The sequence below is a fragment of the Marmota monax genome, unplaced genomic scaffold, assembly GCF_021218885.2.
Source record: "Marmota monax isolate L192 unplaced genomic scaffold, Marmota_monax_Labrador192_F-V1.1 WCK01_AAM20220418_F8-fsc00199, whole genome shotgun sequence".
Classification (NCBI taxonomy): domain Eukaryota; kingdom Metazoa; phylum Chordata; class Mammalia; order Rodentia; family Sciuridae; genus Marmota; species Marmota monax.
The window spans coordinates 2,630,143-2,774,321 of record NW_026694340.1 but is presented as its reverse complement, the minus strand read 5'-3'; the positions used below and the strand labels follow the sequence as shown (position 1 = coordinate 2,774,321).

Here is a 144,179-nt window from a genome sequence, read left to right as displayed (position 1 = left end):
TCCTGCTCCAGTGCCTGATTGCGACGGTACATGTCCATGTAGCCCCCCTGGATCTCCCGCTGGTAGCGCAGCACCCGCTCCTTCTCTTCCTGCCAAGTCCTCCGTTCCTGCTCAAAACGCAGTGCCTGCTCCTGACCCCGGAGCCGTTCTTGCAGTAGCTCTGCATGCAGCTGTTCAGCACCACCTCCAGCCTCACTACCTCCTGCCTCCCCCAGCAGCCCTCTGCTCTTGCAGTCATCGGTTTCACAGCTGCCTGGGGCTTCCTCCCGAGGAGCCTGTTCCTGTAAACTGCGCACAGTCTCACGCAACCTGGCCAGCTCTGCGTCCTGAGCCTGGGCTTGTGCCCGGAAGCCCCGAAGTTGCGTCTTCAGACTAAATATCTCAGCCAGTTTCTGTGCCAGCTCTGCCTGGGCTTCCCGCAGTTGCTGCTTCAAGAGACTAATCTCTGCGGTCTTCTGGCACACCTGGGAGATGGGGGGGGGGGACACAGGATGAACAAGGGCCAAGCAAAGTAGCTTGGGGCCTCCTTGAAGACCCAGATGCTCCAAGGTGTGGGGAGCTGGTTGAGGGAGGTGAAATGGAGAATGGGACCAGGGCAGTGGGGATGGGTGTTTCTGAGTCCCTGGCAGTCTCTCACCTCCCATCGGGCTTCCTCCTCTGGTCGGCTGCTGGAGTCGGCCTCTGGAACTGGACCTGGGGGCCGAAGCTCAGAGGTCAGGCCCTGTTGAGCCCGGAGCTCCTTGCGCAGCCGTCGCTGTTCCTGCTGAGCCATGAACAACTGCAGCTGGAGGTTGCGCTCGCTGCGCTCAGCTTTCTGAGCCACCTCATGCAGCCGCTCCACGTACAAGCGCTTCAACTCAGATAACCACAACCGCTGGCGCTCCTCTAGCACCTGTCACGAGAAAGATGTTCACAGAAGGGCTGACCAACCATGCCTAGATTTCCACAAGGCTCCGCCCCTTGGATGCAATCCACCTGTGCTCCCATAGCTCACCACCACCCTAACACTTCCTCCACCAATAACTCCTTGGGCAGTTATTAGAAGACAGAAGCCAAGACATCTCCACTCCCTCTTTTTTTGAGACAGGGTCTTACTGTTTTGGCCACGCAAGCTGGCCCTGAACTCAAGATCCTCTTGCCTCATCCCCCTAAGTACCTGGGACTACAGGTGTATGCTACTACACCCAGTGTTTCCCAGAGACATGTGGGTGAACCATCTGGGGTCCCTCAGTCTGGCACATACACCAATGCCAAGGGACAGAATAGGACCCTAGGATGGGGCTCACTCACCTGTGTGAAGGGGTTGGAGCCATCCTGATCTCCAAGGTCCCTCTTGAGATCCTCACATGTCTCAGGCAGCAGGGCTACCACCTCCTCTGCAGTGGAGCAGGAGAATTCGTAGGGGGGCGGTGGCTCAGGCAGGCAGCTCAGCACAGCCAATGGCCCAGCCTCCTTGGGACTCCTCGAGGCCCGGTCCAGGGAGCCCCCAAGGTGGTTAATGTGGCCTAAGGAGGAGCTGAAGGGGCTGGGACCTGTGCCAGGACTGCGGCCAAAACTGCCCCCACTGGAGGAATCAGACAAGCTGGGCTCAGGCTCAGGGCCACCCTCATCCAGGCTGAGGGCATGCAGCAGTTGTGCACGAGCCTGGCTGGCCCTGGGCCCTGGACTCAGGGGTGGGTGGCAGGCCAGCGTGTGCAGACTACCATTGCTGCGCCATAGCTTCTGACCCTTGTGGGCAGCCAGGCTCTGCATGGAGAGGAAGCCTTTCCCGGTACCTGCTGTAGGCTTGAACACTGATGGGCGGATGCGGCACTGCCAAAAAGAGAGGGCAGGTGTGAGGGAGGTCTGTGAGTATAGTAAACTCTGCTCTACCCTTCTGATGCTCCTGTAGCCCCTGGGAATCCTCTGTGAGAACATGGGGCACATGCCACCAGGAGGAATTAACCAAGGCTCAAGCCAGTCTACGGCAGGCTTTCCACATCTTAGCCCATCCAACCTTCATCCCATCCCAGCAACTGGGTCTCCAAGGAGGCCCCAAGCTGCCCATCTCCAACTTCCCTGTGCCACATAAAGGACATCAGCAGAGACACACCTTATCAAAGCGACCCCGCTCAGGCAGTGAAGTCTTGCTGAAGTCACCAGCCCGAGGATGTTCCCGGTAGTAGAGGGTAGCATAGTCAGCAGGCTCATTCCGAGGTGCCCGCTTGGTGGTCTTGCCATCCTTCTTGGGGAGGTGCAGATAGCTAAGGAGCTCACGCTGGCCCAAACCTTTCCGGAGGAGTCCATCAGGTTGGCGAGAGCCTCGAGACCCAGCAAGTGCTGCCCGAAGCTCTTCAGGGGAGAAGTCCTGACGTTCCAACAGGCTGCCCACGCTGCCCATGGCAATGCCAGCAGGGCCTGGGGCTGTGGCCATGAAGTTTCAACAGGGCACAGGCAGCTGCTTTGGGGAATCAGGAGGTTCCATTAGGGGCAGGTGAGCACTCACTGCCCAAATCCCCAGATTCCCTAAAACCAGGCACTTGTCATCTGCCAGCTCTTCTACCTGCCCAGGCCCAAGAGAGGCAGATGTGGGTAGGAATCAGAGACAATGACAGGACATGACTCCCAAACTGGCAAGAGAAAGGGATACAGGTCCCAAAGCCTCCTGCTCATCTAACATTCAGTTGGAGTACCAAAGGGACAGCTCCAGCTAGAGTCCTGTGTGCAATGTGGAAGCATGATAAGTGGGTATGGTGGGAGGAAGACCTCAAGCAGTAGGACAAGGGCCCACCTCTCGAGACCATGCCAGCAAAGAGCTAATAGAGGACGGACTCAGGCTGTCTGACCCTGACCTTGCTAACTCTCCTGCCAAGGTCCCAACCAAATTTGTTGAATGGGGAGGAAGCATAGTGAACCAGTCGAGAATGGCTCTCTATTCCTTCCAATTCCCAGATGAACTCTTTTTTTTTGGCGGTGGGGGGGGGGGCAGGTGGAGCACTGGGGATTGAACTCAGGAGCACTCAACCAATGAGCCACATCCCCAGCCCTATTTTGTATTTTATTTAAAAACAGGGTCTCACTGAGTTGCCTGGCATCTTGCTTTTGCTGAGGCTGGCTTTGAACCCGCAATCCTCCTGTCTCAGCTTTACAAGCTGCTGGGATTACAGGCGTGCACCACCACTCCCAGCCCCAGATGGACTCTATTTCTTCTCCTTCCCTTGAGATAACCTGTCCAGCCTCTCTTCCAGTAAAGGGTCAGAGCTCCCTCAGGGAAACATCTGGCATGGGTGGGGTCGGGGGCTACAGTGGGAGGGATACAAACAGGAAGGGCCCACAGGGAGGAAGGATGACGATACTAACAGGAAGAGCCTAAGGGAGGAACAATGGTTGAGTTTTCCGGAACAGGTGTTCAGGTCTGGGCAGTGGTGGGAGGCAGAGGGAAGGGGCGGCTAGACCCCTGCTATGCGTGTTGTGCTGCTGCTATTACACCAAAACCCACCACAAGGCCAAACAGGTTTCATATCCTGACCCAGAGCAGAACCAATTGGTGTGTGACCTTGGCCATGCCCCTAACCTCTATAAGCCTTGGCTTCATGCATATGTACAATGGCAATGATAGCTCTTATCACAGAGGGACGCTGGAAGGATAGGGTGAGATAACATGACAAAGCACCCTGTCCAGGGCCTGGCCCGCAGCCAGGGTCAACACAGGCTGGCTGAAGCAGAGCTTAGTCACACACAAACATTGCCAAGTGACCAGGCTTATTCCCACCTGTGCTGGGCCTGACACACTGGAAGGTGAAATGGGTGGGTACCTAGGGTCCCCAATGGAACATGTGCTCAGCCCAATGCCCACCCTAACGCAGATACAAATGACTTGTGTGAATGCCTCCTTTTCTGCCTCCTACCCCATTGTCCCTTCTCCCATTCCAGAACAGATGCCCAGCAGGCAGGCTGCAGCTGAAAGTCCCCCACCACCCATCCAATATACTTCCGGGACACCCACTCCCACCCCAAAACAATGGTCCTTAGGAGGCTCCATCTTCCTTAACCATTTCCAGGTTTTGTGTTTGTGGAAGACAAAGCTCTCTGAAAGGGAGAAGGAGGGTGGGCCCTGTCCCCTACCCCCACTCTACAGCTCTCAACCACACCCTGGGCAAAAATAATCTTCTCAGTCTTCTTCTCCCAGACCCCAGCCCTGAGGTGGGGGATAAGACTGAGTCAGTACACCCCAGCCCCAGGAGATTCATCCAGCTAAGGAATCACAGGTGCTGGGCTCCTTCAGTGATAAGGCACTTCCTGTGACATAGTTAATGTCCTTTTCTAAAGTTAAGGTCCCTGGAGCTCAGAAAAGTGAAGTGACTTGTCCAAGGTCACAGAGCTACTGGGGTGAGGATGCCTGAGATTCCAACTCCATGACTACCTAATGTCTACTGGGGACCCAGAATGTCACCCACAGCCAAAAGAACTGAAAGTGAGTCATCTTGCCTCCCTACCTGACAGCCCCTTGCTACAACACCTCTGCCCAGAAAGACAGTACTCTATTTAAAGGTGCACTGATCTGTCACTCCTCAGAGAGAGGACAGCAAAGAAGCTGATCTTCAGCTGCCCCTCCTTTTCTCTCTCTGTGGGACCCTAGGCACCAATACATCTCCCTTTGACATGCCTCAGTTTCCACATCTTGCCCTGCCTTCCTTCTAGGGTTACCATGACAGTCAATGTCAAATGGAAGTGAAAGGAGCTTGTGAACAAATTGTTAAGTCCCCATGTGACTAGGGGATTGGGATATTGGCAGTGAAGCCAAATACACCCACCTCACTCCAAACCCATACCACCAAGCCTTCCCCTGGCAATGCTCACTTCTGTCCTCAGGGATAAATAACTGACACGCTGACACTATGGGTCCCAGCAAGGGTCTCAAGTACAGGGGAGCAGCTGTAGCCATGGACCATAACAATGCCTATGAACACACAGGGAACACAATGTCCCCACTCAGCATGGAGAAACCTATGGTACAGGACACAGGACAGCCATAGTATCATGCACAAGGTCACCACATAGCACTGAGCACCTTCAAGGACACAGACTTAACAGAGGAACACCCCAGCATGAAGACTGAGGGATCCTCCCCGCACCTGGCTAGGAATGTGTACGCACATGTTCGTGTGCTGATGCTGAATGGGGAGTGTGAGGCCAGCTATTAGAAGCAGTACAGGGATTGAAGGGCACAAAGAGTGCCCTTCCCTTTGTCTTTCCTTAAGCCCCCACCCTCCACTGTCCACCCCTCCTGGGTAACGTCTCTAGCTATATTCTCAGCTTCCACAGCAGGGTTGAATCCCTTGCTTCAAGAAGGCTCCATTCATGGGCTAGGGATGTGGCTCAAGCGGTAGTGCGCTCGCCTGGCATGCGTGCGGTCCGGGTTCGATCCTCAGCACCACATACAAAGATGTTGTGTCTGCTGAAAACTAAAAAATAAATATTAAAATTCTCTCTCTCTCTTAAAAAAAGAAGAAGAAGAAGGCTCCATTCTGCCTAGGTCTCAATCTAGGAGCAATCCCTTTTCCTAAAGGATCCATCCCACCTCCACACCCTCCCCCAAACACACAGACATTCCTCCCTGGCGTTGCTTGGAAGCCCGGGGGAATGTCTGCTCAGGTCAGGGCTGTGAGGCGGGGCTGGAGAGGATTTGGTGAAAGAGGAGGGCGGGAGAGACAGCAAGTACCATGCAGTCTCCCTGGGACTTAGGCACAGAAAGACAAGAGAGCAGAAGTGACTAGGCTTCTGTGCCTGCCCAGATCTCTGCACAGAGCTAAAAATCCACCACCATCCACTGGCTGGGTTTAGGCTAGGTCATTAGAGGGACATCCTTCACAGGCCCCAGATGGCTCCAGAAGGGACTTTTCACTCCTGTTCCCCTCCCACTTTACCCCCAAGATTAGCAGATGGCATGGACAGCCCTGAACATAGAGGCACAGCTCTTTCAAACCAACCCTTGGTAGAACAGTGCTGCCCTGGCCACCAAGCAAAGGAAGAGAGGACATGCACTGGGACATTTCAGCTCCAGACCCTGAGGACTATCCCTTCTTCGAAATGCACATAGGAGGGGAGTATTGACATCCCTCACTTCGGAAGAGGAAACTGAGGCCCAGAAGGGGAAATAATGTGTCCAAGGTCATGATCAGCTGCATAGGAGAAAGTGCACAGGCTTCCCAATTCTTCCATGCACATCCCAACCCCCATATGGGTGAGTCCTGCCCGCTTTGGCTTGGGTTAGGCCTTCCAGAGCCCTGGCCCCAGGGGAGGGTCCCACCACCTGCTGGAGGATCAGCCAGGCTGAGGGGTGTGTCTGCAGCTGCCCCAAAGGAATGAGACTGGAATGTCCCAGCTCCAAAAGAGGGGGCAGTGTGTGATGGGGCCTGGAGAGGGAATGGGAGAGGCTGGCATACTCAATCCCCATGAGACACTTGAAAAGGCGCAGCCTGGCAGCTGACCTCTGCAAGCAACTAACCTGTGCAGTCATTCACAGGTGCACAGCACACTACAGTTTTTCTCAGCCCTTCCACTTTGTTATCTCATGTCATCTTCACAACAGCTAGTAGAGGCAGGCAGGGCAGTGATGACCCTATCTGGACTTTACAGCCTAGAAAGAGGAAATTAATTGCCCAAAATCCCACAGTGAGAGGCAATCTCAACTCTCTGGGTAAAGCCTTCTGTACTGCATCAGGCTGTCTCAGCCAAGGGTCGGTCACCTTCTATGGACATTGCTGTATTATGTAGACTGCCCAGCCCCCTCCCCCCCACCCCCGCCTGTTTCTCCCAAGGGCATCTGCCACCAGGCTAGTTTGGATGGAAGTCCCCTTGGCCTGGGATCCCTCCTACCTGGCCCTGAGGGTCAGGAAGAAATAGTGGAAGTGTGGCTGGCATGAGGACTCTAAGCTCTGGAAGCTGCTAGAGGCGGTGGCGGGAGCCGGCTGGCGGCATTCATTCAGTCTCGCACTTAACACACCCACACGCAGCCAGTAGGCAAAGGAGTCCTGCCTGGGAGGGCACTGGAAAGAGGGTGCTCACAGAGCTCAGAATGGTCTCCTGCCTCTGCTCCTGCCCCAGGACGGCCAGGCCCAATCTCTTCCTATGGGCTGGGGGTAAGGGTGTCTCAGTTCTCCTTCCGGATATATCTAGAGCCCTAATTTCCACCTGGTCCTAGACTGGCCCTCGCTTTGATCAAAGGCTCTGGCCCGGAATGGTACAGTGTCCAAATCGCCAAGACCCAGGAATGTTCCCTATCCTCAAGTCCGCAGCTGTCGCCGGGACCGGGCAAGGGACTAGGGGGAGAAAGGAGGAATACTGGGGGCGGGGCGGGTGAGAGGGGAAGGCGGAGAAGAGGAGGTTGACATCCCCCACAGAACTGTCCCCAGGAAGGCAGTGGAGAAGGCAAGGAATCCCCAGAACCACTGGAAGTCCTCGAGCTACCTAGGAGGCGAGGTGGGGGGACGCTCCTCTTTCCTCCTGCTTCCTGGGGCCTGACGAGAGTCGCTGGGCAAGGGGGCGGAGGCCGAGGTCAGACTTCTTCGCCAAGGGCGCCTGCCCCACCCAGCGGTGGCGCAGGGGTCCTGGGCGATGTTCCAAGAAAAGCGCGTTTACAGGGGTTGCAGAGAAGAGCGTAACCTGCCGCCTGCCGCCTGCCGCCTGCCGCCTGCCTCTCCAGCGCAACCCGGGGCCCAGGAGCTGAAGACACCTGGGCGCACACCGCACGCTGCCATCCCCGCCCATTTTTCAGACGGGAGCTTCGGCCAGCTAGGGGTTGCAATGTGGCCAAGGACACCCGAAAAGCGAGAACTCGGCGACTCTCCCTGCCCCGCGCGTCCATCCTCCGGCCCCTAGCGCGCCCCACTTACCATGCTGGCGCAGCGCTCGCCGACCGCCGCTCCGCGCCCGGGTGCGCCGCAGTTCCTTTGGGCGGATTTGAACTCTCCTCCGAAGCGCCGATTCCAGCAGAGACTGCGAGTCGGGCCAGAGCTGCCGTGAGGCAGGCACCTAGAAAACGCGGGCGGCGGGCGGGCGGACAGGCGCCGGAGCCGGATTGGCGAGGAAGAGACGCGATCGGCGGCACTCTCTCGCCTGCCCTGGAGGAGGAGGGAAAACCCGGCCTGACTCACTGGCGCGCGGCAAGCCCAGAGCCCAGCCCCGGCCCCGGCCCCGGCCCCCGGATGTGGGGGGCGGGGACGGGGGGACAGCGCCCGCCCACCGGTAATCCAACCTGAGCCCCGCCCCAAGTCGGGGCTCACAGACCAGTACTGATCTGCTGGGGCCTAGGGTCCCTTAGCAGCTGTGCACCGCTGGGCTGCCACCTCTGGGCGCGCCGGCTCCGACCCGGTGGGTTCGAAGCCTCAAGCACCGCCGAGGCCCCAGAAGTCTCCTGGCCAGCTCGCCCGCTCCTCCTCCTCCAGTTCCTCCTGTCCTCACCCGCCTTTCTCTCTCTTGCCAGAACTAAACAGCTTCGGGAGAGGCTCGTTGGGTCCATCACCTCTCTGATCCTTGCCGCCTCCTATCAGGTAAGCACTATTTTCATTTTTTGAGGCTGAGCCAAAGTAGTACTCTGAAAGGTAAAGAGATTTGCTCGACGCCTTCAGCTAGTTCTCAGCAGCTGATTTGGGCACGGGGGGGGGGGGTTGTTTAATGTAGGGATAGCAAATTCAGATGCCTTCAGGGGCCATATAATGTAAATGAGTCGAACCGGGCTGGGTGAAAGACGACAAAAATAGGTGGAAACAGAGACAGAGCTGGATACCCAAAGGCATTCAGATTCAAGAGTTGAAACAAAAAGTTAAACACGGAGTTACCATATGCCCCAGCAATTCCATTCCTAAGTATATGCCCCAAAGAATTGAAAGCAGGTACTCATACTCTGGTTTTCATAACAGTACTGTGCACAATAGCCAAAAGGTGGAACATCCTGAGTTGTCAGGCTGATGAGGATAGCAAAATGTGTTCTATCCATACAATGGAATATTATTCAACCATGAAAAGAAATGGAATGCTGATTCATGCTACAACATGGACGGATTTCCAAAATATTATGCTAAGTGAAAGACACCAGATACAAAATGCCAAGTGTGGTATGATTTTACTTAAATGAACTAGGTTAAGTCCACTCAGAAAGCAGATTAGAGCCAGAGGCTGTGGGAGGGAGAAGTGAGGAGGCATTGCTTAATGGGTATGGGGTTTCATTTTGGAAGAGGAAGTAGCCTGGTTTACGGAATACTCAGGGAAAAGAAATGGGCCAAGGAGGGCTGGGACAGCAGGGAGAGGACTGGATGGTGGACACACATGAGATGACTTGAAAGAAGAATTGACTTGTCAGGGCAGGGGTTATGGCTCAGTGGTAGAGTGCTTGCCATACATGCGTGAAGCACTGGGTTCAATTCTTGGTGCCACATATAAATAAATGAATAAAATAAAAAGAAAAAAAGAATGATTTGTCTTAGCAAGATATTCCCTGAAGAGGAGAGCGAGAGGAAACTGAAAACTCAAGAAACAGGTGTTACAAGCCCACTCCCTCCCCTCCTCCAACCCCTTTCTAGGGTTAGGAATGCAGTGATATATCCAAGATCTTCTGACACCCCCTGTCCCCCATCCTACCCTCTTTCCATGTTCTTTCCCTGCACCAGGTGGCCAGGGGGAAGCAGGGAGGAGATGGTCAAGTATTAAGTATCTCAGAACATCCCAGCAGGAGGAAAAAAATCAAAACACCTCCCCTGGCGCTCAGCAACATCAAAGACTAAGTGGGCAGGGGAGAGGGGCCAGAGAGGTCTGATTGAAGAAACACCAAGAAAGTGACTGAGCCTGGCAGGTGGCACATGCCTATAACACCAGCAACTCAGGAGGCTGAGGCAGGAGAACCATCAAGTTTGAGACCAGCCTGGGCTACTTAGACTCTGTCCCAAATAAAAAGGATTGGAGGGGCTGGGGATGTGGCTCAAGCGGTAGCGTGCTCACCTGGCATGCGTGCGGCCCAGGTTCAATCCTCAGCATCACATACAAACAAAGATGTTGTGTCCGCCGAAAAACTAAAAAAAAAAAAATAAATATTAAAATTCTCTCCCTCTCTCTCTCTTTTAAAAAAAAAAAAAGGATTGGAGGGACTGGGGTTATGGCTCAGCGGTAGCACCACATTAAAATAAATAAAGAATGTTAAAAACATCTTTAATTTAAAAAAAAGTATTGGGGACATAGCTCAGTGGTAGAGCACCCGTGGGTTCAATCCCTAGAACTGGGAGGGAAAAAAAATAGGTGCTGAACACCCAGAGAAGGCAGCTACAGATAGCAGGCATGGGTGTAGAGCTGGGGGACAGAGGGAGAGAACAGCCTGGCTCTGTCTGTCTAACAGGTGTCATTCAAGGAAGCAAAGATCAGGCCCCTCGGCCCCTCCAGGCCTGGATCAGGTGGCCTGTCTTTCCACATCCTGCACAGGATCTGGGCCCCAGGCTGTTCAGAGCACACTCCCTTCCAGAGGCTGGGGAGGTGGCCTGGCACATACTGCTTCCTACCAGGCTTCTCCTGAGCCCTTTGAGGTTGTTTTCCCTGGTCAGCTGAATGGGAAGTAGCACAGCAGAGGGGTCCAGCTGTCCCAGGGGATATGCAGCTTCAGTTCCAGCCCACAAAGAGCCACCAATTCCCTTTTCCATGGCCTTAGCACCCCATGCCTTCCTCTGCATGGTCCCAAGCATGAAGCATAGGGCATCATATTGAACTTTTGGGTGTCCTCAGTCCATTCTCCAGTGGAAAACCTGAGGCCCCCAAATGCATCTAGGAGCAGAGTTGGGCCTGGAAACTGGGTCTGCCTTTCTGAGGCCTTGGAGAGAAGAAGGTGGACTGGACAGAGGTGGGAAGTTTGAGTCCAACAGAAACCAGGCCTCTGTCCTCCCTCCCCAGACTTCCCTGGACAGTATGGGAAAGGCCAGAATTATGGCAGGGAGTTGTCAGGAGGTGAGGTTGGGGAAGGCATGTACTTATTGAACTTCATTCACCCTTCTGGGTGTGCAGGGCAGACACCCCAGTCTGAGGCCACTTGCCCCCAGACTTGACTTTCTTAAGGACTTGGCTGGAAAGCACACTGACCGGATGTTTAAGGTGAGGCACTTAGGGTACCAGGCCAGGGGAAGTGAAACCCAGCTCCCTGGATCTGCCCACTGCCTAAATTGGCTAACCTTGGATTGAACCTCAATTTCCTCATCTCTTCAAGGAGATCATAGTTTGGGAGGATTAAGTCAACTAGTATCTATCTAAAAAGCACACCTCACAGTGCCTGGCAGATGGGTTAGTCCCTGGGAAGGTTTGTCAGAAGGACAGGGAGCCTGTCTTGAAGGAAGAGTACGTGCTGTGTACATTCAGCATGCACTGTCATCATCATGTATCTGTCACCTGGTCCAGGTAGTTCATTCACTCATGTTGCCTGCAAGTGGCCAGGACTGTACAATCCTGGGGCACCTGGTGAGGAGAAATTTCTCTCATCTCTCTGGTTCTACCACCTCTGGCCTCATTACCTTTCTCCTTAACTATTGCAATAGTCCTTCTGAGCTCCCCACCACCCAGCTACCTCCCACTCTGCCCCAGAGGGAGCCCATGAGCCCACACACTCTGTCCCCACTCTCTTCTCCCTGAAAGTTAAAGTCCCAATTTCAAGACTAGTCCTGTGACTCCTTCAGCCAGTGCTATTGCTCCCGCACACCTCTGTTCTGGGAACTGCCGCCATGTCATCAATTGTAAATGACTGATTGTTGGAACTGTCGTGGCACCCCCTTTCTCCACAGAAAAGTCTTAACTGGGCTTCTCCAGAAATCTTTACCATGGCTGTGTTTAGGACTGTCAGCAAAAGAGTCTACAGAAGAGCTCAATGTAGATAAACTTCCAATTTTCGTGTTGCTCTGTTTTACTTGGCCACTGGCGGGGAAGAAATCAGCACTCCAGGTGCTGGACACCCCCTTACTAGTTTTTCACAAACATGTATCCATAGTTTGTAGAAATGTGTAAACAAGGCCTCTGGCCTTGAGCTGGGGCTTCACAGAGATGTCTACATTTTTCAGATAAGCCCTATTGGGCTCTATGGTAACAGCTGGCAGGGGGAGGAAAGAAAGGGGAGAAGAAGCTCTTCCCTTCTCAGGTGTTGTCCTCAAAGGGTTAATATGCCCAGAACAGTGAAAGGAAAAAAAAAACTGCTTTCATGTGAACTTCTGAGCCCTTCCCCTTACATGCTGGGTATAAAACTCTGAAACTCCCTGAACTCGGGATTCAGAGGATTGATTGATTACAGCAAAAGCTGTGCCCTCTGAACCTGGCTGCAGCCAAATAAAACTGTTTCCTGCTGTCTTCAGAGCCTTGCCTCATCTGTCCCTACAACAGAACAATCCATTAAGAGCACCCACTGTCCTTAAGGCCTGTCCTCCCACCCTCAAGGCAAAATCAATCACTCTTTCTACCACACAGCTCCTCCCCTTACTTTCTTGTGGCTGGAGTCACCCCCCCCCCCCCCCCCCCCCCCCCCCCCCCGACCAGGAGCCCCAAGCCCTTATTCCTTTCCATAGCTCAGGATGCTATCTATGTAAGGTGCAATTCTCTGACCCTTCTTGGAGCCTCACATTATGCAGGACTTCCACGTATACATAGTTAAATATGTTTTTTCTCCTGTTAATCTGTTGTTTTTTTTTTTTTTTTTTTGCAGGTTGGGGGGAGATGTGGGGTTTGAATTCAGGGGCACTCGACCACTGAGCCACATCCTCACTTCTATTTTGTATTTTATTTAGAGACAGGATGTCACTGAGTTGCTTAACTGCCTTGCTTTTGCTGAGGCTGGCTCTGAATTCACGATCCTTCTGCCGCAGCTCCTGAGCCTCTGGGATGACAGGCATGTGCCGCTGTGCCCGGCTCTCCTGTTAATCTGTCAATTTAATTTGTAGACCACCAAAGAACCTAAGAGGGTAAAGGGAAGCCATTTTTTTCCTCCCCTACTCTTCCAGGACCTAAGAGTTGGCCATGCTCACCTCCAATCTACCATCTATCTGCCAAAAGCAACTTCATGGCTGTTTTCTATCAGTAGGAAGAAAATGAAATAAGGTATCTCTTGTGCTAAATTCTGGGTTCAGCAGGGCCCAGTGACACACACCTATAATCCCAATGGCTTGAAAGATTTGAGGCAGGAGGATCCGGTTCAAAGCCAGCCTCAGCAAAAGCAAGGCACTAAACTCAGTGAGATTCTGTCTCTAAATAAAGTACAAAATAGACTGGGGATATGGCTTAGTGGTCAAGTGCCCCCGAGTTCAATCTCCAGTAGCCCCCCAAGAAACCCCTAAATTGTGGGTTCATCACTTTCTGGTGACCTTTCTGAGCCCTAGATTCTTGGATTGGTACAACAGGACAAATCACTAGGATTAAATGTCATAACTCGGGTGAAGGAAATACACTGGATACAGGGACTTGATAGCTATGTGTGCTCCACCCTCCCACTGCCCTCCCTTCACTCCTTGCTCTCCCTTGCCCTCTCATCCCCCAGAGCTGGGCCAGGCCCCCAGACTGAGGGAGTAGAGCTGGATGTTGCTGGAGAGGCATTTTCAGATCAGCAAAGAGCAAACTAACAGATATGCCTGGTGTCCATCCTCGCTCCTGACACTCCAAAATGCTCTGAATCTGTGTTACAGAGATGGCTGTTAAAGTTAAGCAGTAGGACCCTGTACCTAGGCAGGGGCTCTTCCCCTGGTCACCCTCACACCTGGGGTGAAAGCGGACTCCAGGACCTGGAGTCTTCCCTGAGTCACCAGAACTGAGGAGGGGCCTTTGTTCACCGCCAGCTCTCCCTCCCCAGGTGACCTGGGGCAGCCCCAGGCAGGCAGAAGGGTTGGAAACTGGGAGCTGCCAGAACTTGCTTAAGTGCCTTCCCTAGGGCAGGGAGCTCAGAGGAGCCAGCCAGGACTCCAGGGTAAAGTACACCGGAAGTCCAAGCAGCCCAGCTGGCCTACTACTGGGTTTCCAGAAACCTGGACCAGCAACTCCACAGCCAAGTCCAAGGTCTGCAGTCATCCCAGGTGGAAACAGATTACTTTGCGGCAGAACTCTGGAGACATGGATTCCAGTATCTCTGTTGTAGTGATTTATGATGGGGGGTGGGGGTGAAGTGTAGTGGGACACCGTGGTGGCAGAAGTCGGGAAGTCACCACAAAACTGTACAAACGCAAGATGAAAAGAGCTCTACAGATTGCTTGCATGATAGCGTAAATGTACTTAACACTATTGTACACTTAAAAATGGTTACAATGGTAGATTTTATATTTTGTGTATCTTGCAACAAATAATGTTTCAAAAAGAAAGAAGAAATATGTTCAATACAGTGAGTTTGGGTTCTCATATTTGGTGGTGTTAAAAGGTGTTGGTAGGGCTCGGGTTGTAGCTCAGGGGTGTCAGTAGAGCACTTCCCTCACATGTATGAGCCACTGGGTTCGATCCTCGGCACCACATAAAATATAAATAAATAAATAAAGTTATTGTGTCCATTTATGTGTGTGTGTGTGTGTGTATATATATATATAATAAAAAAATAAACAAAGTGTTGGTAGAGCCAGGTGGTGTGGTGATACACACCTCTAATCCTCAGCAACTCAGGAGGCTAAAGCAGAAGGATAACAAGTTCAAGGCCAACCTAAGCAACTTAGCGAGGACTTGTCTCAAAATAAAAAATAAAAAAGGTTTGGGGATGTGGTCAGCAGTCAGGCACCCCTGAGTTCAATACTGATACTTACAAAAAAAAAAAAAGGTGCTGGTAGTGGGACAATTATTGCTTTTTGCTTTTCTTTTTATCAAGGACCTTACTAGATGACTTACTCGTTTATTTATTTAATGGTGCTTTACCACCAGGCTCCATCTGCAGCCACTTTTATATTTTTAAATTTTGGGACAGGTTCTTACTTATTGCCCAGGCTGGCCTTGAACTTATGTTTCTCCCGCTTCAGCCTCCCATCACTGGGATTACAGGTGTGCTCCTCCATGCCCAGTGCCTCTGGGTTGTTTTAACTTTTTTTTTTTTTTTTTTTTTTTAGTGCTGTGGATGGAACAGGTGATCTACCACTGATCTATACCCCCAGCTCTCCTGCGTTATTTTAAAGTAAATTCCCTACATTATAATATTTCATCCACAAATATATCAGGGTAGACAAACATTTGAAATTGTAAATTGTAAAAATAATAATAATAATTGTGCATACTTTGCATTTATTTTAGAATGGGAAATTTCTTTTTTTATATAATTATTTTTCAGTTTTCGGCGGACACAACATCTTCATTTTATTTTATGTGGTGCTGAGGATCGAACCCAGCATCCCACGCATGCCAGGTGAGCACGATACCGCTTGAGCCACATCCCCAGCCCTAGAATGGGGAATTTCATAGATGAGATTGCATAAAGGAAAGCTAAGTGCTAAAGATGTGCAAGGTCCGGACTGGGGCTGGGGATCAGCGGTTGCGCACTTGCCTGGCACCACATACAAATAAATAAAGGTCTATCAACAACTAAAAGAAAATGTAAAAAAAAAAAAAAAAGATGTTCGGGGTCCGCTGGTGTGGCCCCTGGAATCAGGCAGTGTCAGCTTTGCCCTTTACCAGTGCCAGTGGCCACCTGCCCGCTCGTACTCTCCTCCTGAAAGAGAATAAAAGACCTCACCTGTATTCTTTTCCTTTGAGGGAAAGCTTTGAAGTTACTTTAGGAACTCCCACATGTATGAAAAACATGTTCCAAGACACCAAAGTTTTCTGCCATAGTACCCAAAGAATGTAGCCCTTCCTACCCTGGACCCTGGCTCCAAGAAGTCCACAGCCCTTGCAATCCTCTGAAAATTCAGCCATCTCTCTTGTGTATCTTCTACCAAAGCAGAAGTTTCTCTGTGCCCCTTCTGTATTCCACTTCCTTCCTCCAGTGAGTAGATGTGACTGACACAGCCCGCCTACCTGGCTTCCATCCCAAACCTGCAGCCAGGCCGCGTGACAGCAGTTGCTTGTCCCCAGACATTCATGCAGCCTCACCCAGGAGAGACAAACAGGCACTCACACACCCTCACCTGCCTGGTGCTGCTACACCCCCGCCCCTCCTCTCCTCCAAACCTACCAGGGCAGCAGCTTTCCACACCCCTGCTTGTTCTGCCTCCTCCCGAGCCAGGCCATAAACATAACCTCATGTGGTCCTTGAGATCTTGGAGAATGTGTTTGTGACACCCTTGGCAGGTCCAGTAGGCACAGGACTGTATATGTAGCATAGAAAGGCCACAGAATGCAGGCCCCAGAGCAATCTCTTACCAATCTCTGCCCATCTCTGGGGACTTACCAGACTGTTGGAGACAAGAGGACACATGGCCAGGCATAGTAGCACACGCCTATAATCCCAGCAACTCAGGAGGCTGAGGCAGGAGGATCGCAAATTGAAAACCAGGTTCAGCAACCTAGTGAGGCCCTAGGAACTTAGCAAGACCCTGTCTCAAAACAAACAAAAAGGCTGGGGATGTGACTCAGTGGTTAAGCACTCCTGGGTTCAGTCCCCAGGAGTGAATAAAAGAGGGCGCCTGAAAGGACAGAGACCATCATCCTTGGATTAGACCACCAACAGGCACTGGCAGCAAGTTTTACACAAATGTATAGAACAATATAGACTTGACAACTTCCCAGAAAGGAGCTCCAGATCTATCAGCTGCCAGAGAAGCCCCTCCCGCTGGGCAGAAATAGCCCTTAGACCAACATCTTGCTCAACCACTGGCCACCAGAGAAAGTATGACCTTGGTGTGAAAACTGAGTTGCAAACAGCTGGGTGCTATCAGCCAGCCACATTCCTTGCATCTTGGTGGAGCCCTTTCTTGATAGAGCACATCACTTTGTCCCACCCATCACACCAGGCCAGGCTGTGTACCAGGTGCCCTGGGCTGCAACTTACTCTTAAATAATTGGGTGCTAGTGAAATTCTGGACTGTGAGACCAATGGACCTACATTAACATTCATGCCTGGCCCTTATCAGCTTGGGTGGCCTTTAATCTGCCCTTGGCTTTGATTTTCTTATTTGTGGAAGGAGGGTGATGATGTTGCAGGACCAGAAAAGTGTGGTACTTTTCCTCATCCACCATAAGAGTCATTGCTGATACTCCTGTAAGTAAAGGTTAATAAGAAAGAGGTGCAACAAATTAATTTAATCAAAGTTTTATGTGACAAAGGAGCCTTCAGAAATAAAGACACCAGGAGCTGGGACTGTAGCTCAATGATAGAGCACTTGCCTCACACTTCGTGTGAGGCAGTGGGTTCAATCCTCAGCACCACATAAAAATGAATAAATAAAGATATTGTGTCCATTTACAACTAAAAATAAGAAAGAAACACACCAAGTTGGGCGCGGTGGCTCATGCCTGTAATCGCAGTAGCTTTGGAGGCTGAGACAGGAAGATCATGAGTTCAAAGTCAGCCTCAGCAAAAAGCACAGTGCTATGAAACTCAGTGAGATCCTGCCTCTAAATAAAATGTAAAATAGGGCTGGGGATGTAGCTCAGTGGTCAAGTACCCCTGAGTTTAATCCCAGATACACCCACATACACCCCCCCACACACACACACACACTATATATATATATATATATAATTATCCATAACGGAATATTACTCAGCAATAAAAGAGAATAAAATCATGGCATTTGCAGGTAAATGGATGGAGTTAGAGAAGATAATGCTAAGTGAAGTTAGCTAATCCTAAAAAAACAAAAGCTGAATGTTTTCTCTGTTATAAGGAGGCTGATTCATAGTGGGGCAGGGAGAGGGAGCATGGGAGTAATGGATGAACTCTAGATAGGGTAGAGGGGTGGGAGGGGAAGGGAGGGGGCATGGAGTTAGAAATGATGGTGGAATGTGATGATCATTATTATCCAAAGTACATGTATGAAGACACGAATGGTGTGAATATACTTTGTATACAACCAAAGATATGAAAAACTGTGCTCTATATGTGTAATAAGAATTGTAATGCATTCTGCTGTCATATATAAATTTTAAAAGTAAATAATTATTTAATTAATTAACTGTGATCATGCAGTGCAAGAGATCATGAAAACTTATTCCTGCAGTCTAAATGAAACTTCATTTCCAGTCTTACCTTTTTTGTGTTCACTCTTTTGGTGCTATAATAACAATAGGACAAAGGAAAACTTGGGTTTTTTTTTTTTGTTTTTTTTTTATTTTAATATTTATTTATTCTTTTTTAGTTTTCGGCAGACACAACATCTTTGTTTGTATGTGGTGCTGAGGATCGAACCCGGGCCGCATGCATGCCAGGCGAGCGCGCTACCGCTTGAGCCACATCCCCAGCCCCAAAGGAAAACTTGTACCTGCATCAGTTCACATACTTATAGGAATCTAATGGGTAGTGATGGCTAAATTCACCTTCTTTTTTAAAATTTTTTTTTAGTTTTAGGTGAACACAATATCTTTATTTTGTTTTTATGTGGTGCTGAGGATCGAACTCAGTGCCTCACGTGTGCTAGGCGATCGCACTACTTCTGAGCCACAACCCCAGCCCCTGAATTCACTTTCTTAAAGGTTGTACCAATTTACATTCCCACCAGCCGTGCACAAGGAAGTGTTTGTGGGAACTTGTCCTGGGGGCTGATTATATGGGTGTATTCAGCTTGTGATAATTCATTGAGCCATATGTTTATGTATATTTATGCTTTGGGCACTTTTCTGTATGTTATACATCAATATAACTTTTTAAAAAACTCAATAAAAATCTAATTAAAATTACAAAATCATTGACAAAAGAGTAGAATATATATATATTTGTTAATATGCAGTATTATTTAGACACAAAAATATAATGAAATCTTGTCATTTGCAGCAACATGGATGAGCTTGGAGGACATCATGTTAAGTGAAATAAGTAAGGCATAGAAAGACAGATACTGCATGTTCTCCCTTATGTGGAAGCTAAAAACATTGATCTCATACAGTGAACAATAGAGTAGTAATTACCAAAGACTAGAGAGGGTGTGAGAAGGAGAGAATAGTTAATCTGTATAGGGTGTGCAGTTGGATTGGAATATATTTTTTTTGGTACCAGGGATTGAACCTAGGTGTGCTTAACCACTGAACCACATCCCCAACCCTTTTTATTTTGAGACAAGGTCTTGCTAAGTTGCTGAGGCTGACTTTGAACTTGTGATCCTCCTGCCTAAGCCTCCCAAGCCTGCTGGGATTACAGGGATGCGCCACTACACCCATCTTGAATAGGAATATTCTAATATTTTCTAGCACAGTAGAATTACTCTGTTTGACAACATTAATTTGCAGACTTCAAAGTTTTTGTTTTATTTTTGACATGAGATGTTGACCACACTGACCTCAAACTCCAGGTCTCCAAAGCAATCTGCCTGCCTCAGCCTCCCAAGTAGCTGGGACTACAGATGCATTTTACCACACCTGGCTTAATATTTCGAAATAGCTAGTAGAGAGGATTTTAAGTGTTTCCAAGACAAAGAAATTATGAATATTCAAAGTGATGGATATACCAGTCACCCCAATCATTATTCACTGTACACATGATTGATATACACAATTTATATTTATATGCACAATTAAAGGGGACACTCAATTTTTGGGGGAGGGGTACTGGGGATTGAACTCAGGGGCACTCAACCACTGATCCACATCCCCAGTCCTATTTTGTATTTTATTTAGAGACAGGGTCTCACTGAGTTACTTAATGCTTGCTTTTGCTGAAGCTGGCTTTGAACTCACAATCTTCATGCCTCCGCCTCCCAAGCTGCTAGAATTATAGGCATGTGCCATCACACCTGGCCAAACTCAATTTTTTAAAGAAATCAAAAACAACCAAATCATGCCCTTTGGTGTTGGGGGGAGGAAAACATGGGGAAGAAGGGCCCAATATCGTCTATCCACAGCTTAGGTGTCTCTGAGGACTGCCACTCTGGCCTGGCTGAGAGAGGCTATCTCAGATGAAAGATCCTCATTCTGAGAGGGTGAGCCCAGGGCAGGGCAGCCCCACCTGGGGAAAGGGGCTCCTCTGTCATTACTTTGCTGCTGTTTGTGGTTCTGCCTTCTCATGCCTTGACAAGCATCCTAGTAACATGTCATTTATCAAACCCCTGAGGAGGGGCCCCTGAGTGCAGGAGAAGACACTTAGGGAAAGCAGTGCTTCTAATCCATATGGACCTTACTGGTCCACCTGCTGCCCTGGCCGGGAACCCAGAGATCATCTGCAGAAACTTGGAGGTTCAGTCTGCCCAGTCGGTCTGGACTGGTTCCTTCCACGTGTTACCTCTAAATTACACTGGCTTGGGCTACTCCCCAACATAAGAAATGACAGTTGTCATGGTTTGACTGTGGTTTGTCCACCCTGCTTCCAAATTCACACAGGAGCTTAATCCCCAAAGTCTTATTTAATTAATGATATTAAGAGAGTAGAAACTTGATTTGTCTATGCTGTTTAGAAATGGGCCTTTTGGAGGTGATTAAATTAAATTAGGTGATTAAGGTGAGCCCCCATGATTGAATCCTGGTAACTTAATTTTTTTCTTTAATTTTTAATTTTTATTTATTTATTTATCTATCTATCTATCTATCTATCTATCTATTTATTTATTTATTTTGGTACTGGGTATTGAACCCAGGGGCAATTTACCACCAAGTTACATCCTCATTCATTTTTATTTTTTATTTTGAGACAGGGTCTTGCCAAGTTGTTGAGGGTCTCACTAAGTTGCTGAAGCTAGCCTCAAACTTGCCTTCCTCTTGCCTCAGCTTCACTGGGTTTACAAGTGAGTGACTGGAATTATTGTATGTGCCACATTGCCCTGCTTCTGGTGGCTTTATAAGTAAAGAGACCATAAATACAGAAACAGGCTCTCCCTGAAGTAACCAAGCAGGGGAGTTCCTATAAGAATTTGCACAATGTTGTTTGGACTTCCAGAAATGCCAAAAACTGTGAGTTAAATAAACCTCTTTGAAGTAACCTACCTCAGGTATTTTGTCATAGTAATGAAAAGTTGACTAATATATCAGTCTTTTCCAAGTTGCTCTCTGTTCTTTCCCAGTTCCTTGCCCTTGTCCTTCCTGAAGTCAGTCATAGCTGGACAGTTTAGTTAGAGTTCCCTGAATCTGAGGAGAATTTCAGTCCCTGGTTTCCACTTTGAGTCCTGAAAGAAAATATAGGTATGTATTGGAACCAAAGTTATGGGGTAAGAATATTGAGTGGGATGGGGACTCTTAAATTAGTTTGTTCTGCGTTCAGATCCCAGCTGTGGAATTTATATATAGCATGTGATCCTTGGCCTCAGTTTACTCACCTCTAAAATGAGGTGATGAGTTCTCTTATGGTTTGGATGTGAAGTGTTTCCCAGAAGCTCTCATGTGAGACAATGCAAGGAGGTTTCAGAAGAGAAATAACTGGGTTGAGAGTCTTAACCCAATCAGTGAATGAATCCCCTGATAGGGATTAACTGAGTGGTAACTGAAGGTGGGTAGGGTGTGGCTAGAGGAGGTGGGCATTGGGGGCGTGGCTTTGGGGTATATATTTTGTATCTGGAGAGTGGGGTCTCCCTTTGCTTCCTGATCATCATGTGAGCCGCTTCCCCCTGCCACACATCCACCATGATGTTCTGCCTCACCTGGAGCCCTGAGGAACAGAGCCAACTATCTATGGAGTGAGACCTCTGAAACCATGAGCCCCCAAGTAAACTTTTCCCTCTCTGCAACTGTTCTGATCAGATCTTTTAGTTGAGCAGCAAAAAAGCTGATTAACACAAGTTCTAACTCACAGGGTTATGAGGAATCCATGAAACTCTGTGTGTGTGTGTGTGTGTGTAGACCAACACAGTGTGGGGGGGGGGAGGGGAAGACCAACAGTGCCAGAACCCAACAGGTTCTTGATGGCCTGGGATGAGACGGGATGGTGGTTACAGGTGATGGCAATGATACTGTTCCAGCCACAAATGGTAGGGAGGTGAGAGAAAGACTGAGATGTGTGTAGATCGTAAATGGTGGTTTGTTTAAAATCTGTTTTCTGGCTGACACTTCTGATAATTCAAGTCTTCAAGCTAGAAGAGGCTCTGAAATTAAAATAGGCCAGGACAGTGAGGGGACTAGAAAGTGTCCCCTGAGAAAAGAGAAAGGGAGCTAGAGCCACGCAGGCAGCGGAAGAGGCCGTGTGGGGGTGGAGGTGAGGGACATGACTCCTGCCTCCAGGTGTCTAGACAGATGGGAGCCAACCTGTGAGCCACATGAGAACACATCCAGGGCAATGGAAGCTACAGGGAAGCCCATTTGTTCCCTGTCCAAGGCTGTTCAGCAGAACAGACTAAAACTCAATACTGAATTTCACTGTATCTGTCCCCTGGGGAAGGGAGTTCACTTTCTTAGTCAACAAAGGCAACCCGTTGGCCATCCCCACTTGGTTGTTCACTAAGGTTCTTAACTTAATAAGTCTTAAACAGAATGCTCACCATCCCTCGTCAAACCTGAACGCCCTTGTTGATGACATGCTGTCACTGTCCACGACACCCACACACAGGAGGCAGTATCATTTTCTTTCTTTACTTTATCTGATACCCTTCCCATCTAATCCATTAGCAAGTTCTGTAGATCCATGTCCAACCATGTCTTACATCCACCAACTTCTTTACACCTCTGCAGCCCCAGTATATTCCACTACCCTCCAAACATCCAGCTTACTTGCCCAGTGCAACGGCACATGCCAGTAATGATTCTCAGCGACTCTGGAGGCTGAGGCAGGAGGATCTGACACTTGAGGCCAGCCTCAGCAACTTAGGGAGATCCTGTTTCAAAATTAAAAAAAAAAAAAAAGGGTTGAGGATGTGGTTTAGTGATACAACTCCTGGGGTCAATCCCTAGACTCAAAAAAAAAAAAAAAAGGACCAGTTAACTTGCCCCCTTGCTTATTACCCTCCACTCTTTAGTCCGTTTTCTACAGGGAAGCCAAGGTGTCTCTAAATCCAATCTTGAATCCAATCATGTTTCTTTTCTTTTTAAGACCTTCAACTGGCTTGCTTTCTGAGTATTTTAACATGGGGGCATACAGAAAATTTCCCTTATTTATGTTTTTTTTTTTAAGAGAGAGAGAGAGAATTTTAATATTTATTTCTTAGTTTTCGGCGGACACAACATCTTTGTTTGTATGTGGTGCTGAGGATCGAACCTGGGCCGCATGCATGCCAGGCGAGCGCACTACCGCTTGAGCCACATCCCCAGCCCCCCTTATTTATGTTTTAAGACCATGTTAATAGGTGACTACAAATTTAGAAATGCTACATCTTAAGAAATGCTATATCTTAACAACTAGAACATCTATTATTATGACCTGCTTTGTCTCGTGTGTGTGTGTGTGTGTGTGTGTATTTAACATATTAAAGTTCTTTCTTTTTGATAATTAGCTATAAAAATATTCATTTGTCTAACGGTTAATGTCTATGTGGTACATTATTTCACATCTTTTTTTCTTTCTTTCCTTCTTTTTTCTTTCTTTCTTTCTTTTTTTTGGTACTGAGGATTGAACCTGGGGTGCTTAACCACTGAAGTACATCCACAGCCTGTTTTATTTTTGAGTTTGAGACAGGGTCTCGCTAAGTTACTTAGTCTTGCCAAGTTACTGAGGCTGACCTCAAGCTTACAAATCCTCCTGGGCTGGGAATGTAGATCAATGGCAGAGTGCTTGCCTAACATGTGTGTAGGCCCAGGATTCGAGTCCCAGCACCACAAAAAACAAAGCAAAACCTACAATTCTCCTGCCTCACCCTCCCAAGCTGCTGGGATTACAGGCATGGGCCACCACACCTGGATCTATTTCACATCCTTTTAACTTTTGCCATTCCTTGTTTTATCTGTCTTTTAACTTTATTTATTTATCACAGTACTGGAGATTTAACCCAGGTGCACTCTACCATGGAGCTCTATCCCCAGCCCTTTTTGTTTTTATTTTGAGACAGGGTCTTGCTGAGTTGTCCAGGCTGGGTTCAAACTTGCAATCCTCCTGCCTCAATCTCCCAAGTAGTTGAGATTACAGGAGTGCGCCACTGCACCTGGCTTTTTTTTTTTTTCTTGGACAGTAATTGCCTCTAGTACATTTAAGCTATGGTCCACCTGTCTGCTGGCTTTTGTTTTTGCTGTTGAGGAATCAGGTATACTCCAATTCTGTGAATCTGTCAGGTTTCGTGTTGCTCATGTAACATCCTAAATTTCCTTGGTTTGGAACAACTGTTTGTCTCAGGCCCACTTTTCATGTCTTGTGCCGGTGGCTGCGGCTCCTACCTGGGACAGTCTCCGGGCAGAAGGGAAAAAGGAGCTGTGACGATTCTTAAAGCTTTTGGCAGCAGACATCACTTACCCTCACATGTCATTAGCCAAGCCTGATGTCAGCAGAGTGGGATCAGGTTTTGCAGATCTATGTCCCATAGGCATTGACACCAAATAATTGAGAACAATAATACGACCTACCACACTACGGTCCTTTGAAGAGTTCTGTATCATTTTTTACAGAACTCGGGAACTTATGAACCATTTTTAGTTTTTTCAAACAAAAGGGATATCCACATGGTGGGTTGTTTACCCGGATGCTAGAAGGCTGAAAAATACAGAGAGGGTGCTGAAGTTACCCATATATTAGTAATTACAGGAAGCAGCTGCCACCCCTAGGCTTGGGAGGATGAAAGGGAAGAACTAAGGCTAACAGGACCTAAGATCTTGGAGGAGGACCCCAGCTGGGGCTGGACCATAAGCGAGTCCCTACCAGCGTGGAAAACCTTGTCAGGCTGGTGCTGGGAGGACTGAAAGAAGCTGGAGACTCTTGAAGTGAAGCCAACAGGATGTAGAGACAGGAAGGAATCCCTTTCTCCTGCCAGTTGATCTCCCTTTCATGCCTCCAGTGAGCAGAACCTAACAGGAAGTCAGCTGGCAAGGGGTTCTGGGAAAGGTGGTCTGCAGACCCTAGCCCCTGCAGCACTGAGCAGATTGCAGGAGCCTGGGCTGAGAGATAAGAAGTAAATAACCAGCTTTACAATCCATTGTTTTCCTCTGTCTGCTTTGGTAAGATTGTTCTTTTTGTCTTTGATTTTCTACATTTTCACCATGATGGTGTATTTCTTTTCTTTTATTTGGAGAAATTTGAGTTCTCAAATCTGTAAGATCAATATCTTCCAACCATTCTGGAAAATTCTCAACCATTTTCTTTTAGACTATTGCCTTTGTTCTCATCTCTTTCCTCTTCTTCTGGAACTGCAATTTTTTTTTTTAATGTTTATTTTTTAGTTTTCTGCGGACACAACATCTTTTGTTGGTATGTGGTGCTGAGGATCGAACCCGGGCCGCACACATGCCAGGCGAGCGCGCTACCGCTTGAACCACATCCCCAGCCCTGGAACTGCAATTTAAACATACATAAACTTGGGGCTGGGATTGTGGCTCAGCGGTAGAGCACTTGCCTACCAAGTAGCGGGACCCGGGTTTGATCCTCAGCATCACATAAAAATAAAGGCATTGTGTTATGTCCATCTACACCTAAAAATAAATATTTAAAGAAAAAACAAACATATGTAAACTCTTCTGATTGTGGCTTCTAGATCTGTAAACTTTTCTTTTGCAGACCCCATCCTTTTGTCTTTCCATACTTCTTTCTGGATCATTTCTTCTGACCCACCTTCCACTTCCCCAATTCATTCTTTAGCCATGTTGTTAAATCTGCCAGCTGGGGTGGCACACACCTGTGATCCCATCAACTCAGGATGCCAAGGCATGAAGATCGCAAGTTGGAGGCCAGCCTGGGAAATGAAGCAAGTCTCTGTATCAAAATAAAAAAATAAAAAGGGCTCAGGATGTAGCTCAGTGGTAGAGCATCCCTGGGTTCTACCCCCAGTACCTCAACAACAACAAAATCTATTAAATGAATCCACTGGGTTTATGATTCTAGCTTGTTTGATTGATTGTTGTACTGAGGAGTGAACCCAGAAGTGCTCTACCTCTGAGCTACATCCCCAGCACACCCCACCTTTTCTTTCTTTCTTTCTTTCTTTTTTTTTTAAATTCTGACACAGGGTCCATGAAATTCTTCAGGCTGGCCTGAATTTGTTATCCTCCTGCCTCTACTTTCTGAATAGCTGGGATTCTAGGAGTGCATGCCCATGCACGGCTTTAGTTAGAATTTTTATGGACTTCCTATTTATTCCCTTTTCACACATGCTATATAATTTTATGGAGTCTCCAGTTCCCTGTTGAAACTTTCAATTTTGACATTGAATCCAGGGATGCTTAACCACTGAGCCACATCCCCATCTTATTATTTTATTTTGAGACAGGGTCTAACTGAGTTGCTTAGGGCCTCACTAAGTTGGTGAAGCTGGCTTTGAACTCATGATCCTCCTGCCTCAGCCTCCTGAGCCACTGGATTACAGGCATGCTGGCACTAGCCCTGGTTTCTTGAACACTGTAAGTATGATTTTTCTTATACCCGGAGTTCCTCTGGCTCTATTATGGCTGACTGTTATTTCTGGTGGTTTTAACTGAAGGAATCTGACTACCTCATGTGTCTGCTTATTTTTGTGTGTTAAATATTGTGTTTGTGATATTATTTGTAGAAATAATTTGAAACAGGGTGATTTTGTTGCTCACTGAAGAGAAATTTTTTTTATTTCACTTTCCAGGCGCCTGGAGGGATTAACAAACTGAGATCATCTTGGTTCATACTTAGGGCATGATGTTTTCTGGAGCACCTGGATGACTCAAAGCCTTGACTACAGCTCAGGTAAGGACTAGTTTATTTTCAGTTCACTTTCATTCCTGGGGCACAGTCTTTTGGGAGCTGAGTCTAATGTGGGAGTTGGCTTCTCAGTCCCCAACTCTCTGCAGACCTGGACTCTTAATTTTTGTCTCTAGTCATATAAAGCCACCAAAAGTGATCCTGGCCTGTTCATCACTTCTTTATAGTTGCAAAAGCTTCCAGGGTCATCTCTTTGGAATTCTGTCTTCCCATGGACCTTAGCATAATAATTCCTCTCTAGGTTGGCACTTTGACTTCATTTGTCTTTTTTTTTTTTTAATTATTTTTTGAGTTGTAGATGGACACAATGCCTTTATTTTATTTTTTTATGTGGTGCTAAGGATCGAACCCAGTACCCGCCACATTCGAGGTGAGCACTCTGCCACTGAGCTACAACTCCAGCCCCTTCATTTGTCTTTTTCTTTTTTTGTGCTGGGGATTGAACCCAGGGGCTCTTTATCCCTGAGGTACATCCACCATCCCCTTTTTTACATTTCATTTTGAGACAGAGTTTGCTAAATTGCCCAGACTGGCCTCAAACTTGCAATCCTTCTGCCTCAGCCTCCCAAGTTGCTGGATTTACAATTGTCTGCTATCACACCCGGCTTGAATAAAATATTTTAATTAGAACTTTTGCCAATATTGATTTTTTTTGTCAATAAAGCATTTTTGAAATAAGTTGCATAAAGGCAAATTAATTTCTTCATAAAATTTAAATACAGCATTGTCAAATCATTTATTTTTGTATATTTTTGTGTTTAAACTTTATTTTGCCAAACTTATTCCCCTAGATATCACTTTTCTTTTCTTTTTTTTTAAAGAGAGAGTGAGAGAGAGAGAGAGGGAGAATTTTTAATATTTATTTTTTAGTTTTCTGCGGACACAACATCTTTGTTTGTATGTGGTGCTGAGTATCGAACCCAGGCCGCACTCATGCCAGGCGAGCGCGCTACTGCTTGAGCCACATCCCCAGCCCTAGATATCACTTTTCAACTTTAATTTTATTCAATCTAATATTTATTTATTTAATTTATTTAGGTGTGCTGGGGGTGGAACCCAGGGCCTTTGCATGTTGAGCAAGCCCTCCACCACTGAGCCACACCCCCAGCCCTAAACAAAATGGATTTTTTTGTTGCTGTTGAGTACCGGGGATTAAACTCAGGGGCACTGGTCCACAGAGCCATTATTTTGTATTTTATTAGAGACAGGGTCTCACTGAGCTGCTAAACACCTCATAGTTGCTGAGGCTGGCTTTGAACTCACAATCCTTCTGTCTCAGTCCCCCAAACTGCTGGGATTACAGTCATATGCAGCTTTTTTCTTTTTCTTTTTCTTTCTTTTTTTTTTATTTATTCCTTTTAGTTATACCTGACAGTAGAATATATTTTGACATATCATATATACATGAAGTATAACTTCTCATTCTTGTGGTTGTACACGATGTGCAGTTACACCGGTCATGTGTTCATATATGAACATAGGAAAGTTATGTCCGATTCATTCTACTATCTTTCCCATTCCCATCCTCCCTCCTTGCCCCTCCCAATGGATTTCTTTATTAATCAGTTTTCATTTCCTTTTTTTAAAATTTTTTTTTAGCTTTAGGTGGACACAATATCTTTATTTTATTTGTATGTGGTGCTGAGAATCGAACCCAGTGCCTCATGCATGCTAGGCGAGCGCACTACCACTCATTTCCTTTTTAAAAAATATTTTTGTAGGTGGACATAATACCTTTATTTCATTTATTTTTATGTGGTGTTGAGGATCAAACCCAGTGCCTCATGTGTGCTAGGCAAGCGCTCTGCCACTGAGCTATGGCCCCAGCCCAGTTTTCATTTCCTCTGCAGCCATGATTTTTACCAAGCCCAATCTCCTAGATCACGTTTTGCAGACCCAAATTTTGTCAAGAGGATTTGGCTTTTCTGGCACTTTTAAGGCAATTGGACATTTTTACCTAGTGCAGATTCTGCTATGGTTGTTTTTACTTTGTGATGTTGGGGTGAGCATTTTTATGCATTTCTTGGGGAATTCAGGAGAAATTTTTGAGCCAGTTTGTGAATAAGACAGAAATGAAGAGAGAGGAAGAAAAGAGTAGCTGAGGAAAACCAGGTATTGGGGTGGGGGCGGAAAGGTAACTGGGAGAAAGGAGAGGGGAGAGAGATGGAGGGGGCAGGCATGAGAGGGTGAATACAGCAGGTCAGTGTATCTTGGGAGTTAAAACGGGGTAAAACAAAAGGTCAGGGCTGGAAGGTTTGCCAGATATGAAACAGGTAAAGGAGAATGAGGAGCCAGCAACACCCTAGGAAGTAGCAGGCAGAAAAGGAGGAAATAGGTGTGAACTCCAACAGGTGTCCATCGGCTCACCCTATCCATCCTGCATCCTCAGCTCCCTCCTGGTGGGCGATTCCAGCTGGGACCTCAGATCGGTCTCCACCACATGCTGCTGCACCATCTTGGTTGTTATAGAGGTGTTGCCATCCTTGTTCCCAAAGCCAACCCAATGATAAGCGCATGGTTTTGAGAAAAAGGAAAAAGAAGGTTTATTTCTTTGCTAGCAAAGGAGAAACACAGGGGTCACCTGTGTCCCAGAAGCTGTGGTTCTGCCCATTAGCAGGAATAGGGGGATTTTAAAGAGGTGACTTAAAGGCTACATTCCACCTGTTCTCTGTGGGAGTTGTAATTCACTTGTGAATTTGGGACAGTCATTTCTGAGATCTTCTGGAGTCATCCCCAAAGTCTGGATGACTTCCTTCCTTTGGTGGGTGTGTACTCAGGGACAGATAACTCTGCCTAGGATGAGGAAGAAAGGTAATCCTGTTTCCCCTGAGATTAGGGAGGGGAGAGATTAGGTAGGAGCAGGGGGAGAGGAAGAGAAAGAAACTTGTACATTTTAAAACTAAGTTGCAGTGGCAGAGCAGCACTCTACAGAGGCAGAGGACGGAGGAAATGTGGGGTCGTGAAGCTTGGCTGTGCTAGGAGAAGAAGCCCCAAAAAAGGACAGGAACTTGCTCCTGTCCAGGTTCCCCGGGTCTCCTGCTTGTCCTTGAGTCCAGCCTGAGGGTCACCCTGCAGAGAATGAACCAGGGGTTGGAATCAGGGTGGAGACCTATATGATTCACCTGGATCTTTTGTCCTGGATGGCTGCACCTGTCTGGGTCAGGCTTTATAGAGAGCCAAGCTGACCTGACAGCTACCCTGGAGAGGCGTTGCTGCCCTGCCCTGCCCTGCTCTGCCCTCCATCCCACTCCGAGGTTTATGAACCCCCACTGCCCACCTTTTCAGTTCTGTGTCAAGTGCTCTCAATTTCATGGCCACATCATTTCTCCATTGGGGTGGCCAGATTTAACAAATGCAAATACCAGACAAATACAAATTGCGTTTTCAAATAAACAATCCCCCTCCCTGGCTCATACCAGAGATTGAACCCAGGGGTGCTCTACCACTGAGATATACCCCCAGCCCTTTATTTTTTGAGGCAGGCTCTCAGCTAAATTGCTCAGCCTGGCCTTGAATTTGAGATCCTCCAGCTTCTCAACTCATTAGCATTACAGGTATTGGGAACCTCATTCAGCCTCCAATTATTTTTTTCCTTTCTTTTCTTTTTTTTTTCCCTGGGGGGGCGGGTACCAGGGATTGAACCCAGGGTGCTTAACCACTGAGCCACATTCCCCAGCCCTTTTTTATGTTTTATTTAGAGACAGGGTCTCACTGAGTTGCTTAGCACCTCACTTTTGCTGAGACTGGCTTTGAACATGTTATCATCTTGCCTCAGCCTCCCAAGACGCTGGAGTTACAGGCATGTGCCACTGCGTCCGGCTGATTTTTCTTATTTTGAGTCAGGGTCTCACTCAGTTGCCCAGGGTGGCTTCCAACTCGTGATCCTCCTGCTTCAGCTTCCTGAGTTGCTGGGATTACAGGTGTGTGGCACCATGTTCAGCCTCTGATTGTTTTTTTAAATATTTTTAAATTATAGATGGACACAATACCTTTATTTTATTTGTTTATTTTTATGGGGTACTGGGGATCAAACCCAGTGCCTCACGCATGCTAGGCAAGTGCTTTACCACTGAGCCACAATTCCAACACATGATTATTTTTTAATACTGCTTAAATACTGTGTAATAGTGTTTAAGTAATTTTTTTTTAATGTTTATTTTTTAGTTATCGGCGGACACAACATCTTTGTTTTGTATGTGGTGCTGAGGATCGAACCCGGGCCGCACGCATGCCAGGCCAGCGCGCTACCGCTTGAGCCACATCCCCAGCCCCTTAAGTAATTTTTAATGCTGAAAAAATTTGTTGTTTACCTGAAATTCCAATTTAACTGGACGTTGCCTGTTTTGTCTGGCAATCTTACTCCTCCCTGCTCTCCCCTCCTTTTCATTCCCACCCATCCTCAGACTCACCTGTGAAACTGCAGCCCCCTCCCTGGGGTCTGGCTGCTCCTGCTCTGGCCCTTCCCAGGCCATTTTCCTCACTAGTCACCAGCGTTATCATCAACCTAATGCACATCTCTGATTTGGCCTTCAGCAGGTGCAAACTGAAGACTAGAATACGTATTTATTTGATGGAGGTGTTTTTACTAAGGAAATATAATTATAAAGACTGAATTTTGGGCTTTTCTATAAAACATCATGAAGCCAAGTATGGTGGTACATGCCTGTAATCCCAGTGACTCAGGAAGCTGAGGTGGGAGGGTGGCAAATTCAAGGCCAGCCTCAGCAATTTAATGAGGACTTAAGCAACTTAGTGAGATCCTGTCTTAAAGTGAAAAATAAAATGGTCTGGGGATATAGTTCAGTGGTAAAGCAACCTGGGTAAACCCCCCTCCCCCCAAAAAACGGACTAGAGATGTGGTTCAGTGATAAAAGCATCCCTGGGATCAATTCCTAGCACCAATCAAAACAAAACAAAACAAAAACAAACAAACAAACAAAAAAGATCTGAAGCTATGGCTGCTCCAAGCCTAATCTACCACTTAATCTACCCATCATTTCTCTGTCTACCAGGCCTCATGCATCTACCAAAACCTGTCCTTGCTGAGTAAGAGCTTCTGACACCTGACTGGCTGGGGTCAGAGTCCCCACCTTGATTGACATTCAAGGCTTTTCCTGCTCAGGTCACACCTCCTCTCTGCCACTTCTCTTCCCATTCCTTTCCTTTTGTCACCTTTTCTCCAAGCCCAGGGGCCACTGAATGGCTTCTTAGCAAGTCTCATGGGTCTGGCCTTTCTGTCTCTGCAATAGCCAGCCTCTCTGCTCCCTCTGCCCATGTGTTAGCCAGCTTTCTGTTGCTGTGACAAAAATACCTGAGATAATCAACTTAAAAGGAGGAAAGGTTTATTTGGGCTCATGGTTTCAGAGGTTTCAGTCCATGATTGTTTGGTCCTATTGCTAGAGGCAGTACATCATGGTGGAATTATGTGGTAGAGGAGGAATCTTCACCTCATGACATCTGGGAAGCAAAGAGAGACAGAGAGATGAGGGATCAGGGTTCCCCTTCTAGACCATGTCCTCAATCACCTAACTTCTTCCTACTAGGTTCAGTCTTCTAAATGCTTCACCACCTCCCAATAGCTCCACAGGCTGAGGACCAAGCATTCAATACAGAGCCCTTTGGAGGACATCCCATACCCAAACTATAGCAGCCCAGCAGGTAAGTCTCCTTCCTGTGGTCACAGCTGACTCATTCATCCAGGAGCAGGGCACATGTACATCCTCCAGGACACCCTTTCTGGTATCTCCCTAACGGAAATATGCTACCTGCTTCCCTACTCTGGCAAACCACAAAACCGTTTCTGTTCCTTACCAGCTTTTCTCAGAACGCAAGCACACACACGCCATGGCTGAGTGTCTGCTGGGTAGATGCTGGGGAAACAGGAAAATGACCTTTGGGAGACCTCAGGTGAGTGTAAAAAGTCTGTCATGGGGATGAGGGGCCCTGACCTGGGCTGCTGAGGACAGGTTCCCCAGCAGGGTTTTAGATGAGATCAGATGCATTTAGGGTGGAATGGCTGTAGACTCCCAGCAGGGGTTTAGAACACACTGTTACAAAATATGGCTCCTTGGCATTTGAGAAAAGGACACAGGCAGGAAGGCTTCTCTGACTTTCTCCCATCTTTTTCCCCGAAGAAGCCACCAAAGAATTTTCCAACTTTCCTTGTAAGTAGGTCATAATGAGATAGGAATTTAGGATCAAGAGAGAGAAATACTGACTCTTAAAGGAAATGCCCACGAGCCACTGAGATGAAGAAAACACAGTTGTAAATCTTGAGCACCCTTTTTGGCCTGTGCCCTTGTAAAAGGAGGGAAATACTCAAGCGCAGGAAAACATCGGGAAATTGTGCAGCTCCACCCTGGATCCACCTCCAGTCCAGCCCCTGAAATAGCATTTCTATAAATATTAGACCCCAAGCCCAAGTCAGCCAGCGTTCTCCCTTGAATGTGTATCTACCTTCCTAAATGAACCTCACCTCTGTCTATGCCTTTCTCTAGCTCATGCTGAAATTCTTTTCTGTCACATATGCCAAGAACCCAGCTGGTCCTGAATTAAACTCCCCCTCTCCTCTGGGAACCCCATGGACCCTTCTCCAGAGATGTCTCTTCTCCTGTGATCATAAGACCCCCATTGCAGAGGGGCCTCCCTACACCTGGAAAATAGGAATGCCTGTATCTCTGAAGAGACAGGAACCCAGAGAAGAACCTGAACAAATCCTGGACCCCAGCTTATTGCCATTAGATCACACCCTATTATCTTCCAATCACATTTCTCCACAACTGACTCCTTCCTTCAAATCACATTTCTCCACAACTGACCAGTCCTTCCTCCTTAGCATTCTTCTTCAGAAATATACTGGCTACTTGCAGAACTTTTCTCCTTCACTAGAAACTTAGCATAAGAAGGCATAGGGTCTTCATTTCAAATTCTCTCTTTGCCTTCTGTTTAGGGGGCCTCAGCATGAACCTTGAGGTGGGTACAGAAAAGACACCACCTTTTCTCCCCTACATTTTCCAGTGGGGAAGACTTTCTGTTGCCTCTAACTTAGAAGAGGAGTTTTCAGACTGAAAAATCAACCAAAGGCACTTAGTGTGTTGGGAGGTGACCCACCAGGAGCCCAAGGGAACCTTCCTTCCTGACAAAACAGGGAAGGGGCTGAAAGGGTGCAGAGCCAACTCAAACTTTTATAAAGGCCAAGATTGAACCCAGGGACACTCTACCACTGACTCACTTCCCCAGCTCTTTTTATTTATTTATTTTTTTATTTTGAGACAGGGTGTCACTAAGTTGTTGAGGCCAGCCTTGAATTTGTAATCCTCCTGCCTCAGCCTCATAGTCTCTGGGATTTCGGGCATGTGTCTCTGCTCCCAGCTGAAGCCTATATTTTTACAAGACTGTAAGACCCAGGAAGGCAGGGATTTGGGTCTGTTTTGTTTCCAGAATACACCTGGTAATAACTGACTAAGTGATATTATGATGTATATCAATGAATTAGAGAATGAAGTGTTACAGGAAGGTGGGTCAATCAGGCAACAGGGAGAGGGAGTGGACAGAGTAGGGAAGGAATTCTGAGGGCGTGGCAAGGGCAAGAAGGGTCCACCTGCAATGAAGTGGCTGGGCGCAAAGCCCAAAGGGGACCAGTGTAAGTAGACATTACAAACATACTCCACTACCTTTACTTTTAGGGTTAGGACTTCATCTTTGCAGTAACTATGTGATGCCTGGCATAGAATTATCTGTTGAACATTCAGTGAATGAATATTCTAGGCCTAATCAAAGACAGAAGCACTGGCCCTTGACTCCAGTGATCTAGTGGCTTCTCTGGAATTTCCTCCCGTGATAACTGTCATCATTCTTTTTCTTAAAGCCTCTCTTCCCAGTTTACTTAGAGCTTTTGCAGACATTGCCTCATCTGATCCTTATCACAACCCTGAGAAGTGGGACTCATTAGCTTCATTTTACAGATGTGGAAGCAGAGGCCAATAGAGGTTATGTGACTTCACCAGAGTAAAACACGGGTGAGAAAGAACTCAGACCTAGTGTTGCCAGAAGCTTAGTCCTTGTCCCTGATGCCAATCCAATAATGAGGATACGGTTTTGAGAAAAAGGAAAAAGAACATTTATTGCTTTGCCTCTGTCCCAGAGGCTGTGATTCTGCCCATTAGTAGGAACAGGGGGCTTTTAAAGAGGTGATTCAAAGGCTTCATTCTACCTGGTCTCTGATGGAGTTGTGATAATTCACTTGTGAATTTGTGAATTTGGGAGACAGTCATTTCTGAGATCTTCTGGTGACATCCCCAAAGTCTGGATGACTTCCTTCCTTTGGTGGGTGTGTACTTGGGGACAGGTAACTCTGCCTAGGATACAGAAGAAAGTTAATCCTGTTTCTCCTGAGATTAGGGAGGAGAGAGATTAGGTAGGAGCAGGGGGAGAGGAAAAGAAAGAAACTTGTCCATTTTAAAAATAAGTTGCAGGGCTGTATGATGCCTGGCATAGAATTATCTGTTAAATATTCAGTGAATGAATATTCTAGGTCTAATCAAAGATAGATGCACTGGCCCTTGACTCCAGCGATCTAGTGGAGTCTACTCAGCGGTAGAGTGCTTGCCTAGCATTGTGAGGCCCTGAGTTTGATCCTCAGCACCAAGTAAAAATAAATAAAATAAAGGTATTGTGTCCAACTACAATTTAAAAAAAAATAAAATAAGTTGCAGTGGCAGAGCAGCAACGGCTATAGTCAAAGCATAAAGTGGGTCACTGTTATATAAGCCTCAAAGGTCCCCACATCCAGGATCCTTTCTGCTTTATCATTTTTTAGGAAAGATATGATTAGAAAATGTGAAAGAGAGCACAAGACGACATGTAGGTTCACTGCTAAGTAGGGTATCAGTAGTTATAATGATAATAATTATTAACACACTCCCTGTGTGTTAGGTTCCTTTGTGTTAAGTTCTGTTCCAAGCATTCCAAGCACTTGATACGTCACCCCATTTATGCCTCTACTACTTTTTTTTTGAGGGGGGATTGGGGATTGAACCCTGTGATTAATCACTGAGCCATATCCACAGTCCTTTTTATTTTTTATTTTGAGATAGGATCTCACTAAATTGCTTAGGACCTCACCAAATTGCTGAATTTGGCCTTGAACTTGGGATTCTCCTGCATCAGCCCCCAGAGCCACAGGGATTATAGGCATGTGCACCAGGCTCGGCCCAGCTTTATTTTATTTTTTTCTTGAGACAGGGTCTTATTACTTTGCCCAGGCTGGTTTTGAACTTGTGCTTCTCCTGCCTCAGCCTCCTGAGTCACTAGGATAACAGGCGTATGCCTAAAATTTAAAGGGCTAAAATGGAGAAGGAATGCAGGTCTGTTCCGTAACACCCTCTCCAGTTCCATGTACTTTCTCAGAGATATAAACTAGGTGCATTAAAAACGCTTGGGGGCCCTGTTCAGTGGTGCAAGCCTGTGATCCCAGCTGCTCTAGAGGCTGAGGCAAGAGGCAAGTTCAAAGCCAGCCTCCTCAATGGCGAGGGTTTAAGCAACTCAGTGAGCCCCTGTTTCTAAATAAAATACAAAATAGGGCTGGGGATGTGGCTCAGTGGTTGAGTGCCCCTGAGTTCAGTCCCTGGTGCCCACCCCCTTCGAAAAAAAGGAAAACAAACAAACAAAAAAAAGGACTTTTGAGTCAGACCCATCAAGTCTTTTAAGCTTTCATGCCTCTATGTCTTCCTTGGGGAAGAATATTCCAAACAATGTTGTTAGGAGAATTGGTGCTTTGTAAGTAGTAGCTGGATGAAGGTGAGCACCCCCCACTCCTGAGAAGCCTCAAAGTTTCTGGATGGACTGGGGCTCAAAGCCTGGCTTCTGATCCTGCCCTGGTGGCTAGAAGTTTGAGGTCCCATTTCCATCTGTAAGAGGGAGAGGCATGTTCCAGGGGCCCTGATGGCCCCACCTGATACTGGACAAGCACCTGTATGGCTGAAGACTCTGTCCAAGAGGCACAGGTTGGAGTCCTGAAAAGTGAGCCTAGGAGAGCTCCTGGTGCTTCTGATGTAGGGATTTAGGATAAAGAGACAAAAATACTGAATCTTAAAGGAAATGCCCACAACCCATTGAGATGCAGAAAACACAGTTGTAAACCTTGGCCCATGCCCTTGTAAAATGAAGGAAATACGCAAGTGTAGGGAAAACTGGCATGAAACTGTGCAGCTCCACCCTGGATTCACCTCCAGTCCAGCCCCTGATGCAGCTCTTCTGTAAATACTGGACCCCTGGCCCAAGTCAGGGCTTCTCACCCTTGAGATAGCCCACATTTTCCCTTGAATGTGTATCTACCTTCCTAAATAAACCTCTGTCTGAGGTTTTGGCTGGCTGATGCTGAAATTCTGTTCTGTCACATATGCCAAGAACCCCCCTGGTCCTGAATTAAGAGTTCATCTTCTCCTCTGGGAATTCCTTGGACTGGTCTCAGGAGACATCCCTTCTCCCTTGAAACATACAAGATGGAAAAAGAAGAGAAACTCTCTGAGTTTACCTTCTGATATAATTTGGAATTTTTTTTTTCCTTTCTGTGCTGGGGATCTAACCCAGGACCTTGAGCATGCTAGGCAAGTACTCTACCACTGACCTACATACAGCTCAATATGGGTTTTGTTTTGTTTTTTGTACGAGGGGTGCAAAAACAACTGAGCCTCACCCCCAGCAACCTACCCCACTTGCCCCATTTTTATTTTGAGACAGAGTCTTGCTAAATTGCTTACGGCCTCAGTTGCCAAGGCTGGCTTTGAACTTGTGATCCTCTTGCCTCAGCCTCTTAAGACACTGGGATGATTACAGGCATGTGCATCTACACCTGGATTAATTCACACATCATAGAGGTATGTATGTATAGGAAAAAAAAAACACAGTATATGTAGGGCTCATTACTATCTACATTTTCAGGCATCTTCTAGAATTCTTGGAACATGTTCTCCACAAATAAGGGAGTCTCTTCTAATTTTGAATTCACTTCTCTGCCTTTACACCATTAAGGAGACTTGGTGGGGGGTGCTTCTGTGTGTTGAACCTGGAATCTGGGGCATGATAGGGAAGCACTGTGCTACTGAGCTACACTCAGCTCCAAAAGGACAATTGTAAGGCTAAAAGATACCTGCCCAGGGCTGGGGTTGTGGCTCAGAGGTAGAGCGCTTGCCTAGCATGCGTGAGGCACTGGGTTCGATCCTCAGCACCACATAAATATAAAATAAAGATATTGTGTCCACCTATAACTAAAAAATAAATATTTAACAAATAAAATAAAAGATACCTCCCAGAAGCCCTGACCTTTGCATTGTAGGTTTTTTGTAGACGTAATTTGGTGGTGTAACAAATATGAAACAGTTGTGTGTGCATTGTAGGAGGCATGTATTTTCATAATTTTAAAGAAAATTGTTACTTGCTTAAGGTATCTAAGACAGCTTATAGCAAAGCAAACATTTTAATAAGCAGATACACAGCAAATAACACCTCAGCATTTGGGACTCAAATGGGCTATGAAAACCACTGATACCTCACACCCAAGCCTGTTGTGGTTTACTGAGTGGATAGCACCCCCTACAGGGAAATGCTTGCCCCAGAGCAGACTTTTTTTTTTTTTTTTTTGTATGGGGATTGAACCCAGGGCCTCGCTCACACAAGCTGGGCAAGCATTCTTATCACTGAGCTACACCCTCAACCCTCAGATCAAACCTTTTCATAGCATGTGCATTACAAATTACAGTTATAGGACCAAAAACTGGATCCTCCTCCCCAGTGTTTTTTTTCATTTGCTTGTTTTGGGAGGTCTGGGGACCAAACCCAAGGCCTCACACTATGCTAGGCAAGCACTCTACCTCTGAACTATTCCCCTAGCTCCCCTACCTCCTGTTCTAATGGAGGAGATATCTATAATTATAGAGTCCATGTCTGATTTGGTGTTATGGTTTCTATAGACAGACAGAATAAGGTTGGAGTCCTGGTGTTGCCCTTTAATCTTCCAAAGATATCTTAACCTGATAGTGCCATGACTCCATCACGTGGAATAAATGAAAAGGTAATTCTCAGGCCGGGTGCAGTGGAGCACACCTGTAATCCCAGCGGCTCGGGAGGCTGAGGCAGGAGGATCATGAGTGCAAAGCCAGCCTCAGCAAAAAGCAAGGTGCTAAGCAACTCAGTGAGACCCTGTGTCTAAATAAAATCCAAAAAAGGGGGGCTCTTTTGTGGCTCAGTGGTCAAGTGCCTCCGAGTTCAATCCCTAGTACAAAAAAAAAAAAAAAAGGTAGCTCTCTGGATGGTGAGCAGGGTGCAATCAGATATGGGAAGAGGCTGTCCCAACATGACCAGGACAGGGAGGTCTGGGAGACTAGGGAGGGTTGCACATCAGAGAAAGCCATATGTGTGGGGGCAGGCCCTCTTCTCTGGACTCCTAGGTTAACTGTGTGATCATCAAGCAAGGTAGATCTGATTCCCAGGCTATGGCTGAAGAATGTTAAGCAGTTCAGTGACTTGAGTGTCTGAAGCTACTCAAGGGTCAAGGCAGGCCACATCTGTCTGATTCTGTCTTGTGGTTGATCCTGCCGGATCTTTGTGGTTTGTACAGAGGGATTTCAGCTGGGCTAGGCAGAAGGAGGATAGAACCTGCCAAATCTGTTTCTCTACTATGGGCCATTCCCTTTCCTTTCTTTGCCAGATCTCAACATCCTGTCTGGGAAAAAGGGACTTGGGTGGCTTTCTGGGATGACTTGGCAGCCTCCCAGTCCACTCACTGTGGACCCTCCACCTCCTTCACCCAGGGACATTTTTTAACAGATAACAGAGATGGTACTGGGCCAATCCCAGGGTTGGCACATGGTGTGTGCACATCTCACATCTGGGCCACCAAAGACTCTTGTCCAGAGTCTTGTCTTTTTTAGCTCAGTGACAGCAACTCTGCACCAAGATGCTGACCCTAAGTGGCCTTTGAACTTGAGTCCTGCTTAACTGTGGTTCTTGCAAATGAAATGTCTAAATTTTTGTTTTGTTTTTGCTACCGGCTGCTTGGAATTGCCACCTCACACACACATTTCTTATGTCTTTCTTTTTTCTGTGTGTGTGCGTGCGTGCACACGCGCGTGCATTTGTATGTGTATATAACTGGGGATTGAACCCAGGGCCTTACACATGCTAGGCAAATGCTCTACCACTCATCAACATCGCCAGTCCTTTTTGAATTTTATTTCAGACAGGATCTTGGCCTTGAACGTGGAATTCTCCTGCCTTGCTTCCTGAGAAGCTGGGATTCCAGCTATGTGCCACTACACCTGGTTTCTATTTTCCTCTTGACGTAAGGCAAACATTTATGGGATATTAGGAAACCTATCTGTAGCTGAGATAGTGAAGAATAAGTCTCCTTTGACTTCCTTTTTGGTGTTTGCACTTTTGATATAAAATAATGCACCTGCTGGAGCCTGCCTACGCATGTCCTAGAGCCTCTGGAAGCCTAGGACTGTTGGTGGCTGCTCAGGTCAGGATGAGGACCTGGTGTGGCTTTTCTGGGATGGCCACCTTGCAGCTTCCTGAGCCAGGCTATAGGTGAGCATGCTGCGGAAGGCCTAGGAAAATTCTGAGTGCCTTGGGAGTTTCAGCATCTGAACCATGAACTGGAGAGTGAACTTCCTGACAGAGAAGCTGGCCCACCAATGACCCAGATCAGCCTCAGGGAGACCCAGGTGCTGGAGGATGGTTTCCCCCAGAATACCTGGCACTTCCTCAGGAGCTGTTGCTGGCAGGGGAACCCAAGTGGCACAGGTGGTAGCTGAGGATGGCCACAGGGGAGCCGCTGGAGGGAACAGCTTCCAAGCTCTTGCTTGAGTGTCAGTGGAAACCTCGGCTGTGGGTCTCACGGGTGTGACCTTCCCAGACAGTGGACAGCGTCTGAGGTGATAATCTGTCTTCTCCATGTGACACTCATCTTGGGTCTCACATTGTGATGGTGACTCAGGAGTTCCACAGGGCTTCTTGTTTTCCCCTCTTACATGCACTTTTCTAAAGTCGGGAGATTTGGCTGTGTTAAGTTCCTAAGGCAGATATATGGGAGAATATATCTCCCATATATCTGGATGGAATATGCCTTTTCCATCTTCCCTTTTATCGAGAATGCGTTGCTCTTGAGGGAATCCTCCAGGAGCAAAGCAAAGAGCACAGGTAGAAAATTTCAGCCATATGATGGTAAATTTCAGTTGTTAACTTCACTGAATTGAGGGTTGGCTGGAAAATTGGTAAAATATACTTCCAGATGTGTTGTGTCTATGAGGGTGTTTTCAGAAATGATTGGCATATGGGTCAGTGAACTTGGAAAGACCTGCCCTGAATGTGGGTGGCAAAATCTAATAGGACGGGGGACAGAAAGAAGACAGGAAAAAACAGAAGGGGGACACTGGAATACTGGAGTTCACATGCTCAACTCTTCTTTTTTTTTTTTTTTTTTCAGTTGTAGATGGATGGAGCTGAGGATCAAAACCAGTGCCTCGAATGTGCTAGGCAAGCACTTTGCCACTGAGCTACAGCCCCAGCCCTTCAACCCTTCTGGAACGAGTGCATTTTCTGCTGTTGCTCTCACCTTGGACATCAGACTCCAGATTCTTCAGCCTTTGAACACGGGCTTGCACCAGAGGCTCCCCAGAGTGTTGCAGGACTCCAGGTGTGGACTGGGACTGCATCATTGGTCCCTCTTATTCTGAGGCTTCCACTTTCTTGGATTGGTTTCCCCAGCTTTCCAGCCTACAGATGACCACTATGGGACTATTCAGCCTCTGATCATGTGAGCAATCTAATAAATCCACCTCTAAGACACAGCATGGTGGCACATACCTATAGTGCCAACTACTTAGGAGTCTGAGATAGGAGGATCACTTGAGGCCAGTCTGGGCAACATAGCAAGGTACTGTCTCAAAAAAAAAAAATCACCCCATCTTATAATTATATGTAATCTGTTGGTTCTGTTCCCTAGAGAACCATGATTAATACAAAACACTAGGAAGTAGATCCTATCCTTGCTCTCAGAAGTCATCTAGGATGGGTCCTTAGCAGGAAGACATGCCTCGGAAGAGTGGCAGAGGGTAAATGATGATAAGTCCTTTGCCCTTGAACTGGCCTATCCTTTGAGACCACCAGTGTTTTCAAGACACATTGGCTGAAATTCATACATAACATTTTCTCTCACAATCTACGTGTTATTCAAAAATTGAGTCAAACCTATTTCTTTTTCTTTTTCTTTTTTTTTTTTTTTTGAGATTCCTAAACAGGGCTCCAAGCTATCCTCCTGCCTCAGCTTCCCAAGTAGCTGATGCTGCAAGTGCAGACCACAACCTTGGCTTCAAATCTGTCTTATCAAATTACATTATGAAATATTTATCATTACTCTTATGTCATCTTATAAAATGTTCAATATTTTCTATTTATTATAACAAAGAATATGCCAATTCCAGATTAATATTTTTAGTAGTAAATACCTCAATAAATGATGCTCTCTATATTTAAGAAATATTTATAGCTATTCATTCAAATACAAAGTTTTAAAAAGGGCTGATGGTGTAGTTCAGTCATGGAGCAAACCTGTGTTCAATCCCCAATATGGCAAAATAAGCAAATGAACCATCTTGCTGCTTGAGGAGGGTGCTGGTGTTCTCTCTCTGAGATAAAGAAAAGAGGCTTTGTATGGTAAGTCAGTTTCCCAAGGATATGAGAGTTTTTTTCAGAACTGGGACTTGCTGCGCTGGTCTTGCTTGAAAGGTTGAAGCTACATGAGCTAGAAAAGCTAGACTTCTTTTATTATGTTGGGAAAACAACCTATAGGATTGTTACTTCTGGGATTCCTGAGATATATATGGTGATCTGTTTGATGGTGTCCCTAGATTCCTTAGAATCTGTTCACTTTTCTTCAATTGTTTTTCTTTCTGTTCCTCATACACAATAGTTTGTATTCAAACTATTCAAATTCATATATTCTTTCCCCTGCTAATTTAAATGTTCCTTTGAATTCTTTGAAATCTTTTCTGGCAGTTTTCATTTCAGTTAGTGTACTTTTCAATTCTGGAATTTTTTTGTTTTCCTTTTTGGATTTTTCTTTTTTGATATCTCCATTTTGTTTGTATATAATTTTCTTAACTTTCTCCTTTAGTTCCTCCTTCTTCCCAGGGGCGCTTTACCACTGAGTCACATTCCCAAACCTTTTTTTTTAATCTTGTGACAGGGTCTCACTAAGTTGCTTAGGGCCCTCTAAATCACTGAGGCTGGTCTCCTGCCTTAGCTTTCAAGTCACTGGGATTATAAGGTTGTACCACTGTACTTCACTTCTCCTTTATTCTTTTTTTTTTAATTTTTTTTTTAATATTTATTTATTTTTTTTAGTTTTTGGCAGATACAACATCTTTGTTTGTATGTGGTGCTGAGGATCGAACCCGGACGGCACGCATGCCAGGCGAGCGCGCTACCGCTTGAGCCACAACCCCAGCCCCTCCTTTATTCTTTTTTGTTGTTGTTGTTGTTACCAGGGATTGAACCCAGGGGCATTAACCACTGAGCCACATCCTCAGCTCTTTTTATATTTTATTTTAAGACAGATTTTCATTAAGTTGCTTAGTACCTTGCTAAGTTGCTGAGGCTGGCTTTGAACTTGTGATCCTCCTGCCTCAGCCTCCCAAGTCACTAGGATTATAAGCATGCACCACTGCACCCAGCTCCTGTAGTTCTTTAAGCATATTTAAGACAGTTGTATATCCAGGCATGGTGGCACATGCCTATAATCCCAACTTTGAACTTGGGAGACTGAGGCAGAAGGTTTGCAAGTTCGAGGCCAGCTGGGCAACTTAGCAAGATCCTATCTTAAAATAAAGGGCTGTGGGCATAGTTCAGTGGTATGGCACCTCTGGGTCCAATTCCTAGTAATGCAGAAATAAAGAATTTTAATAAATAAATAAAGCCCTTGTTTAGTAAATCTGCCATCAGGTCTCTTTCAGGGCCAGTTTCTGTTGGTTTACCTTTTCTTTAGGGCTCACCATACTCTACTATTTTTTTGTATGCCTTGTGATTTTATTGTCAAAAACTAGATTTTTTTTTTCCTAATAATGTGGAAATTCTGGAAAAATACTCCCCTCCTTCCTCACAGTTTGATGTTTTCTGATTTCATTTTTTTTCTTTTCTTCTGTTTTTTTTTTTTTTTTCATTTTTTTTCTTAGTTAAAAAAAATTCTTAAAGAAATGGGGTCAGCCTGGGTTGACCCCAAACTCCTGAGCTCAAGGGATCCTCCTGTCTTAGGTTTTTGTTTTCTTTTTATTCTAATAGGCTGTTTCTGGGCCAGCAATCAGGCTGACATATAACATTAAGGTCTTCTCAGATCTTTTCTGAGCCTGTGTCTTTCCCTGGTCATGCATAATGAATCTAATTACCCCACATACACAGTTGCTTTTGAACATTCTAGTCTTCACTGTCTGGTCTCAAACGGGGAAAAAGAGGAAAATAAAGGGGGGACAAAAGGCCCTGACATTTTAATTCCCTTGGAAGTCACTTTAGCAGAGGGGTAGGTAGCTTCAATAATGGTGAGCAAATGGCAGTGGCTACTCTCTTTGTCTACCCTTCTGTGATCAGCAGCAGCAATCAGAGCACAGATCCCCAGAATTTGCCAGACAGGGTCCTTTTTGCCCACCCTGGCTCCACAGGAACACCTGCATGGCTGAGCATCACAGGGATGAGGAACAGGGAACTGCTTCTGGATTAAGAGCTAAAATTGACCAAAATTAGCCACATCTGGCCATCTGAACTTCCCCCTGGGAGTTGGAAGACTTCAAAAGAATCTAGAGTTTCAAAACTCTGGCAGAGGGATTCTGCCAATGCAGTTGTTGTCTAGATGCGGGAGACAGATTCCTTGTGCTTCCTTCCATCCTTCCAGCATCCTTTATCCCCATTCTCTCTCTCTTTTTTTTTTTTTTTCGTTTTTCTTTTTTTGGTATTGGGGCTGGAACCCAAGGCCTAGTGTTTACTATACAAGTGCTATGCTCCAATCCCCAACTTTTTGTTTTATTTTTATATTTGGTGTTGGGAATTGAACCCAGGGGTGCTTAACCACTGAGCCACATCCCCAGCCACCCCCCCTGGCTTTTTTTCTTTTTTAAAAATATTTTTTTAATTATCAATGGACCTTTATTTTATTTATTGATATGCAGTGCTGAGAATCAAACCCAGTGCCTCACACATGCTAGGTTGTGGCTCTACCACTGAGCCACAACCCCAGCCCTCCATAGACCTTTTTTATATTTTATTTTGAGACAGGGTCTCACTAAGTTACTGAGAGCCTCCCTAAGTTTCTGAGGCTGGCTTTCAACTAACAGTCTTTCTAACTCACCCTCCCAAGCTGCTGGGATTATAGGCATGTGCCAGCTCCAATTTTTTATTTTGAAAAATTTCAACAAGTAAGTTTTATTTATTTATTTGGAACTGGAGATTGAATTCAGGGGCACTCAACCATTGTTGAGTCCTATTTTGTATTTAGAGACAGGGTCTCACTGAATTGCTTAGTGACTCGCTGGAGTTGCTGAGGCTGGCTTTGAACCCGTGATCCTCCCATCTCAGCCTCCGGAGCTGCTGGGATTATAGGTGTGTGTCACCACACCCAGCTTGAGTAAGTTTCATTTAAAAAAAAAAAAAGAGGGGCTGGGGACGTGGCTCAAGCGGTAGCGCGCTCGCCTGGCATGCGTGCGGCCCGGGTTCGATCCTCAGCACCACGTACAAACAATGATGTTGTGTCTGCCAATAACTAAAAAATAAATATTAAAAATTCTCTCTCTCTCTCTCTCTTTAAAAAAAAAAGAAATTGTCTGGAAGATATGAAAGATGCTCATATATTAACATGTTTTGGGAGGAAGCTTTGTCAATAAAGAGACAAATGTTTAATTCTCAATACAAACTGACCTAGTGCAAAGTTTGGAGGTGATCAACTTTTTCTCCTATGATAGTATGGACTGGGTGGCAAATCTGTGTTTTAGAAACTTCTTTTGGGGTACATGTGTGATACTGAGGATTGAGCTCGGGGGCACTCAACCACCAAGCTGTATCCCTAGACCTTTTTCTTGTTTTTGTTTTTATTTTGAAACAATGTCTTGCTAAATTGCTTGGGACCTCACTGAGTTACTGAGGTTGATCCTCCTGCCTCAGCCTCCCAAGTTGCTAGGATTACAGCCATGAGCCTCCATGCCCAGCCCCAATTTATTTTTTATTTTAAGATGTGATCTTGCTAAATTGACCAGGCTGACCTTGATTTGCCTCTTTTGCCTCAGCCTCTCTAGTAGCTGGGATTATAGGCATGCACCACTGCTCCCAGACTCATCCTGCCACTTCTAGAACAAGACATTTCTTTGTCTGTATTTGTTTGAGGCGTGAGTGGGAGAGGAACAGGAATGACCACGAGTCCTCACGCAGACCACCAGATCTCCTTCCACATCCCTGAAGGAGGGAGAGCCCCCGGGGTGACAGATGGGTGTGGCCAGGCTCCTCTGTTCTTAGATCCTAGCTTCTTCTGAAGGGCCATCAGGCTGTGCCAGAAAGGACGGAATGATTAAGTTTGGTGTATTTCAAAAGGAACTGCCCCAACATTTCAGGAGGCTGAAAGGGAGAGTGGCCCAGCTTCTTGTCTTAATCATCCTGGGAATGAGGACAGGGCTGTAGATGCCTTGAGAGACAGACGCTGGAGCCAGTTCAGACTACACTTCTGTTCCAGCAATCCCTTAGGGATTGGTGAAGGACTGGTTGAAGCAGATACTGCATGTGGAACCATCATCTGCTGGAAGCTCGTGCTGGCTGGTGACATAATCCCCTATAGGAGTGTGTGTGGCCTTACGTGGCAGAGCTGGGCAGCCATGGTCTGATTTATGAACAAAAGCATGTTTTGGGCAGTAGCAAGACAGGAGAATTCTAGCACCCCATGGCAGGTGGAAGGGTTGTATATGCTAAGCTAGACAAAGGTGGGCTATGGCTGATGGGAATGCACCTGGACTTTCTCAAAACTATTACTGTGGCCTGAGAGATGTAACTCTGGTAGAGTGCTTGTCTAGCATGAAAGAGGCCCCGAATTCACCAGAAAATAAACAACAGCAACACAACCAAACTGCCTGGGCATCAGTGGCTGGCTGGCATAATACACTTGGATCTTTTCTTTCTCTCTTTGTCTTTTTTTGCATGCCAGGGTCACCAGGTTGGCAAAATGGTGGTTATGACCAACATGGTTATAGTCATAGTCAAGTTAGATACCTGCACAGGCAGACCATTATCACACCCTGGTGTCCGGCACATGAATATGTTTTTATAGTTGATTGGTTCAAATCAGGATCCACCTAAAGTGAACACATCGCACTGGTGGATGAGTCTCTTTGGTTCCTCTCAATCAAGCCTGTGTGAGCCTGGAAGTTTGGGGATGATACAGAAGGGAGAGAGGGCTCCCCTGCACTACAGTGTAATATTGGACTCCCAGCAGGTGGTGCTGGAGTTCTTCTGATGTAGTTTGAAAATAGTTCATTTAAAAAAGAAAATAATTCCATTGCTTACATCCTGAGTATAGATAATCTGATAATTTGATCCTTAGGATAACCCCAGGAAGTAGCAATTATACCCATCTTACAGATGAAGAAACCGAGTCTAAGGGAGGCTTTCCAAATAAGTACAAGTCAGGATTTCACTTACCTCATTTCACCCACATCTGTTTCTCCTCTGGAATTTCTGTTGACTCAGGACAAGCAGCGGTACCAGATGCCACCACCAACAGAACCAACAGAGCTCTCTTGCTGACGGATCCCATTCAGGGAACTTTTGAGAGTGAAAAGAGGAATACATTTGACGGTGTTGTGACAACAGGAGTAAACTGCACACACCAGGTGTCACAGAGCAGTGATGAGAAGCATTTTCTCTAACTGCTTCAGATATCCACAGCCCTCTTCATTTCTGTATGGGTTCATCTTGACATGACTGCAGCCATTTTGAGCCATAACCACCATGGCTGTCCTCAAAGAAACTCCAGTTGGTTTTTGCTGAATAGTTTTCCAGCCAATTAAAAATAGACAAAGCCAATGGAGTGTCATTTAGAGCTTTACAACTAGACCCTGGCACCAGGATTGTGCCTGACTTTGATATCAACTTAGGATAAACCAAGTATATTCTGTCTGGGATGAAGTCACTTTTTGTCTTAATCAATATATATGCCCCTCTTCCTGACCCAAATTGTGGGACTCCAACTAGTCTTGCTGCTGCCCAGGATCATGTTTCTGTCAGTAAGTCTCCCAATAAATTGTACTCTGTGCAATTCTGGTCTGTCTTCTTCTTTATTTTGAGATACGGTCTCTCTAAATCAGGCTGACCTTGAACTTGTGATCATCCTGTCTCAGCCTCCCAAGTAGCTGTGATTATAGGTATGTGCCCTGGCACCTAGCTCCCAAACCAGTTTTTGAGGTTTCATTGTCCTTTCCACACCCACCCCTCAAGGCTGACACCCCATTTCTAGGGCCAGTCTGGGTTTAATTACAGCAACAGAAATGCCACGAGCTAGATTATTGGAATTCAACTTCATGTACTTGTGGAAGGAGCTTGAGAAGTAAAGGTCCGAAATGAGGAGTTTGAGGATCAGAAGTACACCAACCGGGCTGGGGATATGATTCAAGTGGTAGCGTGCTTGCCTGGCAAATAGCGCGGGGTGCTGGGTTCGATCCTCAGCACCACATAAAAATAAAATAAAGATGTTGTGTCCACCGAAAACTAAAAAAATAAATAAATATTAAAGTACACCAACCCACCAGTCTGGGAAGCTGAAGTGGGCTATGCAGGGAGAGCTGGTGTCTCTGTGTGACCACAGCCAAGCATTTGGTGATAGACCTGAAGCTGTCTGTAAAAGGGAAATTGGATATGGAACAGAAGAGAATGAGAACAAACTCACTGGCATTTAACCATGAAGATCTTCACAGTATAATGGCTACACTTCCTTGTGTTGTTATTATATGCAAGTTCCTCTGTTGACCAACTGGAGGAGATTATGGGGACTGTACTTGACAACAGTGATTCAGCACAAAGAGAAGCTTCCCCTCACCAGGAGAAGTGACGCATACCTGCGATTCTAGCTGCTTGAGGGGATAAGGCAGGAGAATAGCAAGTTCAAGGCCACCCTGAGCAGTTTAGGGAGACCCTGTCTCAAAATAAAAAAGAAAATGGGCTGAGGGTATAGGTCACTGGTTGGGCACTTCCTATTAGAAAAATGGGAACTGTTATGTCAGACCTCCTCCAGCCACAATTAACTATAACCCCTTAAAGGAACTGTTGTTTCAAGACCATGTCATAACTCTCTCATGACCATCACTGAAACCATATCTCGGCCATCCCTTGTGACTAAGTCATCACAACCCTCACAATGAGAACCTGCTGAGGGTTATACCAAGGCCAACAGACTATTTAAGAGGGTATAAGAAACTAAGGTAAGAACAATGGGACCTAATCCCTAAAGCCCAGACTCTCTAAGAGCTGTGCTGTCCTCTCTCAGAGCTGCTCTGCCCCATTAGGTCCCTATACTGTGCATCTTTATCTCACTCCAATAAACTCCTGCCTGTTACTCTGTACAACTTGCTTAAAATCCTCCACGTGTGGGCTGGGGATGTGGCTCAAGCCGTAGCCACTCGCCTGGCATGCCTGCGGCCCAGGTTCGATCCTCAGCACCACATACAAACAAAGACGTTGTGTCTGCCGAAAACTAAAAAATAAATATTAAAATTTTCTCGAAGGGAGGGAGGGAGGGAGGAAGGAAGGAAGGAATGAATCCTCCATGTGGGGCTGTCTTCCTTCTGGAGATACTCTATATTCTCCCTTGAATGGGTATTCCTTGTGTTTTACTCCCAGATTGTGTTTTACTCTGGAGATTGCCCCTACTTTCCCTTGACCTAAATAAACCTGTCTATGCCTTTGGAGATAAAGAAGAAAAATCCTTTTGGGGGAATTGCAAGAATTTGACTCTGTGAACACCCCACCCCCACCCCCTGCCCTGTGGTCACTTTGGCTTCTGAAGGTCTCCTCTATAGTACATAGTACTGAAAGAAACTTTCCTTTATCCAGCTACATAATTACTTTGAAGCTTTCGCTGTTTACATTTAGAACTCTGGTCTATAAATTTTTTTGGGGGGGGCTGGGGATGTGGCTCAAGCGGTCGCGCGCTCGCCTGGCATGCGTGCAGCCCGCGTTCAATCCTCAGCACCACATACAAACAAAGATGTTGTGTCCGCCGAAAACTGAAAAATAAATATTAAAAAAATTCTTTAAAAAAAAATTTGGGGGGGGGGTTACTGGGGATTGAGCTTAGGGTCCTTCAGCCACTGAGTCACATCCCCAGCCCTATTTTGTAGACAGGGTCTAATGAATTTCTTAGTGCCTCACTTTTGCTGAGGCTGGCTTTGAACTTGTGATCCTCCTGTCTCAGCCTTCGAAGCCAGCCAGGATTATAGATGTGCACCACCATACCCAGCTTATAAATGTTTTATCTTTTACCAAATAACTACCCATTCACTAAAATTTAAGTATTTCCCTACTGACTTAAGATGCACCTTTATCATATACTAAATTTGCATATGCATCTTGTTTATTTCTAAATTTCCTGTCCTACTCAGAACAAAGGAAGAACCACATGATCATCTCAACAGATTGTGGCAGGGCAGGAGAGGATTTGACAAAACCCAATATTCTAGCTGGGTGCAGTAGCACACGTCTTTAATTGTAGCTACTCAGGAGGCTGAGGCAGGAGGATTGAAAGTCTGAGGCCAGCCTCAACAATTCAGTGAGACCCTATCTCAAAATAAAATTTTAAAAAAGGATGCAGGGGGGTAGTTCAGTGATAGAGCACCCCTAGGTTCAATCCCCAGTGTCCCCCAACCACATAACCAACTTTTTCATGATTAAAAAAAAAAAACAAAACACTGTGCAAAATAGAAATAGGAAGCCGGGAGCAGTTGCGCACGCCTAAAATACCAGTGGTTTGGGAGGCTGAGGCCAAAGTATCACCAGTTCAAAGCCAGCCTAAGCAATGGCAAGGCACTAAGCAACTCAGTGAGACCCTGTCTTTAAATAAACTACAAAAAAAATAGGGCTGGGAGTGTGGCTTAGTGGTCAACTGCCCCTGAGTTCAATCCCTAGTACCAAAAAAAAAAAAAAAAGAGCAAATTCTTCATCTGATATAGTACATCAACAACAACAAAAAACCCACAGGTTAACATTATACTTAGTGGTAAAAGAAAAAAGCTTTCCTCCTAAATTCAGGAACACTGCAGGGAGTGCCTGCTCTTGCCACTTCTCCCCACCTCATATTGGTGCATTATGGGTGTACACAGAGGTGGGATTTGTGTGATGTATCCGAACAGGCATACACTATAGCAATACAATTTGTACAATATCATTGAAAATATGGAACATTTCATAAATTTGCATGTCATTCTTGCACAAGGACCATGCTAATCTATTGTTTCAATTTTAGTTTAAGTAAGCCGCTTACCACTCCTTCTACCCCCATCTCCCCAGCACTGGGGATTAGATCTGGGATGCTCTTAACACTGAGCTACATTCCTAGCCCTTTTATAGTTTTTATTTATTTATTTATTTATTTATTTATTGTGCAGGGATTGAACTCAGGGCCTTGTCCATGGGAGGCATGTACTCTACCAACTGAGCTAGGGTCTTGCTAAGTTGTCCAGGTTGGCCTTGAACTTCTGATTCTTCTGCCTCAGTCTGCCAAGTCATTAGGATTACAGGTGTGTGCCACTATGCCTGGCTCTTGCCACTCCTATTCAGCATTGTACCAGAAAGTTTAGCTAGGGTAATAAGATATTAATATGAAATTTAAAAATCAGTCATATTGAGTAGAATAATTAAAACTACCTCTATTTGAAGAGGACATGATTTTTTTGGGGGGAGGGGTACCAGGGATTGAACTCAGGGGCACTCAACCAATGAGCCACCTCCACAGCCCTATTTTGTATTTTATTAGAGACAGGGTCTCACTGAGTTGCTTAGCGCCTCCTGTTGCCTAGGCTGGCTTTGAACTCGAAAACCTCCTGTCTCAGCCTCCAGAGTTGCTGGGATTACAGGTGTGCATCACCACACCTGGCAGGACATGATCTTGTATATTTAAAAAAAAAAAAAAAAACTATAGAACCAATTAAAAAACTATTAAAACTGATAAATAAGATTACAGGAAAAAAAGATCAATATACAAAAATCAATTGGATTTCTATACACTAGCAATTAACAGTGCAAAAATGATTAAAAAAACAAGTCCACTTAGAATAAAAATAATAAAATCTTAAGAACTTAATAAAAGAAATACAAGATGTAGAACACCAAAACCCACAAAACATTATTGAAAGAAATTAAAGCTCTAAATAATGGAAAACCATTCTGTGTTCATGGATCTTTAATGTTATTAAGATGGTAATACTCTTCATATAGACCTACAGATTCAATGTAATCTTTGTCAAAATCCCATCTAGTTTATTTGTTCAGTTTTGACAAGCTAATCCTGATATTCAGTGGAAATTCAAGGAACCCAGAATAACAAACATATTTAATAAGAACAAAGTTTGAAGCCCCACACACTATGATTTCCAAATTTGCTGTAAAATTACAGAAGTGAATATAAATGTGATTCTGGTAGAAGGTCAGCCATGGAGATCAATGAAATAAAATAGAGTCCATAGAAAACATCCATACATTTCTGACCAACTGATTTTTAAACTTTTTTTCTTTTTAATTGTGGTAAGGTAAGGTACATATAACATAAAAATTTACCATCATTCCCCCCTTTTTATAATGAGGATTGAATCAGGGGAGTTTAACTACAGAGCCACACCTCCAGTTCTTTCATTCATTCATTTTTAAATCTTGAGACAAGTTCTCACTAAATTGCTGAGACTGGCTTTGAACTTGCAATTTCTCCTCAGTCTCCTGAGCCTCTGGGATTACAGGGATGCACTACTGTGCCCAGCTTTTTAAAAAAGAATTATTTTGGGGGATGGGTACCAGGGATTGAACTCAAAGGCACTTGACCACAAAGCCAAATCCCTAGCCCTATTTTGTATTTTATTTAGAGACAGAGTCTCACTGAGTTGTTTAGTGCTTCGCTTTTGCTGAGGCTGCTTTTGAACTGGTGATTCTCTGGTGTTAGCCTCTCGCCACCATGCCAGGCCAATTTCCATAATTTTTTCTTTTTTTTTAGGTGTAGATGGACACAATACAATGCCTTTTCACAATGCCTTTATTTTTATGTGGTGCTGAGGATCAGAACCCCCCCACCCCAGGCAAGCGCTCTACCTGAGCCACAATCCCAGCTCAATTTCCATAATTCTTTTAAAAAGAATTTCTGTTTTGCAGTGCTAGGGACTGAACCAGGACCAAGGGCATGCTTGGGAAGCACTCTTAACACTGAGCTGCATCCCTAGCTCAGGTAAAACTGGAACTCTACACACACTAAACAATAATTTGCCATTCTCCTTTTCCTACAGTCTCTGGCAATTTATTAAGTAGAACTTTGCAGTATGTGTCTTTTCTTAATATATTTATTTTTAGTTGGACACAATACCTTTGTTTACTTTTATGTGGTGCTGAGGATGGAACCCAGGGCCTCCCACGTGCCAGGCAAGCGCTTTACCGCTGAGCCACTACCCCAGCCCAGTATTTGTCTTTTTTGTGACCACTCTGTTCACTCCGGCCTAATATCTTCAAAGTTCATCAATGCTGTAGCACATTGCAGAGTTTCCTTCCTTTTAAAGGCTGAATAATATTCCATTATATGTATATACCACATTTTGCTTATCTATTCTCCCATTGACAGCCATTTGGGTTAATTCCACGTTCTAGCTACTTTAAATAATGCTATGAACATGGGTATACAAATGTCTCTTGGGCACCATACATTCAGGAATTCTTTGGGTCATATACCCAGAAGCAGAATTGCTGATCATTGATAACTCCAATCCTGACACTAAGAAGCCCACAGGCTCGAGACCTGGCCTTTCCCCGCTGGCAGCAGCTAAGGCTATTGGCTCCGTCCTTCCCACCATACACGAGCAGCGGCAGCGACCTTCGGGGTGAAGAGGGAGGTGCCGCGACTCCAAGCCACCTCTTCCGGGTCGATCCGCGGCGCTGGCGCCCGTGGCCGCCCACGGAGCATGCGCCCTGCTCGGATAGGCCGCGCACTCAGCTCTGGCCGCCATCTTGAGTGAGGGCAGGGCCGGATGCTGGGTCCTTCCCGGCTTTGGCTGAGTCTCACTTCACCCCTTATCCGCGAACGGATCCTTTCTGTGTTCACTCAGCGGTGAATAGAAGTGGCACCCTGATTCACAGGAAAAAGATGCCAGTGAGAAGCGGGTTCATTTTGTATTTTGCCAGGAAGTAAAATGGAGGCTGTTGCGACAAGGCGGTTGTCTGCAGACCTGCCTTCTCGCTCAGAGCCCGGGAAAATACATAATTCGAGAGAGACGCTTCGGGGAGCTTTGCGGGCTTGTTCTTGGTGCCGATTCCCATTCGCACCTGCACTTTTTCCCAGTGCATGCCTGGTTGTTCCTAGGGTTTCCTCACGTATTTTTGTTTCAAAGGAAACTTTCCTAATGAAGCTTGCGTGCCTATTCTATCTAAATTGCCAACACTCCCTAGTGCCCTTCTCCATCCTACTTTCTTCTTCGTGCTTATAACCATTTCACCTGCTAAATATACTAGTTTTCTCTGTTTCTCGCCAACTGGGACGCAAGCTCCATGAAGGCAAGCACTGTTTTGTCCACTGCTGCAGTTCCTAAAACAATGCCTCCCAATGGGCTAAGGAAAAATCTTTCCAGCACAAGTTAAATTTTTTTCCCCAGTCTTAGATTTTCCCTTTCCTTTCCTCTTGCCTGATTAAACTGCAAGTAAGTGCTTCACCACTTCCAAGTCCCATCCCATGGGAAAGGTCATACCTGAATTGATGAGAGAACAGCACGTAGCAAAAATTGGCCATAACAAAAGCCGAACATGGATCAACAGGGTTTTTTGGATCATTTGTTTTCTTTTAGGTTCTCAGGGTCTGGAAACTCACTGACCTTCACAGAGATAAGATAAACAACTCTGCTGACCATCCGTCTGGGACCTGTGCTCCTTCCCTTGCAAAAAATCATGGGAAAAGTTCACTCCTTCCCTTACAAAAAATCATGGGAAAAGTTTGATGTAGGGACTGAGGAAATAGTTCAGTTGGTAGAGTGCTTGCCTAGCATGCACAAAGTCCTGGGTTCAATCACCAGCAAAACACATACACACACACACACACACAGAGTAAGGCCTGGCCCCCAGCTGGTAGGCTTAACAGGAGGTGGGGGAAACTTCTGGAGGTGGGTCACAGGGGGTTGTGTGCCCTGGACTCCCTTCTCTCCCTTTCACTCCTCCGCATCCCCTTTTCCTCTCCGGCTCCCCACCACAATGTCCTTTTTCAACAAAGGCCCAAAGGGAAGGGCCAAGTGATCACGGACTGAAACCATGAGCCAAAATACATCTTTCCTTCTTTTAAGTTGTTTATGTCACAATGATAAAAAGCTAACAGATGGTCAAGCAGCCTACTGGGCTCCCTACAAAGAAACCCTGACATCAGGAAGCTAGGAAGCACGTGGTTGAGCATTTATCTAGTGTGCCTGATTCCTGGGTTCCCTTTCTCAGCATGGAAACACTGCGTTTATATAAGGAAAGAAGTGGAGAAAAAGAAGACCTTTTTTGGATTCAGCAACAGAAGGAGCTCAACAAAGAATATAATGACGGAGCCAGGTATGGTGAAACACGACTGTAATTGTAGCTACTTTGGGAAGCTGAAGCAGGAGGATCGGAAGTTCAAGTTCTTGGCCAGTCTCAGCAACTTAGTGAGACCTTGTCTCAAAATTTGAAAAATGGCTAGGGATGGAATTTAGCGGTAGAGCATCTCTGGGTTCAATCCCAGTATAGGGGCTGTGTGTGTGTGTGTATACAAATGTCACCCTTGATTGAAAGTTAAATCCTAGTTAATTTTAAAGTATTAATACTTGAATTGTCTTTAGTTGATAATTTCTAAAATATTGGAAAAGTTTCCCCTGTGTATCTGCACAAACCTAGATCTCCGAACTCCAGATGGTGCCTTAAGAAAAATTTGTAGGGCCAGGTATGGTGGTGCAGGACTCTAGTCTCACCTAATGGGGAGGCTGAGGTGGGAGAATTTTGTGAGCTTACAAATTCAAGACCAGCTTGGGCCGCATAGTCTTAATTCTCAAGGAAAAAAAAAAAAACAGACATTAAGAATAATTTACACAAATTCACCAAATTTTTTCACAGATTAGATGTATTGATGCACTATTTCAGGCAATATTGTTTTGCATGTTCCCTTACATATAACAGTCAGAATTACAACAAATCTCATCCTTCTAAATGATTTAGTTTGGTATCACCATGGAGAAACAAAATTGGAAGAAGTGCTAGTTATGATACCAATTAATTCTAACCAAAATTTAAGAAAGAGTCTCCATTTATGAGAATGAAATCATGTACCATATCATGATGAAAAGCTAACACAGATGGTGTGCTGGTGTAAATTAGCATTGTCACAATCATGTACTTGGAACCAAATAATTTTATTTATTTATTTTTTTAGTGACCACTTAAAATTTAACATAATTATTACCAAGAAGGAAAAAACTGCCCGATGTGGTGGCACATGCCTGTAATCCCAGCAACTCCGGAGGCTGAGGCACAGAGGATTGCAAATTCAAATCTCAACAACTCAGTGAGACCCTGTCCTAAAATAAAAACTAAAAATGGATGAGGACATGACTCAGTGGTAAAGATCCCCTGGGTTCAATCCTTGGTACCAAAAAAAAAGGAAAAAGAAACTATTGGCATAAAATGTTTTGTGAAAAACTGTGAAACCTTAGAATTTCCAATACTGGGAGATGAGTACTTATTAAATAGCTAATTATGGGCTATTAGTCAAACATTAACAATGATAAAGCAACATGTATAATATATAAAGCAAAATCAAACCTTCACTATGATTTATGTGTGTACATAGTTCATATGCATATGAACAAAGACTGCAAGGAAAGGAGGAACACTTGAAAAGCAAGTTCTTGTGATTGTGGATGGACTTTCTAGTTTTACCAATATATTGGTTGTTCATTTCTTCATCAGTCATTTCCATCAGCTACTTAGCTAGTTGTAAATGTTAAACTCAGGGGTCTGGGGATGTAGCTCAGTGGTAAGGCACATGCTTACCTGTGTGAGGCCCTGGTTCCATGCCTCCTTTCCCCCAAAAAAAATAGTGTTAAAAGTTTCAAGACAGGTTCTGTGGCTTGAGTAGCTTGTGCAACACAGTAAGATCCCTTCAGAAAAATAATTCTCAACTAATTCAGAATCATACCAGTTATCTCTATTTTAAATTTAAAAATTTAGGGAGTAGTGTTTTTCTTCAATCCCTAGGTTGCAAACCTTCAAACTAGCATTAATTATTTTAAAAGTTTCTTTGTACTGTTTAAGTGAATATCTGAAACGAGAAAGGTTTATTTTTAAGTATTTTTAAAAACAGATACAACTTTTTTTTTTATACCTTTATTTATTCATTTTTATGTGGTGCCAAGGATAGAATCCAGTGTCTCACACATGCTAGGCAAGTGCTCTATCACTGAGCCACAACACCCCCCCACCCCCACCACCCGGTGAGAAAGGTTTAATTATAAGAAATTCGTATTCGGGGCTGGGGCTGTAGCTCAGTGGCAGAGCACTTTCCTGGCATGTGTGAGACACTGGGCTCGATCCTCGGCAACACATAAAAATGAATAAATAAAATAAATATACGCTGTCCATCTACAACCACAAAAAACAAATTAAAAATATAAAAATTCCAGACATTTAAAAAAAAAAAAAAGAAATTTGTATTCAGAGAGGTCCAGTCTCCTCTTGTCAGTAATCAATGTCTGAAGGAAATAATCACAACCTGGATAAACATATAAGCTTATAAATATGCAAGTTACAATATGCATTCCCCCTTTACTTTGGCTCTGGGGATTGAACCCAGGGGTGCTTTACACACTAAGCCACATCTCCAGTCCTTTTTATTTTTTGAGTCTTGCTAAATTGCCAAGCCTGGTCTGGAACATGTGGTCTTCCCGTCTCAGCCTCTTGAGTTGCTGGGATTTATTTATAGATGTGCACCACCACACCCAGATACATCTCCTTTTTAACCTCTCCCTAACCCTTTTTGGAACTGGAGATCAAACCCAGGACTTTGCCACTGAACTATATCCCAGCCCAAAATCCCCTTATTTTTGACAGGCGTAGAGGTGCACACCTGTAATCCCAGGGGCTCTAGAGGCTGAGACAAAAGGATCCCAAGTTCAAGGACAGCCTCAGCAATTTAGTGAAACCCCTAAGCAACTTAGTGAGAGATTCTCAAAATAAAAAACAAAAAGGGCTGGGGATGTAGCACAGTGGTAAAGCAATGTTGGGTTAAAGCTCCTGTACCAAAAGTAAACAAAAGACAAAATCCCCTTATTTTTGGTGCTGGGCATTGAACCTAGAAGTTCCCATGTGCTAGGGAAGTGCTCTACCACTGAGCTACACACCCATAGTTGCTCTTTTCCTTTAAACAAAGTCAACCAGATTCGATTCCAGGGTAAACGAGATTTGTGGGTTTGGGAGCCTACAAAAACCAAATGTGTTTTGGTTCCTTAAATAGATGTGTTGATGTATGATCACTCATTTAGTCAGGTAAGAGTATCCAGATTTCATATTCCATGCTTATTTATTTTGAAGGACTATTTTTCTGTAGTTCACTGATTATCCTGGTACTTCCCAGTGATTCTTTGATAAAGAATGTCATGTGATTGGTCTTCCTGGCACTAATGTGTAATTCATTAATATATGTGCATACTTTTTATTCTTGCAGTAATTTCTATCTCTACCACCATAGGCTTTCCATGGGCAAACCCAGCCTTTTAAAATTATTGTTTTTAAATGTACCACTTTGCTTTAAGTCTAGTGCTGAGTATCCAAACTTCCTATACATTTAAAGAAAACTTTCTTTTACAGTTAAGTGTTAAAACTTGGCATTTCCAATGTTTTACATATTTTCATTTAAACCTAGCACTTTCTTTTTTTTTTTTTTGGTACTGGAGATTTAATCCAGGAGTACTTAACCATTGAGTGACATCACCAGCCTCCCCCTTTTTTTTGAGACAGGGTCTTGCTAAGTTGCTTAGGACCTCCCCTAAATTGCTGAGACTGGCTTTGAACTTGTGATCCTCCTGTCTCAGCCTCCCAAATCGCTGGGATTACAGACATGTGCCACTACACTTGGCTAAACCTAGCACTTTCTAGAGAGGCTAATAATAATAATTTCATATAAACTGCAGATACAAATCTTAGATTTTGCATAAAAAATTAAGTGAGCTGGGCATGGTGGCACATGCATATAATCCCAGTGACTCAGAAGGCTGAGGCAGGAGGGTCTAAATTTCAAGGCAACTTCATCAGACCCTATCTCAAAATAAAAAAATAAAAAGGGCTAGGGATGTAGTTTAGTAGTAAAGTGCTCTCTAGGATCAATCCCCAATGCAAAAAAAGAATGTGAAAACAAATGTCAAATAAAAATTCTGGGGGTAAAAAAAATAGAAGCAAATATTTAAAAGCAAATGGCTGGGAATTTTCTCAAATTAAAAACAGACAAGGAACTTCAGATTCAAGTTTGTTCTGAATAACAAACAGGATAAATAATAAGCCCAGAATAATAAAACTATAGAATATTAAGGATAAAACTCCTAATAGCTAACAGATAAGATTATCAGTTATCTTCTTTTCAGGAATAGAAGGACCCACAAGACAATGAAACAATATGTTGACAATATCCAAGAAAAAACAACTTTCAATCTGGAATTTGAAACCTAGCTATCCTTGTATAGTGAGCACCAAAAATTCAGTGCATAATTTCACAGACACCGACTTAGGAGATTTAAAACTCTCTAGCAATAATTTTCCAGTGACTTAATGTGGATACACAACATAGCCCTGCTCAGTGATTGGCAAGTTGTTTCCTATCATTTAAAATAACCAGTCACTGTTTGTAAGCTCTTTCAATTAACTTTATTGAATAGTCAAATTGATAAGTTAGCACAGATCAAACGATTGTTTGCATGGGTTACAAATGACTTTTTCTTTTTTCTTTTTTTTTTTTACAGGAATAAAACAGTGAAAATTACAAACTGTAAAAAGGAAGACAAATCTTGTCTCTAACATTTCAGAGAAGCAAGATGTAACACAGCACACTGAAGATCAATACATATTTGAATTGAGAACAAGAATTGAATGTTACAATATTATATACTACTTTACAAAAGTAAAATTTCTATATAAGGATTAGATTTGTAATAGCTAACAAAATCTCAAAATCACATTTGGTGGTCCCCTAGATAATAGCTGTTATGCATCTTTGATTAGAAGAAATAAATCTTTTATTCTAATTATTGCAAAACAGTCTATTAGACTCAATACATTACATTAAATTAAAAACAATGAAGACATATGCAAACTAAAATAAATGGTACTGCTTGAGTGAATATTAGTATGTCAGACTTACAGAAACGTTATTTTAAAAATTCTAGAAATTAGAAAAATAGAGTACTTTTTATGGTAGAACTGTCATGCTCAGATTTATATACCAAGATTGCCCTTGTCTGTTACTTTAGTAGTTGTAGATCTGTAGAAAATTCAAGGATAGTTCATAATTTACAACTACAATAAAAAAAAATGGTATAGTGTAAATATTAGTTGCTTTACATCAAAAAGTAATACAAGATGATAATGGCAGGTAGTGCCTTACTGCAAAGAAAAAAAAAAAAACTAACTAAAAAACACATTCATATTGCAAAAAAATAATTGTTTTATATATCAATATTCCCAAAAGTTTCATTCATTCTCTTATTACCTGGAGAACAAATATTGTGAATCCTAACTAAAGTTATGTGTTTTTTAATGACCTGTTATAAAATTATTCTGGATTGCATGTTACACAATATTTAAAATAATTTTTCAAAGTAAATTTTTGAAATACACTAACAAAGTATGTGGTAATAACACGAGTCATATCCACTTAGGGATGTAGTGAGGCACAAGGAAGATTATCCCTAGAAGCACAAATGTTTCCTTCTGGAAGATTTTTCATTACTATTCAGAAAGAACTTATAAATGTCAAAGTTTAAAATTACATTAAATGAATAATTCATTTCTTACTTAAAATGTAAAAAAATTAATTCTTTTAAGAAACATCAGTGTGTAATGTTTCTTAAAAAGATGGGAAAATATAAATTTAATTTGCTGTAATTTAAAAATTGCTTCCTAACAAAAGAAAGAGCTTTCAAGAAACCTTCCAGTTCAATGTACCACTTGCACACTGAAAATGAATCTTTTTTTTTTTTTGCGGGAGGCGGTGGGGGGCGGGGGGCGGGGCGGGACCAGGGATTGAACTCAGGGACACTCAGCCACTGAGCTAGCTCTGGCTTAGGCTGGCTTTGAATTCAAGATCCTCCTGCCTCAGCCTCCTAAACCGCTGGGATTACAGGCGTGCACCACCGCACCCGGCTTGAAAACAAATCTTAACACTGCTTAAAGGAGATGGTATTTTCATAAACACAATTATTCTAATCCAGCTGGCAAGTAGTAGTTGTGTACTCTAGAGGGATTTGCTTCTTCCCCACACCAAACAATTCAGTTAAGTCAGCCCACATGGATGTAAACCTGAAAGTTACTATTCATTGGTGATCATGTAAGACCAAGATTGTAAACACATTTTGTAACCTATTAAAACAAAAAACCAAAAATCTTTTCATCAAGTATTATACATGTACATTATCTTTTAAGAAGTTCATACGAGACAAGATGAATCGGTGAAAACTGAGCCAAACTCTTAAAGATATTAATTATATCACAGCACTGTAAATACACAGATGTAATTTACCTGTTTGTAAACAAAATCTGCTCAGTAAGTTTTGATTATATTCTCTAGCTGAATCAAAAAAGCAGTCTTTTGAACATGTTCAGCAACCAATATATCCAATATATTGGATTTGTGTAATCTTAATATTCACCAAATCAAACAGCAGCATTCATGCTTTAATAGGTTTTAATATCCCAGAATAATAATATCCCAATTTAATTATCAAACTTCTTAGAAAAATGTTACTGATGCATTTGACATAACATTTTAGAAACCTTTAACTTCTTTCATTCATTCTCATTTCACCAAAAAAGCACTTTTATTATATATCATGGAGCAGAAATGTACCAAATAAAAGCACACCTAAAGGATCAAGATAACTAAATTTCTCATTTCCCTATTATCATTGCCAGTCCCAATATTTATGAAGACAGCTCAAATTCTTTTCATTGCAAAGAAAACAGTATGTCCAAGTCATCTGCAGCCAAATCAGAGAACCACCTAATTACATCTTTCACTTCAAATCAAAGTGATTTTGTTCTTCAAGGATAGAGAATACTGACAGATTTTAAAGCTTGAATGTGTTACTTCATATTCTTCTCAAGCTAGACTACAGTTAGTTTGCCTGTTTAATTTAACATGATGATACTTTTCCTTTCTTTAAAAATAAAACAAAACAGTATGAATTCTAGCTCTTCTACATTCTATTTACTTTTGGATTTCCCAATTGTAAAAAGATCATTATTAATGGATTCATAACTTCCCTCCAACACTTAGTCTCATGAGGTTTTAAATGTAGCAGCCAAAAACTCAGAAAAATAAAAAATATACATGTGGAACACAGAAGTCTTTATTTTACAAAATGTACTTTACCTCTATAATATCTTTTCCTTATTTCAATCTGTAACAACTTGAACATAATTGGCAACAAAGGAAAAAAGGTATCCAATCATATGTAGATATATTTTGATTTGAAAAATACAATATTTTCAGAGTTTTATGTTTGAGTCTCTTCTGTAGTCCTTTATTTGCTATAGTTTGTTGAAATCACAGTGAAAACATCTTAATCATCACATTAGTTCACAAATTTAAATAGAAAAGGAAGGTATTACACATTCCCAGGAATTCTGCTTTGTGATTTCCTTAGCAATAACTAAGTCAAATTTCTTCATTTGTTCATTTATTTACTTGTTGCTGAATATGCAAGAGGAATTCATAATATGATAATGCAGATTCTGTTCTGTCTTCTACCATGTTTTGAAGGAAGTTTGCTTTCATTGGACTTTCATCCCTTAGAAATAAAAGGCAAAAATATTTTTATATAGTAGATAAAATATAACAGTAAAACAAACAGTGGATTTCTCATAGTTTTTGACTAACTATGATAGCTATTATAATATTTGGCACAGAAACAGTGACTCTGCTTGCCTCACATGCACAAGGCCTGGGTTCTAATCCCCAGCACCACAAAAAAACAAAGCCACATCTCTAGCCCTTTTTTAATATTTTAGAAATGGGGTCTCCCTAAATTGCTTAGGGCCTTCCTAAATTGCTGAGGCTGGCTTTGAATTCCCAATCCTTCTGTTTCAGCCTCCTGAGCTGCTGGGATTACAGGTGTGCACCACCACGCCCACTACAGACTTGTTCTTAAGAATATCTGGTTGATTACGTAAACTTTATTTTTAAAAAATTCTTATTAGTTATTGATGGACCTTTATTCATTTATTTATTTATACGTGGTGTTATCGAACCCAGTGCCTCACACATGCTAGGCAAGCGCACTACCACTGAGCCACAACCCCAGCCCAAACTTTATGTTATTTAGGGGGAAAAATTTATAGTGGAATTAGGTGAAACAGTCTAGCTTTTTAATAACAAGCTCATTATAAGTCTAGTAATTCTAATCTGGTCATAAAATACAATTTGGTACCATTTATTGAAAAGATTTTTTTAATCCATTCTTTTCCTTTTAATTTTATTTTTTTATTATAATTTGTTGTATATGGCAGGAGAATGCATTACAATTCATATTACACATATAGAGCACAATTTTTCATATCTCTGGTTGTATACAAAGTATAATCATACCATTCATGTCTTCATACATGTAATGATGTCCATCTCATGAAGTATATTCACACCATTCGTGTCTCATACATGTAATGATGTCCATCTCATGCCACCATCTTTTTTATACCTCTTGCCTCTCCCTTCCCCTCCCACCCCTTTGCCCTCTTTAGAGTTCATCTAATCTTCCCATGCTTCCCCTCCTAACCCCACTATGAGTCTGCCTCCTTATATTAGAGAAAACACTCACACATGCTAGGCAAGTGCACTACCGGCATGCTACTACTCGGCATTTATTTTTTTGGGACTGGTTAACTTCACTTAGCATTATATTCTCCAACTCCATCCATTTACTTGCAAATGTCATGATTTTATTCTCTTTTACTGCGGAGTTAATATTCCATTGTGTACATATACCACATTTTCTTTCTTTATTTTAAAGAGAGAGAGAATTTTTTAATATTTATTTTTTATTTTAGTTATCGGCGGACACAACATCTTTGTATGTGGTGCTGAGGATCGAACCCGGGCCGCACACATGCCAGGCGAGCGCGCTACTGCTTGAGCCACATCCCCAGCCCCATACCACATTTTCTTTATCCATTCATCTACTGAAGGGCATCTAGGTTGGATCCACAGTTTAGCTACTGTGAACTGTGCTCCTATAAACATTGATGTGGCTGAATCCCTGTAGTATGCTGTTTTTAAGTCTTCTGGGTAGAGACCAAGGATTGGGATATTTGGGTCAAATGGTGGTTCCATTCCAAGTTTTCCAAGAAATCTCCATACTGCTTTCCATATTGGCTGCACCATTTTCAGTCCCACCAGCAATGTATGAGCATGCCTTTTCCCCCACATTCTCACCAACACTTACTGTTGTTTGTATTCTTAATAGCGGCCATTCTGACTGGAGTGAAATGAAATCTTAGAGTAGTTTTGATTTCCATTTCTCTAATAGCTAGACATGTTGAACCTTTTTTAAATATATTTGTTGATTGATTATATATCACCTTCTGAGAAGTGTCTGTTCAGCTTCTTGGCCCATTTATTGATTGGGTTATATGTTATTTTGGTGTTTACCTTTTTGAATTCTTTATATACCCTGGAGATTAGTGCCCTATCTGATGTGCAAGTGGTAAATATTTGCTCCCAGGTTCTCTATTCACCTCCCTGATTGTTTCTTTTCCTGAGAAGAAGCTTTTTTTGTTTGAATCCATCCCATTTATTAATTCTTGATTTTAATTTTTGCACTATAGGAGTCTTATTAAGGAAGTAGGGGTCTAATCTGATATGATGGAAATTGGGGCCTACTTTTTCTTCTATTAGACACAGGGTCTCTGGTTTAATTCCTTAGTCCTCAATCCACTTTGAGTTTAATGCATGTGAGAGATAGGGGTTTAATTTCATTTTGTTGCAGATGGATTTCCAGTTTTCCCAGCACCATTTGTTGAAGAGGCTATCTTTTCTCTAATGCATGTTTTTGGCACCTTTGTCTAATATAAGATAACTGTAATTATGTGGGTTAGTCTCTGTGTCCTCTATTCTGTACCACTGGTCTACTAGTCTATTTTGGTTCCAATACCATGCTGTTTGCTCTTTAGTATAGTTTAAGGTCTGGTATAGTGATGCTACCTGCTTCACTCTTCTTGCTAAGGATTGCTTTAGCTATTCTGGGTCTCTTATTTTTCCACATGATTTTCATGACTGCTTTTTCTATTTCTCTGAGAAATGTTGTGGGAGTAACTTTCAGTTTGCAACTCACAACTACGAGCAGCTCCAAGTGCTAGGAAAACTTATGCTCCTACAGGCCTGACAGGAACACCTGCAGGATGAGGCGCTCTGCTCTAGCGAGCCTCTGAGAAACCACATCCTCAGAGACTGAGGTCAGCGTTGCCAGGGAACAGAGAGACAAGGGCCTCAGGGCATGATTCCCCCAACTCATAACGCCCCCTTTTCATAGGGACAATGATCCTATCAGTCTGCTTTCCACCATGTAGCAATATTTAGAGCTTCCTCATAGTGCAGTTACATTAATCATAAGATGATTGGTTTCTAAATGTTATATAACCTGTTTGCCTTTGTATGACTGGAGGATGCGCCCATCAGTTGTAATCACTTCTGCATTAAACAAGCTTGCTGGAGGTCGGCTAAGGTCTGCCACCTACCTGCTCTCACCAGCTCCTGGTGTCTGTGTTTTGACTCCGTGTCCCCCACACCCACCACAACTGAGGTAGCCGAGTGACCCACAGCAACATCTGGCACCCAATGTCTGCTCACACCCGCGCACCTCAGGGCTGGCCCCCTATTGACCTCGGGTAGGGACCTGTTCCCTGTTCTATGTGCTGACGGTTCCTTGAAGGTGAACAAGGAACCCCTTTTCCTTGCTCTTACCCTCTTAACCCCTTTCCTTGTCCTTGTCGAGCACTGGCTCCCAAGTTGAGGCACATACCACCATAAAGGTTGGCGTCACCTTATAGCTCTTCCTTCCCCTTGTTTCACCCAGGAATTCACATAAGGGACTGATCCTCCCAGACTTTGGAACCTTGATTTTCTCTGTTAAAGAGAACTTCCCTCAGGAGACACCATATAGGCATATGGCCTTGACCTAGCAAGTCAAGGAAGTCCCCCACTAATCACAAGACACTGGATCCTAAACACACTCTTGTTTGTCCTTTCTAGGGACTTCCATGTCTGAACCATCCCCTTGGGTTCCTGTTTTTGGTATCTTGATCCTTATAGGGGGTTATTAGTGTGGCTTTGTTCATATTTGAGAGACTCCAGGAGGCCTCTAATAAGTCCACTAACCAGTCACGGGCAACATTCCCACCGTACCCCCCACAACTAGCAGTTCTGAAAGCACTGCTTTCTCAGCATGGACTTAAGGTGAAACCAAAAGACATCAATCACTTCTGGCAGGAAGCTATCTATTTAGCACCCTGGATTGGCCCCGAAAACATAGGGATCCACAAATTTGAATGAAAGTCTTATACTCTGCAAGGTAAAAGGAGGTCCATGAAGGACACATTCCCCCTGCCTCTTTAATACCGATTCTTCTAGCCATCATTGCCAGCCTTCTAGCCATCATTGCCAGCCTTCAAGGCTCTTTAGCAGAAGATATCATTCAAAAGCATAATGACTCTTTGGAGGACAAAACAATGACTCTCCAGGCCTCTGCCTCGAGTGTCATTGATTCAGATGAGGACAATGACTCGAGAAAGGATGGCTCATCTCCAAAATATTCATGGAAAGAATTACACTCCTGCTCTGAGGAGACACCCTTTAAGGCCCTCGGCCCCTTATCAACCCCCCATTCCTCTCGTAACCCCTTTTCTGCCTACCCAGTGAATCTTGGTTGCAACGCAGAAAATAGACCCTGGTACTTACTCTTTTACCAGATCTAGCATTACTGAGAAAGGCTTCTCAGGAGTCTGAGCCTAGCTCTCCTTACTTTGAGGAGGTGTAAAAGCAATGGTCAGCTCAATTACAAACATCCTTTGATTGGATGAACCTCCTCAAGGAATGTTTAACTTGTCCACAATATTTACAGTGGAAAGCTCCCTTCGAGGAGGAGGCAGAACAAATAGCAAGAAGCAACCTCTCCTATGACATCGCCATCACCCTAGACATGTTGACTGGTCACGGTGCCTATATGAGTCCTCAAGAAAAATCCAGAATTGGAAATGTCATTTACTTTAACCTGAAGAGTCTTAAAAACATTACACCTCCAAAATATGAACTCTTCAGAAACCCGATCCAGAATCCCCATTGAGTGGTTTCCTGACTTTTTGTCCAGAGTCATTGAGGCATCCCGACCTGGCCCTATTCAAGATTCGCTAGTCAAACAGTTGGTATGGGAAGGGGCTACAGCCGAAACTAGGGCTACAATTGCCCCCCGTCCACAGTGAATCCCTCTCTAAGTGGATTTCTGCTACTAAAGAAGTATCCCCTTTCTCGGGGCCCATTCAGGCTTTAACAGCTGCTATCAACAAGCTACTAATAAAAAAGAACAATGGACCTTCCCAACCAAGATCTGATCCCATTTGCTGGGGCTGTAATCAGCCAGGCCACATTAAATGGTACTGTCCCAAGAATGCAGCCACCCTGGCCCCAAGACACCCTGCCCTAGATGCAAAAAGGGTTATCACTGGGCAAAGGACTGCAAACTCTGGCCTTTAAACTCCCCTTGGGGCAACTCTCAGCCCCGCCAGTAAGAGGGAACAGACGTCCGCAAATTCGCTAGATGTTACCCATTTGGAACCAAACCAAGAATGACTATTATGCTTGACAGTACTCCTGTTAAAAGCATAGTAGACACAAGGGCTGATGTTTCCATTACATCTAATACAGCATCCAAGATGAGAAGTAGAAGACAGAGCCCGGTCCCAATATACAAGGCATTGGTGGGCTCCAGGCCACTAGGAAAGTTATCTCTTCTGTCATGTGGCAGGACATGGAAGGAGAGAAGGGTACCTTTCATCCCTTGATTCCAGAAGTCCCTAATACCTTATGGAGTAGGGACATCCTGGAGGACATGGATGCTGTCAAAACCAGTGATGACAAAGCCTTATATGATGAAATAATGATACATGACAAGATAGGGCTATCGGCAAGACCAGTGCCCCCCAATTCTAAAGGCCACTGTTCCCTTGACCTCTAAACCTGATCCCATCCCCCTGGAATGGGACACCACAGATCATATCTGGGTGGAACAGTGGCATATACTAGAACCCAAATTAACAATTCTTAAGCAAGTAATTCAGGAACAATTAGATCTTGGGCATACTGAACCCTCCACCAAGCCCACACAACATGCCTATCTTTGTAATCCCCAAGAAAAATGGGAAACATAGATTACTTCAAGATTTGAGGCCAATTAACAAACATATGAAAAAGATAAGTTCATTTCAATCAGGTATCCCTCCAGCCAGTATCCTGAGCAACTATCTTATTGTTGCTATCAACCTCAAGGATTGCTTCTTTTCCATCCCTATAGCACACCAGGACAGACCCTTTTTCGCTTTTACAGTGTGGGAACCTAACACCATGATACCCTCCCAGAGATATCAATGGACAGTCCTCCCGCAAGGGATGAAAAATAGCCCTCCCATATGTCAGGTCTTTGTTTCTCATGTGACCAGGCCCCTTACACAGCATTGCCTGGTCATGGATGACATTTTGCTTACTCACGCAGATTCTGACAAATTGCAGATTTGCCTTAAGAGGCTGATGGACAATCTCCAAATACTAGGCCTTCGCATAGCCACTGACAAAGTACAACATTCTGCCCTATATGAGTTTTTGGGCTACAAGATTGCTGCAAAAATACAACCTCTTAGGCCTACCCTGACTATTAGGTCTCAATACTCACTTAATGAGCTACAACAGTTATGTGGCCAGATTAATTGGCTCAAGCCTTTCCTTTATTTACTTCCTGATGCACTTACCCCTCTGTTTGATTCGCTGAAAAAAGGAGATGATCCTTCCTCAAAAATAAAGCTAACCCCTCAAGCAGAGACAACTGTTCAAATGATCAATGACAGCCTCTCAAGGCTACAGACCCATGGATATGACCAGTCAAAACCCCTACTGGAGATAATATTAATAACGTCTGGAGCACCCCTCGGTGTTATTTGGCAGGCCCACGGATCCCTATATTGAGTGCATCTGGCCTGGAGTGAATGTCACAAGATCACAGGTAAGCTAGAGAACATACTTCTGTTAGGGTTAATCGTAAGATATTATTATAACAAGATTTTTCACATAGAGTCAGACACCTTAGTGTTGTCATTAACATACACAGAGGTCTCAACACTCTTTCAGAATAATACTCTGTTTCAAACTTTACTGTCTGACTTCCCTGGACAGATTGACAGCCATCTCCCCCCTGATAAGTTGCTCCAAACCTTGTAATCTCAAAACATTGGAGATTACAACTCCTAAGATGCATTCCCCATATCCCAGCCCATACCATCAGCACCATGTGCGTTCACCGATATAAACACACACACCTTCGGTGTTATTCTGAAAATTCCCAATGAACAGGACATCTCCCATGTGGATGGCCACTCAGGGTCAGTACAGCTGGGAGAACTTAGGGCAATAATACAGGCACTCATTATGAGCTCAGATACTGCCATTAGTATTTTCTCAGACAGTAAATACTCTGTCCAGGTGGCAAAAGCAATTCTCTGTGCAGTTTTTAGATCCACAGGTAAGCCCTATTGACCAAGCTCGAACCTCACAGAAAACAGGAAGCATCCATGGTTCATCCCACATGTAAGAAGATCCCATACTGGGCTCCCTGGATTAATTGCCACAGGCAACTCTCCAGTGGATAAATTTATTTTCTGCAACACACTATCGTTAGACTTCCTGGAGAAAGCACGAATACTCCACACTAAGTTTCACGTCTGCGAATATTTGAAGGCCTTGTTTCCTGACCTTCTATGACCCAATGCAAGCATCTAGTTCAAACTTGCAAAAATTGCACTCCTCTGGTGCCTCTTGGACCACTGCAACCACAGGGAGTAAACCTCCGAGGCCTCTCCCCTAATAAAATTTGGCAAATGGATGTCACTCACATCCCCTCCTTTGGTAAGCTCAAGTATGTCCATGTTATTGTGGACACTTACTCCAAATGTACACATGCTATGGCACAACCAGGAGAGAAAGCCTCAAATGCCATAAAGGCAATGAAAGCAGCAATGTTAATGCTTGGGGTTCCTTGGTTCCTAAAAACAGACAACGGACCAGCCTATACCTCACAGGAATTTCAGAATTTCCTAGTGTCCTGGAAGATTACCCACATAACAGGCATTCTTTATGACCCACAAGGGCAAGGAATAATTGAAAGGACTAACCGGACACTTGAGGATACATTACAAAAACAAGAGTACTCATACATTCTCAGATCCTCACCTTGCATTGACACATACTCTCTTTGCCCTCAATTTTCTTACGTTTGACTCAAATGGGATAAGCCCTGCATATAAGCACTGGGGCTCCTTTCCTTCTCTGGCCCCAGTCCCCCAGGGGGCCACACCCTTTAATTACCAAGGGTAGAGGCTTCACCTGTATTTTCCCATCTGGGTACCAGCAAGAAATGTCAGACCAGCCATTAACATCCAAGTTCCGAAAAAAGGAGAGGAGGAAATCATCGCGACCCCCCCTCCACTGGAGGACACACAAAATAACATGAGTTCATCTTAAAATCCTGACGGATCAAGCTATAAGCATGTCACCCACTGGAGACCGGAGCCCTGGTACTCTTTTCATGCTCATGTGTGCCATTATAGCCTGCAACTCACAGGTGAGTGCTTAACAGGAAAGCATGTGGAAAGAAGGGCCTCTGCCTAACAGCCTAATAACTCAAGGCCCTATGCTGGCCTGCCTGATCAAAGTGGGCATACTTCAAAGCATGGCCCCCAATTGTCACTCACAGACAACTATCTGCAAAGCAGATGGTCTTTGGCGCCACCTAGCGGCAAAACCCTTCAATGAGCAAAATACTCATGCCACTGCAAATAAAAAACACATGAGAGCAATCCACACCCATGTAATCATGATCAGAATGTTGCACATACTTCTCTCTTAAATCTTGCAGAATACATCCCAAGGACAAAACTCAGGACAGCAGGAGTCCCCGGACCGACATCGTCATAAAGCTTACTGTCCCCATGGGCATAACTGCAACTGCCGCTCTCACCTCTCACCGCTCTCCTGCACCTAACGGGAAGGATTACACCCAGCTGGGTGAAAATCACTCATGCTGTTGCTGAGACTTTAACTGGACTTTTCCTTTCTCATGCATCAATGCAGACAAAGGCTCTCTATATGCTATTTTGCATGTATATGCTATTGTGCATTATTCTGTCACCAGCCACAAGTACATACATGGTGGATGGGGCCTCCGTCTCCTGGGATCGTTTTACCTGTTGGTCTAGATGATACTGTCTTGCCTTTTTTGTTTGCCACTATTGTCTCATTCCAAGCCCTGTGACCTCTGACCCAATAGCACAACATCCCTGGAATTTATCACTTTCAGTTAGTCAACATGGACCTTTACCATCCTGAATAATGTCTCAGATGCAAACAAAGTATGTAAACATACAATTTGTTTTCATAATGACATCCTTTGGGAGTCCGGAAGAGGAGGTTTCATGGGCTTTTGGCCCCTTTCCCTGGAAGGGGAAGCAAGAGTGGTCTTTACCAAGGACTTGCTAGCTGGTGTTACCATGCCCACGAACGCTAGGGATTTGCATTCATGACCTCAACCCTTCTTTCAGCGGTGCCCATTGAAAGATTTAAAAATATCAGTGAGAACATACCCTTAAGGGGGATTTCCTGGAGGGATTACCTCCCCCTCTCCCAACCCTATTTCCTCTCTGATGAGCTTATCAGTTGGTCCAGGCCCTACTTAAGAGGAGGATAAAAAATAAAATTCTCATCAAATACAGTACTTCTCAAAAGACATACAGAAATGCTCAAGATACAAAAGAAAAACTGTCAGGAGAGTTTTTACAATTAGGCAAACAATTATTATGTGGTACTTACAAATGTAAAGATGTCAGCCCTATTGTCACCATGGATGCCATTTGAAAATCCCTCAGCTACCTATGCTACTCGAGGTCATGTGTGTGTTAAGCCATCTTTCTTCTTTGTAACCTCCACTCAAAGTCACAAAAATGGTTGTGTTAATTGTAATAATTCCCTCTGTGAGTTGACCAATTGTTGGAACTCCTCCATTAAGACAGCAGTGCTAATGAGAATATCCCGAATGCTGGGGTTCCCAACGGAGGATGAGTCCTCCATTCAAGAGGTTCATTTTACAAAAGATATTTCCCTTTCCAGAGTTAGGCGAGATTTTGGCGTTACCACTGCTATTATTGCTGCCTCCCTTGTCGAAGTTACAGCTGCTACCACCACTGGTATAGCTTTGACCCAATCCACAACAGATGCTACAGCCATTAATCAAGTAGTGCAGCTCTCCACCAGGGCCCTGACCACCCAGGAGCGACTAAACCTGCACTTGCAAGGAGGTATCTTAATGTTACAACAACAGTTTGACCTTACTGATGAAAAAATTTATATGCCTCAATTAAATGTCAGATTACCTTGCAGTCCTCAATTTCTGTATGTTTGCCAAACTCCTGTTTCAGTAAAAAATGTAACAGAAGATCAGCTTGAGCTAGCAAATAGACTTAAGGGACCTTGGGATATGGCTTTCAGAAATTTCACTATGACACTGCATTCCCAGATTCTCAGCCTAAACGAAACCAGAGCAAATCTAATTCTTAACCCCTCATTTCTACAGCGGCTATGGGATAAACTGTCAGCTTTAATTCACTCTGCTAATTGGATCCTTGCTGACATTGGCATTGCTCTTCTTGTTTTAATGTATGTTCTTTTAAGGTGCTTCCAAGAAAGGCTCAACAAAATAGAAACTAAACAAGCTATGATAGCTTATGCATGTAAGGAAAGTCAAAAAGAGAATAAGGAGTCTCCTTCAGCTGTGTGGATGGCAGCTATGATTGGATCTAAGTAGATACCAACTAAGGGCCAATTTTCTATGGGGGATTAGGTCCAAAGTCTTGCCACAGTTCTCCCTCTTTGTCTGTGTCTCTCAGCTTTGTCCCAATATCCCTTCTTTTTTCTCACCTGATTACTGTTTGCTGGTTCTGTGGTTCTATAGTTCTCCTTCCTTCCTGAACACAGCCTTTTCTAGAATCTCCCTACCCTATTGTTCCAGGAAGGACACCTCCTCATTTCTAATTTGACTGGGAGGGATCTTGTATATTCTCTATCCATGGGGTTACCTTGGGCTAAGAAAGTCCTCCCTAACTGGACTTACTGCTGAGATGGGCCTTTCTCCTCTTTGTCCTTGGATGACCTCTCTTGTATTATACCAAGAGGGACACTATTCTCACAAGCCATTTGTTCAAGGCTGCAGCCTGGACTTTCCTGCCCATGCTGAGGTTGAAGCTTCCTGGAGGCTGGTACCATGACATATGTCTCTCTTACCCAGTGCTGTGAGCTGGGCCCTCCCTGGAGAAGAAACCTGGGTTTCCCCAAACCTGTGACCAGAGCCAGGGCCCCGCCAGCAGGTGAGGGGATCCTAAGGCAGATGCTAGGCATGGAGGCCATGGGGACATTGGCTACCAAGGAGATAGAGAACTGATCCTCTCAAGGGCAATGCCTTTCCCTCACTCACACACCTCACATCACCCTGTTTGGCCTTGGATAATGGCTGGTTAGTCAGAAACGGGTAAGATTCCTCAGGGAAGGAATAACCTAAGACAGGCACAGTTGCAGAGGGGCCATCAGGACAGAACTTGGGGGCCAACAGAGGTGGGGCACAGACCCTCACCCCCCCAACTTTGCAGGGGCCTGAACTGTCACCCCTTCTGAGGGAGTCCTCCTGCCCCCATGGCTGCTTTGCTTCCCACGCCCAGCTCATATCAGGACCCAGGTAGCAGTCAGAGACCTGCCAATAGCAGCTGTCCACCCTCCACAGCAGGATTTACTTTCTAATTTTATGTTAGACCACAGGGAAAGGGCAGCTGAAGGAAAGGGCTGTTAGAATGTTTTTGTTTTCCCCCTTCTCTTCTGCATGCCTCTTTGTCTGTAGTTTTTTCCCTTTTTCTTTGCTTTTCTCTTTCCTTTCCTTCTCTTCTCACGGTTCTCCTTTGGCTACAAATTTAATAAAAAGGGAGGAAATGTGGGAGTAACTTTAGATTTGCAACTCACAACTACGAGCAGCTCCAAGTGCTAGGAAAACCTATGCTCCTACAGGCCTGACAGGAACACCTGCAGGATGGGGTGCTCTGCTCTAGCGAGCCTCTGAGAAACCACATCCTCAGTGATTGAGGTCAGCATTGCCAGTAACAGAGAGACAAGGGCCTCAGGGCATGATTCCCCCAACTCATAACGCCCTCTTTTCATAGGGACAATAATCCTACCAGTCTGCTTTCCACCTTGTAGCAATATTTAGAGCTTCCTCATAGTGCAGTATTAATCCTAACTAAGATGCTTGGTTTCTAAATGTTATATACCTTGTTTGCTTATGTATAACTGGAGAATGCGTCCATCAATTGTAATCACTTCTGCATTAAACGAGCTTGCAAGAGCTTGCAGGAGGTCGACTGGAGGTCTGTCACCTGCCTGCTCTCAGCAGCTCCAGGTGTCTTGTGTTTTGACTCTGCATCCCCCACACCCACCTCGATTGAGTGTAGCCAAGGGACCCACAGCAACAGAATGTCATTGGGATTTTGATTGGAATTGTATTAAATCTGTATAATGCTTTTGGTAGTATGGTCATTTTGATAATATTAATTCTGCCCATCCAAGAACAAGGGAGATCTTTCTATCTTCTAAGGTCTTCTTTAATTTCTTTCTTTAGTGTTCTGTAGTTTTCATTGTAGAGGTATTTCACCTCTTTTGTTAGGTTGATTCCTAAGTTTTTTTTTTTTTTGAGGCCATTGTAAATGGGGTAGTTTCCCCTTCAGAGGATTTGTCACTGATATACAGAAATGCCTTTGATTTATGGGTGTTGATTTTGTATCCTGCTACTTTGCTGAATTCATTTACTAGTTCTAGAAGTTTTCTGGTGGAATTTTTTGGGTCTTCTAGGTATAGAATCACATGGATGGTAAATCGTGCTAATTTGAGTTCTTCTTTTCCTATGTGTATCCCTTTAATTTCTTTCATCTGTCTAATTGCTCTGGCCAGTGTTTCAAGACCTATGTTAAATAGAAGTGATGAAAAAGGGCATCCCTGTCTTTTTCCAGTTTTTAGAAGGAATGTTTTCAATTTTAATTCCATATTCTTTTAAGAGGTTTGCTTAAGCATTAGGATTAGGCCACATATATCTATGATTCAAAACAGGTTCTTGCAAGGCCAAATTGTTTTACAAATGAAAAATTTGACTTACCTTATTATGTAAAGTACTGGGAAAAATGGTCTTTGCTCTCTAAGCCAGGAGATAAAAGCTACTGTTCTGGCAGATTCTGGTGTATCAAGTTCTGGAAGGTCTGTCTGTTAAATAAAACCAATGTACTCTAATTATATATTTAATGTATGGTCTATAGTGCTCCTCAAATTTTAATGTTGCTGGGTTGGTGGCACACATCTATAATACTAGCTATTTAGGGAGTATGAAGTGGGAGAGGATCTCAAGTTTAAGACCAGCCTGAGCAATTTAATGAAGTCTAGTCTAATTAAAAAAGAGGTGGGGGCTAGGGATATAGCTCAATGGTACAGCACTTGCCCAACATGTGTTCAATTCTCAGTATCAGGAAACAAAACAAATAACAACCACGTTTATTAAGTACCTGGTGATTTTGTTGCACCAGACACTAAATACTCAGAGCTTGGAGTTCATTTTGTTTCTGTTGCTGTTATACTAACGCAGATAAGAGGCAACACATAGGTGGATGGGCATGGCTATGTTCCAATAAAACCTTAATTACAAAAACAGGTGCAGACCTCCTTAGGTATATTTTGCTTAACTCTTCTCTTCATTTTATTATGATATTTAGAATTAATTGGTTCATTCAGATGGTTATTACAAAGATCACGATTCTTTATTGCTTCATTACTTAAAGTACCTGGTCATCTAGTCCAGTAGTTTTGCTCCGGGCCTGAAAGCTACTGCTAATCCTGGCTATAATCTTTTTTTGGGGGAAGGGAGTACTGAGGATTGAATCAGGGGTACTTTACCATTGAGCTATATTCCCAGCCGTTTGTTTTTTATTTTGAGACAGAGTCTCTGTAAGTTGCTTGAAATTGAGATCCTCCTGCCTCAGCTTCCCAAGTCACTAGGATTTACAGGCATGTAACACCACACCCGGCCCCTAGCTATAATCTTGACATAAATCTTTTTTTAAATGTATGAAACCCCTAATGACATCTATGAACAGTCATAGAACCCTGATATATAAAAGTTGGATACAAACTGGCAGTAGGGACTGAAAAATGACACTATATGAGATGATCTATTATTATTTTTTAATAGTTTTTTAAAGATAACATTTATTTTATTTCTTAGTTTTAGGTAGACACAGTATCTTTATTTTACGTTTATGTGGTTCTGAGGATTGAACCCAGTGCCTCATGCATGCTAGGCGAGCACTCTACCACTCTACCACAACCTCAATAGTTTTTTTTTTTTTTTTAATATTTATTTTTTAGTTGTAGTTGGATACAATACCCTCATTTCACTTATTCATTTTTATGTGGTGCTGAGAATTGAACCCAGGGTCTTGCACGTGCAAGACGAGAGCTCCACTGCTGAGCCACAACCCCAGCCCCCCCGAAATGATCTATTATTAATTCTAACTTTATAATTCAAAACTATCCATTTTACAAGTGATTTATCAAGGGTTATTTCAATCATTCCTCCATAAGCAAAAGCATTCTAATTTTTTTCCCCATGGTACTGGGGATTTAACCCAGTGGCACTCTACTGATGAGCTACAAACTATATCCTCAACTCTTTTTAATTTTTAAATTTTGAGACAGTGTTTCTGTTGAATTGCTGAGGCTGGCCTCAAACTTGTGATCCTCTTGCCTCAACCTCCTGAGTTGCTGGGATTACAGACATGCACCACCATGCCTGACTAAGAGCATTCTTATTTTACAAATCTGATTACTGAGTGACTTGTCCAAAAACACACAATTAGTGACAGACAAGAGTCCCATTATTACTTTTTTCAATAATTAACATTAATTCAACCAACAATGACCACCTATTATTTGTTATGTAAACCAGTACAGCAAATTAGTTTAATTCTGTCTCCAAAGCAGCAGCTTAAAAGATCTTGCCAAAAATAAGAAATCACTTGTCAAAACCAAAAATGTCACAATGCATTAATGCCATTTGCAGCAAATCCTTTTTTGATTATTAACTAAATACAATGCTTTCTCCTCAAAATAGAATACTGTGTTAAACACATAAGAATAGACAAATCAATAATGCAAAGCGACAAAGAATGCCATTAAAACATAGGCATGGTGGTGCACGCCTGTAATCCCAGCTACTTGGGAGACCAAGGCAGGAGGATGTCTTAAGCTCACGATTTCAAGGCCAGCCTTGGAAACAGAGCAAGACCTAGTCTCAAAATACAAACAAACAAGACAAAAATGTAAAATGAGAGCATTTTCAGTTTGAAAGAAACATAATGTGGGTTTATTTTCTCATTTGGAGAAATATACAATATGAATTTCTGATTTCAAAATAGAATACTCATATTTTTGTCACATGTGAAGCATCCTTTAAGTCATCTATAATCACTAAAATAAAAGCATCTTACCATAGTCTGTGGAATTGATGCATAGTTTTGAACTCCTAAAACTTGGGTGAGAAAATTTTGTGCACAATTTTTTCCAACCCAAAGCATCAGTACCTGTGAAAGGAATAAAATTATTTTGAGAGGTAGCCTAATAGTTTATTCACTCACCTTTACCACTACCACCTAGTATGCTTTAAAAGATCTAAAGGATGAGTATATTTACAGTGTACAGCCTGTAACTGAACTAATAACAATTCAGTATTTACTGGGATGAGACATTTCATGCATGGCATGAAACAGAGGCTGTGAAGGTAGCAAATGGCCAACAGGAATATGTAGGTTAAAGAGTACGTCATCTGTTCAAGAAGAGAAATATTAAGAGGAATGAAGCCAAATGCTAAAAAAGATACACTAGTTAGAGGAAGAAGGGTCAAGAGTTGTCAAACTACTCACAGAGCCTGCATCCATGAGGAAAGCCCCATCTCTACTCAGCTTCTCCACAGAGAGTTGAAGGATAGGAGGCTGAGGTATGGTTCTATCATTGATGTTGAGTGCTCCCTGGGGAATTAAACAAAAGATTAAGGCTTTCAGGTACAGAAAATACAGTCACAATTAACAACAAAAAGGAACATTACCTCCAAGAGTATGGGCCTTACTAGGCAAATTATAGTTATTCACAACTAAATATGAAGATAATAAAGAAATATTTACCACTTATCTAAACAAAGCCACTGTGAATCCCAAGAAAGCCAAATTAACTTTTTTTTTCGATAATGGGGTTGAATTCAGGAGTACTTGACCACTGAGTCACAACCCCAGCCCTATTTTGTATTTTATTTAGAGACAGAATCTCACTGAGTTGCTTAGTGCCTTGAAGTTGCTGAGGTTGGCTTTGAACTTGTGATTCTCCTGTCTCAGCCTCTCAAGCCACTGGGATTATAGGCGTGTGCCATCGCGCCCAACTCCAAATTAACTTATTAATTTTTTGGTACTGGTGATTTAAAGCAGGAGTATTTAACTATGGAGCTACATCTCCAGCCCTTTTTATTATTTTTTAAGACAGGTTCTCTCTATTGCTTAGACCCTCACTAAGTTGCTGAGGCTGATCTCAAACTTGTGATTCCCCTGCCTCAAACTCCCTGAATTGCTGGGATGGTAGTTGGATGACAATGTACCCAGCCAAAATTAAACTCTGATCTTAACTAGCTTTAAAAACAAATGTGACAATGGGCTGCGGTTGTGTCTCAGTGGTAGAGTGCTTGCCTAGCATGCATGAGGCACTGGGTTCAATCCTCAGCAGCACATAAAGTAAAATAAAGATATTGTGTCCACCAAAAACTAAAACCATTGAGTTACATCTCCAACTCCTAAATATGCTTAATTATGATAAAGATTATGATAATAACAATGCTAATAATGGTGGAGGTAGTGATATAATAGTTATGATCTATATGGTGCCTATGGCCAGGCACTGTTCTAAGTGATTTACATATACTAATTCATTTAATGTTCAAAAGCACAAATACATCAGAATTCAAAATTAAGTACAGCAAACAAAATTAAGTGTGGAAAATAAGGACAGGAAGAAAGTATACTTGTAAAGGACATTATTACTCTGTGCTTTTGCTTTCAGCATCACTCCCATCTTGCACTCCCTGTTGTTTGAGAGACCTGTTCTTTTCACTTTAGTGATGAGGCTTTTAGCTCAATACTAGTAACACAGTACTTTGAAATTTCTGGCCTTGGGAAAAGTGGGGAGCAGAAGAGACTATAACCCTGATACACCCACTGAGAAATTTCCCCCAGAGATTTTCACATGTGAACTAAGAAAATGGAGCTTTGTCTTTTTCAGATGGTGAGGAAAGGAAGTTGCTCTGTTTTCTAGTCTATATAGAGAAGGCTGATCAGAAACTATGAAACTAATGCAGAGTCTTTAAATCTTAAAGTCTAATAGATTCTCTCTAGTGGTATCCATATTATAGACATAATAAATTACATTCGATATTTTTGTTAATTTGTCATGATGTTATATTTTAATGTGAAAAGAAGGTAAAGCCTACTTAATTAAACACACTTAACTGAACTTAATCCAATAGGATTAATCTACAGTTATATATACATATATTTATTTTTGTAATATAAATTAATAATGTTCACAAGAGTTTTCATTTGCAAAAACAAAACAAAAACCTCACATTTCACAATTTAAGTTATCTAAAATTCTTTATATTTAAAAAAAAAACACTATTTTCAACATACAATATCTAAACTTGATCACAATTTTAGAAAGATTATGACTTCATGCTTATGACTTCAACTCCAATAAATTTTCTATCAAAAGCCAAAAATATTACAACTTGGATAAATATTTTTTCTTTAATTCAAGAACACTGTTACACTGAACATTGACCTAGGGTGTTCAGGTATAATCTCATGCTCAAGATACAGATCAATTTGTTTAAATAAATAAGTAGGTTTCTCTGGTCAATTTGATAATCTCATACTTTCTTAGATCTGCTCTAGAGATTTGTCTTTGGAAACAGATTGACACTATTTTCCAGAGCTTCCCTAAACTGAACATTTTTTTAGTTTGTTATTTATTTATTTTTTGGTACCACGGATTGAACCCAGGGGCATTTAACCACTGAGCCCATCCCCAGCTTTTAATTTTGAGACAGGGTCTTGCTAAGTTGCTGAGGCTGATCTCAAACTTGAACTCCTCTTGCCTCAGCTTCCCAAGTCACTGGGATTACAGGCATGTGCAACAGTACCTGGCTCTAAAATTTCTTTACATAAACCTAGCAAGCAATATAAACAAAGAATTTTAATAACAAATCCTTCCGTAATTCTGTACTAGACTAAATATGACATTGAGCTTATAAACCTTCAAGGAAAAGCCACTAAAAAAGGAAATTGATCTTACCTCATCAGAGAGATTGTCAACTCTATACAAACTGGGATGTGTTGTAAGCATAAGGTAAACCAAGGGCTGATTTTTCACTTGACACATAGCAAAGATGCGTTCATCTAGACGAGCATTTGTCCCAGTCTGGAATGATTTCTATAACAAAAAGCAAAACAAAATATAGAACTTTGTAAATGTTAGTTGTAAAAAGATTATCTTCTGACAGAATTGGAAGATTTAGTGTAAATTATTTTAAAAATAATATTTAAAAAATATTAAAATATTTTTAAAATCTTTTTTTAAATTTATTTTTTGGTGTAGATGGACACAACACAATGGATTTATTTTTATGTGGTGCTGAGAATCAAACCTGGGTCCTAACGCTCATGCTAGGCGAGCACTCTACCGCTGAGCCACAATCCCAGTCCTTAAAAAATCTTAAAAAAATATTTTTTAAAAAGTCACACACTTCTTAAAATTATATATATATATATATATATATATATATATATATATATATATATATATAAATTAAATAGTGTATTAAATGGTGACCATAGGTTTATTTAAATGTCTTAAGAAATTAACAAACCATGGCAAAGTTCTTTGATCTCCTTGGTGTCTGTTTCCTAATCAATAAAATAGGGTCATCTCTTTTACTCCTTTCCATCAAAACCCCATTATTCTCTATGAAGCTAATTAATGTGCTCAACATTTACTGAAAGAAATGGCAGCTACACTCTATATGCCATATAGAGAAAGTGACATAATGATTAACACCACAGGAAGGATGACACTACACTACAGATAAAATAAAGGCACATATCAAGGACCAATGACACCCATTAAGTGCTCTATAAATGCTGGGTGATAATTGACGATGGCTATCATTGTTTCTTCCACTGTTAGAGAAATAAGCAATGTACCAAAGCTTAAAAATCAATGATGGGGCTGGGGATGTAGCTCAAGCGGTAGTGCGCTTGCCTGGCATGCGAGAGGCACTGGGTTCGAACCTCAGCACCACATACAAATAAAAAATAAAGATGCTGTGTCCACCAAAAACTAAAAAATAAATATTAAAAAAAAAAAAACAACAAAAAAAAACAATGACGATGGTAATACAAATGAGGACAACTGCTTAGTAGAACAGCATTATAGTGAGAGCTGGGGATGTGGCTCAGGTGGTAGCGTGCTCGCCTGGCATGCCTGCGGCCCGGGTTCGATCCTCAGCACCACATACAAACAAAGATGTTGTGTCTGCCGAAAACTGAAAAATAAATATTTAAAAATTCTCTCTCTCTCTCTCTCTTAAAAAAAAAAAAAAAAAAAAAAAGAATAGCATTACAGTGAGATTTAACTGGTGATTGAGCTTTGTGGGGAATAATGAAGTTTTGAGGTAAGGTTTTTAAAAAGTTCCAGTTGATCGAAAGGAGTAAAAAAGAGACAGAGGGAAACAACAATGAAATTATGCTTTGAAACAAATGAACTTACTACAAATAAAAGATGATGTTATGGTTTAGATGTGAGGTGGCACCCAAAAGCTCATATATGAGAAAATGCAAGAAAGTCTAGATGTGAAATGATTGGGTTATGAAAGCCTTAATGTAATCATGAATTAATCTTCTGATAGGGATTAAATGGTAACTATTGGCAGGTAGGGTATGGTTGGAGGAGGTGGGTCCCTGGGGGCATGCCTTTAGGGTATATATTTTGTCCTTGTTGAACAAAACTCTCTGCTTCCAGTTGCTATGTTCCCAGCTGCTGTGCTCTGCCACACACTTCCACCATGATGTCTGCCTCACATCAGGACCCAAGGAATGGAGTCAACCATCTATAGACTGAGACCTATGAAACCATGAGCCCCAAAATAAACTTTTCCTCCTTAAAACTGTTACTATTAGGTGTTTGGTTCAAAAGTCATTCCAATTAAGGAGTAGTAGGTTCCCTATCTCACCTGGAAGAAATTATATATACCAGACAGGCAGATCTTTTTTCTTTTTTTCTTTTGGTACAAAGGATTTAACCTACTAGGAGCACTTAACAAGTGAGCCACATCCCTGGCCCTTTTAATTTTCTATTTTGAGACAGGGTCTCACTAAGTTGCTAAGACTAGCCTCAAACTTATGATCCTCTTAACTCAACCCCCTACAACTGTTAGAATTACAGGCATACACCACCATACCAGGATACAGGTAGACCTAGAGAAGTGAAAAAGTACAGAAATTAATAAGATCCAGAGCAGTCTTTGATCAGTGCTTTTAATAAAAAGCATTAACACGAAGCTAGGTTTTTATTTATTTTGGTATTGGGGATAGAACTCAGGGGCACTTTACCACTGAGTTACATCCAAGTCCTTCTCTTTTGAGGTTGAACAGGGTCTTCCTAAATTGCTGAGGATGTCTTCAAATTTGTTATCCTGTGCCTGGCTTAACATGAGCTTTTAAATAAAAATTTATAAGACCTGGGATTGGTAGCACATGCCTGTAATCCCTGAAACCTGGGGAGCCGAGGCAGGAGGATCACAAGTTTAAGGCCAGCCTTAGCAACTTAGTGATACTCTGTCTCAAAATAAAAAGAGCTGGGTATGTAGCTCAGTGGTAAAACATCCCTAGGTTTAATCTCCAGAACCTAAATAAATAAATAAAATAAAATAAAAGTAAAAATCTATAAGGGAAGTTTACTTAAAGTATAATTCTGGACATGGGACAAATAAGCCTATTCCACCAGCCTAGAGTTCTTTCTCTTGGGGGAGGTAAAGAAGGTACAAAGAACAAGCAGGGGAGACATAAATAATGAGTCAAATGAAAAATCCTATAAATAAAGCTATAAAAAGTGCCTCAGGGGGCTGGAGTTGTAGCTCAGTAGTAAAGCACTTGCCTAGCACATGTGAGGCACTGGGTTCGATTCTCAGCACCACATAAAAACATAAGTAAATAAAAAATAAAGATACAGTGTCCACCTATAACTTAAAAAAAAAAAGGCTACAGGATCACAAAAGGAAAGGCAACTGGGCGTGTGGCTCAGTGGTTAAGCAATCCTGGGTTTAATAACTAGTACCAAAAAGAAAACTCAACACCTAACTCCTGTGTTAATGCAGGAATATTCAGAGATTAAATGATTAGACCATAAAAGCTAGAACCTAATAGGTTCATCCTTATTTTAATGGACTAAGTGGGTGGTAACTGCAGTAGATGGGGTGTGGCTGGAGGAGGTATGTCACTGGGTATGTCCTAGAAGAGTTTTCCCAGCAGCCCTTTCCCCTTGGACTGGCTGCCATGTGGTAATCCTCTGCCATCCCCTTTTGAGGTGATGTTCTGCCTCACTTTGGGCCCAGAGCAATAAAGTTGGCCCAACAGAGACTGAACCTTTGAAACCATAAGCCAAAATAAGCTTTTTCTCCTCTAAATTGTTTTTGTTGTATACTTGGGTCATAAGGACAAAAAGCTGACTAATACACAATAATCCATGATCTTGAATACTTTTTCCCCCCCAGTACCTGGAATTAATCCATGAGTGTTCTACCTCTGAGCTACATCTCTAGCAGTGTTTTGAGACAGGTTCTTGCTAAACTGCTCAGGCTGGCCTCAAATGCACGATCCTCCTGCCTCAGCCTCCCAAGTCTCTGGGATTACAGGCATATATCACCCCATCTGGTTCATATCCAACACCTATCATGTGCTTATTATTCCTCCAGTCTAACTTTGACCAATATTTCCCCATCCCCTTCACCCCCCAGTCTCTGATAACCACCATTCTGTTTTCTGTTTTTGTTTGTTTTTTTAGGTTCCAGGTATAAGTGAGAACATGGAGTACATATGTGTCTTCTTGTGCTAGAAATAAAATATACGATTCATGTTTTGGAAAACTGAATTTTTTATAACATTTTAATGTTTAGTATCTCTTATGCTCAAGGCACTTGCTTTAAATCAATTATTCTTAAATTTCTTTGGCTGTAAATCTTTTCAAGTTTCAAATAAGAGGTCAGGTCTCTATCCTCAGAAAATTTAACTGACATAAAGTTAAATAATGTTTAGTGTTTCACATAATAAAAATTTTGGCTTTTGTCATTTTCATTGTGCTAGTTTCTGGTTTTTGTTTTTCTTACCTGTTTAAGGAGAGCCAATACAAAAAGTGGAAAAAGTCTCAAAGAGAAAGGAACCATGAGTCCAGGCTGCTGGTTACTTAAGACTGAAGATCGGTAAGCTGCAAGAGAGTCAATGACGGCATTCACTAGAGCATCTCGGGCGTCACTCAGACTGGAAGTCATGGACCTGTCAACAGCTAATAGAGGTAAGGACAGGGACAAGAAACAAGACAAAATTTAACAACTGCACTGTAAGCATAGATGAGGTAACTTTTTAAACTATATTGAGCCTCTCTCTGATTTATTATAAACATAATGAGCCAAAATTTACAGATAAAAGTATGCTCTGGAGAATCAAACTAACCTCTTTTGAAATTTCTTTTTAGTTGTAGTTGGACACAGTATCTTTATTCCACTTCGAACCCAGGGTCTTGCATGTGCAAGGCAAGCACTCTACTGCTGAGCCACAACCCCAGCCCTGATCTGCCGTTTTCTTAGCTGTATGCCAGTTTGACAAGTAACTCAACCCTCCTGAGCCTACATTCCTTTCTTCGTAAAATGGAAAAACTACTTACTATTAAATTGATTAAGCCACCATTTTAGTTTATACCACTGAGAAAGGGAAAAACCCTGAAATTAAATAGAAAAGGGAGGCTGCTTTTCTGTCACATGGAGTTTTTATTTTAGAAAATTATTTAGACAAATTTTCATCATCAGTTATGTCATTGTTTTGTTTTTTGGTACCAGGGATTGAACCCAGGGGTGCTTAACCACTCACCGAGTCACATCCCGGCCCTTTTTCATATTTCATTTAGAGACAGGGTCTCAGTGAGTTGCTTAGTGCCTCACTAAGTTGCTGAGGCTGGCTTTGAACTCAGGATCCTCCTGCCTCAGCCTCCTAGCCATGGGGATCACAGGCGTGCGCTACCATGCCCAGCAATTATGCCACTGTCTATACATGTTTCTGTATACCAAAAACATTTTTTTTCTTAATACTAAAAATAATGTAATTGTTTTGAAGACTCCTCAACCTGCAACTAAAATCAATCCATGTGGTATCAAAAACACATTTAATGATGTTATTAAATGCTATGACCAAAATTTACATGTAGGTTGGAAACAAAAATATTATTATCAAAAGCAACTCTTAACACTTCATCAACTCAAGATAAACTCTGATTTGAAAGATGACAAAACATGAAAAAATGTGCATACCTGGCTCAACCAAATATGGTAGCAGAACTAATATATACAAAAGGTATTGTGAAGCTTAATGGGTATGAGGTCCTGGGTTTTAATCCCTAGCACCACACACAAAGAAAAGAAAAAAAAAAAACTATCGTGAAGATTTCTTTTTAAATCCATAAATATTGCCTGATACTTATTACTGTTATAATAATAATGATCATACTGTTATTTTAAGGTAGTCTTGCTAAATTGCTGAGGCTGGCTTTGAACTTGTGATCTTCCTGCCTCAGCCTCCCAAACCACCAGGATTCAGGCATGCAGTGCCACGCCCACTGTTTGTATTTTGTAGTACTGGGGATTAAACTTCATGAGAGAACATAGTCAACAATGAGCTATTTTTAAATTTTAAGATAGGGTCTTGCTAAATTGCCCAAGCTGGCCTGGAACTTGCAATCCTTATGCTCAGCTACACAAGTCTTGGGATTACAGGCATCTGCCACCATGTCCACCCCATGATCTTCAAATTTTGATAACATAATAAGACTAAAGTAAGGACTGGATCCTCTATCAGGCTCGATGAAAGAAAATATTCCCAGCAGGAAATTCAGAAAACAGTAACTATTCCTGTTATAAAGTAGATTTAAATTTGAAGTAAATGGGCCCTGTGAAAGTCTTTCCTGAAGGAGAAAGGTGGCAAGAATCAAACTGGTATTAAACTCTGTATGTCTGAAAAGGGGAAAAAAATATCAAGAAGGAGACTAGGGGTATGGCTCAGTGGCAGAGCACTTCCCTAGCAAGGGCCTGGGTTCAATTCCAAGTACCACCAAAAAATAAAAAAAAGACCACCAACCACCACCAAAAAACCACCTTATTAAGCACTAATTTTTCATTATTTTATTGCTTCTTTTTAAATGTATGACCATAGAATCCATTTTGATATGATTATACAAGCATGGAATATATCTTATTCTAATCAGGACCCCATTTTTTGTGGATATACATGGTGGTGAGAACACCATGGTGTATTCATATATGTATATAAAAAAATTATGTCAGATTCATCTCACTATCTTTTTTTTTCCTATCCCTTCTCCCTTCCCTTCATTTCTATTTATCTAATCTACTGAAGTTCTATTCTACTCCCACCCCTTATTGTGGGTTAGCTTCTACACATCAATAAAAACATTTGACCTTTGGGTTTTGGGGACTGGCTTATTTCACTTAGCATGATAGTCTCCGGGTCTATCCATTTACTGGCAAATGTCATAAAGTCATTCTTCTTAATAGCTAAGTAACACTCCATTGTGTATATATATATATACACACGACAGTTTGTTAAGCATTAATATTAACTATTCTGTTAGATATAGTTATTTTAGTTCAAAGGACATAAATATAAATAGAAAATAGTTTAGTGGTTGCTTAAGGTCAGTGAGAGATAGAGGAAGGAGTGGGCACTAACTGCTAATGGGCATGAGATTCTTTCTGGGTGATTAAAATGTTCTGAAATTAGATTGTGATGATGACTTTATAACTGTAAATTTTCTAAAAATAATGGAATTGTAAACTGCAATGGGTGAAATCATAGCAGCAGATCTTTTCAATGAAATAGTTACAATCACCCAAACATTGAAACCTGTAAAGTTAGTTACATAAAAGAAAACAAAATTAGGTGGATTTGCCGAATGGTATTACTTGCAAAATATTTACAAGTGATAACAACTCTTACCCATATTGGCCAATAACCCCAAAATTGCTTGAACATCAGCTCCAAGAAAGATTTCATTTAGAGTTGAAACTACTGGCAAACACAAAGTATGGACACGAATTCTTCTTTCACCTTTGGGAAAACACACAATAGTAAGGCACAACTATATACAAAAAAGATTATGTTAAACTCATTTCAACTTAACCAAGTAGGATTATAGGAAGCAGAGACCTATAAAAATTTTAGTTGGTGAAAATCAAAGCTTTTTTTCAACTATAAATTTTTTTTGTTCATATTATTACAAAATAGATAACAGGGATTGTATTTAAATGATAGTATGCTAGGGGTTTTTTTAATTTTTAAAAATTTTAATTTGTTATAAGTATGCTAGGTTTTTATAAATCTCCTTTCTAAATTTTCTGGTTACTTCTTTTGCAATAAAATTTCTGAGTTAATATATATAAGACATCACTACTCTTGCTTGTTTTATAGCCTATTTTTTGACACTTTAGCCTATTTTTGACATTTAAAGTTTAGAAAAACTTTATACTTCTTAATCACAGAAAGAAATTTTTGTATGTAAGTTGTATATGAAATATAAATTTTGTTAAGGCTTGGATCCTATTTCCAAGATATTTCATTATGTATATGCAAATATATCCACATTTGAAAAAAATTCTAAATCAAAACCACTTCTAGTCCTAAGCATTTCAGATAAGAGATGCTCAACCTATATATGATTCCATTTTTTGACACTCCTGCAAGACAAAACTCTCAGTGGTTACCAGAGGCTGGGGATAGGAGAGAGAGAATGGTTACAAAAGCAAAGGGTGATGCTGGGAATGATGGAACCAATTATGTCTTTATTATGGTGATAGTCACATGACACATTTGTCAAAACTTGCGAATTTTACATTCAAAATGGTTCATTCAACTGAACTAGTGGTGCACACATGTAATTTCAGCTACTTGTGAAGCTAAGGCAGAATCATGAGTTTGAGTCTAGCCTGGGTAACTTAGTGAGACCCAAAGAGTTTAATACCAGTTTGAATCTTGTCACCTTTCTCCTTCAGGATCTCACTAAGTTGCACAGGCTAGACTCAAAATAAAATTAAAAAGGGCCAGTGATGTAGCTCACAGGTAGAACACTTGCCTAGCATACTTGAGGCCCTGGGTTCAATCCCCAGCACTGCAAACAAATAAGTGACATCAACACAAACCAACCAAAAACAAAAGAAAAAGGTGCATTCAGTTGGGGAGTAATTCAGGAACAGGGTATGTGCTTAGCATGCACAAAAGCCATGGGTTTGATCCTGGGTACCTCCGAAAAAATAAAACAAAATAAAAATAATTGTCTTTTACCATATATCAATTATAAATTTTTACAATGAACAGAAAAGGGACTGAGCTGGGTTTTTTATCAAATAAAAAATGGTACCTAGAGACAGAAATCCATCTTACTTTACATTTATAGTGTGTCATATTAATTATAATCATACAGAACATTCCTCTTAAAGGTTTTTATTAAAGTGTCCTTACTTCATACTTTCCATAAATTTTGGAGGGGCTATAAAGATTGAATACATATAACATAGAAAGTCTCCTCCAAAATTAAGGAGAGTGTTAACAGAGGTTAGGAGTAAAAAATCTTTAAAATAAAAAAGCAAATTAACATGCCCCACATCAGATTAGGTTAAAACACAAATTACAAATTAATTAGGAACAAATAAATCACAACTTAAAAAGTGTTTTCTGATGGTCAGGTGTCATAGTATGTACCTGTAATGCCAGCTAGTTGTGAGGCTGAGGTGGAAGGATTACTTGAGCCCAGAAGTTTGAGGCCAACTTGGGAAATATAGCAAGACCCCATCTCAAAAGAAAAAAAAGCCAAGTGTGGTGATGCACAACTGTAATCCCAGTGACAGGAGGATCACAAATTAGAGGCAAGCCTCAGCAACTGAGTGACACTTGTCTTAAAAATAAAATAAAATAAAAAGGGCTGGAGATATAACTAGTGGTAGAGCACCCTTGGTCCAATTTTCAGTGCCACAAAAAAAAAAAAGAAAAAGTGTTTTATCATCAGTTTTTTCAAAACTTAACTCAAATATCACTTCTGTGAGAACTTTCTTGTGTACTCTATCTTGAAAGAACAACTGTTATTTATCCTGTTTACTATCTGATTGCCTATTAGAATTAGGTTATATAAAGGAATTTTTCAACTGAAAAACCAGTGTTTAATACATAGGAGATTCTCAATAAATATCTGTGAAATAAATGAATAAATAAAATCGTTTAGGAAGCCTGGTGTGGTGGCACACACCTGTAATCCCAGCAACTCGGGTCGCTGAGGCAGGAGGATAGCAAGTTCAAATCCAGCCTCAGCAAAAGTGAGGTGCCAAGCAACTCAGTGAGACCCTGCCTCTAAATAAAATACAAAAAAGGGTTGGGGGTGTGGCTCAGTGGCTGGGTGCTCCTGAGTTCAATCTCCAGTACCAAAATAAAATAGAATGAAACAAAATCATTCAGAAAACTAAAGCCAAACATGTTGGCTTTACCAATAACGGAAACATAGCTCTTATGATTGGGAATACTCTTTTGGTTTAAAAAAAAAAAACTCCCTCAGGGCTGGGGATGTGGCTCAAGTGGTATCGCGCATGCATGAGGCACTGGGTTCAATTTTCAGCACCACATAAAAATAAAATATATTGTGTCCACCTAAAACTAAAAAATATTTTTTTAAGGAAAAAACCTCCCTCCAAAGAAAAGTTTATTATAGGCCATAGAGTACCACATCAAAAAAACTTTAATATAATATTATGCACACAATTAACAATACTCTCTCTTAAGAGGATAGAGCTCATGGTTTTTACGATAATTAAAGCAAACAAAAAATATACCTTTGCTTGAAGTGTACAAGAGTGCTGACTGAAAAGAAACCAATTGAGTGTCAGTAAGACTTTCTTCTACTGACATCTGTACTGCATACCCAGCATCAGGATTGACATTGGGCAAAGAGAGTAAGTCTGTTGACCTAACGAAGAAGTTCCCATGGAAAGTATGAATGGAAAGACCTAAAAGAGAAAAAAAAATTATCAAGATGACTTTTATATATCTATATGTAGATATTTACATTTTATCCTAATCATTTATTAGACAGTAAAAAAGTTCAATACACAGTACTGAATGAGGTTGAGGAGTAATAAGTGTCATTGTTGCTGTCATCTTTTTTTTTTGTACTTGCTTTGAATCCAGCGGTGCTTAACTACTAAGCCACACCCTCAGCCCTTTTTATTTTTTATTTTGTGACAGGGTCTCATTAAGTTGCTGAGGGTCTTGCTAAATTGCTAAGGCTGGCCTTGAGCTCACTATTCTCCTGTCTCAGCTTCTTGAGTCACTGGGATTTACAAATATGTGCCACCACACTTCTTAAATTAGAGTGAGGATACAAATTTTCAAAAACTATTAGAGAACAATTTGGTAGTATTTATGAAAATTTTAAATGAATACTTATTTCAACTTTAGCAATCTCTTGTTTTTATTTGTCCTATAGACTCATTCAAGTGCCAAATTTCTATGTATAAAATAATTTTAAGGGGATATAGCTCAGTTGGTAGAGTGCTTGCCTTGCATGCACAAGGCCCTGGGTTCAATCTCCAGCACCACACACACACACACACAAAAAAAAAAAAAAAAAAACACCAAATAATTTTAAATAGACCGATGTGTAACAGCAAAAAAATTTTAAAATAGTTATGGGTAGGAAAATAAATAAAGTGTGATTTGTTCATTTTATTGAATACTGGAATGAGATAAGTTTTATATGAATTAAAATTTATGGATTTTTAAAAAAATATTTTTTGTTGTTGATGGAGCTTTATTTTATTTATTAGTATGTGGTGCTAAGGATCAAACCCAGTGCCTCACATATGCTAGGCAAGCACTCTTCCACTGAGCTAGAAAAAAATTAATGGATTTTTAAGATTTATTGAGTAAGCATCCACTCCAGCAACTTGAGAGGCTGAGGCTGGAGGATTGCAAGTTTGAGGCCAGCCTTGGCAACAAAGCAAAAAAAAAAAATATATATATATATATATGGTGGGGGGGCTGATAATGTAGCTCAATGGTAAAAAGCAATTGGTTTCAAACCCTAGTACTGCAAAACAAAAAAGAGTAAGTTTCTTGGCTGGGGTTGTGGCTCAGTGGTAGAGCGTTTGCCTAGCATATGTGAAGCACTGGGTTCAAGCCTCAGCCCACATATAAATAAATGATTAAAATAAAAGTCCATCAATATCTCAAAATAATTTAAAAAAAAAGAATAAGTTCCTTGGTAACAAATTCTTAAAAGAAACAATTAAAAAATTAAACCCTGAGTGAAAATATCTATTTATGCAAATACAACATGATACTTAAGTATTTAAATGTACAGAAAAGTGGAATATATACCAAAGTGGTTACAGTAACTAAAAACAGAGTGAAAATGTACCTCTGTGTGTGTGAGAGAGAGTGCACATGTGCATGTGTGTCCCCAAACACAATATAGGAGTTTAACTGTAGCAAAAATGTATTAATTTAATTTAATTTAATTTAATTTAATTTAATTATTTATTTTGTGGTGCTGGGGATCAAACTCAGGGCTTCTGAAAGAAAAACAAATGTATATCTTGCTTATGAAGTAAAAATCAACTTTAAAACAGCAATCAGAAAGAAAAAAAGAGTGTAGGTCTACATGTACATAGGCATCTAAGACCTGGTTAAAAACAAAAAAATAAACAAAAAACACATGCAGTGGTGTATTGCCTATAATCCAAGCAATTCAGAAGGCTGAGGCAGGAGGATCTCAAGCCAGCCTTGACAACTTATTGAGACCCTGTCTCAAAGAAAATTTTAAAAAGGGTTTGGGGGGCTTGGGATGTGGTTCAAGCGGTAGTGCATTCGCCTGGCATGCACAGGGCGCTGGGTTCGATCCTCAACACCACATAAAAATAAAAAATAAAGATAATGTGTCCACCTAAAACTAAAAAACAAATGAAAAAAAAAAAAAAAAAAAAAAGAGTTTGGGATGTAGCTTAGTAGTAGAGAATGCTTATCTAGCATTTGTGAGGCCCTGGGTTCAATCCCCAGTACCAAATAAATAAATAAGAAACTAAATAAGGTAACCACAAACTTTCTTAAATCCCTAGTAGCAATAAATAAATAAAATAAGAGAAACCTAAATAGGTTAACCACAAAGCTTTGTTAGATTAAACACTCTAGGAAGTGGGCAAAGGCTAGTTTATTGACATGTCCTCAGGCTGTTTGTGAAAAGTAAGGTACCACTGCACACAGTGGCACACACCTATACACCCGGCGACTTGGGAGGCTGAGGCAGAAGGATCATTAGCTCAAAGCCAGCCTAGCAACTTAGCAAGGCCCAGAGCAACTTAGTAGTGAAACCCTGTCTCAAAATAAAATATAAAAAGAGCTGGGGATGAAGTTCAGTGGTTAAACACTTCTGGGTTCAATCCCTAGTACAAAAAAAAAAAAAAAAAAAAAAAGGTACCTATAAATAGCAGCCAACTGGCCAACTACAACAAGTCATAAGCAATTTTAATATGTATTTCCCCTAATTAGGAACCAATATCTGTATAAATTAACACTTTGGAGGTCTGGCAATCTTCATGAATAGGATCCAACAACTGTATCCTTTGAAACAAGTAGGGCTAGGGATGTAATTCAGTAATATAACAGGCCCTGAGTTCAATCCCCAACTCTGAAGAAAAACCCTCAAAAACATAAATGCTGAAAAACTATTAAATAAAAATCAATTCAGCAAGGCTGAATTATTATAATGATGGGTAATAGAGAAGTTCATATAGACACAGATTTGAAAATAAATCGGATATGTTAGTAGATCCTTATCTTTTTTTCCCTACATGTCTCATACATTTTTTTCCACTTAAAAACATGATTGTCTTATTCCTGTTATACAGCAAAACATTGTTATATGAATAAAAAAGTAGAGCAGGTTAATAATATAGAGAAATGAGAAATCAAGAATTAGAGCACAAATTAAAAGATCTTCCACTTCTGGAGATGGGTAGTAGTAATGGTTGCACAATGAGAATGTATTCAATGCCACTGAACTGGGAGAGTGCTTGTCAGGAGTGCACAAGGCCCTGGGTTTGATCCCCAGCATTGCAAATAAACAAATAAAAGCAAAAATAAAAAAATGTTTAAAGTGGTAAATTTCATGTATATTTTACCATAATTTTTTAAATAAAAATAACTGTTTACTAAAAATAAAAAAAGTATGTGTGATGACATGCACCTGTAGTCCCAGCTACTCAGGAGGCTGAGGTAAGTTCAGGATCAGCCCAGGTAACATAGCAAGACCTGTCTCAAATAAACTTAAATAATTCACATAGTATAACATTCACCATTTTTTAAATTTTTAACATATTAACAAGGGTTCCTATATTTTAATAGTGTTTCTTCTCTCTCCTTAATTGCATATACTAAAGCCTGCAAAGTATCTTAGAATGGCAAATCCTATAAGAAAAAACTAAGTGAAAACTTGTATTTATTGGTATAAAAAAACAATATTTACTCCTATGTTTTTTTAAAAAGTATCCTCACCTTTAGTGCACCGAATCCTCATAACTGCCTCAAAGCCAATTTTCCGAGTGAGGTATCTCTGTAGTTCCTTCTGTAATTTCTGTACTTGGACTGGGTTGTGCTGGTGATGGTAAGAAGGATAGTAATAGACACTACCTGCTGAGTACCGAGAAATACACCCTGGAAGAAAACATACACATTTTTCAAATAGTGGCATTACCTGCTATTACTATGGTAAAATAAGTGCAGACATTTGATTCAATTTTCTCAAGTCAAACGAATATTCCATTCCGTAACTGTCAAAAATATTCTATTCCTCTAAATAGTAGTGTGGACATTTTTCTATTTCTCCTCTACTAAATTAGAGTACAAGACGACTATGAAGTTTATAGTAGATTAAATTGACTGTTAAACTGGGTATAATGGTGTGCACCTATAGTTCTGGCTATTTGTGAGGCTGAAGCATGAGGATCACTTAAATTCACAAGTTTAAGACCAACTTGAAGCTGGGTGCAGTGGCCCTCACCTATAATTCTAGCAGCTCAGGACGCTAAGGCTGCTGGATCACCAAGTTCAAAGCCAGCTTCAGCAACTTAGTGAGGCCCTAAGCAATTCAGCAAGACTCTGTCTCTAAATAAAATATAAAAAAGGGTTGGGGATATTGCTTAGTAGTTAAGCAGCCCTGGGTCCAATTCCTGGTAACACACACACACACACACACACACACACACACAGTAGTTAAGTGCCCCTGGATTCAATCCCTGGTACTAGGAAAAAAAAAAAAAAACAGCTTGGGCAAGAGCTCATTTCAAAAAAAGAAAAATCCACACCAAAACTGACTCTTCCAAAACTCTCTGGAAGGAATAAAAAAAAATTTATCGGGCTGGGGTTGTGGCTCAGTGGTAGCGCACTTGCCTGGCATGTATAAGGCACTGGGTTTGATCCTCAGCACCACATACAAATAAATAAAGATATTGTGTGTCCATCTTCAACTAAAAAAGATATTAAAATAAATAAATAAATAAATAAATCTATCTATGTATCTGTTTATTTATTTATTTATTTTTGGTGGTGCTGGAGATTGAACCCAGGACCTTGTGCATGCGAGGTAAGCACTCCACCAACTGGGCTATATCCCCAACTTGGGAATAAAAATTTTACTTTTGTCCTCTACCTAGAATACCACCATGCTACCTGGAAAGCTAAAGCAGGAGGATTGCAAGTGCTCAGGGGCACCTTACCACTGAGTTACATCCCCAGTTCTTTTTTTGTTTGTTTTGTTTTTGTTTTTATTTTGAGATAGGTTTTTGCTAAGTTGCTAAGGGTCTTGCTAAATGGCTGAGGCTAGCCTCGAACTTGTGCAGTGGTAGAGAACTTGCCTAGCATATGCAAGGCCCTGGGTTCAATCCCCAGTACTGGGGAAAAACAAAAACAAAAAACAATGAAATAAAATCATTTAAACACCATTTTGATACTCATTTAAGGGGGGGGGGGGGGAATCATCAGGAAACACTTACCCAGAGAAGCCAAATCAGAATATTGTCCACTGAGAAGGAACAAGTCAACAGCTATCTGCTGACCAGAACAGTCCAATGCTAATTTCTTATAGAAGTCAGTAGAAGGTGTCAGGTGTATTTCCTATGAATAAATTACAAAGAGGTTTTTTTTTTAAAAAAAAAAATCATTAAATTATCAAAAATGTAAATACACACCTACATATAGCAAGGTGTCAATAACAATTGTCTCTAGGGATTTTACATAATCTACAGTGCTTTTACTATTTGATTTTTTCATTAAGAATCAGGTACTGATTAAGAATTTTCTATGGGCTAGAAATGTAGCTCAGTGATATAGAACTTGACTAGGATGTGTGAGGCCCTGGGTTCGATCCTCAGCACCACATATAAGTAAATAAAATAAAGGTATTGTGTCCACCTACAACTAAAAAAATATATATTACAAAATACCTCTATCATATTAATTTTGTTAATAGGCAAAGATAGTCATTATTACCAAAATCTAGCAAATGCTCAGTATGTTGGGAATCATTCTAAATAATTCATATGCAATATCTATTTAGTCCTTATAACTACCCCAAGAAGTAGATACTATCAATATTTTCACTTTATATTTACAGAAACAAAGCAACAAAGAAATGAAGTAACTATTTAAGTTCACACATCTAAAGAGCAGTGGAATGTATAGGCAGTCTGACTCCAGGAGTAACTTCATAATCAATATATTATACTGACTTCTCATAATCTTTTGGGAAACACAGGTCTCAAGCCATTAAGTTTAGCTGGGAACAGTGGCACACACCTGTAATCTCAGCAACTCAGGAGGCTGAGACAGGAAGATCAAGAGTTCAAAGCCAGCCTCAGAAACTTAATGAGACCCTGTCTCTAAATAAAAATAAAAATGGGCTGGGAATGTAGCTCAGTGGTTAAGTGACACTGGGTTCAATCCCTGGGTGCCAAAAAACACAAAAACCCCTCAAACTGTAAGTTTGTACATATGAGGTACTCAAATGCAATCTGAGGCTGTCAATATACCAAGTTACAACCACTCCTAGCTGGTCATCCGGGTTTCCCTTTGTCCCTAGCAAGTACATTCACTCCACTTTTTTGGGGGGTTGGGGGCAGGTACCAGGTATTGAACCCAGGGGTGCTTAACCACTGAGCCTCATTCCTGGCCATTTTTTATGTTTTATTTTGAGACAGGGTCTCACTAATTTGTTTAGGGGCTTGCTAAATTGCTGGGGCTGGCTCTGAACTTAGAGATTCTCTTACCGCAGCCTCCCAGTTGCTGTGGTACTGGAGACTGAATCCAAAGGTGTTTTACCATTGATCTACATTCCCAATTCTTTTTATTTTACATTTGAGATAGGGTCAAGCTAAATTGCCAGGCTAGCCTCAAACTTGCAATTCTCCTTCCTCAGCCTCCCAACTCACTGAGACTATAGGCATGTACCACCATGCCCAGCTTAGCAAGTACTTTCTTTTAGTCTCCCAGACTTTCTCTTCAAAGCCAGGCTGGATGACTAGTGGTACTAAAGATATTAAAAATAAGGCATGGGGTGAATCAGGTAGAGAAAAATATAGTAAGGGTTTCATATAAAAGTGAAACCATTTACCTATTTCCTTATAATTCCTCCTCCTCACAACTGGAAATCTTCCCTGCCTCCTCCCGCTAAAAAAACCCCTATGGTCAAAGGGACAAAGCACCAGCATTAATCTTATCATACACTTGATAACTTTCTAACCTTAGCAGATGATTTTTGGTTGGGTTCCTCTCGTGGCTTCAGGGCTCCCACTCCAAGAGTTGGGAGCTGTGTTTGAAAGACGGACATTCGACCACCAGTTGGGGACATCAGCTTAAAGGCAGCCTGAAGTGCAGGACCCAAGGCACTCTGGGTCTCCAGAGTCTTGGTAAACATCTGTGGCAAAGTTTTCAGTAATTCTTGAACAAGCTTGTGAAGTAAATAAAGAAAACTCAAGAGTGTTACAATTAATTATTTTCATAATAAGTCAATATCTAATACAAAAGACAAAGACATTGAGTCATGATGATGATCAGAGAATCTACAGACACTACAGTAAACAATGAAGTTGGTCAAATGACAAGAAAGCCATTTTAAGTCAACATTATAAATTGGCAAGCAAGACATCAAAATTGGGGCCTTACAGTTCTTGCACATGCAATAGCCCAGCAAGACTATAAGTCCAAAATGTATCCAAAAGAACCATAAGTTTAGAAATTTGATTTATTTTCATGCCATGAAATATGGCTTTCTCTGTCGCCTCTACACTTTATTCTTTGAAGTTCCAACATGAGTTAATTCTTCCCTGTTGCAAAAATCCAGTAACTTTGCCAACCTTGTAATATCACTACAAAAGAAAAACAAAAATCAAAACCAACTACCTATTCAGGTTAGGTTGTACAAATAAAGAGAATAAATGGGGGAAAAATACTTTGCACCATGGCACAGTGACCACTGCCAACAGCAGAGACCATAGACTTGCTAGTTAAAATGTTACCCCTATGGCATATATGCATGTACAGGGTAGACAACATCCCCATTCAGACACATTCTGTTCACCTCTCAGTGTATTATGTCATGGCAATTTCCAGGCAGGTAATAAGAGTTTCTTCTGAACTGACCCCAATGACACTCTGTGAATCAGAAAAGCAAAGGGCACTGAGAGCAGCCTGGCTCGTGTGCTTCTGTGTAGTGACGAGAAGCTTTATCTCAGCAACCCTCCCAACTTCCCAAAGGGCTGGCAAGACATATTTCCTTCAGATGTTCCTCCTTTCTGGAACAGGCTTCTCATCTATCCTACTAAAATACCTTGTTGCATTAGACTTAAAAATGATTGGCATGAGATTGAACTTGAGAACTGTTCATTTAATGAACTTAAACTAAGAGCAAGCTAAGATGATACATAGCTTAGAAATGTCAAAGCAATAAGTAAAATTTTACTTAAAGTTCATTTAAAAAATATGCCTTCAAGATTGGGGTTGTAGCTCAGTGGTGAAGCACTTGCCTCAAGTGTGAGACACTATGTTTGATCTTAAAATTAAATAAATAAAATAAAGGTATTGTGTCCATGCACAACTAAGAAAAAATTTTTTTAAATATGCCTTCAATATTTCAATCAAACATGTTGTGTAGGAAAATGTATCTTACCTCTTTACTTTCATTTAAGTTTACTAATAAGTTCTCTGGCATAGGTATAAAAACATCTGAAAGAATAAGTAAATATTTATTTTAAACAAAATTAAACTGTTAAGAATGTTCCAAATATACAACACTGATGCAATTCACTACTTTATACTTAAAGAAAAGCCTGCTCCTTGACTTTATAGACTACACATGTCCAAAGAGCTACCAAAACAGCACTGACTTGGGTATTTACAGCAACTTTTCTTGTTATTTGATGACTAGTGAAGGTAAATGGCTTCCCAATTAGTAAACAGTGATCTGTAAGCACTCAGTAAGGGTTTGTGCAAGTGTTTTGTTTCCTAGGTTAAAGACAGCAACTCTTTTAAAGAATCTTGCTTTACTTTTTTTTATGGCTGACCCTGCAAACCAGCCAAAGATACTCTTTGCATTTGGAAAAAAAACAAAGAGGCAACACACAAAAATTTAACCTTTATACAGAATAACCGTCATTCCAAATACTGATACTTTTTCATAAAGAAGACCCACATCAATGCCTCAACTAATGAGACTACAAAACCAATTAGAAATGGGAGTTCATAATCCACTTGAATCAAATATATGAAATATGATATGTCAAGAGCTTTGTAATGTTTTGAACTAAAAAAAAAAATTAGAAAGAGTACTAATGTGGGGGCTGGGGTTGTGGCTCAGCTGTAGAGCACGTGTGAGACCCTGGGTTAGATCCTCAGCACCACATAAAAATAAATAAACAAAATAAAGATATTGTGCCCATGTATAACTAAAAAAATATTTTTTTAAAAAAAAGTGCTAATGTGACCACTTTAGGTGAGCCTCTCAACATTTACATTTATTCCTGCTTAGGAATTGAATTCCCTTCCTTAGATGAAGGAAAGCAAACTAGGAAAAGAAGATAGGTGTTGGTGAATTATGAGGAAAATCACTTCCTATGTTTCTATACTGCTTTTGCTAACAAAAAAATAAAGCTAATTATGAAGTTTGTGAAAAAAATACAATAAGTAACTTAAAATATTAACTGTTTTCTTTAGCTGTCACATGAAAATTCTACTGCCAACTGTTCAGTTTTTTTCCTTTTATTCTTTAAAAAATTCACCCTCATGAAAAGAAGAGGTCTGAACTGGGTATGGTGGCTCATACCTATAATCCTAACTACTCAGGAAGCTGAGGCAAGAGGATCACAAGTTTGAGGCCAGTTTGGGCAACTTGGTGTCTCCAAATCAAAAGTAAAAAGGGACTGGAATGTAGCTCAGTGGTAGAGCACTTGCCTAACATGTGCTAAGGCTCTAGGCTCAATCCTCAGCACCACATTAAAAAAAAATAAAAAATAAAAAAAGAGTATTCAGTGATTTTTTAATATACATATATTCACAGACTTTTCCACTACCATCATCATCTAATTCCAGATCTTTCTCATCATCTCAAAAAGAAACCCTGAAATCATGGTTACTTCCCATTACTACTTTCCCCAGGTTCCTGGCAACTAATGTACTTTCTTTTCCTATAGAGTTGCATATCCTGGACATTTTACATAAAGAGAGCCATACTGGACTGGGATTATAGCTCAGTGGTAAGTGCTTGCCTAGCACGTGGAGGCCCTGAATTCAATCGTCAGCACCACATGAAAAATAAATAAATAAATAAATAAAATGTATAGTGTTCATCTACAACCTTAAAAAAAGAAGAGAAAGAGAGAGAGAGAGAGAGAGAGAGAGAGCCATACTATAGGTACTCTTTTGTGACTGGCTTCATTCACTAAGAATTTTTTCAAAATTCATCCATATTAGTGCGCATCAGTACTTCATTCTTTTTTATTGCTGAATAATATTTCATCATAAGAAAAGACTATATCTGTTTATCTATTCATCAGATGATGGGCATATAGTTGTTTCCACTTTTGGTCATATTGCCCTGAACATTTATATATGAATTTCTATGGATATGCCTTCTGTTTTTTTGAGTATACACCCATTGAGTAGAACTGCTAAGTCATATGGTAACTTTAACTTGTGTATGATTCTGTGTCACTAGAGATTGAACCCAGCGGCACCCCACCACTGAGTCATATCCCCTTGGACCTTCTTTTTTTGTTGTTTTTGTGATGCTGGGGATTGAACTTGGAGTCTCAAGCATGCCCCCAGACCTTACTTATATTTGAAACAGGATCTTGCCAAGTTTCCCAGGCTGGCCTTGAATTTTTTATTCTTCTTGCCTCAGTGTCCCAAGTAACTGGGAATACAGGTGTGTGCCACTATGTTTGGCTTCTGTTTAACTTTTTGAGGAACTGCCGGACTGTTTTCCATAGTGGCTACACCGTTTCACATTCCCCTAACAGTATATGATTTTTCCAATTTTTGTTATTGTCCAAACATTTCATTTTGGCCACCAACTTGGTGTGAGTGACATCTCATTGCACTTTTAATTTGTATTTGCCTGATAACTAATGCTGTAGAGTACGTATCAAATCTGTCTATAGAAATTTTGGTGGGAAGTGCTGGGGATTGAACCCAGGGCTCTGGGCAAGCTAAGCATGCACACCACCAGAGCTATACCTCTATCCCTAAAATATTGAATACTGTATAATGAGAAATGTCTATTAAAATCCTTTACCCACTCATTCACTGGGCTATTTGTCTTTTTATTGTTAACTTATAGGAGTTCTTTAGGTAATCTAGATTTAAATTCTTTTTCAGATAGGATTTTTAAATATTTTCTCCACATAGTGGACTCATACCATACACTACTAATTTGCCAGGTCATGAATATTCCCAAAATAGAAAATTCCTTAGACAGTTCATTAAATTTGTGTATAACATATACCTTCAATATCTGAAACTATTAGCATCTGAGGTTGAGAGAGACCTTCTTGAAGACTGTAGAAATGAATTGTACTGTCAAATGTTATGAAGCCAATTTTTGTTCTAGTGTTGCCAGGAAGCCTAAAAACAAATTCAGAAGAGTGTTTTATAAAATACATAAAATATCTGCTAAATATTACATGCAAATATCTAATTTACGGAAACTGATCCAACATAAACAAATTTTTAAACCATCCAATGTTTACAACCATGAAAACATCCTCCTCAATGGAAAACATGACACACATAAGCCAAATAATCAGTGAAAAACAGGAATAACAGCAATCCAACTTCTAATATGAAGTTATAGAGCATTTACTTGCCTGGCCTGTACAAGCCCCGAGTTAAATCCAGCACTGGGGGTGGGGACGGGGGGTAAGAATGCTCCAAAAAAATAATCATATTGGACTGGGGATATAACTCAGTTGGTAGAATGCTTGTCTCACATGAACAAGGCCCTGGGTTCAATTCTTAGCACAACAAAAAAGTATATAAATAAATAAAATCATATAACAACTCTAAAATGTAATGTGAATGTAGGCAGTGCATCCTTAAAAAACTCTGCATGAATTTTATATGTTTTTTAAAAATATTTATTTTTTAGTTTTAAGTGGATATAATATCTTTACATAATATCTTTATTCTATTTATGTGGTGCTGAGAATTGAACCCAGTGCCTCAGACATGCTAGGTGAACACTCTACCACTGGGCTACAACCCCTGCCCCATGAATTTTATATTATTAAATGCATTTATTTAAAACAAAGAAGAGCAAAAGCATCTGTTTTAAAGGAACTGGTTTTTTGTTTTGTTTTGTTTTGTTTTTTGTACCGGGGATTGAACCACTGAGCCACATCACCAGCCCTATTTTGCATTTTATTTAGAGACAGGGTCTCACTAAGTTGCTCAGCACCTTGCTTTTGCTGAAATTGGCTTTGAACTCATGATCCTCCTGCCTCAGCCTCCCAGCAGCTGGGATTATAGGCATGTACAACCGTGCTGGGCTGGAACTGCTTTTTATTTTTTTATCTGGTATTGGTGATTGAACCCAGAGGCATTTTACCACCGAGTATATCCTTAGGCCTTTTTAAAATTTTGAGACAGGGTCTCACTAATTTGCTGAGGCTGGCCTCAAACTTGCAATACTTCTGTATTAGCCTCCCCAGTTGCTGCTGGGATCACAGGTGTGCACTTTTAAAGTGTGTACTCTTTTAAAGAACTCAGCTATATGAAACTGCATTTTTTTTTTTTTTAGTACCAGGGATTGAACCCAGAGGCACTTAACCACTGAGACACATCCTCAGCTCTTTTTATTTTTTTAATTTGAGAAAGAGGGCCTTGCTAAATTGCTGAGGCTGACTCTGATCTTCCTGCCTCAGCCTCCCAAACCATGGGGATTATAGGTGTGTGCCACCACATCTGGTGGAACAAAAGTTTCTTGAGGAAAAAGAAACTTCAATCTTATTGTTTATGCTTGTGGACTTTCATCAACACACAATTTGCATATATAATCTACAACAAAAAACTGGTAGAAATGATGCCATTTTCACTGAGTGATGAAGAGTGATGAAGATCTCATTTATGATGAGATCTGGTCTTCTGCCTCCCTCCATATAATATATTGAAGGGTCACATTAACTTGTATGGGCTATGTGTGTCTAGGCAACATTTAAAATACAGTTATTTTAAGAGACTTAAGAGTCATGATAACCAAATGCAATCTGCAAATACTATTTTATTTGGATATTTTGGGGGGAAGTACCAGGCCCTAAGGTACCATTGCGTTTCATCCCCAGTCCTTTTTATTTTTGAGAGAGGGTCTTGCAAAGTTGCTAAGGCTGGCCTCAAGTTTATGATCCTCCTGCCTTAGCCTCCAGAGTCGCTTGTATTACAGTTGTGCACCATCATGCCCAGCTACTATTTAGATTATTATACCAACAAACCCTCAGTTAAATGAGTTTTTTGAGAAAATGAGGAACAAAAAAAATGAATTGGGTATTAAATCATCTTACGGAATTACTGCTAATTTCGCTTGGTATGATACAAGAGCTAGGGTTAAAAGTCCTGAACTACTTACAGGTAAAAATTATATGCTGACTGAGGTTTGCCAAGGGAGAAAAAAGTGTGTGGGTAAAGGAGGAGGATTAGATGATACAAGAACAACAGAATGCTAAAGATGAGAAAGTTGAGAGATGGGCAGTTCATTCAATTATTATTCCTTCTTACTACAGATTTGAAAATAATGTTCTTAAGAAAAAGTGAGTACTGCCGGGTGCAGTAATCCCAGTGTCTTGGGAGGCTGAGGCAGGAGGATCACAAGTTTGAGGCCAGTCCGGAAACTTGGAAAGACCCTGTCTCAAAATAAAAAATGCAAAGGACAAAGACCATAGCAGTGATAGAAGAATCCCTGGGTTTAATCCCAGGTATTACCCCCCCCCAAAAAAAAACTAGTAATACCTAAGTGATTTAAATGAATTTTTAGAACATAAACTACATGACTTATTTTTGTATTTTGAAAACTAGTCATTCATTTTGCAAACACCATTAGTTTCAGATTTAAGCTGAAATGAGACACTTACAAATCCAGATTGTCTAACAAACTCTGGCAAACTGAATTCAAGTATCCAGTTTCAACTGCATTGTGAGACACATCAAAAACAAAGAGGTACACTGGAGGTTGTGGTGGTCGTAACTAAAGAAAAGAAGAATCTCATTAAATACATTTAATAGGATTAAATTTCAACTTATTTGTTGGGTTCACATACAGCAAAACCATAAAATATGCATTATTTACATACTAAGTGAAGATAACAGTAAAGTTACATCATAGTGTTTATAAATGCATACTTAAAGGAAAAATGAGCCTGTGATTGCCATATTTCAAGAGTATTTTCTCTAGGACAGAAAGGGGAAGAAATGTGATCAGAAGGGCTCATGGCAATATCAGTCATATTCAATTGCTTGACCTTTACAGTGTTATGCAGTACTAACAAAGGTATTTACTTATTAACCTGTATATTTACATTTTATTGACATTTCTATGTGAGCATATTTTGCAATTTAGGGAAATGATCGTTACGAAAGTGAAAAATCAAGTTAGCCTTGGCTGATTATTTAACCAACATTTTTAGGTTAAATCCCACAAAAATTTAAGACTCTGTATTTCATAAACTTACAAATCCAAAGACTTGTTTTCATTTCCTCTTTTATTTTAGGTGGGGAGGACTGGGGATTGAAGCCAGGGGCACTCTACCACTGAGCTATATCCCTAGCCCCTTTTTATTTTTTTATTTTGAGATAGGGTCTTACTAAGTTACCGAGGCTGGCCTCAAACTTGCAGTCCAGCTGCCTCAGCCTCCTCAGTAGCTGGAATTACAGAAATTTGCCACTACACCTGGCCAAAGATTTGTTTTCAATTAAAACAAACAAACAAACAAAAAAGCATCAAATAGCCACAATCACAACTGGGCATACAGTACACGACTTTTTATATATTTTTGCATATATCACTTGCCAAATTCATAAAACCTGTCATTCAAGAGGTAAGCCAGAAAAAAAAAAAAAAGGAGGTAAGAGGTAAGCCAGGAAAGAGTAAAAATCTTTTGCAATAGGCCAGTTTCCAAATTTAAAGGAAGCCATTTCGGCAAAACCTGGGTGATAAAAGGCACTTATAAAGCTCAATTCAAAAGAACAAATGCTTCTGCTCTTCTGACTTTAATTCACCAAAGAGACAGTCATTCTGCAGAAAGCATTACCAACCACCACCAAATCTTTTATCCATAGCAAGAAACTGACCTCTCATAAATTCCTCAGTATAATCAACCCAATTGCCAAGATAAAGACTATGCCACAAAAATATATTAAAATACTAGATTATTAAAGGTTGGTGATAATCTTCATATTCCCCTTTCCCTAAGGGTAATTATAGCATAGCAAAAGAAAAAAGAAATCAAAACACCTGAATTTTTTCCAACTACTGCCCAGTCACTTAATCTAAATTTATTTTCACATCTGTATAATAGGATTAACACCATTTCCCTACCTTAGAGTATTACTTGTGATGATAAAAATGTAAGTGCTCTATAAAATGTAAAGTGCTAAGCATTTGGCATAATTATCTTTAAAATACAAGGTCTCAGATACTTTCTGAAGAGTATAAAAGTACTTACAAGAGAATGTTCATCACAGCATTGTTTGTAAGAGAAAAAACTTGGGTGTGATCAAATATAAATAGGGTTCCTATATTATACCGCAAATTTCTTGATGAACATACAAAAAACTTCAGTGGAACTTTATATACACTTTTACTTTTCAAACTTATTCTTATCTACCAATTGCTTTTGTAATGAATAGTATACTTTCTGAATTTAAAAACATAAAATTTTATTAAAGAATACTACATATTTTAACTTAAAATCCAATATTATGAAATGTATACACTGTTTAAAAAAAACGAAAGCTTACCATGTATTCTGAAGGAGCCATAAACTCAATAGTAGCGTTTTGTACTTCAGGTCTCCTGTGAGGTTCTCCATAAACTCTTGTCAAAGGATTGTACATGAATTCTTCAGGTACTGTATAAAGTTAACAATGTTACTGAAAGGATTAATTTAATATACCTTGCATTTGGCCATTTTCTTAACTTAGGGGTTTAGAATTAATTCAATATAGTCTAAATATTAAGAATTAAACTCACTTGTTTGTTAATAAATTCACTTTTTAAAAAAAGTTCCATTCAAATTCCTCACATACCAAGTGGCACTAAATATCTCTTATTTTTACAACTATAGTCATTATGATTTTTCTTTTCCCATCTCTTGATATCCTCTCTGTCTTGATTTTTTACTAAAACTGCTTTCTGAAAATCAGTTGAAAACATAAGAAAAACTCTCATTAAACGTCAATTATTTTCCTAAATTTCAGTTATACAAGGATTAACATTTGACATATGAAAAGTATAGAATGGCTGGACCTGAAAAGCCATGGTAAAACCACTTCAGAGGTTAAAACCATAAGAGAGTGTACATTTTATTTATTATTAAGACATATAGAATATCAATTACCTATTACTTATATTAGTGCTCAGAATATTTTTAAAATTAATTATCACTGCACCTGTCTTCCCAGTAATTGTTTAGTAATTAAAATCCCTATGTACTCTAAAAGGTAAGCTATAATTTGTGAAATTGGCTTGCATACATATAAAAGAGGCTTCCACCTTTATCACAATTTCATTTTGTATATTAAAGCACATACCAATAAGATTATAAAGGTGCACTACACACTATACATACATTTTCTGAATTACTATATAGTAAAAGTTTTCTTAAGCTATCTTTATTTTCCTCTACTTTTAAAAAATACACAAACAATAAAACTGGTTTTATAAAATCTCTTATATTCCTCTATTTCTCAATTTTTAGTGAAATTTCCTTCCACTAAGTTACCGAGGCTGGCCTCAAACTTGCAGTCCAGCTGCCTCAGCCTCCTCAGTAACTGAAATTATAGAAATTTTCAATGTGAATACTGGCATATTGATTTTGTTCCCTAATCCTAATTGAATGTCATTGGTTAGATGATATTCTTCAAACATAAATTATAAAGAAGTTACTGAGAGAAATCTCTTCCTCCTCAATTATTGAGAAAACTACATTCAACTGACCTTCTAGCACTGCCCACCTCCCTTCACACAGCAGTGAATGAATTAGGCTGCTAGTCTGTGGACTTAGTTTCTTTCACCCTAGAGAAAAGGCATGGGACAATTTCTAAATAAAAATATTTCTTAAGTCACTGTCTTAATACCATGATATACCATTTATTATATGCCCAATATAATAAATGTAAAAAAGTGATCACAAAATAATATTATTACATTTTTTGCTAAAAAGTATATAATTATTTATATGTAAGTAAATTTGCATAGAAAAAAAATTAACAGTGGCTTTCTCTGAGTGGAAGGACTGATTATAGGTAAATAAAGGTAAATTCAAAGAATTGCTTTTATTTTTTTGAAATAGGATCTCACTATGGTGTCATTTCCTGCTGCCTCAGCTTCCCTAGTAGCTGGGATTACAGATTCTTTTTTTTTTTTTTTCCATTTCACATTTTTATTTATTATCTGATTTCCCTTCAATGCAAGTAGAAATTATAAAATGTTTCAAAAATCATACCATCATTGACCCGGTAACATAAGTTACACTTCCATCTTCTTTGATCAAGAAAGCTGACAAAAGGGTTAATGTATGTCCTGCATGAACGACATCTCACAATTGTACTGGAGGTAACCACAGGCAATTGCTGAAAAGACAAAACTAAGTTTGTAAAGGGAAAGATCCATTGTGTTAAAAGGGCAAGCATAAACCCATCTCTTCCAAAAAATTATTAGGACATTTTAATTGGGGGGGGGGGGGACAAGGAGAATATGTGTTCAAAATGCCACACATTTACAGCCAGAGGAATGGGAAGTTATGCTCCATTTGTGTACAATATATCGAAATTGTACATATATAACTGTCATATATAACTAATTAGAACTAATAAAAAAGAAAAAGAAAAAAATGCCATTCAAAAAAAATTTATGTAGCTAAATGTTCTGATTTTAAATCCTATTATTTTTCTCCAAGATCATTCTCATTAAAATTTGCCTTTTAAAAAAATTATTTTCTCAGGGTTGGGGTTGTAGCTCAGTAGTAGAGTGCTTGCCTAGCACGTGCAAGGCCTCAGGTTCGATCCTAAGTACCACATAAAATTAAATAAAGGTATTGTGTCCAACTACACTTAAAAAATAAGTATTTTTTAAAAAAATATTTTCTCAAAAACATTCACATTGCAAAACGAAAATACATTTACAATATATTTTTGGCATAGATGGCAAAGAAAATAGGAAAAATAGGAACAACATTCTGAAATAATGATCAATGAAATTATTCCCAGTTTTTGATGTTACATGAAGAGGGTTAAGTCTTAATTCTCACACAAGAACTGTCATAAAGTTAATTTGTATTTAAAGTTTATCCTACATATTAAAAGTTCTAGGGACTGGGGTTGTGGCTCAGCAGTACAGCGCCCACCTAGTGCATATTAGTCACTAGGTTCGCTCCTCAGCAACACATAAAAATAACTAAATAAAATAAAGGTATTGTGTCCACCTATAACTAAAAAAAAAAAAAAAAAAAAAAAGCTCTAGGGGCTGTTGCTGTAGCTCAGTGGCAGAGTGCTTGCCTTGCACATGTGAGGCACTGGGTTCAATCCTCAGCACAATATAAAAGCAAACAAATAAAATAAAGGCATGCTGTCCATCTACAACTACAATTTAAAAAAAAAAAAAAAAGTTCTAAAATCTTAATACCAAAAATCAACAAAGGGGGCTCAGTGGTAGGGTGCCTGCCTGGCTAGCACTGGTGGGGGGGATCAATAAAGGCAATAAAATCCTATTACCAAAAGGAAAGTCACCTCACTCACACTGATCTTCAAGTATGGCCATATGTTAAGGTCTCAAGAGTCTCAAGACATCAGTGGATCAACTCCTGCCCTTTCTAAAATTTTTTTATTTTATTTGAGAAAGGAGCAACTTCTTAAAACAACTAGTTTTGCTCTAAGAATGGCAGAATGAGGAAATGAAGGTAAAGTACTTTAATTGGTAAATAAGCTTATTTATGTTAGTACCTCTATTCTATTCAGCATCTGCTGAAATTTTTTTTCTGTTACTGAAGCCTGAACCCAAAGGCACTTTGCTTCTGAGCTACAACAGCTCTTTTTATTTTGAGATAGGGTCTCACTAAGCTGCTTAGGACCTCATTAAGTTCCTGAGGCTGGCTTTGAACTTGTGATCCTCCTGCCTCACTGGAATTATAGGCATGCACCTCCACTCCTGGCCTCTTGGATTTTTCAAAAATATACTTCTTTGACCTTGTTTTGAAAGTGTTTTGATAATAAAATTATTGGTTGGATTACAAATAAAGATTGGATTTCTCTGCCGCAGTCCGACTGCAGCAAGATAGCCAGGGGGTGACGAGCAACTTGTGTAGATTGATACAGCAGGAGTGGGAGCCGTTTATTGTAGGACCGGAGGGGTATATATACATTACACACAGCTTATCTTAATTAACATAAACTAGATACAGTAGTCAACCAATAAAGAATCTCCACACTTAATAGCTCGCTGGCGTTACTTCACAAACCACTCCCTCTGGCAAAATGCCAGGCGCCATCTTGACTTGTTTACAGACTCTAACATTTCTCAGAGGGAGAATGCTTGCCTCTCATGGCACTGGGTTCAATCCTCAGCACCACATAAAAATATAATAAAGATACTGTGTCCACCTATAACTAAAAAATTTTTTAAAAATTAAAAAAGAAAGAAATCCATCAGTGATCAAATTCCTAAAGATAGCTCAAATTCTATATATCATTCCCGAATTACTGTAGAAAATTTCTACCACTAAGATAATTTTCTATAAGACTTTTACTTTCACCAGAGAAACATACCACTAGATCTTTGAAAGGATGAAGCAGCAGACCCAAAGGAAGTTTGGCTTTATTCAGTAAGGCCTGAGTCTGAGGAATGCTGGTCAGTGTGCATCGAAATAACCTGCATCAAGGTAAAAAGCATATGTCAGTTGCTGCTATGATTATCCTGAAAGGAAAAAAGAAAAGTATTTAACAGGTACATATCTTAATATTAGATCAGATTACAAATAAAATATCTCAGTAGCCCCTCTCAATATTTTTTTTTTTTTTTGTACCGGGGATTGAACCCAGAGGCACTTAACCCCTAAGCCACATCTCCAGTCCTTTTTAACATTTTATTTAGAGACAGGGTCTCGATGAATTGCTTAGGCCCTCACTAAATTGCTGACTGGCTTCTGAACTTGTGATTCTCCTGCCTCAGTCCCCCAAGGCACTGGGATTAAAGGTGTGAGGCACCGTGCCTGGCAACCCTCTCTACTTTTATCCCATTAAAATATTTAAGTCTTAAGTTCTGTTCAGAAATAGAGTAGATGGTTACCCTGTATTATATAGCTAAAATATTGTCTCTTTTCTTGTTTTAGGTATAATATAGCCTCGACTATCAAATGACTTATTTTTATGTAAATCTAGATCACACTAGAATTAAAAGGTGATTACACACACTTATAAATGCACTTTATATTTTATTTATTTATTTTTGATACTGGGTATTGAAACCCAGGGCACTTTACTACTGAGCTACATCTTCAGTCCTTTGTATATTTTATTTTGAGACAGGGTCTCACCGAGCTTCTCAGAATTTCCTGATGTCTATAAGACTGGGATCATAGGCATGCACCTCCAGTGATACTCATGACTCAGTGCCTCAGCCTCCCAAATCACTGGAATTACAGATGCTTGACTGACCTTTTTTTTTTTTTTTTTGAGACAGGGTCTTGCTCTGTTGCCCAGTTGTCCAGGCTGGTTTGGAACTTCTGGGCTCAAGCAATCTTCCTGCCTCAGCTAGGACTATAGGTGCATGCTGCCATGCCTGAACAATTCATTCAATTTTGCTGAAGGTTGTAAAAAACTACTTCAAAATAGAAATAACAAATTTTGTAACAAAATTCAATTTCAGAGTCTTCACTACACACATTTAAACTTATGACAAATATTTAGGGAAAAAATTATAATTAGGTTTATAGTGAAATAAATTTAAAATGACAGCAAAAAAAGAACTATATAGACTCAAATAATTGTATTTGGGATGCATTACCAGAATGATAATGAAAAGCATAATCTTATCAGAGCTAATAGGAGCAGCAATCACTTCAAGAGTTACAACCCTAATTCTTAACTTAAAACATTTCAATCTCAAGTTTAAGTGAAAAAGTTTTATCTTCTATATTAGACCTCTTTCATAAACTAGTCTACTTATACAGCTTATTCATAAAACATGAAACTAAAAAATGTATTTTAAAAATTCTAGAAAATGTAGGACATTCATGATGTCACATATAATATGAAACAACACAATTTGAAACCCCTTACTCTGGGTTACAGTTGAGTTTCTGGATGTCTTCATGCAAATTTGGGACTGGAGGCTGCAAAGGTGTTGAGGGAAGCATATTTCTTTCTTGAAGAAGATTGATAACTCTTAGTCCCTCTGGATGTAGACTTAATCCACTCATGCTTGTAGTTAAATGATTAGCACCTAAGGGAGTCTACAGATATATAATTTAAAAGTAAGCAACTTTTGTTTTTCTCTTTCTAAAAGTAGTAAACTTGGTTCATTTCACTACATAATGAAAGTACAATCTACATTTCTACAAAATCTTGGTCAATTTTTTGGTTCTGGAGAAATGTGTAAGTATAAAGGTTTTATAAAGTATCCATTATTATTCTAACTGGTTATAAAAAATGTTAATACAACTTCCTAAAACTTTCTTCATGTATATACAGTTTAAACCAAAAGGTAGAAAATAGATTGGGGAAAAAAGGCAAAACTTTACCTGAGTAAAGGCCTGGGGGCCACTTGGATAATTCAATGAAGAAGGTGGGATTCCAGTTGCACTAGGTGGTGTTGTGTTCTGATAACCAGGTGGTAAAGAGGGATATGCATATCCAACACTTCGGCTCATTTTGGGATTCTTATTAATAAGCTGTGGTGTTGCTAGAAACAAGGTAACTTTTAAGTTCTATTTTATATTCCAGAATACTTTAACTCAACACATGGATCCATTAAATTATGGATTAAAATTACTCTAAACTCCTTTGGATTAATTTAATAACCTCATTTATCAATTGAAGACAAACACTAGTAACGAAGTAATAGCAATGATTACAATCTAGTTAATGTAGACTATAGCTATAAACACACACAAATAAGTTTGATATATTTAATTCACTTTCATGTCATGTAATAAATTTTGTATTCATATTACATTTTAATTTAAAAGAGCTTTAATGAAAACATCTTAGATGCTCGATTTATGGGACTGATTAAACAAATTTAGTTTATCTAACTGATAAAAATAAAATAATAGATATGGCTACATAACACAGTATAAATTTTTTTAACTTAATTTCCTATAATAAGCAAATATGACTTCTATAATCAGAAACAAGATTTTAAAAAAAGAAATTTTCATAGCATCTCACCCAAGAAGCCACCTCCTTCAATTTCATCATAACTACTATGGACCACCATAGATCCATTATTGGCATTTGATGTAATACCTAAGGAGCAAGTTCATTAATAAGATTTAAGTTAGAATGGGTATTATAATTTCTGCAAGATATGAACTAATATCTAAACTCTTAGATAACTTCCAAAAAAATAGTTTAAATCACTGCCTACCAAAAATATTGTCTTGGTAGCACACACCCATAATTCTAGCTACTGGGAGGCTGAGGCAGAAGGATATTGCAAGTTCAAAGCCAGCTGGGTCAACTTGGTGAGACCATGTCTCAAAATAAAAAATGAAGAGAGATAGGGATGTACTCAGAGGTAGAGTACTTGCCCTGTGTTAATGCCTAGTACTAGAAAGGAGAAAATGACATAAACAGATGTATTTCAAAAAGTCTGGTGTTAGAAGAGGAAGAGGAAAAGGAAAAGGAGGAAGAGAAAGAAGAGGAGGAGGAGGAGGAAAGAAGAGTAAAGAGGAAGAAGAAGAGGAAGGAGAGGGAAGAAGAGGAAGCAGACTACAACCTACAGACAACCAACAGATACCTGAAAAAATGTTAACATCACTAATCATCAAGGAAATGTGAATCAAAACTATGATGAATAAAGTTCAAGACCAGACTACTGGGCAATTCAGCAGACCCTGTCTCAAAATATATAAAAAAGGGCTGGGGATGTATCTCAGTGGTTCAGGGCCCCTGTGTTCAATCCCCAGTATTACACATACACAAAACAAAGACAAAAGTAATCCTGGGGTTGTGGTTCACAGGTAGAGTGCTGCCTAGCATGTGTGAGGCACTAGGTTTTATTCTTAGCACCACATAAAAATAAAGATATTGTGCCCACCTATAACTAAAAAATAAATATTTTTTAAAAAATAAATAAATAATCCTGGCAAGGATGTGGAAAAGGGTAACAGCTAGTGGAAATGTTAACCAGCACAGAAATTATGAGAAAGAGTATGGAAGTTCCTCAAAAAACTAAAAACAGAAATACTAAATGATTTTGACAGGGTTGGGGTTGTAGCTCAGTTGGGCTGAGATTGTAGCTCAGTGGTAGAGCGCTTGCCCTGCATACGTGAGGCACTGGGTTCGATCCTCGACACCACATAAAAATAAATAAATAAATAAAATAAAGATATTGTGCCCATCTACAACTAAAAAATATATTTAAAAAAAATCAGTATGGGGCTGGGGATGTGGCTCAAGCGGTAGCGTGCTCGCCTGGCATGCATGCGGCCCGGGTTCGATCCTCAGCACCACATACAAAGGTATTGTGTCCGCCGAAAACTAAAAAAATAAATAAATACTAAAATTCTCTCTCCCTCTCTCTCACTTTCTCTTTTAAAAAAAAAAAAATCAGCATGACAAAGAGATGCCTATACTCCCCCATTTATTGCAGCACTATAACACAAGAGCCATGATACAGAATCAATTAAGTGTCCATCAATGGATGAATGTATAAAGAAAATGTGTTAGTATATATGTGTGTGTGTGTGTGTGTGTATGCAATGAAATATTGCTCAGCCATACACACACCTGTCATTTGCAGCAACATGGATGAGCCTAGAGGATGTTATGCTAAGTAAAACAGCCTGGCAGTATGGAAAAACAAATAACACATGTTCTCTCTCTCTCTCTCTCTCTCTCTCTCTCTCTCTCACACACACACACACACACACACACACACACACACCCCATACACACGTATGTATGTATATGTATATTGAAAAAGTTGATCTCATGGAAATAAAGGAATTGTAGTTACCAGAGATTAGGAAGTGTAGGATGGTGGGAAGAGAAGGATTGGTTAAAGAATACAAAATAACAGTTAGATAGGAGAATTAAGGCAGGTTGCAGTGATACATACATGTAATCCCAGTTATTTGGGAGGCTGAAGATTGAGGATTTAAAGTTGGAGGCTATTCTAGGTAACTTAAGAGAGACCCTGTCTCAAAGCAAGAAAAAAAGGGCTGGAGATGTAGGTGCTTGCCTAGCATGTACAACGACCAAGGAAGGAAGGAAGGAAGAAAGGAAGGGAGGGAGGGAGAAAGAGAGGAAAGAGGGGGAAGAAAGGATTAATTTTTAGTGTTCTATAGAATAGTAGAGTGACTATAGTTAAAAATAATTTACTATTTCAAAATATCTTGGGCTAGGGATGTAGCCAGTAGTAGAGTGGTTGCCTAGCATGTGAGAAGCCCTGGGTTCAATTCCCAGTACTGCCCCAAACTATGTGTGTTATCAATGACAGACAGATACACACACACACACACACAAACAAACACACACACTCACACACACACAATGATTTAAAATGTTCTAAATACAAAGAAATGATAAGTGTTTGAGGCATTAGGTATACTAATTACCCTGATTTAATCATCCAGATTGTATATATGTATGGAAATATAATGCTGTGTCTGATAAATACGTACCATTATTATGTTTTTGATTTTGTTTTTTTGGTACCAGGGATTGAAACCAGGGGCACATAACCACTGAGACACACCCCCAGTCCCTTTTTAAAAAAAATTGTGTCATTTCATTTTTGCCTTTATTTATATATTTATTTATGTGGTCCTGAGGATTGAATCCAGTGCCTCACACGTGCTAAGCAAGCATTCTACCACTGAGTTACAACCCTAGCACCCCTCAGCCCAACTTTGCCTCAACCTCCCAAATCACTGGGATTACAGGCATGCACCATTGCACCTGGCTATGTATTGATTTTTGATAAGGTCAAATGTTGAAATAAATCTCAATAATGCAAGTATTAAAATATACAAACATTTCAAGATTCTTAAATAGACTTTCAGGGAAAGGAAATTTGAGTCTTTGGAAGTAGTATTTTTTCCTTTTTTTTTTTTTCCTTCTTTGTTCTGGGGATTGAACCAAGGGCTTCATACATGGTAAGTGCATATTCTACCACTGAGCTGCATCCCCAATTCCTGTAAGGACTCTTCTTTCATCTTAAACTGTGCCTGCCTTGAACACACAAGGCTCTGGGTTCAATCCCCAGCACCACAAAAAAAAAAAAAAAAAAAGAAAAAGAAAGAAAACTGCAGTGGGCTGTGGTTGTAGCTCAGTGGTAGAGCACTTGCCTGGCCCATGTGAGGCACTGGGTTCAATAATTAGCACCGCATAAAAATAAATAAATAAAATAAAGGCATTGTGTCCATCTACAACTAAAAAATATTTAAAAAGAAAGAAAGAAAGAAACCGCAGTAAAACTTTTAGTAAAAGCCTGGCAAGTGTGAGGCACTGGGTTTATAAATAAATAAATATATAAATAAATAAAGGTCTATCAACAACTAAAAAAAATCTTAAAAAAAAAAAAGCAAAATAAAAAACATAAAGCAAGTGAATTTTTCTTTGTTAAATATTTAAATACTTATTATAGCTTGATTTTCAAAGTTAGATTGCGGCAATCTATATTGTTACTCATGATTAACACCAACCTTATCCCTACTTATAATGCTTTAAAATACAATAATAATATTGATCATATTCAATATAAGGATATGAGCAAATGTTTTTACCCCTCTTCTCGTTTTTTTTTCTATTTCCATGTCTTAGGGCAATGGTTATATTTTTACTAAAATTAAATTCTTTTTTTTTTTCAAATATATTTTTAGTTGCTGATGGACCTTTATTTTTTATTTATTCATTTATATGTGGTGCTGAGAATCGAACCCAGTACCTCATGCATGCTGGATAAGCACTCTACCACTGAGCTACAATCCCAGCCCTAAAATTAAATTCTTACTTTACAAAATATTCTACTTAAATTAATGCTTAATTTCAAAGTTACATGTATTCACAAGATAATGTTTGAAAACATTTTACTTAAATAAAACTTCAAAATGCTTGTACATTTGACTTATTCTTTTTTTTTAAATTTTTATTATTTATTTACTATACTGGGGAATGAAACCCATTGAGTTCCTATCCCCATGCCTGCCTTTTTATTTTTAATTTTTTTTTTAGTTGTAGATGAACAGAATGCCTTTATTTTATTTATTTTTATATGTTCCTAAGGATTAAACCCAGCACCTCTCACATGCTAGACAAGCACTCTGCCACTGAGCTATAGCCCAAGCCCTGACTTTTATTCTAATAAATATTTATTAATATTTATAATAATATTGTTGATAAAAATATAATTATTTTTAAAAGATAGTTCTTTTGGGGGGGGGGCTACTGGGGGTTTAACTCAGGGGTGCTTAACTACTGAGCCATATCCCCAGTCTTTCCCCCCCCACCCACATTTTATTTACAGACAGGGTCTCACTGAGTTGCTAAGGCTGGCTTTGAACTCATAATCCCACTGCCTCTGTCTCCTGAGCCACTGGGATTACAGGCATTCGCCACCACATTAAAAGGATAGTGCTAACATCATACCCAGAAAAGCAGGACTTCTCCAATTTTTTTTTTTTTAAATCTACACAATAATAAAAAAAAAGGTAGAAGGGCTGAGGATATATCCCAAAGGTTAAGAATGAGTTCAGCATACCCAAGGTCCTGGGTTTAATCCCCAAAACACACACACACACACACACAAAGAGCTAAGAGAAATGATTCTGGTTCCCAAATGCTAATCCACAGTAATGGAAGTCTTGAGGAAATTTTTAAAACTATATATTCCTGAAGCCCATTCTAACCCAAACTGGATTTTCTTAAAAAATATGACTCTAATGCTCAAGATTCAGATAATATTCATTTTTTTTTTGTTCTAAGTCAAAACATTTGGAATTAAAATTGTTTTCTGATTTACTCACCTTCTTGGTTGACAGCTGAATTAAATGAAGACTGGGGTGCAGGTCTATGTGAATTCTGGAGCATGGGGTCCCTTACTGGAGGTGGACCTCTAGGTGGAGGGGGCCCACGAGGAGTTCCTGGTTGAAAAGTGGTAGGCAGAGGTGGATTCCTTAAGGGAAGTGATGAACCTTTGGAAACATTGGTTTTTTTCACATCATTTAAGAACTTAAGACAAAGGCCAAAAACAATCTTTACCAAAGCTGAACAACTTCCAAATTTACATTTTAATTATAAACCCCAACAAATTATTAGAAATACAGTAAACTTCCTAACTGTATGACTTCATGGTCTCATATGTATGCCTTACATATTTCCATCTCTATCCTACCATGTTTCTTATCTATCAGTTATTAAGTAATATAAAGAAATAAGTATCAAGAGGCTGGGGTTTTGGCTCAGCAGTAGAGCACTTTCCTGGCATGTGTGAGGTCCTGGGTTTGAATCTCAACACCACATACAAATAAATAAAATAAAGGTCCATCAACAACTTAAAAAAAAATCATTAAAAAAAAAAAAAAAAGAAAAATGGAGTTGGGGTTGTGGCTCAGTAGTAGAGCACTGACCTCGCACCTGTGAGGCCCTGAGTTCAATCCTCAGCATCACATAAAAATAAGTAAATAAAATAAGGGTACTGTTTCCAACTACAACTTAAAAAAAATACATTTTATATATATATATATATATATATATATATATATATATATATATATATATATATATAAAAGAAGTATCAAATCACTTCTAGAGTAGATTCAATGCCATGCTAATTGATTAATTCTTCATTAACTGATTACAGAGGTTTAAGCAGCCTTGTGAAATATTCTAATAGAAACTAACATAAATAAAATTCTATTAATTTTCTTACTAATTTCTAAATATTTTACTAATTTTGTTTGCAAATATAATCTGCTCAACTAACATCAACAAGTTGACAGCTTTCTAAAAATACAAATTAATAATTTGTAAACTAAGTTGTAACAATTTCCCAAGTTTTATTTAATTTTGCTTCGTTTTTAATTTCTGTGGTATTAGGGATGCGAACCCAGGGTGCTCCACTACTGAGCTACATCCCTAGTTCTATCTATCTATCTATCTATCTATCTATCTATCTATCTATCTATCTATCTATCCATTCATTCATTCATTAATTCATTTTTGGTACTGGGGGATTGAATTCAGGGGCACTTAACCACTGAGCCAGATCCTCAGTCCTTTTTTTAATATTTTGTTTAGAGACAGGGTCTCACTGAGTTGCTCAGGGCCTCATCAAGTTGCTGATGCTGGCTTTGAACTCACAATCTTCCTGCCTCAGCCTCCTGAGCCACTGGAATTAGAGGCGTTTGCCACCGCACCTGACTTTATTTTTTATTTTAAGGCAGGTTCTCAATTGTAAGGCTTCCCTCAAATTTTCAATCCTCCTGCCTCAACATTCCAAATTTCTGGGATTACAGGTGTGTAACACTATATCCAGCCTAATTTTGCCTTGTTTTGCTGGGATATAACTACTAAAGATGAGATTATAAATTTGTGCACTGTTCAGTGTTTACCAAATAATAAAGTTAGTTTACTTTCTATATTGGTTTAAATACTTTATAGATACAGCTGGGAGTGTTGTTGTGTGGTATAGCACTTGCATGTGCATGAGGCCCTAAGTTTGATCAATAGCACTACAAACACACGTGCGCCCTCGCATATATGTATATGATCATAAGCATTTTATCATATGTTAAAAACATATAGATTTCACCAGGCATAGTGGCTGATGCCTGTAATCAAGTGACTCAGGAGCCTGAGGCAGGAGGATTGCAAGTTCAAAGTCAACCTCAGCAACTTAGCACCCCTAGGTTCAATATATGATGTTTTGCCTAATACAGTGGTGCACGCCTATAATCCCAGCAACTCAGGAGCCTGAGGCAGGATCACAGGTTTGAGATCAGTCTCAACAACTTTACAAGACCCTCAGCAACTGAGACCCTATCTCAAAATGAAAGATAGCTGGGCACAGTGGTACAATATCCTGCACAGCTCAGGAAGCTGTGGCAGGAAGATAACAAGTTCAAAGCCAACTTCAGCAACTTAGCAAAACCCTAAGCAAGACCCTGTCTCTAAATAAAATATAAAAAAGCACTGGGGAGGGCTGGGGATGTGGCTCAAGCGGTAGCACGCTCGCCTGGCATGCGTGCGGCCTCGGGTTCGATCCTCAGCACCACATACAAACAAAGATGTTGTGTCTGCCGACAACCAAAAAATAAATATTAAAAAATTCGAAAAACAAAAAAAGCGCTGGGGATGTGGCTCAGTGGTTAAGTGTCCCCGGGTTCAATGCCCTGTACCAAAATGTGTGTGCATGCTTAAGGGTTTTTTTGAGCTAGATTTCATCATGTTACCCATGCTAGCCTTGAACTCCTAGACTCACTCAAGTTATCCTCCTGCCTTTACCTGTCAAATAGCTAGGACTGAAAGCATGTACCACGATGGCACCTGGCTTTTTTTTTTTTTAATTAAATAAATATTTTAAAGCTAGTTTACCTTCTGTAACGGTTTAAATATTGTTAGGAACATTCCTTAGGCTTAAAAATTGGTAAATTAGCCAGCTACAGTGCTATACGCACCTGTAGTCTCAGTTACTCAGGAGGCTAGGGCAGGAGGATCAGGAGTTGCAGGTGAGCCTGGGCAAATTAGCAAGACCCTGTCTTAAATAAGTAAATAAAATTTGGAAATGATTTAAGTTTATACACAAGCATTATGAAATACTGATATCCAATAGGTTTTAAAAGTACCCCTCAAACCAAGAATGACACAATATTTATCCTTGTATCAACCAGGATATCACTGCCCTAATTTTATCATTTTCTATTTGGGACATAAATCCTGACTCTATAAAAACTAGATGAGTTACTTTTTAAGGATATTCTATGTGATATCAAAGTTTCAAACCCACAACTATCTATTCTTTCAAGATAACCACATTACTTCGACCTCCCTTCTCATTGCCAAAGTCTACAAAGCAGATGAAACACCACTGGTATATTTTTCATTCCAGGACTTTTTAAAAAATTTGTTTGTAAGTAACATAGGCAATAAATTTTACTTATAGTATACAGTTAACTCTATATTTTATACAATTAAAGGAATAAATGCACCCAAATGCACAGGTGCAGTGGCGCACACCTGTAAGTAATCCCGACAAATCAGGTTGAGGTAAGAGGATCAAAATTTTGAGGTAGGTCTGGGGAACTTAGCAAGGCCCTTTCTCAAAATTAAAAGGGCTGGGGATGTGGTAGAGTACCCCTTAAATTCAATCCCCAGTACCAAAAAATAAAAAGCATCACTGTTAAATTCTCCAGGACCAAATTGAAAAATCATTATTATTCAAAAACCTTATAGCTCCCAAGAAGACTGATCTGCTTTTTGTTGGCAAAAGTGAAAACAAAGATTACAGAAATGAAACTCCCTTATCTAAGAAGCACCCACATATATCTATGGCACAAAGGGGCAAGGTACACTACCAACTCAGCATGAACAAGAATGCATGATACATCTGACCACAAAGATATAACAACCTAATGATTAACAAAATACAAGTAAGCTTATAGAGTTTTTACAACTTTTAGAAGAATATTTTGAACTTGGGACATGCTACATTTCATATAATAGACTTTTTGTAGAAGCTGGAAAATTTTTTTTCTTTTTCTGCAGTGCTGGGGATTGAACCCAGGCCTCACACATGCTAAGCAATCATCTAGTTGAATAATTCTTATTTATAACAGTAGAGTTTAAGAATCAGGCCAATTAATGTAAAGATGCTAAAAGGCAGCCTATTAGGAAAAGTCAGAAAATTTAGTATGAGGATTAGAAAATAGCATAACTTATATACTCAGTTTTGTTTTGTTTTTTGTTATTGTACTGGGGATTGAAATCAGGGGCATTTGACCACTGAGCCATATCCCCAGCCCTATTTTGTATGGGTCTCACACAGTTGATTAGCACCTCACTTCTGCTAAGCCTGGCTTTGAACTCACAATCCTCCTGCTTCAGGCTCCCAAGAATACTCAACAGTTTTTGATATCAGACTATCAGGTATCTATTATCAAGTATGTGTTGAAAAAAACAAGTGAAAAGCATGGATTTTCTTCTTTTTTTTTTTTTTAGACAACTTGAAAAGCATTGATTTTCTTCTTCTTTTTTTTTTAGACATCTCATAAGAAAAAAACAAGAGGAATCATACATTTAGGTTCATTTTAAGATTATACATCTTTCTTTTCCCTTCTTTTATGTGGAAATGTTCATAAGTTTCAGCACTTATATGTCTCTCTCATTACATCTATGCTGCAATCTAAATGATCTACCTGAGGGCTTCTGTTAAAGCCAAAGTAATTTCAGATTATTGATCATATGCCTTTTTAAAAGATACATCATCTGAGTGTGATGATGCATGCCTATAATCCTAGATGCTCAGGAGGCTGAGGCAGGAGGACTGCAAGTTCTAAACCAGCCCCCAAAACTCAGTGAGACCCTATCTCTAAATAAAAAATAAAATGGGCAGGGGACGTAGCTCAGTGATTAAGTGCCCCTGGATTCAATCCTTGGTACCAAAAGAAAAAAAAGACACACCTACCCTTAAATATATCCCCCCCCCACCCCACCCAGAGTCCCATTTCACTACGTTGCCAAGGCTGGCCCAAAACTACTGGGTTGAAGCAATGTTCCTTCCTCAGCCTCCCAAGTAGCTAGGAAGCTGGGGGAAATAGTTTTTACATAGTATGTTTTCCCAAACTATTTTCTTGTGACTTTGGGCAAACTTTGAAACTTCATATTTGTTAGCTATAAGAGACTACGGTGAAGATTAAATAAGATATCATGTATAACTAATTAGAACAAGTAAAAATATATATATATTCTAAAAAACAAAAAGATTAAATAAGATAATGCATAACAGTTTGATAAAGTGCTAGACAATATTATAAATGTTCAATAAATGTTACCTATCATTATTAAAAATAAAACAAATATGCTGGATTCGGTGATGCACACCTTTAATCCCAACCATTCAGAGGCTAAAGCAGGAGGATCACAAGTTCCAAAGTGAGCCTCAGCAACTTAGCAAGACCCTGTCTCAAAATAAAAAATAGAAAAGGCTGGGAATTTAGCTCAGTAGGATAAAGCACCCCTGGTATTGCCCTCCCCAAAAGAATATGCATTAATTCAAGAGACAGATGCTCACACATGGTGTCAACTGAACCAGAGGTAAAAGTAATCTAATGGATTTTGGGCTACCAGTTGTGAGTCAGAAAATTTCCACAGAGAGATGAGGGTTCACTGGCAGAGGATATGCTCAGCAAGGGGAAGGTTAAGGTTCAATCTCCAAAATCCTCTGCCCACCCAATTTATATCAAGAAACGAAGTTTCTAAAAGATTCCTTAATCTTGGGCTGGAGTTACAGCTCAGTGGTAGAGCACTTGCCTAGATAGCATGTATGAGGCACTGGGTTTGATCCTCAGCACCACATAAAAATAAATAAAATAAAGGTATTGTGTCCATTTATTTAGAAAAAAAAAATTTTTTTTCTAAATAAAAAGAATACTTAAATCTTTACAAGGCCAAAATGTATTCACTAGGGCCAGTGGCTGGTCAGAGGCTTAAAAAGTATTAACAAGCTACAAAACTGATGGAGTGTACACCATAAATAAGAAATACATGAATTTTTTTTAAAAGGTTAACTATTCATATTAACTATTTCACTTGGAACTTGTTACTTGTTCACTTTCTTGAAAAGTGCAAAATCAATCTGCAGATCCCAATATGGAATTTTAAACACTTTTCAAAGTAACACTATTAATGTTGATAAATTTCTAAGATTCTGATCATCTGAAAAGCAAAAACACAAAGGTGAAATGGTTTTTAAAGCTACTTCTGAACCAGAAGTAGCTTACAAAATACAATGATGGGGAGAGGTGGTGGCTGGAGTAGTGGCTCAGTGGCAGATCACTTGCCTGGCATGCGTGAGGCACTGGATTCAATACTCAGCACCACATATAAATAAATAAAATAAAGGTCCACTGACAACTAAAAAATATTTTAAAAAAATACAATGATTGGGCTGGGGGTATAGCTCAGTTGGTAGAGTGCTTGCCTTGCATGTAGAAGGCCCTGAGTTCAATAACCAGCACCCCCTCCCCCCAAAAAAACAATGATCATCCAGTCCAAGAATATATGGTTTTTCTCTCCCAAAATGATATACAGATTCAATTCAACATCAAAAACAAAACCCTAGGTATCTTTTCTACAAAACTTAACAAGCTGATTCTAAAAATCTTAAGAAAATACAAGGAAACCAGAAAAGCCAAAATAATCCTGAAAGCAAGAGTTAGAGAAGTAAAGCTTCATGAATTCAAAGTTACTACAAAATCAATAGCAATCAAGATATATGGAGGGGAGGGGTTGGGGTTGTGGCTCAACGGTAGCGCACTTGCCTAGCATGCGTGAGGCACTGGGTTTGATTCTCAGCACCACATACAAATAAGTGAAAATAAAAGCCCATCAACAATTAAAAAATTTTTTTAAAAACATATATGGGGGGGGGGGGGCTTCATGATAAAGGATTTACTTAGCAAACAAAAGGGTCTGGGTTTGATCCCCAGTACTACCACCACCACCACACACACACACACACACACACACACACACACACCAAAGAAAGTAACTCAAGTAAGAAATGCAGTGGAAAAAAAAATATTTGGTAAATATAATAAAAATATATTTGGTAATATAATAAAAACACACATACAGATCAATGAAATAAAATTGGGATTCCAGAAATAAACCCTTAACTTATGATTAATTGAATTTTAACAAAGGTACTAACAATAGACTAGTATTTCCATTAGATAGTGCTGAGACAAAGGCACAGATAGCCACATGCAAAAAAATGAAACTGAACCCCTACCTATCAACATACACAAAAATTAAAATTAACCAAAGACCTAAACATAAGAGCTGAAATTATAAAACTTTCAGAAGAAAACATACATATAAATTTCTGCCCATTGCACTAAGCACTAACCACAGCTGTGCTCAGTAACACTCCTCACTCCAAAAGCATTCTCAGTTGGACATGGTGGCATATGCCTGTAATTCCAGAGACTCAGGAGGCTATATGCAATTTAGCAAGACCCTGTCTCAAAAGAAAAATTATAAAGGGATGGAGATATAGTTCAGTGATAAAGTGTACCTGTGTTCAAAGCCCAGTACTCCCCCCACAAAAAAAAAAAAAGCACTGTCTTTAGACCTGTCCCTTCACAACTCCACAGTTCTGCAAATTTGAAGTCAAAAACTGCCTGCAGCCATGCCAAAAAGTAATGTAAGCCTCAGATTAGGATCAAAGAGAAACCATAACAATTCGGCATCCCTAGACAGTAAGGTAGAAACCAGTTAATAAAAGTAATGGTGAGGGGCTGGGGTTGTGGCTCAGTGGGAGAGCACTTGCCTAGCACATGTGAGGCCCTGGGTTTGATCCTCAGCACCACATTAAAAAATGAATAAACAAATAAAGGTATTGTGTCCATCTACAACTAAAAAATATTTAAAAAAAAAAAGTGGTGGCAAGTTTAAAGCCAACCTCGGCAATTTAGTGAGGCCATACATAAGCAACTCAGTGAGACCCTCTCTCTAAATAAAAATTTAAAAGGGCTGGGGATGTGGCTCAGTGGTTAACTGCCCTTTGGTTCAATCCCCAGGACAAAAAAAAAAAAAAAAAAAAATACAAGCAACAATAAATGTTGGCAAGAACGTGGGGAAAAAGGTACACTCACACATTCCTGGTGGGACTGCAAATTGGTACAACCACTACGGAAAGCCATATGGAGATTCCTCAAAACTTGGAATGGAACCACCATTTGACCCAATTATCCCACTCCTTGGTATAAACCAAGGACTTAAAATCAGCATACTTACAGTGATGCCACCACATCAATGTTTAAAGCAGCTCAATTCACAATAGCTAAGTTTAATGGAACCAACCTAAGTGCCCTTCAACAGATGAATGGATAAAGAAAATGTGGTATACATACACAATAGAATATTACTCAGCCTTAAAGAAGAATAAAACATGGCATTTGCAATTAAACGGATGGAGCTACAGAATATTATGCTAAGTGAAATAAGCCAAACCCAAAACACCAAAGGCCAAATGTTTTTTCTGATACATGGATGCTAATTTACAATAAGGGGAGGGGGCACTAGGGAAGAACAGAAATACTTTGGATTAGATAGAGGGGAATGAAAAGAGGGGAGCAGGTATGGGAGTAGAAAAAATATGTAGAATGAATCAAATATTATTCCCCTATGTGCATATATGATTACATAACAGGTATAACTCTATATCATGTACAACCAAAAGAATAAGAAGTTATACTCCATAAATGCATTCTACTGTCATGTATAACTAATTAGAACAAAAAAGAAAAGAAAAAAAAAAGCACATTTTACTGTTGTGTATAACTAAAAAGAATTAAAAAAAAAAAAAAAAAAAAAAAAAAGCCAAAAGTAGTGGCCAGTCCCTGAGGAAGTAGTTCTGCAAATATCACAAGTGACTCAAAGAAAAACAGCCTGTAGCTATTCAGAGGCTGAGGGAGGATTGCTTGAGCTCAGGAGTTCAAGGCCAGCCTGAGCAACATAGTAAGACCCCATCACAAGAAAGGAAGAAAGGAAGAAAGAAAAAGAATACCTTCAAAGGAAAGAAGCAAAGCAGAAATAATTCCTTAATTTAAGTTACTGAGTTAATTCAAAGATATTACAAGTAATTTACTTAAAGATTTATAATAATTTTTTAAACCAACAATTTTCCATGTGGTTTTAAGGCTTTAAGTATTCATTCAAATCTCTAAACAAGCAAAAGTTGTTTATTTCTACATTTTTAACATTCCTAATAATACTACCTGATTTTATGAAGCTGTTTTGAAGTGAAGGGTCTCCAGAAGAAACATATTGATGATTTGTTGTTAAGTTTGTACTCCCCAATGCAGTCGGTTGGGATAATGCACCAGGATAATGGTTTGTCTGTGATCCTGTGGGCGGATAGTTATATTGCCAATTTGAATGTGGTGGTATGTTGGCTCCAGGAAGAAAGCTACCAGAAGGCATCGGTGCAGCAGCTGGATTCTGAGAAGCAGGTAGTGGCATTCGAGGAACAGGACCACTATGGAGTGAAGGTGTCACTGTATTAGAAGCTACAGGTGGTCTATTAATAGTTTGCCCAGATCCCTGAGAACCACCGTAGTTAGACTGTCCAGAGACTGGATTCAAAGTCTTTGCTGGTATTAGATGAGGATAGGATCCTGGAAGCTGGAAATTATATCCTTGACTCACTGACAATTGTGAAGACATCAGTGCATTTTGAACAGGACCTTCCAATAAGAAGAGAAGGAAAAATTAGTCTTTCAAGTGAATATAACAACACTTTAAAAAAATACAGTAGCCCCAGGCCCAGTATTGCACACCTGCAACTTGGGAGGCAAAGCTAGGAGGATTGCCAAATTCAAGGTCAGCCGCAGCAACTTGAACAAGGGTCTAAGCAATTTAGCGAGATCCCGTCTCAAAAAATAAAAAGGGCTGGGGATGTGGCTCAGTGGTTAAGTGACCATGTGTTCAATTCCCAGTACAAAAACTTAAAATTAAAATAAAAAATAAGTAGTCCCAAGAGTGGTAGTGCCTGGCTGTAATCCCAGTTGCTCTGAAGGCTGAGGCAGGAAGATCACAAGTTGGAGACCAGCCTGAGCAATTCAGTGAGAACCTGTCTCAAAATTTTATTTATTTATTTTTTTTTGTCTTTTTTTTTTAATATTTATTTATTTTTTGGCGGACACAACATCTTTGTTTGTATGTGGTGCTGAGGATCGAACCCGGGCTGCACGCATGCCAGGCGAGCACGCTACCGCTTGAGCCACATCTCCAGCCCTGTCTCAAAATTTAAAAAAAAAAATTTAAAAAAATAAAAATTGGGGTAGGGATATAGCTGAGTGGTAGAGGCACTCCTGGGTTCAATCCCTAGTATGGCAAAAATATTATTAAAATTTTTCAAAATAGGCATATAATTCAAAGAAGATATACAAATGGCTAATAAGCACATGCAAAGACACTGAACATTATTAATCATTAGAGAAATACAAATATCAGTCATTAAATAAACACAAAGCAAAACGACAACAAGGTACCACTCACTATCATCTAGAATGTTTAAAACAGACCAACAAAAAGGGAAAAAAACAGCCGGAGCACAGTAACACATGCCTGTAATCCCAGCAGCTCGGGAGGCAAGAAGATCGCTAGTTCAAAGCCAGCCTCAGCAAAAGCTTAGTGCCTAAACTCAGTGACACCATGTCTCTATATTAAAAAAATACATAAAATAGAGCCAGGCGTGGTGGCACATACCTATAATCCCAAAGGCTCAGAAAGCTGAGACAGGAGGATCTCGAGTTCAAAGCAGCCTCAGCAAAAGCAAGGCACTAAGCAACTCAGTGAGACCCTGTCTCTAAATAAAATACAAAATCAGGCTGGGGATATGGCTCAGTGGTTGAGTGCCTTTGAGTTCAATCCCCAGTACCAAAAAAAAAAAAAACATAAAAAATAGGGCTGAGGATGTGCCTCAATGGTTGAGTGACCTTGAGTTCAATGGTAATTTTTTTTTATTTTATCGGTTCTTCTCATATATGACAGTAGAATCCATTTTGATAAAATTATACAATACAAGCATGGGATAGATCTTATTCTAATCAGAATCCCATGGTGGGATTCACTTAGGTATTTTAATATGTGTACATAGGAAAATTATGATAGACTTATTCTACAGTCTTTCCTATTCCTATCCCTGTATCAACACCAAATTTCATCTTCATCCAGAATTATATGAATAACCATCTAGTTGGTTTTCTGACTTGAATTCCTGGTAGTTACAATAGATTAAGAAATAATCCCACCCTAAAATCTTGGTATTCTTTGGCTTGCTATGACCAAGATTTCCTGTATAAATAGATGCCATCAGAGTCAAATCCTTTTAGTTAAGTGTTCATTCTTGAGCAAAATATTTTACCTTTTGTACTGAGTATAGAGTCACACATTAATAATTCCAGTACTCAGAGGGCTGTGAAGAGGATATCTGGAGTCCAGCCTGGACAACATACCAAAACCAACAACAACAAAAAGAGAATTGCAAGCTTGAGCTTTGGGTTGATGTCCAGCACCAAGATATTTAACTTCTCTGTACCTCAGTTTCCTTATCTATAAAATGGGAAAAGTAATAGGATCACACTTATTGTGTATTTTAAGTGGAAACAACTCACATAGAAGTCCATTTCCTAATCCCTGGAATTGTGTTAGGTTACATGACAAAGAAGAATAAGGCTGAAAATGCAATTTAGGTTGCTAATCAACTGACCTTAAAATGGGATAATTGGGGCGGGCTGGGGTTGTGGCTCAGCCGTAGAGTGTTTGCTTGCCTAGCACGTGCAAGTTGCTGGGTTAGGTGCAAGGCGCTGGGTTCGATCCTCAGTACCACATAAAAATAAATAAATAAAATGGGATGACTGGGGCTGAGATTGTGGCTCAGCGGTAGAGTGCTTGCCTAGCAGGTGTGAGGCCCTGGGTTCAATCCTCAGCACCACATAAAAATAAATAAATAAAAATAAGCATTGTGCCAACTACAACTAAAAAATAAATATTTAAAAAATGGGATTATTATTAGGATATATCTAATGTAATCACAAGGGTGAAAGAAGGAGGCAAGAGAGTCAGTGTCAGAGTGATGCTATGTGAGACCCACCAAGCCCACTGTTGGCTTTGCAGATGGAAGAAGACTACCAGCCAAGGACTGTTGGAGAAGAGCCTCCAGAAGATAGAAAAAGGCAAGAAAACAGATTCTCTCACAGAAGCTACAGAAAGGATTACAGCCCTAAAAACACCTTGATATTAACTCAGTGAGACCAAAGTCAGACTTCTGACCTCTAGAACTTAATTTTGTGTTGGTTGAAGACACTAAATTCGTGGTAATTTGTTAAAGCAGTAACAGAAAACCGATAAAATGTGAGAATGAGATTTATGTGAAACATTTATAACAGTGTTTTTCGTATAGTTAGCACTTTTTATTATTAATTTTTTTTTTCAGTATCAGAGATCAAACCCAGGGGCACTTTACCCCACATCTACATCCCCAGTCATTTTTATTTTTTACTTTGAGATAGGGTCTCACAGAGTTACCCAGGCTGGCCTTGAATTTTCAGTCTTCCTACTCAACCTTCCAAATTGCTGGGATTATAGGCATGTGTCACTAAGTAAGGCTAATTAGCATTCTTGAAATGTTCTCTACTGGCATTATCCAAAAAAAACCCCATATATTTGTGTCCTGAACACTGCAGCAAAATTATAAATCTGATATTAGTAAAGCAAATTATTTGAACTAATCTTTTTTTTCTTGTCTGTCATCTGTTAAAGAACAGCTCTATTAATTAAGAACATTCTTAGGATGCAAAGGTGAATAAGGTCCATTTCATCCCTGTACTCCTCCGATAGCTCAGTCTAGATTGGCAAATACCAGGCACTCCAATAGAGAGTGATATGATAGGGGAACCCTGTGACACTGACAGCCCCAAAGTAGGCAACACTTGGGCTAGACTAAAGACAGAAAGGTAGCAAAGACGGTTTCCCGAGGAAGGGAATTTTAAGCTAAAACCTGAGAAGGCTGGGGTGTAGTTCAGTGATACAGAATGTGCATAGCATGTGCTAGGCCCTGTATTTCATCCCCAATACAAAACAAACAAGCCCGAAAAATAAAGAATAGCCTCAGGAAAAAGAGTATATTACCAAAAAAAAAAAAAAAAAAAAGTGTTTCAGTAAGGCTGGGGTTGTGGCTCAGTGGTACAGCACTTGCCTAGCACGTGTGTGGCCCTGGGTTCAATCCTGAGCACCCATATAAATAAAAACAAAATAAAGGTATTGTGTCCACCTACAACTAAAAAACTATTAAAAAAAAAAAAAGTGTTCCTGTAAACCAGGCATGGTGACACATGCCTGTATTCCCAGCGGTTTGGGAGGCTGAGGCAGAAGGATTGCAAGGTCAAAACTAGCCTCAGCAATTTAGCAAGGCCCTAAGCAAATTAGTGAAACCCTATATTAATATTTAAAAATAAAAATAAAAAGGACTGGGAATGTGGCTCAGTGGTAAAGTGACTCTGGATTCAATCTCTGGTACCAAAAAAGGGAAAAAAAAAAAAAAAAGTGTTCCTGTAAAGGAATTTATATTTACAACAGCTTGTGATGGTGGAAAGGCATTCTGAAAACAGCTCAGTATGACAAGAGCAAATTGTTGAGACACTTGCCTGAAGTGAAGCAGGAATTGAGGACTACACTAAAGAAGTATGGATTTGATAAAGAAGTTCAAGTATGGTGGCACATACTTGAACCTAAGAAGTTATAGGAAAAAATTTTTCTCTCTGCAACTGAAAACAATATTCATTTTTTAAAAGGAAGACAAATAACCAGGGAATGATGGGGCTGATGTGTATTTTAAGTAGAAATGATTCACATGGAAGTCCATGTCCTAATTCCTGGAATCAGGTTACATGACAAAGGGGAATTCTGGTTTCTAATCAAATGACCTTGAAATGGGAAGATTATCAGGATGTATCCAGTGTTATCATGAGTGTGAAAGAGAGCTGAAGGAATAGCCCCAAAGCAGAGCACTTACCGAACCTGTGCTAGAGTGGTAGAGTAAGGTGATTAATATGTGCTAGACCCTGGGTTTGATCCCCAGCAACAAACAAACAAATAAGCCTTAAGGAAAAAGAGCTGGTCAGGCATGGTGGCACACAGCTGTTTGAGAGGCTGAGGCAGGAGAAACATGAGTTCAAAGCCAGCCTCAGCAAAATTGACGCGCTAAGCAACCCAATGAGACCCTGTCTATAAATAAAATACAAAATAGGACTTGGGGATGTGGCTCAGTGGTTGAGTGCCCCTAAGTTCAATCCCCAGTACAGAAAGAAAGGAAAAAAAAAAAAGAAAGAAAACACTTAGGAAAATGAATATCAAAGACTGGGTTCAAGCCAAAAAAGTAAATAAAAAGAAAAATAGTGAGTGACCAGGATAGCACCCAACCAGAGTTCCATCATAAAACTAAACAATCCAATCAACTTTGGCTTCAGATAAACTATCATATTATTGAGTGTCTTAAAACTGAACTGTATTTTTCCCATATTTTTATTGGTGCATTATAATTATACATAATGGTGGGACTGGTTGATACATATTCATACATACACACAATATAAGGATATAATTTGGCCAATATCATTCCTCAGTATTTCCCTTTCTCTCCCCCTGGTTTCCTTTGATTTTACTGGTCTCCCTTTGATTTTCATGAGACACCCCCTCCTACCTTTCTTTTTCTTCTCCAGCTTTCACATATGAGAGAAAACGTATACCCCTTGCCTTTGAGTTTGGCTTATTTCACTTAACACAACATTCTCAAGTTCCATCCATTTTCCTGCTGGTGACATAATTTCATTCTTCTTTATGGCTGAATAAAACTCCATTGTGTATATATACCACATTTTCTTTATCCATTCATCCACTGATGAACAGCTAGACTGGTTCCATAGTTTGGCTATTGTGAATTGGGCTGCTATAAACATGGGTATGCATGTATCAATATAGTATACTGACTTTGTTTAGAATAAATACCAAGGAGTGATATAGCTGGATCATATGATGGTTCCAAGCTCCATCTCTTTTTTTCTTCTTTCAGGGGAGGAGAGTGGGGTACGGGGATTGAACTCAGGGGCACTTAACTACTGAGCCACATCCTCAATCCTTCTTTGTATTTCATTTAGAGACAGGGTCTCACCGAGTTGTTTTGTGCCTCGCTTTTACTGAGGCTGGCTTTGAACTTGCAATCCGCCTGTCTCAGCCTACCGAGCCACGGGGATTACAGGTATGTGCCACTGTGACCAGCTTTCCATGCTCAATCTTTTGAGGAACCTCCATAATGATTTCCATAGTGGTGTTACTAATTTACAATACCACCAACAGTGTAAAAGTATTCCTCTCCATCATATCCTCTCCAGCATTTAGTATTGTTTCTATTCTTGATGGCAGCCATTCTAACTGGAATGAGATGAAATCTCAGTATAGTTTTGATTTGCATTTCCCTGATTGCTAAAGATGTTTTTTTCATATATTTGTTGGCCATTTATATTTATTTTTTATAAGTATCTGTTGATGAACTGTACTGCTTTTATAGATATTTTTACTTCAATGTTTTGAATTTATAATGATACAACAGCTATATACATATGGAGTTTATACTGAATTTTGTATTTGTATAGACATTTAACAAAAAGAATTTAACATTTGGGGTCACAGAAATATTTAGTTTCTATACATTAATTTTAAAACATATGAATTACAATTACAAGTTCAACAGAATAGACAGTATGGGATATAGAAATAATAGGAGTAATAAAGAAAGGAAGGAATCAAGGATGACTCCTAGCCTTCTGACCTGAACAATTCAGTGAATGGACAGTACTATTCATTAGAACAGAAAGATGAAAAAAGATTAGAGAAGGTGGGAAATGATAAAGGAAAAAAGACCAAAGAGGTATTTTATACATACTAATTTTCAGGTGCCAAGAAATCCAAGTGGAGATGTCTAATAGAAAGATATCTATCTGTGGGCTGGGATTGTGGCTCAGTGGTAGAGCACTCGCCTAGCATGCGTGATGAGCTGGGTTCGATTCTCAGCACCACATACAATAAATAAAATAAAGGTCCATCAACAAAAAAAAATATTAAAAAAAAAAGAAAGATATCTATTTGCAGGGCTGGGTTGTAGTTCAGTGTTAGAGCGCTTGCGCTTGCCTTGCATGTGTGGGGCACTGGGTTCAATCTCAACACCACATTAAAAATAAATAGATATTGTGTCCATCTACAACTAAAAAAAAACACTTCTTACCTCATAGGGCTATTGTAAGAATTAAATGAGATGATATGAGATGATGCTTATAACAGAACCACAAAGCATAGTGCCTGGGCACATAGTAAGTGACAATAAAATAAGTACTAATTCTTGTTACTATTTCTCTCCCCCCCACCACCCATTTTTTTGTGGTACTGGGCATAAAACCCAGGAGCACTCTACCACTGAGCTATATCCTCAGCCCTTTTTGAGTCTCACTAAGTTGCCCAGGCTGGCTTTAAACTTTTGAACTTACTACTTCAGCCTCCAGAGTAGCTGGGATTACAGGCCACTGTGACCCCTGCAACCAGCACTGTTTCTATCTTTAAGAAACTCTCAGTCTATTAGCGGAGATAAAACAAGAAGCACAATGGTTACTACATGCAATATATGGTAGTTTTTTTGTTTGTTTGTTTTTCAGTACCAGGAATTGAACCAGGGGTGCTTAACCAATGAGCCACATCCCCAGCCCTTTTTTTATATTTTATTTTGAGACAAGGTCTCACTAAGTTGCTTAGGGCCTTGCTAAATTGCTGAGGCTGGTTTTGAACTTGTGATCCTCTTGCCTCAGCCTCCTGAGCTGCTGGGATTACAGGTGTGTGCCACTGCACCCAACTGGTAAATTCTAAAAGAGATCTGCAAAAGGTATTGTGGGAATCCAGAGTTACAGCCTCTACTACTGAAAACACAATAATCAGTGTTACAGACCACATGCCACTTTTATTTAGATCATGTTTGTTTTATAATTAAAGACTTCTTATATTTAATACACAATCATAAGCATGATTTACATTAGAGGGAAATTTGAAAATTGACATTTTTGTTACTCCTAAATCAGATGAATAGCATTTTTTTAAAATAGTGTTGTTTTTTTTCTTTTTAACCTTTATTTTATTTATTTATATGTGGTGCTGAGGATCAAACCCAGCGCCTCACACATGCTAGGCAAGCGCTCCACCACTGAGCTACAGTCCTAGCCCCTTGATGCCCCCTCTGGGGGACAAAAAAAAACTCTGGATGGGTTGGTGGGTTTTTTTTTTTTTTTTTTAGTACTGGGAATTGAACCCAGGGACACTTTACCACTGAGCTACATCCCCACACCCTTTCATTTTGAGACAGGCTGTCCAGGATGGATTTTCTGGCCTTAGCCTCCTGAGTTGCTGGGATTACATATGTGCATCATGATGCTGGGCTCACAAATTCTATTGTTTTGACTGATGATATTGTGCAAAAAAGAGCCAGAAGAAAAAAAGAATTTGGAAGTGAGCTCCAATTTTACTATTAACAAATCAATACATATTTAGTGAAATGACTTACAAAATACCCAATTCTAACACTTTTGTTCAACAAAACTGGCTATTCCTAAAATGTGCTACACACTGTGGGGAGCTGGAGAAAGAATAATATGCAAAAAGATATATCCTTCTCTTCACAGGGCTTAAGGTCTAGAGGGAAGCGGAACAAACATTATAAAGCTACGATATATTAGGAATAAAGGAGAAAGGTGGAGAATATCCTTCTCACCCTTAATTCTATAGTAAAAAAGTGAATATTACATAATTATTATAAACAAATGAAAGCAATAAAACTGCAATTTCTGTCTTGGCACATTGATTCAAATAGTTGATAAAGGAGGTAAGGTTCAATGGGATTAATTACTTGACTTTAGCCTTATTACATGCTAATCAGATTAAGATCAGCTAGTTAAAAAAAAAGATCAGCTAGTTCAAGCACTATACAGTCTCACTATCAATTTTTTTGCAAAAGAAATATGTTATATACAATCCACACAAAGATTTTGAAAAACTTGTCTAAACAACTTTTAAGTCATAATGCAAATTCTGTAACATAATAACACCACACAATATAAAAGCAAGTTATTAAAAAATGAAGCTGGGGATGTGGCTCAAGCAGTATCGCGCTCGCCTGACATGCGTGCGGCCCGGGTTCGATCCTTAGTACTACATACAAGCAAAGATGTTGTGTCCGCCAAAAACTAAAATAAATAAATATTATGGGAGTTCATAACCCACTTGAAGCAAAGTGTGAAAGATGATATATCAAGAACTATGTAATGTTTTGAACAACCAACAATAAAAAAAAAAAAAGAAAAAAAAAAAAAAAAATGAAAAAGGTCATTATTAATAGGCCTTTGATTACAATCTAAAAATGTCTGAACATCTAACTATACTATAATATGAAATTTATGCAAGCTACATTAAATTTAAAGCATGAGTTTTTCAATAGAATACTTAGGCAGCAATTACTGCCTTGAAAGAATTAACTAAAACTAGATTCCAGCATTGAATCTTTTTTTTTTATTTGTTTAATTTCTTTCTTTTTCTCTTGTACTGAAGACTGAACCCACATATGCTTTACCACTGAGCTACATCCTCAGCTCTTTTTATCTTTTGAAATAGGGTCTCACTAAGTTGCTTAAGGCCTCACTAAATTACTGAGATTGGCCTGGAACTTGCAATCCTCCTGCCTCAACCTCCAGAGTCGCTGGGATTACAGATATGCACCATTATGCCCACTGAATCTTTTTTTTTTTTTTTTAAAAACTTTCTAGAGGAATATCCCCTCCACCACCCCCCTGCTCAATTCACCACCACATCCCTACTCACTGTATTACTACTGGGATCAACAACAACAACAATAACAACAACAACAACAAAAAAAACCCAACATAGGATATTGGCCATTTATTGAAAATAAACTTTAGAAATGGAGCTTATAAATAAGAATATGAAGGAGGCTAGGGTTGTGACTTAACGGTAGAGTGCTTGCCTAGCATGTATGAGGCCCTGGGTTCAATCCTCAGCACCACATGAAAATAAATAAATATAATAAAGGTATTTTGTCCATCAACAACGAAAATGTTAAAAAAAAAAAAAAAGAATATGAAGCAAGGGGGCAGTTGTGCACACTTGTAATACTAACTACCTGGGAGGCTAGGCAGAAAGAATTCAAATTCAAGGACAGCCTGGGCAACTTAGCAACTTAGCTCATCTCAAAATAAAAAAAGGCTGGGGATGTTCCTCAGTGGTAGAATGCTCCCCTCCCAAAAAAAAAAAAAAAACTGAAATTATATCTTAAAAGAGGCTTATATGCAAACTCCTGTTATTTCACTCCTCATCTCAAATTGGCTGCATTCTTTCAGCTACTATCATCCTAAAATGCAATCACTAGTCAAAATGCTGAGTTTCCAACTGGCTCTGGGCAACCTATGCACAGGAAGTGCTTTCTTATTCTCTTCTATATCTTCAAGGACAGACCTTAGAAGGTGTGCAACAAATGCCCATTGACCTGAATCAAATCAACATAGTGATAACAATTCAAAACCAGCATATCACAGTGGTTAGATTCCTTTAGCATTTCAAAATTATAGTAACTACACTTACATATAAGCTTAGTACATTTGCAAGATTTGCTTTCAAAAGTTTATATAAGGGCTGGGTTGTAGCCCAGCAGTAGAACACTTGCCTAGTATGTGTGAGGCCCTAGGTTTGATCCCTAGCACCACATAAAAAACTAAATAAACAAAATAAACGTATTGTATCCACCTACAACTAAAAATATTTTTTTAAAAAAAGGTTATATAAGATTGCAATTTAGAAGATAGTAGAATGAAACAGACATTATTACTGTATGTATATATGTGACTACATGACCAATATGATTCTCCAACATGTACACTCAGAAAAATGAGAATTTATATCCCAACTATATATGATGTAACAAAGTGCATAAATGCATTCTACTGTCATGTATAACTAATTACAACAAATTTAACAATTAAAAAAAGGTTGCAATTTAGCAATTATATGAAAAATGCATGGCCCTGTAACATCTTGTTTAATTTTTCACCTTAAAGTGAATGTCTTAAAATGATTTCATCTTCCTGGTAAATGTTACTAAATACCATAGAATAGAATGTACTTTACATAATCTGTTACTATAAACTTGAGAAAGAACAACTGATTCAAGTTAATGCACTTTCAGTGCCTATTCCCTATTCTAGCTTCTGCCCACATAGCTGCCTACCCATAGATATTTTTAAAGTCCTAAAAAGAGCCTTCTTTGTAAAGAAAACAGTAGACTTCTCTAAAAACAATGTAAATTGGCCATTTTAGTCACTGGCTATTTTCTCCAACTTCACAGTAATCTTAGATTCCAGTGTGCAATTTAAGCACTTTAGTATTATTCTGCTGGTCTTATTTCCATAAACCAAAGATGTGTCAGTTAATTGGTAAGTAGGCAGACTGTTGGCAGAAAATCTTTCTCGATTACAACAATTAAAAAAGTTTAGCAAATCACCACGTACGACAATTCAAGGAATCCTAGAAGAGTTAAGACATTCTCACACAAATTACAAATTACAGTGCCACATGTACATGCCTCTCAGAGGTCCAACCATTTTCCAAGTGATGTAAAGGCCTTAGGAAATCAAACAACAAATCTACTTGGTTCTTTCAAGGCTGAAAAACTGAACAGGTGGCCCAGGCACAGTTCTGGGAAAGTCCTGGGAGAGATGAGTAGGTCCTAAAGGGGTCTCCGCAAGAAGTCACTCTTTCATTCATGTCCGCAAACTCAGAATAAATACGACCCCAATCTGCTCGAGACGAATCAGACTCCAAACTCTGCTCCCCTGGAGACTGGAGCTAGGTGGCGCGGAGGGTGAAGGCACAGCCACTAGGACCGTTTTTTGAGGGATTGACCGAATCTGTTTTTTTTTTTTTTTTCACCCTTGTTTGCCAGGGCGTTGCATACAGCGGGTGCTTTTTAACTGTTTGCTGACTGAATGTGTGTGTGTGTGTGTGTGTGTGTGTGTAAAACGCTAAAACGAGCCCGCGCCTGAGAGTGCACAAACGACGCGGTATCGGGGGCTCAGCCGCCCACCACCACCCGCGCCAGACCCCAGCCGAGAGGTCACCCTCTCTTCCACGGTCGCCTGAAGAGTAAACAGCATCCAAAGGTGAGTTAAAGCCTGGGCCCACGCTGAGCCCTGCTCTTCGCCCCCGTGTAGCACTCACCGTTGGTGTAGGGAGACCCCGAGGTCGAGGAGGCCCCGTTCTGGGCCTGGAGGCCGGTTGGGGCGCCGCCGGAGGCCGGTATCCCCGGCTGGGACATGACGACCGCAGTTATCCTTGTTGGAAGGTACTGGTCTGAGTCGACAACAGCGCCCAGCGGAGAGACTGCTGAAAGCAGAGGGAGAGGGCCAAAGACTTAGGACTGAAGACTGGAGGAGAGGGCGGAGCATCAAGCCCGAGGCATGGCGCTTCACTCTCCCCAGCCCACCGGCATCCACGGCCTGGCCTGGGAACTGAAGCTTAGAAGTCGGGCCAGTGGGGCCGCGAATGCTGGGCTGGGAAGCGGCAGCCTAAACCGGAGAGGAGGGAGGCCCCGGCCGGAAGTGCCTGTCAGCCGCTGGCCGCGCAGGCGCAATCAGGACACGTGGCACTTCCGGCTCCGGGCTCGCGGCTTCTCCAGCGCTCACCTCTCCCCGTGGGGCTGCCCCGAGGCCACCTGACTGTCCCGTCGTCCCGGCCCCGTGGACAGTGCCCGGACTAGCCTGCCACGTCACTGACTCCGACTGCCGGCCGGAAGTGGCGTGTGTCACAGCTGCGGAAATCCCCGCGTCTTGGACGTCACCTCGCGGGCTGAGCGGGGATCCGGGGGCAATGAATGCAGACTTCAGTGGCTGCTTTCGTGGAGTGGGACAAACAGTTCCTCTCCCCGGTCTTTGAGGATTACTTGAGACTACAAACGTCATCATCCTCTGTTGGGATTATGTCACCACTAGTAGCTGAACCGGTTAATGTTCATCACATTATTTTATTTCACATTCTGTTGTCATATTCCAGGGAATTATTTTAAAGAGATAGTTAAATATGTATGTTAAAAATGTGATCAAGTAAAGAAGCCTTTGCTTTTTTACTGGAGATTCAGAGGTACTTTTAATTTTTAAACTCGATTATCCATAGCATAGTCACACTGAAGTTCATTAACAGCACTTTTTTTTTTTTAATTAGTTCTGAGAATCTAACCCCAGGCCATACGCAAGCTAGGAGAGCACTCTATTGAGCCATACACCCCGTCCTCCAACATTACATTAAATGGCAGTTTTATTTCCTCTTTAAGAGTTTGTGGATCCGCTGTAAGGTGAAGAATTCAAACTTCCCTACTGGGAAAGTAGGGGTTTTTGTTTTGTTTTTGAGAGTAGACTTTGACTTTTGAGGCCAAAGAGAAGTAGAAACTGGGTGATTGGACAACATAATTAATGATTTCAGTATTGATCTTAGCTACCTTCACTCTACTTAGGTTTTTCCTGCTCTAAGCCGATGACAAAATCCTTCTTCACAGATTTGTACTGTTGATTAGAATGTCATGCTACAGGTTTCACAACCTCAGGGTGAAGTACACCTTACCTAATGCATTTAATATCAAATGTCTACTATGAAATGTTACATTACTTGGAAAAAGAGCAAGATCTAAACCACTGTGTCAGTCCTGAAGAACAAGCAGTAAGAATAAATAACTAAATGTGAACTTTTACCATAACCCTGTTTTAATTATCATTTATCTCAGCACCTTAGTGTATTTGCTGTGAATGGAATTCAACAATTAAAACTTCTCTTTTACAAGGTGCAGGTATAAAGCTCTCTTCCTTTCTTTCTATTTTTGGTACTGGGCATTTAACCCAGGAGCATTTTACCACCCAGCCACATCCCAGACCTTATTCTAATTTTGAGACAGGGTCTCACTAAATTGCCGAGGCTGGCTTCCAAGTTGCAATCCCCCTGCATCAGCTTCCCCAGTTGCTGGGATTACAGGTATGCACCATGAGCCAGCTGTAAAGGCTTCTTTAGGATGAAGATAATGCTTTTGGCCAAACTGTTTTCAGCTTAGAACTCCTGTAACAAAATCGCAAATCACATATCCAAGAACACTTAAGAAAATACACAGCGGGGCATGGTGTCACATGCCTGTAACCTCAGTGGCTTGGGAGACTGAGGCAGGAGTATTCAAAGTTCAAAGCCAGTCTTAGCAACTTATCGAGGTCCTAAGCAACTCAGTGAGACCTTGTCTTTAAATGAAATACAAAAAAGGGCTGGGGATGTGGCTCAGTAGTTAAGCACCCCTAGGTTCAATTCCCAGAACCAAAAAAAAAAAAAAATCACAAGCTTCTTAATGTTTTAAAGAATAAATAGACCTCAGAAAACAATTGGACTTTCATGAAATCAGACAGAAAACCAGGGTTACTCCTCAAAGAGAGAAATACATAGGCCTGGTCTCAAACTTACATCAGTTTAATTCTCTTTATATATATATATATTTATATATTTTTTATCTTAGTTTGTTGACCTTGGCAGAGATTTGATTTGGTTAAATCAGGCTTTCTTTGAACTTTGTTCTGTTTAAGCAATACCTTTGTGTTCAGAGATTTTTGAAAGAAAATAACCTCATTGATTAAATCAGTTAAATAATTAGAAGTAGTTTGCTAATAAGTAAACAATATTGGGGCTGGGGATGTGGCTCAAGTGGTAGCGCGCTTGCCTGGCATGCGTGCGGCCCGGGTTCAATCCTCAGCACCATATACTAACAAAGATGTTATGTCTGCCGAAAACTAAAAAATAAATATTAAAATTCTCTCTCTCTCTCTCTTTAAAAAAAAAATTCCATTAAAAAAAATAAGTAAACAATACTTTCTCTAAAATTTGTTCTAAGTTTCCCTGTGGCTATTATTCCCCCAAACTATGATTAAGTCTTTCAAATGTTTGTAACATTTTCATTGTAGTCAGCTTTAAAATACTGAGGAATAGTAGTAAAATAAGTTAAAGAATTAACATGGAACAACATACAAAAATATAATTTTCATATTAAGTATTAGGAACCCACATAATATCAAATCTTATATGACTTCTTAAAGTATGACCACTTAAAATATCACGGGAAATTATTAGTGCTATTGCCAATTGTTAAACTTACTGATATTTCTTTGTTTCTATTAACTATATCTACTCCACCTGCCCTTAATTAATGTCATTCATAGAGTCTATTTTTTTTAATTTTACTTCTTTCCAGAACAACAGAAACCTTTCATATGTCTGTTATAAATTATTTTCAGCGCTGGTGCACACCTGTAATCCCAGTGGCTTAAGAAGCTGAGGGAAGAGGTTCCCAAGTTTCAGGCCAGCCTCAGCAATTTAACAAAGTTCTAAGTAAACTTGTAAGACCCTATCTCAAAATAAAGAATAAAAAGGGCTACGGATGGGCTAGGGTTGTGGTTCAGTGGTAGAGCAATCAGCTGGCACATGTGAGGCACTGGGTTCGATCCTCAGCACCACATAAATAAAGTAAAAGCATTGTGTCCATCTACAACTAAAATATATATATATATATATATATATATATATATATATATATATTTTTTTTTTTTTTTTTAAAGGGCTAGGGATGTGGCTCAGTGGTTAAGTGCCCTTGGGTTCGATCCCTGGTACCAAATAAATTATTTGCAGAGTCTTCAATCCTAGTTTAAAGATTATAAACACCCAGCAACTCTGGAAGCTGAGGTAGGAGAATCACAATTTGAGGCCAGCATAGGCAGTGCAACTTAGTGAGACCCTGTCTTAAAATAAAAATTAAAAAGGGCTTGGATTCAATCCCCAGTACCCCCCCCACACACACACACAAAGGAACTATCTCAGTAAGGAGGCAAGCACTGCAAAGGATATTCATTACATTTGAGTTTATACTCAAAAGAGGGATGGGATGCAAGCATTCATAATAAAATTTGCTGATACAAAAAAAAAAAACCCAACAATAATCCCAACTACTCAGGAAGATTGAAAGTTTGAGCCCAGCCTGAACAACTTAGTAAGATCCTGTCTCAAAAAAATGTTTTAAAGAGGACTGGGGGGTGTAGCTCATTGGTACATCGTTTGCCTAGCATGCACAAGTCCCTGGGTTCAATCCCCAGGACTGCAAATAAAACAAACAAAAATTTTGCTGGTATGAGGAAGTGGACTTAGGCATAACAGGGCCCCTTTGCCTGCTTGCTATGACTATTGCATTGTCAACTAAAAAACAGGATCTAGTTTGGTTCACTTTTCAGGAAGGGGCAGGTGGTTTATCTTTGGCTCTTTAATTATTTTTTAAAAATTGTTCTGTTTGGGGGCTGGGGCTGTAGCTCAGTGGTAGGGCACTTGCCTTGCACATGTGAGGCACTGGGTTCGATCCTCAGCACCACATAATAATAAATACATAAATAAATTGTTAAAAAATTGTTCTGTTGGGCTGGAGTTGAAGCTCAGTGGTAGAGAGCTCGCCTAGCATGTGTGAGGCACTGGGTTTGATCCTCAGCACCACATAAAAATAAATAAAGGCACTGTGTCTATCTACAACTAAAAACAAATTTTTAAAAATTGTTCTGTTTATTTCAAACTAAAAAGCAGTTTCAGTTCCAAACTAATTTGTACAGTTTCCTTCACTGAAACTCTTGTGCCATTTTAGGATCAGTTCCTCTGGCCTCATTTGCCTGACAGGACATCTGTTTGTATCTCAAGTCAGCTGCTCTGAAGCTACATCACAAGTACACTCATTACACACCAAACCGGTAAATCCCATTACTTTCTTGGACACTTTTCTGTTTATGTATTTCTTATTCTTACTGTTACTATAATGGTTAGTTTTCATCTTATACTTGAACTACTGGAATCATTTTTCTGGATTCCTGTCTCCAATCCATCCTACATGTTGAATTGAGTTCCTAAAATACTTATCGCACTTTTATTTTCCTGTATCCTCAAATCTATAACTCCTACCCCTGCCTGCTCCATCAAATTAAAATTCCTCAGCATGAGTTGGGCATAGTGGCATATGTCTGTAATCATAGCGACCTGGCATGCTGAGGCAGGAGGATTCCAAGTTCAAGGCCAGCTTCAGCAACTTAGTGATGACCTTTCTCAAAAATAAATATTT

General features: G+C 40.6%; 2 protein-coding genes, 1 long non-coding RNA gene and 1 pseudogene across 9 annotated transcripts in view; 1 reads left to right on the top strand and 3 right to left on the bottom strand.

The window, feature by feature from the left end:
* Positions 1 to 8,170, bottom strand: part of N4bp3 (NEDD4 binding protein 3) — a 12,400-nt gene extending 4,230 nt beyond the window's left edge. The window contains exons 1-5 of one of the 2 annotated variants that reach the window (XM_046467680.2): positions 7,875 to 8,170; positions 2,093 to 2,440; positions 1,291 to 1,812; positions 638 to 892; positions 1 to 464 (exon numbers count right to left, since the gene is read on the bottom strand). The exon at positions 1 to 464 is cut by the window's left edge and continues 4,230 nt beyond it. In XM_046467680.2, coding sequence (XP_046323636.1) covers positions 1 to 464; positions 638 to 892; positions 1,291 to 1,812; positions 2,093 to 2,413 — 1,562 coding nt within the window. In that variant the 5' untranslated portion in view covers positions 2,414 to 2,440; positions 7,875 to 8,170. The remainder of the gene's footprint in view (positions 465 to 637; positions 893 to 1,290; positions 1,813 to 2,092; positions 2,441 to 7,874) is intronic. The other variant, XM_046467679.2, reaches the window with a different exon arrangement.
* LOC124109143 (uncharacterized) lies at positions 8,002 to 43,031 on the top strand. 3 transcript variants are annotated; one of them, XR_009228907.1, is made up of 7 exons: positions 8,002 to 8,352; positions 8,465 to 8,531; positions 26,364 to 26,493; positions 26,709 to 26,809; positions 32,368 to 32,482; positions 32,639 to 32,731; positions 41,310 to 43,031. It is a non-coding gene; the product is annotated as an uncharacterized LOC124109143 (long non-coding RNA). The 3 variants fall into 3 exon arrangements; XR_009228906.1 differs by having other exon boundaries at positions 8,002 to 8,531; XR_006856878.2 differs by lacking the exon at positions 26,364 to 26,493 and having other exon boundaries at positions 8,002 to 8,531; positions 41,310 to 42,365.
* Positions 43,032 to 51,286: 8,255 nt separating this feature from the next.
* LOC124109147 (U6 spliceosomal RNA) lies at positions 51,287 to 51,380 on the bottom strand (annotated as a pseudogene).
* Positions 51,381 to 62,678: 11,298 nt separating this feature from the next.
* On the bottom strand, positions 62,679 to 139,787 carry Sec24a (SEC24 homolog A, COPII coat complex component). Of its 4 annotated transcripts, XM_046467675.2 has the most exons (24): positions 139,696 to 139,787; positions 139,232 to 139,396; positions 127,129 to 127,596; positions 118,153 to 118,320; positions 113,351 to 113,428; positions 112,702 to 112,862; positions 112,241 to 112,413; positions 110,729 to 110,831; positions 108,412 to 108,538; positions 106,706 to 106,815; positions 104,821 to 104,933; positions 102,204 to 102,322; positions 99,372 to 99,427; positions 97,947 to 98,153; positions 96,202 to 96,322; positions 94,706 to 94,864; positions 90,988 to 91,161; positions 88,112 to 88,222; positions 85,216 to 85,391; positions 81,129 to 81,266; positions 78,659 to 78,763; positions 78,227 to 78,319; positions 75,847 to 75,950; positions 62,679 to 63,141 (listed from the first exon to the last, which is right to left on the bottom strand). In XM_046467675.2, the coding sequence occupies exons 2-24, from the start codon at positions 139,326 to 139,328 to the stop codon at positions 63,027 to 63,029; spliced, it is 3,276 nt and encodes a 1,091-aa protein (XP_046323631.1). In that variant the 5' UTR covers positions 139,329 to 139,396; positions 139,696 to 139,787; the 3' UTR covers positions 62,679 to 63,026. The 4 variants fall into 4 exon arrangements, with proteins under 4 accessions (XP_046323631.1, XP_046323630.1, XP_046323632.1 ...); XM_046467674.2 differs by lacking the exon at positions 139,696 to 139,787 and having other exon boundaries at positions 139,232 to 139,631; XM_046467676.2 differs by lacking the exons at positions 139,232 to 139,396; positions 139,696 to 139,787 and adding an exon at positions 138,597 to 138,895.
* Between the last annotated feature and the right edge of the window lie 4,392 nt (positions 139,788 to 144,179).

Bases quoted from the DNA above. Each gene is read 5' to 3' on its own strand.
- Sec24a (XM_046467675.2), bottom strand. From the start codon at position 139,328: ATGTCCCAGCCGGGGATACCGGCCTCCGGCGGCGCCCCAACCGGCCTC. The intron at 98,154-99,371 runs GTAAGATACATT...TTACTTCACAAG, and splicing joins ACTTAAATGAAAGTAAAGAG to CTTGTTCAAGAATTACTGAA. The intron at 91,162-94,705 runs GTGAGGATACTT...TTTCTCTTTTAG, and splicing joins GAGGATTCGGTGCACTAAAG to GTCTTTCCATTCATACTTTC.